This window comes from Pogona vitticeps, chromosome 12 (assembly GCF_051106095.1).
Source record: "Pogona vitticeps strain Pit_001003342236 chromosome 12, PviZW2.1, whole genome shotgun sequence".
NCBI classification, from domain to species: Eukaryota; Metazoa; Chordata; class Lepidosauria; order Squamata; family Agamidae; genus Pogona; species Pogona vitticeps.
In genome coordinates, this window is record NC_135794.1 from 17,537,867 (window position 1) to 17,682,045 (window position 144,179).

At 42.8% G+C, this 144,179-nt stretch overlaps 1 protein-coding gene across 2 annotated transcripts; it reads left to right on the forward strand.

Annotated features, from left to right (window-relative positions):
* Positions 1–2,485: 2,485 nt before the first annotated feature.
* Positions 2,486–115,572, forward strand: MCTP2 (multiple C2 and transmembrane domain containing 2). 2 transcript variants are annotated; one of them, XM_078380911.1, is made up of 22 exons: positions 2,486–4,206; positions 5,999–6,058; positions 8,361–8,472; positions 17,596–17,738; positions 20,045–20,121; positions 21,765–21,876; positions 23,524–23,559; positions 41,037–41,201; positions 43,141–43,271; positions 48,942–49,128; positions 50,788–50,881; positions 53,907–54,009; positions 54,437–54,539; positions 64,421–64,522; positions 66,273–66,347; positions 67,490–67,609; positions 86,818–86,940; positions 96,071–96,112; positions 102,743–102,852; positions 108,232–108,341; positions 109,413–109,510; positions 114,129–115,572. In XM_078380911.1, the coding sequence occupies exons 1-22, from the start codon at positions 3,742–3,744 to the stop codon at positions 114,195–114,197; spliced, it is 2,637 nt and encodes an 878-aa protein (XP_078237037.1). In that variant the 5' UTR covers positions 2,486–3,741; the 3' UTR covers positions 114,198–115,572. The 2 variants fall into 2 exon arrangements, with proteins under 2 accessions (XP_078237037.1, XP_078237036.1); XM_078380910.1 differs by lacking the exons at positions 2,486–4,206; positions 5,999–6,058 and having other exon boundaries at positions 8,367–8,472; positions 43,210–43,271.
* The last annotated feature ends 28,607 nt before the right edge of the window (positions 115,573–144,179 follow it).

Below are 144,179 nucleotides of genomic sequence, written 5' to 3' on the forward strand. Positions count from 1 at the left end.
AGGAAGTGGGTTATCAGTCTCAGGCTTAACTCGGGCTCTGTTGTCGGCAGTGGAGCAACCTGATAGTGGCAGCACCACCTACCCCCCCCCCCCCCGCATCGTGGCAGTTCCAAGAGGTGGCCGGAGAAGGTTTGGGGACATGCTGAGAGGTTGACACAGATTGGGGGAGCACTGCTTATGCATTGTAATTACATTTTTGGGGGCGTAAGAGTTATTCACAGATTCTGAATTACAGTTGATTTTGCTCCTTTCAGGACTGCCTCTTTGCCTCGGCCTGCTGGACAAGGGTCTCTTCAAATTGGGAGAAGCCAATGATGCCTCCAGGCTGAACGCTCAGATGTTAGGGTTTCCCATCTGTTGAGGTCCATTTCCAAGGCCTTCAGATCCCGCTTGCAGATCTCCTTGTATCACATTTTGGGGGGCATAAGAGTTATACACAGATTCTGAATTACAGTTGATCCAGTGCCCTTCACCTCAGCGTTGTGGAAGGGAGACGTGTATTTCTGTTTCTTAGTGTCCTGTTGTCTGCATTGGGATGAGGCGACTGGCTAAACATTTATAGAAACCCATAACGACTCCAGATGGGCTTTCTTTCTCATTTTCTCACTCAAATATGATTAAAATGCAGTTTTTCCTGTAAGGATTCTTCTTCTTTCCACTTCCTGAGACAGCCCAGAGTCCCTTTCGCAGGAAAGAGAAGAAGGTGTTAAAAGTATTTTTAAATTGAGTTTACAGAGACATCTCCACAGCTTTTCCCCAGGAAGTGTTAACTGCCACCGCCTTCCCAGATCGGGGCTGAAAGAGGTGGGAGACCAAGGCACAAGGACAGTGTTTTTCCACAGTGACGGGCACTTAAAAGGAAATGGCTTTCCCGTTACTTACCAAAAGCTAAGCTTCAGAAATAATTTGTAACCAGGGCACGAAGATTGACAGGAAGAGGGAAGGTAGACTTGTTGTGGTGAACTTGGCTTGATGGTAATCGATCTCCTGATAGCTGCTGGGATTTCCATTCGAGGTGTACCTTCAAAACTGGTCCCACTGGTCTGGCACTTGCAGTTATGTTTGGGAACAAGCCTTGCTTGGAACTCCCAAAAGCTGCTTCCAGGAACACATAGATTAGATTAGGCATCCTTCAGTCTCGAGAGACTATGGTAATGTGCTCTGAATGGAGGACTTGGAACAGCGTCTAGTGGGGCTGAGAAGGCTGAGAGTGACCATCCCTTCCACACTGAAGGCAAATACAGTCTGTCCCCTGTCCAGCTCCCTGGTTTTGCTGGTTTTGGGACTGTGTATTTGCTTCAGCCTGCTGAACAAGTGTCTCTTCAAATTGGGAGAGGCCTCCTGCCTCCAGGTTGAACGCTCAGATGTCAAAGTTTCCCATCTGTTGTGGTCCATTCCTAAGGCCTTCAGATCCCGCTTGCAGATCTCTTTGTATCGCAGCTGTGGTCTCCCTCTGGGGCAATTTCCCTGCACTCATTATCCATATAGGAGATCTTTTGGAATCCAACCATCAGTCATTCTCACGACATGTCCGAGCCAATGTAGACGTCGCTGTTTCAGTAATGTATACCTGCTAAAAATTCCAGCTCGTTCTAGGACTACTCTGTTTGGAACTTTGTCCTGCCAGGTGATACCAAAAAATGTGTTGGAGACAACGCACATGGAACGTGTTCAACTTCCTCTCCTGCCATGCACAAAGGGTCCAGGACTCACTGAAGTGCAGGAGTGTGCTCAGGACACAGGCTATATAGACCTGGATCTTGGTATCTAAGCAGTACGGAATAATACAGCCAAATTCAGTGTGTGTTAGGGATGTGAAACTCTCTCAACCTCAGTTCCATTGTGGTCCTTCAAATCGTGCTTATATTTCCTTCCTCTTCTTGGCCAGAATCTGTGGCTGTAAAAGCAGTCATGCAAGCAATGAGAGATGTTTTCTGGGCTGTCTGTCATATCCCCCACCGTGGTTTGGTAGCGCAGTCAGTACCTACTGGTTATATGAAGGGCAGCCCAGCGAATGTAACAACTGCTGGCCATTGGACGTCTTAACTTCTTTTTCATCACATAGTCCTCCCGTTATTTTCTCCTCAAGTGTCTCTTGCTGCGAGTAGCGGTTGACAGGGCAATGAAGTCACGCCAGTCGTCACACGCTCAGCTTATGTGGTGTTGGTGGCGGTGCTGAGAGGGGAAGAGAGACAGAATGATTCATGACTGTGTTGGATGCGGTTCGTTTCCCCTACTGTCTTGCCGTTTGTGCAGCCGATGTAGGAGTTCCAAATTCAACCTTTTCCTCACGGCTTAGACCTATGTGTATTTATTCTGGGCCCAATTTGAAGCGCTGGTCAGTACCTATTAAAGCTCTGACCAAAGGAGACTGTGTTGGAAAAGCAAGTGTGAGCAGTGGTTTAAGTACCCGCCTGCGGAGCCAGACATTGAGAGTTTGATTCCCCACTGTGCCTCCTTGGCAGGGGCTGGACTCCATAGCCCATAGGGTCCCTTCCAGCTCTGTGGTTCTAAAATGATGATGATGAATATGCCTAGAACAAGGTTCCATGGTTGTTTAGGCTCCATAATGTTGGCTTGGAGCTGAGAATTGTGCAGGTCAGTTTCTAGTCCCACCTCAACCCTGGGGAGATGGGGTCTGTGGCTTCTGGTCTACAAGTAGTGCGATCTACAACATACAACACTGTTTGCAGTTACGGCCAAAAATATATGTGGTATTTTTCATCCATAGCTGTAAATTAACATAGAATCATAGAATTGTCATAGGGTTGGAAGGGACCTTGGAGGTCTTCTTGTCCAACCCCCTGCCCAAGGTAGAAGACTTCATACCATCCCGGGCCTTGTACTGTCCCAAACAGATGGTGAACTATTCCACTGCTTAATGATTCTCACTGACAGGAAATTCCTCTTTATTTCCAGGTTTGACGAGCTTACACCCATTGGTTGTTGTCCTACCCTCAGGCGGAATGGAGAATAAATTGATGCCCATATAGAACTTCAAGTTATAAAGAACTTCAAGTGGCTTGAAAGTAATAAAGCTGTTGTATATAGCTCTTATTATAGGGATAAAGCAAGCAAATCCATGATGGCAAATCTGTTCAAGCATAACCCTATGCACGCCTGATTAAGGTCATTTTATCAGACGCCTTCAACCCTGATCCTAGCACAGAAATATATCCAGAAGGCAAGCAGACTATGGACAATTCTTATAGAACTTGTCTTTCGCCTAGGGTTTAAAGACCGGCAGTAGATACAGGGCTTCCCCATCATATATAAATAGACTCCAGGATTGACTGGGTCTTCTGTGTACAACACAATGCTTAGAAGCTGTTGAGCTGAGTCATTTATAGCATTCAGGAATTCCCATCAAGTTGTCTCTTGAAGATCAAAATAGTTCATCTATGGTTATTTCTATCCACATAAGTTTTTTGAGATTAGTGATTCAATTTCCTTCCTTTTCAGAAAAACACTCATTTATTTGTTTTATTTATAGGCCGCCTTTCTCCAAATAATGGGGCTTATTTTTTACTTGTGTGTGAAATGATGTGTATTTGCTTACCTGTTTTCACGTGGGAAGGGAAAAAAAACCACAGTGATATAACTTGATCCCTGTCTATGCCACTATGAAATGCTGCAACTAACTTGGGTTTTCTGCTCTTTTCCTCTATCACCATTTTTAGGACTTGGTGAAAGAACGTACGTCTAGGGATACCACAAGGCTCTTGAAAGCCCAGTTCAGCCATGGATCTGGAGAAGCCCACTGTCTGGGGATCATTCAAACTGAGAACAAAGCCTTTGTTCCACAACCTGAGCATCAGAAGGACTAAGAAAAGCTCAACCAAATTGGTACAGTCAAGAAAACGGTTTCCTTTAGAACGTCGCCTTAGTTCCTCGGTGCCTGACATGTTGAATGTGGAGGCTGTTGTTGAGGAAGAAACAAGATACTCATGTTCCAAAGCATTGTCCACTTACTTTCCAAATGACTTTGATGCAACCGAGATGTTTCTTCCTTGCGATGCTTCATTGAAACGGGATGCGGAGGAATGCCGATGGAGTCAGCAAGAGACTGTGCGCTTGGAATTTGGGGTTAGCAGGATGGATTTGTCTGTCCCAAGATCAGAAGTGAGGCGGAAGTCCAGTGGAGATTACTTTGAATCGCTACAGAGGAACAGTTTCAGCAGTGATCTTACAGAGGATACACTTGAGGTAACGTTCATTGGGTCAGCCAGACCTAAGTCTGGACTCGTCTACATGGGTTCATTTGGAGTATGCTGGTTTGGACTAACCAGTGTTGCTTACGGTTGGGTTGAGAGCCACTTAGCTTCTTGATGGAGACCTGGCTATGCTGGCGGTCATTTGACAGCAGTCTCAAAGTGGGGCTTCTCTATCATGTGCGATATCCTTATTTTCCCCAGATCTCATCTATGGTGTGTGCAATCTGAGAAGGCAATCTGCCAGGTTATCCAGTCCTGTCTGTTCACAACTGTATACACAAACAAGCAATGGATTTGGCATGGTAGCTAGTTCTGCACACACCCCATTTCCTGAGAATCTGGAATGGAATTTAATATTTGTTTGTGTTCCTTGATTTTGTAGTGTAAACCACTTCAAGATACTATTTTCGGATATGTGAAGCTGCTTGAAAATGTGCTGAACTGATGAAATCATACTACTTGTGTTCTAAAATCCAGATTTCCAACCAGGATTAAACCAAGACCAAGCCATCCATGGTTTGGGTTCTTGGAATGGTCCAGGAATAGAGACTGTTTAATGGTAAAGTCTAACCTATTTTTTCAGGGGGGTCTTCTCCCCTCATTCTATTCAGTTCTTAATTTCCTTGGTTTGATAAGCTCATTGGGCAAGGAAACACAATTTTTAATGTTTTAGTTAGTCAACAAACTTTTATCAGGCTGCCATAGCCCTTGTGATGCTACATAGACCAAAATTACATTTTTCATGTCTCTTCATATTTGAAACTGCCCAACCAAGTTACATTGAGTGCCAACAGTGCTATTGTAAGTATTGTTTCTGCCTTGTAAGACTCCCAACGGAGAGAAAGTAGGAAGGGTTAGCTAGTTATGCCCACTCAATAACATCTTTCTCTTGCTGCTCTCCACACGTGGTTGAATGAATGCAGAGTGGGCTAGGCCTGTATGTCATATATAGCCAGGATAGCATCAGAATGGGGCTTTGCTTTCTAAATGAGGGTACATCTCTGAATTGAAAAGGGAGTTAATAACCTTTTAATGCTTTTTGAGTCTCAGGAGAATCAGCTCAAAGTCAAGCTCATCTTACAAAACTTAGCCTTGGGGATTTGAGAAGAAATACTACAAGGTTGTTTGTGTAAAAAGCTTGTGTGTGTGTGTGTGTGTGTGTGTGTGTGTGTGTGTGTGTGTGTGTGAGGTCACTTATAAATTAAGAAGTTTTAATTTGCATAGCCTTTTGTGGTCTTCACTCCACTTCATCACATCTCAGTTTCTTTATCAGCCTTCGATGGGCCAATGGCTTAGTAGAAGGTAACTTTCTGTGTCCCACAGTTGTGCAACTACAGTGGTGCCTCGCTAAACAGTTACCCCGCGTGACAGGTTTTTTTTTTACTAACCATTGACTTTTTGTGATCTCTATAGCAATTCGCAAAACAGTGATTCCTATGGGGGAATTTAGCTGGACAATGTTTGGTCCCTGCTTTGCAAACCGGTTTTTGCTAGATGACAATTTGCTTTTCGCTAGACAATGATTTCGCTAAACAGCAATTTCAGTGGAACGGATTATTATCGTCTAGCAAGGCACCACTGTAGAGTTATTCTGAGTATGGAACACCACATGGGCTCTAAATGAGTGTGTGTCCTTGCCGTGCAACTATAAGCCATTACTTCTCTGTTCAACTTTCTTCTGGTTTTGTACGTGGGTAATAATGGCTCGCTGATCTTGAACAATAGCAGTACCGCGCTATATCAATGCAGCATCTGTGACCTAAAGGCCTCTTTGTTCTTCACAGCGTTCTTCTGGAGGACTCAATCTGGACTCCTCATGTGCTTCTCAGATATTTGACGACCCTGTAAGTGATTTTCTTTCTTAAATCCCAAAATACTGTGACTAAGGGGGAATTTGGGTTGGAAATTTTAGTCAAAGCTCCTGTTGCTTAGCATAGTAAATTGCCCTAGAGTAAGCCTATTGAATCAATACGGATTTAGTGAGTAATCTCTTATGTATGTTCCATTGAATCAAATGAACCTGCTCTGTCTATGATTTATTATGCTAAAGTCACAACTAGAAGCGACCGCTTGCAGCCTCTTAGAAGCGTGAATTGTCATTTTGTGTAGGTTAATCTCTGCAATTTGGGTTTTGTCCTTACGGGCTTAGTTCTGCTTGCCCCCCCCTTCACCTCCACCTAAAATGACTGTCTGGTGACTTAAGGAAATATTTTGGGGACACGGAGTTGCAGTAGGTGGATGTGGCTCTCTGAGGTCTGGAAGGTGGGTAGAAATCCTTGGCCCCTCTATGTTGCCAACCCCTGCTATAAAGTAATACATCAGAAGTAATGTTTTTGTTTGTAACCTGTGGCTTCTAAGATGTTGGGAGAAAGAAGCTGATGCACAGGGGGTAAATTCTCATTCATCTTATCCTTGGGTGCAAAGATGAAGAGTCACACATTTATTCTCTTGGCCCATGGGAAGACAAGGTGGCAGGAGAGAAGAATAAGAGCAAGAATGATCTTTCCACGCCAATTGATCAGAGTTGTAAAAAGAACACTTCAGCGCATATCTGTACAAATTGCACAAAGTGAATTTGTTGCTCAGTGGCATCCAAAGGGTCATCTGTTTTCTGAGAGGCTGTCCTGCTTTGGGCACATCATCAGAAGGCAGAATAATGTTGTGAATGGTGGAAGGCAGCAGGAAAAGAGGAAGGGCAAATATGAGATGGACCGACTCCCTCAAAGAAGCCACAGGCTTTAGTTTGCAAGAACTGAGCAGGGGCTGTTGGAGGACAGGACATGCTGAAGATCGCTCCGTTCATAGAGACACCCTAAGTGAGAGGTGACTTGACAACATATAACAACAACGTTTTCTTTTTCATATTCAGCCAGACATTCTATGCTTTCTCTCTCTGCTTCAGAAAGGACACTGAATTTTGTTCCAAGAAAATTTCCCTGAATTATGGAGACATAATTGGGAAAATATAGCCCTCTTGGACTGAGATCCTGCTGCACATTTTTGCAAATGGCATAACTTACAAACAAATTGCTAAAAGAAGAAATCTTCATAGATCTTCTCTGTTGCCCGCCAAATTGCACAGCACAGTATGCAGCAAATAATATCTATGGAGATTTCTTAACTTATTGTACTTCCACAAGATTTGTGTGGAACTGCACAACAGTGTTGTCAGCCTTGGTCCGCTAGAAGGAGGTGATTAGTGTGCAGTTCTGTCTTTCCTGCAGTATTTTCATAGTACTAGGACTGTACACCAGGTTTGGATGAATTCCAAATTTCAAACAGAATCAGCCTGATTTGAACTGATTTTTACGCCTAAATTAAACTGGATTCAATTCCGAGTTGAAGTACAGTGGTGCCCCGCATAGCGACGTTAATCCATTCCAGGATTAACATTGCCATCCGGATTCGTCGCTATGCGGGGGGGAAAAACCCATAGGAACGCATTAAACTCCATTTAATGCGTTCCTATTGGGGAAAAACTCACCGCTACGCAGGGAATCCTACATCCGGCTGCCATTTTTGCTGCCTGGTAAGCGAGGGCAGGGCGCGAAAACGCTGCAGGTGGTCATTTAGCGGATGTGGCAGCCATTTTGGAACTACCGATCAGCTGTTTAAAAAACATTGCAATGCGATAATCGGTAAGCGATGTTTAGGCACCTAAAACATTGCAATGTGATCGCAAAAAATGTGTTGCTATGTGGATTCGTCATTAAACGGTGCGCTCGTTAAGCGAGGCACCACTGTATACTTAAAAGATTTATTCAGATCCCATGAGAGCACAAATTGCTTCAGGTGACCAATATTTCCCCAAAAGCAAACTTTGGTTTCCTCTTTAGCAGGTGCTGTGTCTCCAGATTTCACATACTGCATTGCAAAACCCAAACTGATCCAGTCGCTTTTGGTTTTCTAATGCAAGTTAGGGCACCAACTCTGCAGATTTCTAAACCGAATCAGGTGCTGGGCACAAAGCAAATTGCACTGGGGGCACAAGTCATTCTGGACCAGACTCAGAGATGTTTCAATCCCCCTCCCAAAAATCAGCTTCCAAATTGAATCCAGAGATCTTGAAGCAGGGAGTTGATAGGCCCCTTCTGACTCAATTATTCTATGATTTTATGAGTTTCCCTTTTTGAATTTTTCCCACAGACGCCACCTGAGGAAGAAAGTGATTCCTTGAGTAAATCGCGCAGCTCATTTGCGTATCTGCTCACCATACATCTGAAAGAAGGCAGGAACCTGGTCATCAGAGATCGGTGTGGTGAGTTGACTTGCGATGTATCATGTTGGTAAACAAGGCGTGGGAAATCGGAGAGGTGTATTCTGTTGAGCAGCGGTGGTCAGACAGTAAAGCTGGGCTCCTGGTAAATATACGGATAATAATGGCACGGAATATCCTCTGCCCAGGAGGTCTTAAAAATGTCTGACCCCCAAATGTCTTATAGAATCAGTTATACCAGAGGGGTTTCTGCCACCTTGTGGCCTGAACTGTACCATTAAAATAGTATGTGGTGAATGGCTGTAGCGAAGGATTCGTGTGCGAAAAGATTCTCTGCTCCGTGAATTCTTGGCCTTCGTAGAATAATTCGGCATTCGGAATGCCTTCATTGAAAGTGTATGCTTTGGAAGGAAGGAAGGAAGGAAGGAAGGAAGGAAGGAAGGAAGGAAGGAAGGAAGGAAGGAAATCAAAGTAGGTCCTGCAAATTTCAAGGGTACTCAAAAACCTGCACTAGACTAGAAGTGGCCAATTTCTAATAATCCAGGAACCACACACATCTTTATAGTTTGGAGGCTTGAACCCTACCCCCCTCCCAAAAACGGTGTTGTACCTTTTCTCGCCTTTTCTATTGAAAAACTAATTTGTGCATTCTTTTAGCCAATTTTAAAAAAAATGATTGTGGGGGTGTGGCAGAGATGTCGAGGGCTCCTCAAATCATGGTGAAATTAGATGCCCCCTTGAAGAGCACATGGGAGGTCTGTGGAGTCCACGTTTTCTGAATGAAATGAAATGTCTGAGGAAGCTCAGTGGTTTAGGTCTCTGGCTTCAGAGCCAGACATTGGGGAGTTTGATTCCCCACTGGGGCCTTCTTGACAAGAACTGGGGTCAACATAGGGTCCCTTTCAGCTCTGCAGTTCCAAGATTTGATACTGGGAGGCCATATGAATTGTTTATCCTAGAGCCTTGATGGTAGGGACAGACCTTAATCTCATCTTCAAGTAGATCTGTTGACTGCTAAATGGAATTGAAGTTTTGTTGTTGTTTAGTCGTTAAGTCATGTCCAACTCTTCATGACTCCATGGACCAGAGCACACCAAGCCCTCCTGTCTTCCACTGCCTCCCAGAGTTGGGTCAAATTCATGTTGGTCGCTTCGATGACACTGCCCAACTATCTCATCCTCTGTCGTCCCCTTTTCCTCTTGCCTTCACACTTTCCCAACATCAGAGATGGGGACTTGAGCCACGGGTATAAGTCAGACATAGAGTCGTGCCCCGCTGGACAATTACCCTGCTCTACGACGAATCTGCATTACGTCAACGTTTTTGCGATCGCTTTTGCAATCGCAAAACAATGTTTTAAATGAGGGAAGTTCGCTTCACGTTGATCGGTTCCCTATCTTGGGAACCGATTTTTTGCTTTACGATGATCAGCAAACAGCTGATTGTTGGGTTTCAAAATGGCCCCCCGCTGTTTTTTAGGACAGATTCCTTGCTATACAGGCACCAAAAATGGCCGCCGTATGGAGGATCTTCGCTGGATGAGCAGGTATTCAGCCCATTGGAATGCATTAACCGGGTTTTAATGCATTTCAATGGGTTTTTTCGTTCCATTTGAAGATGTTTTCGCTCTACAGCGATTTCGCTGGAATGAATTAACATCATCAAGCGAGGCACCACTGTACGTCACACCAGAGATTCAATTCAAGTTTGTTTGTTTTTTTCCCCAATGACTTGAACTTGACTTGTGACTCTGAACCCACCTGCCCTGCCCCCTTTTTTGGGGGGGGGGGCTTGATTTTAACAGGGACTGGGGCTTGGGCTTGGGACTTCAAGTGAAAATTGGGGAACCGCCTGGTAGATATTCTTTGATTTGCATTGAGCAGAGGGCGATATAGGCCCTTTCCAGTTTCATGATTCTAACAGCAAAATAACAGCAACAACAATAATAACAACAGCCATTCTATTGGTACCTGACTCCTGTTGGAATAAAGTACTAGGACATGTAGGAAATTATTTGTCCATGTGGAAAAGGAAATTGTCGTATAGATATCCCAAACGCTATGCTTGTGGTGCCCTCTTGTGGATGTTTTTAATCATTGCTGTGTATTAGGAATTAGAGATGAGCATTAAACAAACCATGAAAAAAAAAAGGGGGGGAATCTCATGAATTGCGCCATTTCATGGGTCACCTGCTGCTGAAGTGCACTTTCCTGGGGGTCCAGCTTTGGGGAGAGGCTATAACTTGAACGTCCCAAAATCCAATCTTCGCCAAACTTGGAGGGAGTGGGGAGGAGCGTCCGCTGAAGACTCGCCGTGAGATTGGTGTCCCTAACTTGTGCGGAGTCCATTCTGCCACTCTCGGAAGTCCCTAACTGCATGAACCATGAGACTGTTTTGTGAAGAAAGCTCGTGAAAGTTTGTGAACAGCGACAAACCACGAGCCATCACAAACTGCCATTTTCCTGCGGGGGGAAATGGCGCAGGGGGGGCCTGTGGAACAGCTGTGCAGCCAAAACACATACCCATCTCTAGGGGAGAGAAAATGCTGTTCATTTTATGACAGAGCAGATGTTTTGGGTGTGAAAGATCCCAAGTTCAGTTCAACCGTCTCTATATAGTGCTGGGAACTTGCAAAGACACATGGCTAATGTAAATAAGAAAAATCCCACTATTTCTTGGACTGGGAAGAAATCCGACTAGGAACTCTTCCCAGAGAGCCACAGGTGTAGAACAAGGCTAGTGAAATGCAGTGGTTCCCAACCTTGGGTCTTGAGATGTTCTTGGACTACAACTCCCAGACACCCTCACCACTAGCAGTGTTGGCCAGGATTTCTGGGAGTTGTAGTCCAGGAACATCTGGGGACCCAAGGTTGAGGACCACTGTTTTAGATGTTTGGGACTTCAGCACCCAGACACCCAAGGTAGCACGGCGTATGACAACGCTGGCTCTACGGCTTGGAGACGGGGATGAGCATTGCGCCCTAGAGTTGGACACGACTGGACTAAATGTCAAAGGGGAACCTTTAGCTTTACCTTATTTAACAAATGACTGAACCATGTGTCTTGTAAGGGTGTTTTTAATTTGCATAACAAATTAAAAACAGCTGGCAAATGAAGTGAATCTCTGAACTTGGGGAAAGTTTTAGGTTGAGAAATTGTTCTCCTTTTCACTGCTAGAGGGCAGCAGTAGCCATTTAAAGTCACTTTGAGCTACTAAATGCCAATGCAATGCTTGAATGTGCAATTTTATTCTGTCTTTAATTCAATTCTGCACTTAAACCGTCTACAGTTTGAAATGGCTCTGCAGTGGTGCTAGCATGCCTTTCCTGCTCAGAGAACAATCTGCTGAGAGCTGCTTTTTCTTTATAAAAAGGGGAGGTGTCATTGCCACAAGAATTAGTGCTGTGAATGGTTGTTATAGGATTTTTGGACTGTTTGGCTGTGTTAATGAAGGTTTTTCTTCCTAACGTTTTGCCAGTCTCTGTGGCCAGCCTCTTCAAGTTCCAACTCCTGTCCTCTGAAGAGGCCGGACACAGAGACTGGTGAAACGTTAGGAAGAAAAACCTCCGGAACATGGCCAAACAGCTTGAAAAACCTACAACAACCATCAGATCCTGACCAAGCCTTCAAGAATATAGTGCTGTGAATGTTTGTCTTTTAAAAAGTAGCTTAAGTTCTCTTTCAATGGGACTGGGTGATTCAGATTTGTTTTGTGCTACGTGTGTGAAACAGTGCCCAAAATGCACTCTCTCGTATCACCATGTATGGATGTGAAAGCTGGACATTAAAAAATAAAAAAGAGGAAGCAAATTGATTCCTTTGAAATGTGGTGCTGGACGAGAGCTTTGCAGAAACCCAGGACTGCCAGAGAGACAAACGAGGGCATGGTATGCTCTGGTCCATGGGTCACAAAGAGTCGGACACGGCTTAACGACTAAACGAAAACGCAAATCAAGCCTGAGCTATCTCTGAACGTTGGAACTGAGGCTGTCCTGCTTTGGGCACATCGTGAGAAGGCAGGATTCTCTGGAAAAGACAATAATGATGGGAAAAGTAGAAGGCAGCAGGAGAAGAGGAAGACCGAACATGAGATGACCAACTCCCTAAAGGAAGCCACAGGCTCGGGTTTGCAAGACGGGCGGTCCTTCCTTGTTCATATCAAGTGATACATATTCACAAATGTTTTTGTCTGCAGAGAAGGAGTGTCTCAGATAACCATTGTGAGCTTTTTTGCACCCGTGCAAGAGTGAAAAACAACCACCCCTTCCCTTTGTAAGTTGCAATATTAGCAACCCCTCTTTTTTGTATTTTTTTAAACCTGCGTTGTGCATAAAAAACTTGTCTTTTGCACAAAATCAGATTTTTGTTGTTGGAAATGCAAGGCTTTCCTTTTAATTTTTTTAAAAACAAAAGCTACTTCTGTGACTTTGACGTCAGTCACATGAGGAAAATGTTTTCTAGTTCTTCCAATACGTTCCATATCTCGGTTGTACTGAATCGTGGTCACGTGGTTTATATCTCACAGCAAATGTCCCAAGAACTTTTAATGGTACCGATTTATTTCCTCCTATTTAAATCATTATCCCCAGCTGGTTGATGGGTCACAAAGAGTCAGGCATGACCAGTCTATTTTCTCTCTTGTTTCAAGGCCAAATCAGCCCCTTGGTTTGTATTCCGGATTAACTCTCGCTATGTGAAAACATCGCTGTACGGAACGGGGAAGCCCATTGGAACGCATTAAACATCGATGTTTAATGCGTTCCAAATGGGCAAAAAACTCACCGTTCAGCGATGTTTCCAGGGTCCGGCAGCCATTTTTGCGCCCTCGGTAAGCGAGGGCAGGGTGTGAAAAGGCTGCGCGCGGCCATTTTGGGGCTTCCCAGCAGGGCTGAAAATGAGAAAGAACGTTGATTGGGAAGGGCTTTCTCCTTTAGGAAAGTGTCCTCTGTTGTACTGGCTGCGCCTGAAGAAATGCGTCACACATAATGGACGTGGGATATCCATGCAACATTACTAGCAAGTCACCCCCTTGGCATAGCAAAGGTTCAATGTATTTTCCCATATAATAATAATAAAACTTTCTAGTAATGTTACAACGGCAGCCTCCTAGTGTCATATTCTTATCAACATATTGATGTATCAGGCACAAAATCTTTCAGAAGATTAATACGCATGGTGTCGTAATGCTGGCCACCTTCCTGGCTTCGATTCTGTAAAGAAGTGGGGTGGGTCATGCACACTGGCAATCCTGGTAAAGGATTTTGTACAAAGGTTCAAAATCACACAACACTCCGGGCGATGGGGAGATGTTCTGCAGTTACATCGTCGGTCGGGAAAATGTTTCAACCTTGACTGTGCGTCCTGTAACCAGAAAAAAAAAAAAACTCACAACAAACTAATTGGGGGATAACGAGAGAACATTTCCCTCCAGCAACCAGGGAAGAAAACCACATCTATGCATTCTTTACCTAGAAAACCCTGGAAAGGCTTGCCGGAAGTCAGAATCGATTTGACATCTTGAAATTATTATTCTGTTGCCTTCCATGACAGAGACAGAAGTATCTGAATACCAGTTGCTGAGGAACATGAGTTGGTAAAAGTAGTATTGCTTATGTCTTGTTGAAAGGTTTCCTAGGTGCAACGGTTTGAGCATAACAAACAGAATACTAGACTAGATGGTATGATGGGCTCAACCCGTCAAGGCTGGATTGTTCTTTTGAGTTGCATGGTGATTTTAGTTTTTTAAAAAATGAAATGACTTAGCAAATCAAAGTTTAGATTTCATGCTCCGTTTTCCCCACACAAGGAGATGACATTTCTTTGTGTGAGGCTAATTTGATTAGCCGCTGCTTTGAATGCTATTGAACTATTATTTTCATGGAATTTGCAATAGGACACAATGAATGAATGAATTCACTTACTTTCAGTTCAGGAAGGAAGGATGCTGAAGAAAGACTGAATATGCTTCAGGTTACTATTATTTCTATAGAAGCGTACTTTTCCCTATGCAAGCTTTTAGGTGGTTAATATGGACGGGAAAGGTCTAATTAATTTCTGCTTGCTTATGTTTGTTGTATCAACAGAGAACATTGCTTTCTGTAAAACATGTAGGTTAGTGTGTATGTGTATATATACATATACGTATACACACACACACAAAGTTGGCAGTTTTGTTTTTCGGAAAGGCTCAAGCCTTTTCATTCATGGGTGTGATCTCAGCCACCGGCTGTGTTGAAGTAAACAGCTCCGAGCACCATTGTTTCCAAAGCTGATGATATTAAGGTTAAAGCCGATCTGTTGGTTGACACTGAAGGCCCGTCATTTGTGCAGTATCTCTCCTCGCCTTTAGTGGCACCCGCTCTCCCTTGCCCTTTTCCAAACGCCTGCCTAGTTGAGACGTTACTTTCTTGACAGTCAGACAGCTTTTCTTTTTTTCTTTTGCACTGCTCGGTTGGGTTGGGAACGGACATTCTCATCCCCCCTTCCATTCCTTGTTGCGCGCACCGTTTTTCTCTGGCTTCTTCTCCCCCTACGCCTCTCAATTATTTTTTTCCCCTCACAATTAACGTTCTACTAACTTGACACCTTCTTTCCCTCGTTTTTGGTTTCGTCAAGCGCCCCATCCCTCTTTCCCCCCCTCCCCTATTAATTCCAGACATTAATATTTTCTTTCATGCAAGTGGTTCTGTTCACCCGTGAAACAGTTCGAACATTATGTAGCTGTCAAGATACCTAGGGATTACCCGGCGTGCTTTGCGTCCGTAAGTGACACCTCAGAGGCCCCGTTCTGAGATGTTTATTTTGAGACTAAGCTGACAAGCATGAAGTCCTGATCCCAGGGTGGCAATCTCATTTAATTAAAAGACTCTTTCATTATCATTCCCATCCGTCCTCCTAGCCAAACCCCACACACATCCACACTTAAAAAGACAGAAAGAAAGAAAAGGGGAAAAAACAAAGCTTGTTTCACATCAACAGCATTGTTTTACAGTAAGAGTTTGGAGTAGGTTGGGGAGATGTTATTCCAGCATGCATGAAACGTCAGCGTTGACGCAAGGAAGCCAGAATATCCCCGTGGAGATTATTTTTTTTTCAGTGTAGAAGGAGGAGGAAGTTATTTTTTGAGTGAATATTGCAGCGGATTAAAAAAAAGAAGAAAAAAGCATTGCCTATATGTTCACTTTCAAAGATGTGCTTCGTCCAATGACTCTTGTTCCATTTAATAGACAGATAATTTATGTGTTTGGACCACCTGCTTCCAGGGCCCTCTTCATGTTTTCGTTCTGCGAGTGGCTTTCCTTGTTTGGTCTTCATACTGCCTCTTTTCTTGTAATTAACAGTTGAGGGACCTTTTTAAAAAGTGCCAGCGGTCACTGCTTATCAAGAAGATAAAGGTTGTTTTTCTTCTCTGGCATCTTCTGTTTTCCTTTCTCATCCTCCCTTTCTTTTCTTTTCTTTTTCTTCTTTGAAGAATAGAGAAGACTTGAATATTCAAGACAAATTAACAAAAGGCACTACAGCAAATCGGCTCATTTCTGAGGTGGAGGGGGAAAGCATCCTCCGAAGGTTTTTAGAAATACTTCATAGCCGGTGTTTATCTGGGTAGCTATGAAACATACATGGCTGGTGTTTTCTCCTTTCCTTTCTCTGTGCTTAATAAAAGGGGATCCCATTTGCAATAGATGGATCTACCGAATGACATGCTTTTGTTTCCACTGACAGAGGTAAGGGATGGTAGGGAAAAGAGGGGAAAGATGTGAGGAAAGACTGTTGAGGGATGTTTTGACTCTTATTCTCCCCACCCTCACTATTTTATATATTCGTTTTTACAGTTTAGCCCCATCTGTGTAGGCCTCCTTCAGTCTCAAGAGACTATGGTAACGTACTCTTAATGGAGGACTTGGAACAGCATCTAGTGTGGGTGAGAAGGCCAATTCGAAAGTGACCATCCCATCTGTATGTACTCAGGAATCAGCTTCCTTGAGTTATAAAAATATTACTAATCATCATCTTAGAACGGTAAAGCTGGAAGGGACCCTATGGATAATCAAGTCTGGCCCCTTTCAAGGAGGCCCAGCAGGGAATTGAACTCCCAATATCTGGCTGAGACCTAAACCAGCAGTTCAGTAGGACTTAACTCCCTAGAACATGTCTTATCAAAATGCTGCTTTCGGCTGGGATGCGAAGACTGTCGAGGAGAACTCGCCCTGTTTCGAATGATTCCTTCCTCATCTTCCTCTTCTGGAAATCACTGGGTTTTTTTTTTTTTAAATTAAGGATGTAAAACCTTGGCGTCTCTCATTGCTGCGACCAAGAAGGAGAAACAAGTTGAAAACACTGGAATTAGCATTTTTTAACTGCCTGGGAAAATGGCTTTGGACTGGCGCAAACGTGAAGGTGCCAAGCAGGCCTTCCTGTGGAGCGCATGCCAAAGTCAAGGAGCCACGACTCGTCATGGTGCCCACCCAGTCCAGGGGGATCACTGTCAATTTTGAAGTTCATGCCTTTTTCACAATAGCAGACATGTCTGTGCTGTCTAAGGAGAAGACAACAGTGTAGGCAACTATGTTAATGAACAAATTACTGTATTTTTCCATGTATAAGACTATACTTTTGTCTAAAATCTTTAGACTAAAAATTGAGGGTCATCTTATACACAGAAGCAAGCTGAGGAGAGAATAAAAACAAGTGGAGGGGAAAGCAGGGATCAAAGCGATCCTGCAGCGCTTTGATCCCTTCCCCCTACACTTGCTAAGCCCCACTTAGATTTCTTAATTTTGGATTAGAAAAATGGGGGTGTCTTATACATGGAGGCATCTTATACACAGAAAAATATGGTAGTTCTAGCAGTTTACATCTCTGGAAGGAACAGGTCAAAACTAAGCCTCCCTAAAATATTTGGCTTTGTTTACAACCCTATATTGTTGCTGAGAAAGTTCATTTCTCAATCCTCATAGGGAAATGATGTCCTTATATCCTGTTAATGGAAAAAAAATGACAGTGCATTGAAACTGAAGCTGCTTTTTCCAATACATCTTTGCCCAGAAGGGGAAAAATACCCAGATAAAGGTTTTCACCGTCTTTCAGTTTTGGAAACTCTCATGGAGCGCATAGGTAATTTTAATATTTTCTTGGTCAATCCTTTCTGTTCTCCATTCCTACAAGGTACGAGTGACCCCTATGTGAAGTTTAAGCTGTGCGGGAAAACCCTCTATAAAAGCAGAGTGATCTATAAGAATCTGAACCCTGTTTGGGATGAAACGGTGGTGCTGCCAATACAGTCCCTGGAGCAGAAGCTCTGTGTGAAGGTAAGCTGTTGATCGGAGCTGCAACCCATTGTTCCCAATGGTGTGTGAGGAGGGGCAGAAAGAGATTCTAAAGACCGCTCCTAATTAGAGCTAAAAGCACATTCGTGTTGCAGCCGGATGTGGGAGGCAGTCTTTCCAGGTTTGTGAAATACGTTTCCCAGGAATCTCACACCGAAATTCTGAAGAAGAATCACCAAACAAAGAAAGCTAATCTGTGTAACGCTGGAGTTGAGAGAAGCTCCTGTTGTGACACGCAGATGCCCACATTGGTTAAGGATTTCCCTCTTGCAGCGATGGGTTGTCTTTAATGCCTGTTTCTGGCCTGGGCACGTTTAGAAGTTAGCTTTGCAGATTCCTGATTTGATGGAAATAGGGCCAGGTTTTTGAGGGAAGTGACAGGAATCTCTGCCAAGAGCAGCCTTACGAACCTTTGAAATTCGCATTGAAATCTGATGTCTAGAACCAGGTGGCATATTCAGAATTCCAGACATGCAATCTTTGCTATTGATGTGTTTTCTGTTGTGAAAACAGCTTTGAAAGCATCAAAATGATCTTCCCCTGATCCATGGGGTTTACTTCCGAGTAGGAACACCCAACACAATATCAACCAGCTATGCTGCTTTAACTGTCATGGCATCATCTAATGCAGCTCACCGGCATATTCTCTGCTAGAGATCTCTTGTGCACACCTCTGGATGATACTAGTGAAACTCCCCGAACGAGCAGAACATCTTAAGGACCTTGCCTGATCCCAGAGTTTTGTAGGACAGAACCATTGCTGCTAAAACGGCATCGGCTGCCATATCTGTGTAGTGTAGTAAAAACAATAAAGGGTCTTGCCGGGTCTTAAAGACAAAGAAGTTCAATTTGGCAGAAGCTTTTGGGGATTCTTTGGTTTGGTTGAGAGCAGCCGCGAGCCAGCGACCGCAATCCTCTGCACAAAGGTCTCACCTTTCATGTGTCAGATGGTATGGATTCGTACAGCTAAATGTATCCGTTCTGTATCTGTATGTATCCTGGTGTTCTGTAGGCAACAGGAGGGATGGAAGGCTCATGCAGGGTTGCAACAGAGATTCAATAGTCTTTAGAAAGGAGCTAGATTTTTATAATGCTTCAAGAGATTATAATAATAATCCTGTGCCATCAAGTCAATTCTGATTTATGACAACCCTTTTCCAGGGTTTTTCAGGTAGAGAATGCTCGGAAAGGGTTGAGCACTCTTTTCTTCTTGGGGCACCCTGAGATTGTGTGCTTTGCTTTGCCCTAGGCCACACAGGCTGGCTTCCTTTATTATTATTATTATTATTATTATTATTATTATTATTATTATTATTATTATTATTATTATTATTATTATTATTATTATTATTATTATTATTATTATTATTATTATTATTATTATTATTATTATTATTATTATCATCATCATCATTATCATCATTATCATCATTATCATCATTATTATTATTGTTGTTGTCGTTGTCGTCATCGTTGTCGTTGTCGTTGTTATTATTATTGTCATTTGTCGTTGTCATTGTCGTTGATGTTGTCATTGTTGTTGTTGTTGTTATTATTATTATTATTATTATTATTATTATTATTATTATTATTATTATTATTATTATTATTATTATTGTCATTCGTCGTTTGTCGTTGTCATTGTCATTGACGTTGTCATTGTTGTTATAATAATAATAATAATAATAATAATAATAATAATAATAATAATAATAATAATAATAATAATAATAATAATATCATCATCATTATTATCATTATTATCATTAGCATTAATTTATATCCTATCATCATTATCATTATTATTATCACTATTATTAAAGGAATAATTAAACTTTAGCAGCTTGTCAGGTTCTCTTATTTCTTTTGAGCATCCTCCCCCACCCTTAATATCTCCAAAGGTTATTTTGAAACTAAAAAAAAAAAAAAATTGGCAGCAGTTTTGTGGGGAAAAAATCCATTTTTAAAAAAAAAATAGTATGGTTTTGGTTCTGGAAACTACATGGGTTGGGTAGTGGTGGGATAGTGAGAAGTGGTACTATGTTTGAAAGCTTTTCAATGAGCAGTAAATAACCGCCAATGACAGTCAGCCGATTGCGTTTCACATTATTTGTGGAGGCTGGCAGTCCATTCTTTTTTTGCTTTCTGCTTCTAAAGACTTTTGACGGGCCCGGTTTCATTCACAAATGTAGAACTAAATGAGAACTCGTCTCCGAGAGGCGGAAATTGTTTTCAGATGCTCACCTCTTTCTTTTCTCCCTCCTCTCCTCCTGCTCCATATACGCCAGGTGTACGATCGAGATTTAACCACTTCCGACTTTATGGGTTCAGCGGGTCTAATGCTGGATGAACTGGAATTGAACAGGTAACGTTCAAGCTGATTAAAACGGCCGGCCGCTTTCTTGCTTCAAAGCACCGTTCCTTATTTGAGAGACGACTCGTGGCCCCGTTCATTTTGCTGCCTGAGGCAGAAGAGTGCAAGGCACCCCATCACCAATCAAGGGCTGAGCACTCCTAGGCAGCTGAGCTGATTTGATGCATGGGTTATAAAGATTTACGAGCATCTTTCCACCCCAAATCCCAAGCAGGAAAAATTCAGTAGAATCATAGAGCCATAGAGTAATGCACTCGGACGGGGCCTATAAGGATATTGAATCCAAGCCCTGCTCAATGCGGGAATCCAAATCGTTATCAACAGATTTATTAGTTGTCAGTGTGACCACCTCACTGCTATGTTCTTAGTTAGGCTGATGAAGTTTTAACTTATGTTTTCCTTTCCTTTGGGGGAAAAAACCCACACTGAACAAACATGAGAATGTGCGTCTTCGAGATCAATGTTAAGGGGATGTTTTTGCGTATTCTTGCCAAATTTAATAGTATGGGCTAAATCCAGTTGTCTGTTCTAACTGGAGTAGACAAACTACCCAGAATTTTACTGGGAATTGACACTGGTGTAGATGTAATTCTGTAAACTAAAGTAGCAAGTTGCTTTTGATTAACCAGTTGCCATTTACATTTCTGGTTGCAGGATGAAAATCATGGCTGGCACATGATCAGCAGTGTGAGTGGATACTAGTTAGTAGGCATCAGTTTATCTCTGTGATTGATACTATTGCATTTATACCAGTGTACATCCCCTCTAGAATTCTGACCATTGGACCAATAAGACTGCAGAGGCATTGGACCATCCATGCAGAAAAATCTAGTCTAGATAGCACAAAAAGTTGGATTTAAACTATAGCTTCTCTAGAGATCCATGGGAATTAAATCCATAATTGGGAGGAATGCATTAGGATTTATTTATTTATTTACTATAATTTATTCCCCACACATCTAATGGTAAGCTATTACTCTGGGCAACTACCAAAAAATAACATAAATGTACAAACAAAATTAAAATAATAATTATATAAAAGCAAGAATCCACCCTAAAAAAGTCCCTCTCTAATAGGCATTGCTAAATGTCAAGATGGCAAAATTAACAAAACTGAGTTAAGCAGTAAACCAGCACCATAGGGCCAATACAATGTAGAATGACAGCCAGCAAATTTATATTAAAAATTTCTTCATGCTTGTTTCCAGATTCACTTCAGCTTTCTTCGTCATTATGATATTTGTAGGACGCACCGTACCACTCTGCAAGTGGAAAAGCTATAGAAGTGGCTGAAAAATAAATAGAAAGGATAAAAGGGAGCCTCTGGTCGTAGGCTTACACCTTTAAAGAGACATGACACAAAAGGAAAAAAAATGAGGAGGGCAAAGGAAAAAGAAAATATAGTATCACTCATAAAGTGTCTCTGGACATTACATTATTTAATAATGGGTAATAGCGAAGGTATAAAATAATTTAATAGCACCAAAGAATTGTTGGCTGTATATTGCAACTGCAATGTACATTTTTGCCTAAATTTAGTGTGACTAAAGTATATTTATTGGATCCTGTGTTCACAGGATTCCAGGGTGAGTCAGCCAGGTGACACTCTCCCCAACTTATTTTCTCACTTTTAGGACTTGTGAGAAGATACTGAAACTTGAAGATCCCAACAGCTTAGAGGACGACATGGGTGTGATCGTGTTGGACTTAAAGCTCACAGTGAAACAGGGAGATGTGAAAAGAAATGTAAGCTGTCCAAAAAACCATTTTTAAAATATTTTTTTCAGCCTTTTTTTTTTTTTTTTTGCCCATAATACATGAAAGAAGGGAAGAGTTCTGCTATCTGTAGCCGGGCAACGTGGTTAAACAGTGTATGCACAATATGTCCAGCAGGCATCCTGTGTGGGTGCCCGCGGTTGGGTGGGATTTAGTCCCCACTCCAGAAGCCCCCTCAGGTGTTTGACACAACTTATATCATCTATTAAATGTATGAGGAAACTTTGTCGTTTTTTGAGCTGTAAGATTTTATGACTACTCAAGAAGTGGCGAGGTGGTGCTAAGCTCTTCCAGCGTTAGGGATACCCTGGTCTCCCTGTCCATTACGTTTCATACAGGCTGTCTGTCAGAAAACTACAGTACCCCTAATGCTTTGCAACACCCACAAAGCTTAGCTCCACCCAGCTGGTTTCTCCATCATCATACAGCTCAGAAACAGAGCATCATTTTTTTCTTATTTATTCAGCAGATGTTGTAAGATATTGCAGAAACTTTGAAAGGGCCAAATCCCACAAAATTCTGCCTGGGGCATTTCCAGCCGACTTGGATGATGTCGTCCAAACAATACAAAAATCCCACCTCTGATCCTGGGATTTGTATATTCATGGAGCATTTCAAAGTTTCTGCTTTAGCACCCTAGTCCCTAATTTGATGATGTACCTAGCCCAAAAGTCCAGGTACATCAACAAACTACAGCTCCCAAGAATGGAGCCACAACACCTGAAATGGCATCATGCATCATACTGATAGCTGTGCATAAACAGTTCTTAATTAGACTCAAAATGGCTTGATGTATCTGAGGTGAGTTTATGAGGATTAGTTATAAAAGAACAGAAGAGCACTCCAGACATCTGTGTGAGCTCTTGTGATGTAATGTGCAAGAGCTGTCTAGAAAATGCATTGCACCTAAATTCTCAACCGTTGCTGCTTGGAGTAGGCTCTTGATTAGGCCAGCTGCTTGCCACAGCTGGGAGACATTTCCTCTTCAGACTACATGTCCCAGAATTCCCCAGCCCACATGGATCCTGGGGTGACAGCTGAAAGGAGTGCATTCCTCCAAACTCTTCTGCTGCTTAGTTCTTTGCCTGCTGGCACTTGGCAGTATATGAAATAAAAATGGACCGGGGATTCCTGCTTCCTTTCCATAGTCTGAGAGCCATTGCTTGGTTGAAACAAGCCACTTCTGCAGGGGTGGATTATGATGAAACTAAGAAAGCTTATGTTTCCTAATCCTGGAGGGGGCCCAGAATAGACATTAGTTCTCATTTTTAGAGAATCTGTGTTGTTGATCTGCTTCCATTGAAGAAGAGAGCAGTGGTTACCCAGACCTTGTTGCTGGTTCTCAAGGAGCCCCCATAACAGTTCAGTTTTGGGGGGCCCCCAAACTGTAGGCCTGCCAATGCACTTCTATCCTCATGTTCTACTTTGGCTGTTATTTGAAATTCATGGCTTAGAAGACCTCTCCAAAAGCATCGTCTAAGAAGCTTAGAAACCTGCACATGAGCATGTCCTTCTCAGAATCTACACCTGGTTGCTAATAATCCCAACCCTCCTTGTCTTCTCTTTCTTCCCTCGCTTGGATGGTCCACATCATGCTGACGCTGGCCTCGTGCGCAGAAATGGGTGAACCGGAGAAAGCGCTCAACACCAAAGGTAGCTGCGTTCTACTCCTCTGTGTATGATTCCCCCCCCCCAAATTTCTTTCAGCTCACGAAAGAGTTCAGGATTTATATTGGGATAGAGATGTCCTGGAAATATGAGAACTAGAGATGGCCATGAATTGGGGAAATGGTGATTCGTGGTGGTTTGTCACTATTCACGAATCACAGACTTCCACGAACTTTTGATAAAACAAACTGTTTTCATAGTTTGTGCAATTTGGGACATCTGGAAGTGGCAGTGAAGACTGGATTTGGTTCCCTCCACCCCCACCCCCCCAAGAAAGTGCTCTTTAGGGAGCTAAGCCACTTCATGTTGAGCAACATCCTGTCTCAAGTCCCCTCTCATGAACTGCTCATTTAATTATCCCCAAGGCAGCTGCTAACGAGCACTTTCCTGGAGGGACTTGCTGGGGGGGGGTTATAACTCGGATGTCCCAAATCCAGCCTTTGCCACACCTGGAGGGGGCGGAGAAGAGAATCAGCTGCAAATTTGGTATCTATAACTTGTGCAGGGACTGTTTTACCCTTCTTGGAAAGCCCAAACTGCATGAACCACAAAGTGTACGAATTGCCAGTATTGATCATCATTTAGTGTTTCTTTTTATTCTCGAACTATGAAATGGGCTGATTCGTGGTTTATTTATTTTATTTTAATTTTTGCTTTGTGATTTGTTTTGTGCTCATCTCACCTTTGGGCTCCCGATCCCCCGGGACCTGAACTAGGCATTCTAGGTGGCAAAGAGATCATTTCCATTAAAAAAAAACCCACCAACTTTCATCTTTATTATTTTGTCTCCTGAAACTAGTTGTGCAGGGCGGGGGGGGGGAGCATTCTTCTCAGGGTATGATCAGATAGCGAAATGGCTTGCATTTTGGTCTACACTGTGCAGCACAAGCTATTTCTCAGCAATCACATAATGTAGTCTATCACCCTCACATGCAGAAACAAGGAACAGAATTATTCTCAGTGAGAGGGTTAGTATTCTTGCATTCCTCTGGATATGAATTTTCAAATCCCGTTGGCTGTACGGCAACACAGCAGCGGCACCTACTGGTAGATTATAAGCCTTGCAAGGCATCTCATGACAAGCCAAGAGAGTCCAGAGATGGGAAATTGGCCTGTTTGGAGGATAGCTCTCAGAATGTCAGAGTCAGCGTCGTAGAAGAAAGTAACGTTGTCCATCTATGCTGAAGTCACACAGCAAAAAGAAGAGAAAAATGAAAGCAGCAACCCACGTCAAATGCTCCACGTCAAAGAGAAGCCTGAAGTACCGCCCCAGGCACTAAGATAATTCTGTCTAAGATAATTCTCACTTAAGTCAGCAGGGGCTTATTTCTGAGTTTCTAACTGTATATGGTTGCACTGCTAGTTTTTAAATGTTTGCTTCCGTTCATAATATAAAAAAGTGAAGTCTTGTTTAATTGATTGATTGATTGATTGATTTGATTGATTGATTGGTTGATTGATTGATTTGATTGATTGATTGATTGGTTGATTGATTAAAAGGACGAAAGGTAGCTTAAATCATTCAAAGACAATATGTGGGAGGGAATTCGAGAATCTGGGAGCAGCCACCGAGAAGGCCCTCCCCTGTATCCCCACCAAGCACACCTGTGAAGATGTTGGGACTGAGAGAAAGGCCTCCCTTGATGATCTTAACACCAGACCAGATTCATAAAGGGGGATGTGGTCCTTGAGATAGCTTCAACCCATGCCATTCTGGGCTTTGTAGATTCCAACTAGCTCTTTGAATAACTTCTGTTAGCTCTCTAATGCGTTATAACAATTGTCTACTGATATTATCACAATGTATGTACATGTTTTTACTGTGAGCTTACCCGTTCAATCCTGATGTACCCAGAGCTCAAATTGCAGAAGCTGCTCAATCAAACAAGATTTCATTCTGTGGCCTGATTATGCATGCCTGTCACCTTTATTGGATTACTGCAGGAGCTTCCTTAGTTGGCACTCAGAACACATGTAATTACTAATCAAGATACCGGCTGATATATATACAACAATGTTTCATGAATTCAACATAGACATCTTTGCATTCTTTGTTCACAGATATGTTGAGAAGGAGATGTAAAAAAAGTACTATTTCATAAACTTTAAATGATCATCAATATATCCTATATGCTGTTAGCTGGCTGGATAGCTCAGTGGTTTAGGTCTCTGGTTGTGGAGCCAGTGGTTGGGAGTTCAATTCCCCGCTGTGGATCCTAGAAGAGCCAGCCTGTGTGACCTTGGGCAAGCTGCACAGTCCCAGGGCACCCCCAGAAGAAGGGAACGGTAAACCACTTCTGAGTATTCTCTACCTGGAAAACCCTGGAAAGGGTCTCCATAAGTTGGAATTGACTTGACGAGACATGATTGTTGTTATTATTATACATACTATTCTTCTAGAACATAGGCTTTGTAAGCTGGACAGAGGCCGAACAAAAGACATCGGCAGTAAAAAACTTGAGTTGGCTAAATTTATTTGTTGAATTTAGATTATGCCTTTCTGTCAAAAGTGGCCCCTAAGACAGCGAACTATTTATTTATTTATTTATTTATTTATTTATTTATTTATTTATTTATTTATTTATTTATTTATTTATTTATTTATTTATTTCTATCCTGCCTATCTGATCATATTAGACCACTCTAGGCGGCTTACAGTAAAAACAACAATGTAATTTTAAGACTTTACAGCAGAAACGTAAGTAAAAAATAAAGAACAGAATAAGAAAAAAAAAAGATCGTCAAGGGTTTTCTGTTGGGAAGGCCCGCCTATGCATCAATGTTTTTAGTTGTTTCTTAACTACAGTGGTGCCTCGCTTGACGAGGATAATCCGTTCCAGCAAAATCGCTGTAGAAAGAAATCCTCAAGCGAAATGAAAAAGCCCATTGAAATGCATTGAAAACCGGTTCAATGCATTCTAATGAGCGAAACACCTCAGCGCCCAGTGAAGATCCTCCACAGGGTGGCCATTTTCCGGTGCCTGTACAGCGAAAAAGCCTTCCTAAACACAGCGGGGAGCCATTTTAAACAGCGGGCGGCCATTTTGAAACCCAATGATCAGATGTTTTCTGATCATTGTAAAGCGAAAAATTGGTTCCCGAAGCAGGGAACCAATAATCGTAAAGTGAATTTTCCCTATCTAAACATTGTTTTGCAATCGCAAAAGCGATTGCAAAAACACATCGTTAAGCGATTTCCTTGTCTAACAAGGTAATCGTCAAGCGGGGCACCACTGTATAGTAAAGGAGAGGTGAAAGACAAAATCTTGATTTTAAAATTGAAGGAAAAGAAATAAATTCAAAATAGAACAATAAACACGATGAGCACCCAGCCCTTTAGATCCTCACCAGCAACAAACTGGTGTATATGCCGAACGCCAACTGGAATAAAAAATGGCTTTGCCTGCAGGTGGAAAGGGACTGAAGAAGAAAACAGATTAAGCTGTCCATAGAAGGGAGTCCCGGAGGCTTGTAGTGGCCACCAAGAGATGATTGGGATGGTGGTCGGTCCAAACAGCCGTTGAAGATCTTAAAAGGATGGCATGTTCAGATGAAAGAATGATTCTGGAAGTGACCTGTAGAGAGAGCCAAGATGATACAGTATTTAGGGATTGGCCTATTGAGGGGGGGAAATGCCATTGTCATAGCTCTTATCTAAACAGACAAACAGAGTGGTCGACCAGACCAGATGGGCGGGATACAAATCAAATAAATAAATAAATTGATATATTGCAGGTGAGGATTCCTCCCTCCCTCTGCTTTATATGTTCTTATAAAGGCATGAGGGCAAACCAGGATTTGCATCTCTAATATAAATGTGCTGGTGACGTAATTGCAAGTAAAAATCCAGCTAGGAATTGCTAAATTGGGTCCCTTACCAGCTCTGCAGTTCTAAGATTATTATAACTACAATAAGAACTCTCTTTTTTATGTAGGCTTGTTCAGGAGCCCCTTGCATGAGCAATAAGAGTTTCCACGAGCTTTCACAGTGAGCTAATTCACTTTTATTCACTGATGATGATTGATCCACATAGGTTTAAGCCTCCTCTTTACTCTTCTGCTTTCTTCTAGCAACATCATGGTTTCAGTGCTGCTTTCTCTTGCCCGCAAAGTCTGGCTTTGGGGGATCCCTCGAAAGAAATCCAAACTCTGCCTGTCCCAGTATAAACCTTAAGCCCCTTTCCTTGGTAAACCCACCCACGGCACCTTCCTTCTGTCATCTCTGTGCGTTTTTAGTTCTGAAATATCAGAGATAAACCTCAAAGTCAACTCAGCCGGGTCTTCTAAGGTTCAGGTTAAAAAAAATAAATAAATCTGTAGATGGTCTTTTCACTGCTGCTGCGGTTGCTTCTGTTTCCCCCAAGAAAATGTTCAGAGCCAACAGAGGGAGATGAGGAACTGTGTCCTAGCCACGAGGGTGTTCCACCAAAGGCGAAGCAGGGAGAATAGGAACCGACCTGTAAATTGTTTTTGCCTTTTCTGTTGCTGTCACTAGAGGGTAGGAGAGCTGCAGCATTCCCGATACAAGCCAGAGTTCAGGCTTCAGGAGTCATCTTAAGGAAAGAAAGAAAGGGAAAAAAAAAAACTTCTGTGGCCATCCGAGAGGCAGTAAAGAATTTCCCAGAAAGACTATTTGGGCAGCCCTTGACAAAGCAGTATTTCCTAGTTTATTGATTCTGCTGCCACACTAAAAACGCTGGCATTGTACATCAATAACTATCTTTAGTTAGGAAGCGCCAGGCTGTGGAAACAAGCGCTGGCTGTCTTTTTCTCCCCACGCCTTCCCCCCTTGGCTCCTTTCCTTCCTTCTACTTCTTCTTTTAAATGTAGTAGAACATAAAGCTGGCAAAGAAAAATACGATGTGCTGGGGGAATAAGGGTGTCTCGGAGAGGCACAAGAGGTTATGGAAGAACGGTCAGAAGGAGTGTGATGGGGCAGAAGATATGTGGATGGACTGGATTAAGAGACCAGGAGGAGATGAGAAACAAGCTTTTTAATGGATCTGTATGCTTGGTGCTGCCATATTCTCTCCCTCTCTGTTGCTCTGCTCAGCTCTACCCACAGATTATCTACTGGAGCTAAAACTCCCAATATTAGGCTCTGCAGCTTGTGAATGAGGACTCCTTGATTCCCCTCAGAATTGTTAAGAGTTGTGTCCCTTTTCGGAAACAAACAGAAATGTAATTCCCTAATTATGGATACCGGCTGGCTGGATAACTCTGTGGTTTAGCAGGTAAAATCCAAAGAAACAAACAAAGACAGAGAGAGAGAGAGAGAGAGAGAGAGAAGCCTGTGGCACCCTAAAGACTATTTTAATGTGAGCTTTTGTGGACACGTCCACTTCTTCAGACATAGAGAAACAGAATGAAATGTGGAATGAAATATCAGTTTCATACTCAATATTTGTTGGCTCTTGGATGTTCGAAGAACCAATGACTATTTAGTATGAAACTAGTATTTCATACAAAATTTCATTCTGTTTCTCTGTGTCTGATGACAAACCTAGACAGCATCTTAAAAAGCAGAGACATCACCTTGCCGACATCCAGTAGCGATGTATGGAAGTGAGAGCTGGACCATAAAGAAAGCAGACCGTGGAAGAATTGATGCTTTTGAACTGTGGTGCTGGAGGAGACTCTTGGGAGTCCCCTGGACTGCAAGGAGAACAAACCTATCAGTTCTGAAGGAAATCAGCCCTGAGTGCTCCCTGGAAGGACAGATCCTGAAGCTGAGGCTCCAATACTTTGGCCATCTCATGAGAAGAGAAGACTCCTTGGAAAAGACCCTCATGTTGGGAAAGTGCGACAGCAAGAGGAGAAGGGGACGACAGAGGACGAGATGGTTGGACAGGGTCACCAAAGCGACCAACATGAATGTGACCCAATTCTGGGAGGCAGTGGAAGACAGGAGGGCCTGGCGTGCTCTGGTCCATGGACTTGATGACTAAACAACAACAATGTCTGAAGAAGCGGATGTGTCCACGAAAGTTCACATGAAAATACCATAGTTAGTCTTTAAGGTGCTACAGGTTTTTGTCTTGTCTTGTTTCTTTGGGATTTTCCTGATATGCTTGCATAACACAACTACCTCTTCCAAAACTACATCAGCGTTTTAGGTTTCTGGCTGTGGAGGCAGAGGTTGGGAGTTGAATTCCCCACTGTCCGTCCCAGAAGAACCAACCTGTGTGACCTTGGGCAAGCTGCAAAGTTCTAGAAAAAAGGGAAATATAACACATTTCTAACTATTCTCTATTTGGAAAACCCTGAACAGGATCACCATAAGTCAGAATTGTATTGACAGCATGTGATGATGATAATGATTGATTAGGAATGCAAGTCGTCCTTCTTGCATCGGTGCAAAATGTAGTGAAAATAAAGCACGTCATCATTCGCCACAGATAAAGCGTTTTTTGTTTGGGGCGAAATTCTGCGAAATGATGGTGGTGGTTGCTGTGTTGTATGGATGTTTGTAGATTAGAAGGATCAAAAGGACTCTTCATGTGTTTTTCAGTAATCGGTCTTCTTTGCTTGGTGTATGTGCTTTGCTTCTCAGAGGGGAAAAACACTTGGCTTGTACAAATTATGGAGATCTTGAGGAGAATAAAAATGGTGCTCGTTTGTCTCTGCATCATCTGGGAATTTGGTGTCTTGTAGGGCTTAAAATTACCTCATTGGGGCAACTTGTTGAGTTTAGGCATCCTGTATTGATAAGAATAATGAATTTAATATACCTTATATCCCTACTCCTAATCCAGCTGGTAGTGATGGATTTGACCGTTTCCTTCTCTTCCACGTTGTCTTCATCAATGATACTGACTTTGTTTTTCAAGTCTTCTTGGAGAACCTCGTTGGGAAGTCAATCGCAAGAGCAAGTGGTGGACGACGGTGGGATCTTGGGTTCAAGATCTCTCCCTCAGCCATGAAGTTCACAAGTTGAGCTAATCATTAGCAGTACTGCTCAGCCTCTCCCATCTCTCAGCAGGGTTGTGAGAATGAGCAGAGGAGACTCCGTGCCCCGTATCCACCTCTGTAAGGGAAATGTGGAGGCAAAATATGAAAAATGGCAGGAGAAAGAGTCAAGCCCCCTCCCGCCTCTCCCGACAGCTTTCTGTCCTAAAAAAAAGCAGAGAAGAATGTGCTTTATGGCACAGGTGCTCAGCTATTTAAAGACATTTGTTCAGTTCAGAACTCATAGAGGAACAGCACGTGGAGTAAGGGATATGATCCACAGCGTCCCTGTCGGTCCTTCCTCCCCAACTGAATTTTCCTGAAATTATTCACTAGAGGATTGTTGGTAATGACTTGCGGATCAGCTGAAAGTACCTGCATCACCAAAATGGAGGACAAAGGTGTGTGTTGGGGGAGAAGACCCTCATTTGCATGAGATGGCGCGTCTCACTGTCTGTGTACAGATGCCCACAACGAAGACATGGAAATAGATAAGAGATTTTGTGTACTGGTTCAGTCATTGATCCAAATGGGGGTGGCAGCCAAGAAATCAGAAGAAGACAGACTCAGAAGGGCAGCAATGAAGGAACTACAAAAAGATCATCAAGTGTAAAAATGTTTCACTGGAGACCAAGACCAAGATAATTCACCCTCTTATGTTTCCGATTGCTATGTGTTGGTGGAAAATAGGACAGTGACGGAACCAGAAAAAAAGTGATTTGTTTGAAATGCGGTGCTGATGGAAAGCTTTACGGATACCTCGGGCGGTCAGAAAGATGAGCAAGTGGGTCTTAAATCGAATCAAGGCTGAACTGTCTCTGGAGAAGGCAAAAATTTTGAAGCTGAGGCTGTCCTACTTCGGGCACATCTTGAGAAGACAGGATTCCCTGAAAAACAACAATAAGGCTGAGAAAGGTGGAAGACAGTGGGGAAAGAGGAAGACCAAATACGAGATGGATTGACTCAATCAAGGAAGCCACTGACTTGAGCCTACAAGACCTGAGCTGGCTGCTAAGGACTGGGTATTTTGGAGATCACTCATTCATAGGATTGCCATATGTCGGGGTAACTTGATGGCCCATAAGAACAGCAGCAACAATTTAGCATTGCGGTGCTGGAGGAGGCTCTTGAGAGTCCCCCTGGACTGCAACGAGGACAGACATATCCATCCTATAGGAAATGGATGTACATCTTATCCAAATGGAGAAATGGGTGACCAGGTGAGAGGTCTGCCTACTGACATGGTTGCCCAGGTCTTCCTTCCTGTGTTTGGGAAAAGTTTCGGGCCCTCGATCTCCTTCCCTAGAGTTCTCTGACTAACCGTGGGCTGGAAAGGTGACTTTCAAATAGAGAGGACTGTGGAAGTGAGACCTGCATTCCTTAAAAAAAGGACGCACGGCCACCTTGGTGGAGATGCACAGTGCTGAGATCGAGCTGCGCCAGCAGTTTGCAGGGCGAGGCTGCTTCCTCTTCCCCAAAGCAGGCTCTCAAAGGTACGGGAAGATGCCATGCAGTTGCTGTTTTTGAAATCGGTCCAGTTGGGTTGGCTTTTGTACTTGAAACGAGAGTGGGTTCAAAGGAAAAGGGGCCATTTTGTTCCTTACCTCAGGTCAGCTCTGGGGAGCAGTGAATGTGGGGGCCAAAGGGACCCTGTTCCGGATTGGACTTGAACTTTGGCAAAGTTATGGGCTCGGCATGTAAGGGGCTAGTTACGAGTTTCCTTCCGCTAGGCAGAGTGAAACAACTGTCTTGGGCAACGGATGCCAGAAGTTGTATCTCCGTGATTCCTATGGACTCGAAGGATTCCCAAGGAATTGAGTGTCCTGGGTCCTCCCCTGTCCCCAAATTAGCCTCCCGCCCTCAGGCATGATGTTGTCATATTCCCAATGCTGATGGAAGAGTTGCTTTTCTTTTGGGCTGACTTCTCTAAGGTTGTGTTTACTCTTCTGTCTTTTCCATCAATGTTGGGGGGGCCAAGCAGTGCTCGCTGGAATAGGTTCTCTTCTATTAAAAGGAGAGAAAGAAGTGGGGGGGGCAGAGGGAAGCGAGCTGAAATACTTTTATTCCTTTCTGGGCCAGTGGTTCTCTCAGGGGACTCGTCCTGCAAAGGGGGCTGGATGCCGGTGACCTCATTAGAACATTTCGTTTCGGGTTTGCTTCTCGCAGGTGGCAGGAACCTTGGCACGGTGGGGTGTCCTCCTTGTGCAGCTGAGCAAACGTGGCGCGCTGAACCGGCGCCGCTCGGATGAATAGATTTGCTTCGGGGAGGTGGTGACGACGGACCCCGCGGTGTCTCTTCCCCCCTCCCTTTGATGTGGAAAAAAGTAAACAAAACGCAGTGCCACCTCGGTGTCCGAATGATTGGACAAATTGGCTGAAACGTGGACTTTGGTGGAGGCGAGGCCAAAATTGGTCCGCCTGGGGTTTGTGGGTGTGTGGGTGTCTTGCTACTCCCTGCCCCCCCCCATCCCCAGACTTTTTCTTCATTTTATTTGGTACTCTCTAGGACTTTCCTTTGGGCGACGGTGCCGCTTTCAGCGTCGGAGAGAGCTGTGGAACTCAGTTGCCACAGGGTCACGAGCCGTGGCAGAAGAGTTCAAGGGCCTCGTCTCATGCGCCTTGGCTCTTTCCCACAGGGAAAGTGCTGATGCAGAATGGGTTGCTTGCCTAATGAGATGAGCTGGGGGGGGGGAGAAGAGAAACTCCCTCCCTCCCTCCATTGGCATTCTTGCTTTGACCCATCCACAGCTCTTTCTGGTTTTCCTTGTCGCATCCTTTTAAGCGAAGGGATCTTAAAGATGCTTCTGCTTTATAGGGTGACCTTCCTGCTTATCGGGCGGCTTACTTTCTCACATTGTAGGCTTTGCATTTATGTTTTTAGGAAGAAGTCTTGGAAGGGTAGGGGGAGTGATACCCCAGATTGGAACCAAATATTTCAAATTCTGTTTTTTTTTTTTTAAGGATACGGCTCTAAAATGTGAGCTCTACTTTTGAAACAAAAATAAAAACAGTCCAAAGATTATATTTGAGCCTAACACCACTACAACTCAACTAATGTTTGGGAAAAAAAATCCAAAATCATTGTTTTCATCTTTTTCTCAGCTTGTTCACAGGCTCACCTGTTTTCTATTAGCTGTTGGGAGAGGGGTAGAAAAAGCAAGGAAGCTTTTTTGGGTGTGTGTGTGAAAATCCTCGTGTTATTCTTGTCGGATTTCTCAATTTCACAGTGATATTCCTGGCCCCGCCTTTCTCAGGTTATAAGACATTTTGCCTTCTGTCCAGAAATGTCTCTCTATTTTGGTATGCACTTTTCCCAAAATGAGTACAGTATATGCCCATGAGCCTTTTTGCCCATTTTTTTGCATAGATGGTAAAGATCATACTTCTGCACTTTTTAAACGTGCACATGATAACATGCAATTTATATGCACACTGTGTAATGCGTACATGGTCTTTGTATTGACCCAAGGGTCCTTATGTGTAAATGTGAATATATTTATAGAAACATACATTTTGAAATACAGTGGTACCTCGCTAGACAATTACCCCGCAAAATGATGAATCCGCATAACGGATATATATATACTTTTCCAAGGCAAGTCACATTCCATTCCATCACAAATATAATCCCTGATGAAAATATCTTTTTACTGATTGGGATACACTATTTAAGAGAGAGAGAGAGAGAGAGAGGTGAGAGAGAGAGAGTTCAGTCTATTGTGAGACAACTTTCTGTTATTGTTGTTTTGCTTGTACATGAGAGCATAAAGACCTTCACTTTTTATCTCCAGCAACCTCATTAGCAAAAGAAAACCCATGGAGATTTCTATTCAAAAAAAACTGTGCTTTGTGTTTAAACAAAGCAAAAGAAAGAAAAAACAACCCCTTTGTGTTTTGAGCAAAAGACTTTTTTTTTGGTGCAAAGGATAAGGGGTTCTGTGCAAAATAGAAATGCAAAAATAAGGTACAGGGCAAGCACATCTGCAATGTTTTGTTCTAACCTGCAAAAATAAAGTGAGATATATCCCATTTCCATTCCATTGGCAATACTGGGAGGTATGAAATGGGTATTTTATAATGAGAATGTGAATCCAAAATATTTATTTTCCATTCTATGGCACATACTTTATAACCCTTCGGAAATAAGTGCTTGTTTAAAAGACAGACTTAAAAGGGTGTGTCTTTAGAAATCAAGGTTTAATAGGAAAGCACCAGTATCTCAGTTTTGTAGGCTATGAGAAATGAATTACCCAAATTCATTCAGAGAACAAACACAAATAATTCACTTCGGAAACTAGGCTTTCCTCCTTGACTGAAGATCCACAATATCAATAGAGGGTGTAGAAACACATAAATAGTCCAGTGCTAACAATTTTGTTTACCTTGGTTATTATTATTATTATTATTATTTATTTAATTTATATCCCGCCTATCTAGTCGTGGTGGACTACTCTAGGCGGCCTGTTATCAGTGGTTCTGTTATCAGTGCAAATAGACACTGGCCAAGATATGAAAATGAAAACTTGAGACCTTGGAAGGGCAGTAATGAAGGAACTAGAAAAGATTATCAGGTGTAAGGATGTTTTACTGAAGATCAAGGGCAAAATTGTTCATTCTGCCATGTTTCCAGTCACCGTGTATGAGTGTGAAAGCTGGACAGTAAAGAAAGCTGACAGGAAGAAAAATGTTTTGTTTGAAACGTGGTGCTGGAGGAGAGCTTTCTGGATACCCTGGACTGCCGGAAAGGTGAAAAAAAATAGGACTTAGGTAAAATCAAGCTTGATGTCTCTCTAGAAGCAAAAATGAGCAGGCCGAGGCTGTTGTACTTTTGACAGGTCATGAAAAGGAAAGAGGTGCTGGAAAAGACAGGGACGCTGGGAAAAGTGGAAGGCAACAGAGGATGATGACCCAGATGAATTGACTCCTTAAAGGAAACCACAGTCTTGTGTTTGACATAGTTCAAGAGCTGTTGGGGATCAGGCATTTTGGAGGTCACCTTATTTGTAGACTGGAGGCCACTTGATGGCACCTAACAGCAACAAAGAAAAGACAGTCCTTTTTTAAAAAAAATTCTTTTTCTCCTCGTCAGTTTCAAAAGAGAAGTTCATGAAACTTAGGGATTTCATACCTGTGAAATCTGTAGGGCTTCGTTGGCCAGAAACCAGAATGGAAAAAAAACAGAGCAGAAAAACCCAGTAAAGGTACCAAAATGCATTCTGGAAAATGAAAGAAAACCCCCCCCTGAAAAGACTCTGAAATTAAAGCAATACAAATATTTTCTCCCAACTCTCATTAGAAATCATATTTTTTTTGTGTGTGTGAAGATGGATGGAGTGAACAGAGCATGAAATCAGAGCCACAGAATTCCTGGGATACCCCTTAGCTATCCAATAGGACTTGCAATAGAGGGTTCCCCCAAATTTTTATTTTTGGAAATGGCAAGGAGGGGGAGAGATCAGCAGAATTTCTACCCCTGCCCCCCCCCCAATTCCTTTCCCTCTGAGTCTGGCTTCCTGTAACAACTTGAGTCTTTCAAGATCTTTCAAGTGTCCGTGTACATTTTATTTTGTCTTTTCTGGGAACCAGCACAAAATAGTCTCTCTCCCCCCCCAAAACACTCCAGTCCCCTGGAAAAAAAGGGGGAAAGAAAGCAAGCAAGACCAGGCAGGGTGTGCGTGTGTGTGTGTGTGTGGAAGCAAATGCTCTCGATTTAAACACAGCGAGTGCCACACATCAAACACGGCGGTGCTGTGCACTAAAATGTTCAAAGTACAGTGGAGATAGATAAAAGGCTTTGATGGGAAGTGGATATTTCCCAGGGACATTGCAAGCAATAATCCAGATGTTCCACAGTAACGCAACGAGTGTCCGTGGATAGACCGGGAGCTCCCAGCCAAGACGGACCTGCTGTAAGGCTTGGCCCCTCCGCTCCCATGCTGTTCAACCATATGGAAGCAATCTCTCGGCTCCTTTTAATGGCCAGCCTTAGATTCCATTTTCACAAGGCCTCACAGAGCTTAAAGTGGGCCTGTTTTTATGGACAAGTTAGAAAGAACCCTTTCCAAGACAAACATCCCATTTGAAAAATTAGGACATACCAAGCCACAAAATTATTTTAGAGCACATTTCACGGAAGCATGGCCATTCCCCCCCCTCTTTGGCAAGGCGCAGATTGCAGGCCTGACCCTTGATCCTTTCTGGACATTTTTTCCCCTGCCTTCGAGAAAGGGAGTAGATGTTTTATTAAAAAAAGGGGGAGAGAATAAAATAAAAAGGAAAGCAGAGTTTGACAGAGTTTGCTGTTTTTAGGGAGGGAGAAAAAACAACAACAACTCTGCAGCGACTCTGAAATATATCCATGGGAATGTTTCTGCTTTTGCTGGTTTGGCTTGGGAGAGAGAAAGTTTTATTTATTTTGTTTGTTTGTTTAAAAAAGATGCGCAGCTGGATTTATGGATCAAACCCCCATTTTCCTTTTGAAAGTGAGTTTTTAAAGTCTCTGTACCAGGAAAAGGGAGCGATGAATGGTTGGATGGAATTCTGTGACACTATAGAAATATACTGTATGCATTTCTGCGTGGGATCAATCACAAAGGGGATTCTGTTTATTCTATATCTAACATTGCAGTGCACTTTGGGTGAGAGAGAACGGTCTCCATGAAAGAAGGCCAGCCTCAATTTGACGCTGTCCCCATCTAGGTCTAAGTGACCTCCCAATTCGATCCTGATAAATCAGAACCCTCCAAAAAACAAGCATCATAGAGTCATAGAATCATTGAGTCAGAAGGGGCCTCTGAGGGCATCGAGTCCAGCCTCTTGCTCAGTGTGTCAGGATCTGGCCCACACCGCCCTGGCAGTGGCAGGATCGGGGGCAGCCTGACCTAGGAATGGCCTGGTGTTTGCAGGATCAGGCCCTGGCCTGTGGATCAGCTGCTGGGCCACTCATGAGGCTCACCTGGAAACCTGAAGGCCTATTTAAGGAGTGGTTCTCCCTTGCAGATCTTCCCTCAGTAACAAAGATCTTTGGTTGTGTTGACTGCCTTGCTGCTCCTGAGATCCAGAGTGCCTGCATTGCAGTGTTTCTGCATCTGCTCCTGCCTTGACCCCCTGTTCTTACTTCTGCTGGCCTCCTACATCTTGGTGACTTGTTCCTCCTCTGTGTGCCCACCTCTGCTTGGTTGCAACCAACTGTGCTGTGAGCATCTTTGGACTTGATGCCCTGCATGGTGGATTGGGTCCCAGTGCCCTTGCCCCTGGTGAGAAGGGGCAAGTCCTGAGATATCTTGGACTGTGACACAATGCAGGAATCCAAGTCCAAGCAGATCTGACAGAGGGTCATCCAGTTTTTTCTTGAATGCCTCCAACGTTGGACCAGTTGCCACCTTCCGAGGCCGATGGTTCCATTGTTGTACTGCTCTAACAGTTGGTCACAAGAAGGTGTTGGGTTTTATGTTCCTTGTTTTGTTTGTGGCCAGACTTGGAGAATGAAGACAAGGGGCCTTGTGGGTGTTTTCAACTGCTTTTGTTGCTGTGTATTTAACAGAAAAGCACTAGATGGGTTGGTCGTTTCTTTGTGACCCATCCGGGTGTTCCGTTGTGCTTGCTTTGAGAGAGGGATGAAGTGTTTGTGTTGTGCTGCAGGAAATAAAGAAAAGACCTGCATTTTTCAGTTGGAACAGCTTTACGCAGGTCTGTGGTTTGCATAGATGCTTAAAAATGTGGAAAACATAGTTTAACAGATTGTGAAAACTGGGAGGAAGGAGGCAAAAAAAATCTGTCTTGATCTAGATCTAAACTGAAGAAGGCCGAGAATCCTTCTGGATTAGTTCTGCAAGCTGAGAAAATTGGTCTTAAAGAGTCTTTTACAATGGCAATTTTTTGTTTTCACATATGAAAACATGTTTGGTTTGAACTGTACTTGATGGTTAGCAGATAATGGTGCGAACACACTCTCTCTGTGTGTGTGTGTTTGTGTGTGTGTGTAAAAGGGGGAAAAACTGCTTTTGACTTTTGTCTCTGGCTAGATATGTCACCACGAGAGGTCAAGTCCTTCTCAGTCATTGAGCACGTATTTGCCTATCTTGGCAATACTTCTAATGAGGTGATTAGATTTCACCAAAAGATGAGTTCCCGTCAGTCCAAACCTGCATGGCCAGGGATGGTGGGATTTGCAGTTCAGCAAAAATCTAGAAGGCCAGAGGTTTTCCTTTCATGATTTAGTTTTGTGCAAGTTAACATGACCTGGGACAATGGCTCCTGGGCCTGTACAGTGGTGCCTCGCATAGCGACGATAATCCGTGCAGCAAAAATAGCTGCAAAGCGATTTCGTCGCTGTGTGATATTAAAAAGCCCATAGGAATGCATTGAAACCCCTTCAGTGTGATCCTATGGGCTTAAAACTCACCTTAAAGCGAAAATCCCCCATACGGCGGCCATTTTCGCTGCCTGGTAAGTGAGGAATCTGTCCCAGAAAACAGCAGGCGGCCATTTTTTTTACCCGGCAGCCATTTTGGGCCCACTGATCAGCTGTTAAAAATCATCAATTTGCGATCGGTAAGCGAAACAGGGTACCGATTATCGCAAAGCGATTTTTCCCTATAGGGAACATCGCAAAGCAATCGCAAAAACTTAATTGCTATGCGATTTTGTTGTTAAACGGGGCGCCTTCTTTTGTCGTTAAACGGGGCGCCTTGTTGTGAATTTCGTTGTATGTGTATATACTTACAATGACAATAAATTATTATTATTATTAAACCAGAGGTGCCGTCTATATCAGTGCATGGTTCAAATTCAGCAAGATTAAGTCCCATCTCTCTTTCTGTGATCTTCCAATTACAGAACCTTAAATCTATCCAAGATACTGCAGAGACAGTCCTGGGCTTCTGCAGCAGGAAGATCACACATCTTAATGAATCATTGTGTGTTGGAAAGGATTAACAGTGCAAAGCGGGGGGAAAAGAAAGATATATAACTGCATTTACCTTGTTTTAGTTTTCTAGATCTACATGCAGTTTCATACTCCTAAACTTCCTTATTCTCCTCAAGTCACTGTTTCTTCTCCTTTTTATTTAACATATGGCTGTCAGCAGACTTGCATACTCAGAAGCCAGCTCTAAGGCCTTCTCTGTCAAGCTTACGGTTATTGGCTTGTGCAATCCTTAGAGTTTTAAAATAATAATAAGCAAGTGTCTTTTCTTCATCTTTTCCCCATTTCTTTTTGAATATCAGTTCCAAGAGAGAGTACGCTTCTCCAGTATTCACATGTTAAGCCCTAGGCCACTGTCCTCTACCAGTAAAATAGCAAATAATCCTAACAGTAAACTACAAATGTTGTATTTAACTTAGCTTTTAAAACTGCTCTTTTAATGGATCCGTCTTCTGCTTTTTTGTCTTTTGAAGATTCTTTTTAGTTTTATTGATGTGAGAACTTGTTTTGCTGCTTGACACAATTTCTTTCATCATTATTGTTTCTAAAAATTGTTTGTAATTATTTGTTTGTAACTGTAATATTTGGATTGTGCTGGGGTTTTTTTAAAGAAAAGTGTAGCATGCCTCTTTAACAATTAACATAGCGTTCAGTCGTGGTTTGCCAATCAGTGAAAAAAAAATTCACATCTCCAGTCTTTTGTATAATGCAAGTGGAATGTATACATATGTTGTTGACATGCTTCTACCAGTTGGATAAATCAGACTTTAAGGTGCTGAGATACTCTTGAAATACTGCATTTCTTCCTCCATCAAACCTCCTGCATGATTATTGCAGTTCAGGCTGCATTAATTACAGAGGTTGATACTCTGTTAAACAGGGTCTCTTGTTTCTGCTTATTTCATTGGAGGTTCCCTCAACTCAGAGGAGGTGAACTTCTGGCCTATAGGTTTAAACTGGCTCGTAAGAATCTGAGGGATCTCCATCCTCAAAGCCCCCCATTTCTCTGCCTGCTTAACACTGGGATGGCAGAATTTATAGGGGATCCTTCCTGGTCTCCCATCCTTCTGTTAGCGCAGAAAGTGGTTAGTTTCCCTTAAAAAGCAAACTTCCTCCTTTCTTTAATTTATTCGTACCAGACCATTGCACAATTTAAAATTATGGATTTATATGAAATATAGGCAAACACTAAAAACAAATTTAACACTTATCTTAACACTTTAGGATAATTTGACCTTTTTTTGACCAGAAGCAGGCTGGTTCGGTAACATTATCTCCATCATTTATTTATTCTATTTATATCCCACCTATCTGGTGAATTACGACCATTCTAGGCGGCTTACATCATCTAACTAACTATATATCTATATATATAGTGAGTTAGTTAGTTAGTTAGTTAGCTAGTTACCTAGTTACTGGAACTTGCAAAGCTGATTTCCCTTGTAAATCGCTTCTAGTGGTTATTACTCACACTCTTGTGTTTGATCTTCCCATCATCTGCAGAGTCACAGGTGAACTCTGTACACTCCGAAATGTTCAACTCTGAATGCTGTGGAACTCACGTGTGTTTTTTTCCCCCCATTTTTAGGCAAACTTCCCAAGGACCAGCCGGCTGGCAGATTCTCTGCAGAAAAGCCAGTTGTGGAACGGAACGGTTACCATTGCTTTACTGGGAGGGAAGAATATATCTGCCGGGGGAATGACACAGTTATTTGTCTTGCTAAAAATGGGAGATCAAAAATATAAGAGCAAGGTAAGTGTGCGACCAAGGAGTCAGTGAACAACGGCTGCATGTTCTTCACATTTGTGGCAGTGTCACAGGGACCCACTGCAAGGCCTGTTTCTAGTAGAAATTCAGTGAGTTGCAATGCTAAAACACGGCAAAGAGTGTTTATGCACTCTTTATTTATTTATTTATTTAACTCATATGCCGCCTACTCTACCCAAAGGTCTCTGGGCGGCTTACAACAATTAAAATTCAGTTAAAATACAATAAGAGATAAAATGATTAAAATACAATTAAAATTGCCACCAGGACCCACAGTTGATGTTATTTCAATTAAAAAGCCTTCTGGAACAGGAAGGTTTTGACCTGGCGCCGAAATGTCATCGATGTCGGCGCCAGACGAATTTCAGTCGGGAAGGCATTCCATAGTCTGGGGGCAGCTGCCGAAAAGGCCCTTTGTCTACAAGCCATCCCTCATACCTCCTTGTACCCGACAGAGGTTTTTGGGTCCTGATTCTTTTGTGGGCTAGGCTGGGGTGGAAGCTGGTGGCCCTCCAGGTGCTGATATTATTATTATTATTATTATTATTATTATTATTATTAATTTTATTTATATCCTGCCTATCTAGTCGATAGACCACTCTAGGCGGGATATAAATAAATATATGATAATTATATAATAATCTTAGAATGCAGAGCTGGAAGGGACCCTATGGGTCATCCAGTCCAGCCCCTGTCGGGGAAGCATAGTGGGGAATTGAACTCCCGACCTCTACCTAAGACACTGAGCTATCCAACAATTCTCCCATTTCCATCCGCCCTAGCTGGTTAGGAAGGAAGGGAGGTTGCATTATGGCAGCTTCTAGCAGGCCATGAGTTCTCCAGGACTTGCTCTGGTCCAGGGAAGGAGAATCTTTGCCCCTCTAAATATTTCAGACTTCTTTTCCCCAAAAGACTCGCCTTGCATGGCCAATGGTGATGCCTTAAGGCAGTGGTCCCCAACCTTGGGCCTCCAGATGTTCTTGGACTACAACTCCCAGAAGCCTTCACCACCACCTCTGCTGGCCAGGATCTCTGGGAGTTGAAGTCCAAGAACATCTGGAGGCCCAAGGTTGGGGACCACTGCTTAAGGGACTGGAAGGGTTAGGTATCTGTCTGTAGAACCAGAGGTTGGGGGGTTCGATTCTCCATTGTCCCTCCCAGGAGAAAAGCCTGCCTGAGCCTTGGGCAAGCTACACAGCCCCAGGGCATCTTGCCCTCTAAGAAGGCAGAGAAGAGTAGACACTTCTGAGTACAATACTATGTACCTAGGAAACCCCAAAAAAGGTCTCCGGAAGTTGGAATTGAGCCCATAATTACTATTATGGTGGTTAGTGGAAAACATCTGGAAGGCTAAAGCTTCTTCACTGTTTCTGTGGCCTATTAATGTTTGTTGCTGCAATTAGTTGATTAGCCTTTAAGAACCACCCGACTCTGCAGCAGACCGAGCAATACAGCAAGATTTCTGAAAGTCAACTGCAAGGATAGGTGATACCTTTACAGACTACTGGAAAAGCACCACGCAATGCTCAAGCTTTCGTAGATGAGCACCATTTCGTCAGGCTTGTGTTCATCCATGAAAGCTCACATATTCTGTGATGAGTTTTTAAATGGTCTATAAACGTTTCACCTATTTTTGCAACTGCCTTTTATTTTGTGTTGACCCCATGGTTCCCCTTTATTCCTTCCGAAAGTAAAATTTGTGTGGCCTTTTGTGTTGAGAATTCTGACATGATTCTCTTTTGAGATGAGAATTCTTTGCTGCAGAGTACAATGATCCTTGTTTATTGCCACAGTTGTTCCTACCTGCTCAATATTGTTTGTCCCCCCTCCCCTGATTTCTCTCCTCCTCCCCCCAGATATCCTCCCTCCTTCTGACTGTTTATAGGAAAGCAACAAGTAAACCTTATAACTGCATGTTTTCTAGACTCTGTGTAAGAGTGCAAATCCACAGTGGCGGGAACAGTTTGATTTTCACTACTTCTCTGACAGGAAGGATGTGCTGGAGATTGAGATCTGGGGAAAAGATAACAAAAAGCACGAAGAAATTTTGGGAATGTAAGTGTTTTTGTTCCTTTTGAAAGCATTTTGGAAAGACTTGAATGCTAATACATTTGGCAATGGAAATCACATCTACATCTTCCATTTTCGCTTGCCCTCTTTCACTCTCCTTGTGTTTTTATAAAATTGTGTCTGCTTGATGATGTTTGTACCATTCCAAGTTCTCCAGAAAATCCTTGAGCAGAATTGAATACTGGGGTTTTTGGTGGCAGAACGGTGGGATCAAACAGGGGTGGGTATACGGAGGGGTGTTTTTCTCCTTCCACTCTAGCTTCCAACGCCGCTCGAAAATCTGATCCAGAGCCTTTGGAAAACCACTCAGAGCTGGATTTCAGAGGGCTACAGATCATTGCAGGAAGGAGCAAAAGAATCCTACCACACTCATGCTGTAACATTTTATTTATTTAAATTATTTATAGGCCACCTTTCTACCCAACAGATAAAGGAAGAAATTTAAAGACATTATATAAATATCACATTAAAAACCGTCAACAATTTAACATGCATTAAGGTCTGAAGCTCAACATCAATAAAACTAAGATCATGGCCATTGGTCCCATCACCTCCTGGCAAATAGAAGGGGAAGATGTGGAGGCAGTGACAGATTTCTTGGGCTCCATGATCACTGCAGATGGAGACAACGGCCCCAAAATTAAAAGACGGCTGCTTCTTGGGAGGAAAGCGATGACAAACCTCGACAGCGTCTTAAAAAGCAGAGACATCACCTTGCAGACAAAGGTCCGCATAGTCAAAGTTATGGTTTTTCCAGTAGCGATGTATGGAAGTGAGAACTGGACCATAAAGAAGGCTGCCCAGCGAATAATTGATGCTTTTGAATTGTGGTGCTGGAGGAGACTCTTGAGAGTCCCCTGGACTGCAAGGAAAACAAACCTATCCCTTCTGAAGGAAATCAACTCTGAGTGCTCACTGGAAGGACAGATCCTGAAGCTGAAGCTCCAATTCTTTGGCCATCTCATGAGAAGAGAAGACTCCCTGGAAAAGCCCCTGATGTTGGGAAAGTGTGAAGGCAAGAGGAGAAGGGGGCAACAGCGGATGAGAGGGTTGGGCAGTATTGTGTTTTTAATCATGCGAAAACCTCACAAGTTGGTCTAGTTGGACACATGAAGCATGACTGCATCCCTTTCTGCCTACCTCCTTACTAGAGTAGAAGGACTGGCCTCCTGGCAAACTTTCATTGTATATAATATGGGAACAGGTGACACCTTATATTGTGTAAGAGTAGGATGATAGTGGGAGATGTCAGTGAATGGTGTGCAGATGAGTTCTTGCCTGCCTCTGATCGGATGTGTCAATGTTCACTCCCTCTTGATATGTGTGCGAATCCAAGCCCTGTAGGTACTGTTCTCCTGTTGCCCTTGGCCTTGCTTCGAAACCTAGAGTTAAGCATTGGGCGGCAGCCCCAGCCGCTGTCTTTTGAGACCTCTGCCGTCATTCAGTGAGGCCACATCCTTTTAGTGATAAAAGCAACAAATGTGTCACTGACACACTGCAAAAGAAGTATAATGTATTTATGTAATGCATTTAGATCTTTGCTCCTGGAAGGACAGGTTGATCGCAAGCACCAGGTTATTTGTAATGACTTCATTTCCTAGCTTTGAGTGTCCCTGAACCTTTGAGCACCGATCATTCAGTTAAGTATCTGTGGCACCTTTAAACACTCAGCCACATTTACCAGGGAAAAGAAATCACTCTTTCAAAAAAAAAAAAAAAATTCCAGCTTGTTTCATTCTAGATGTTTTAAGTCACATCTCCCATCTGCCACGTTGGGTTGAACATGCTTGAAGAGTTCGCATGACCAAGACTGATTTTGTCCATGTTCCCCATCCTTAGAGCTCTAAAACAGCATCCAGTTGCATGTAGTTCCAAAACGCAGTATAGACATTCGTGCTCAACACACAGAAGTCCAGAATGCTCTGGTTTGGAGGACAGGGTTTATGTATGGGGGCCGGCCCCCAGGCTTGCTTTCATCCTGGGCTTATTGTCAGATGAATATTTGGTGTTCACGCACGGTGAGCTGAAAGGGGAAACGATGGCAGTATTGCAGAAAGAGAAGCTGCTATGTAAACAATTAGATGGCTCAAATTGCATATTGCACTCAATATGTGTTCTGTTTTACCAGCATGTTCTCCCCACCCCTCCTCCAGATTCTGCTAGATCAGTTAAATTCAATTGCTAATGTTTCAAGTATAACAGTGTCTTTAAAGGTCTGTTGCCTTGATACAGGTGTGGATTCTGTAACTCCGTGGTGGTGATCAAGTCTAGACCTGCGATTTGAGTTAGCCCACATCGGTTTGATTGCTAGAGAGTCTGTACTGGCATCTTTAAAGATACGAACGAGTGGCACTTAACCCTCTCTTCCCAGATTACTTCAATCAACATGAGTATTTCAAGCAAACCTGACACTTCATCTCAGCCTTTTAACCTTTTGTTTAAATTCCTTCCTTGCTTGCTTTTTCTAAATTGAGTTTAAAAGATTAATATCTTTTTAAAATTCAAAAGATCAATCTCTTAAGGATCATCTCGATAATTGCTAGGTTTTACGTTTATCTCAACCTGACTGTTGTTGTATTTATGCAACCGTTCATTGCTCAGGGGTTGCTAGCGGAATTAGGCGTCTGTGGACAGGAACAGCAGAGCTGAGGATGTTACTTTCAACAAGCAATTAGTTGTGTTATGGTTCAGAGGTGCTTCCCAAAGTAATTTCAGTCATAGTTGCAATTCTTTAAAAGTAACTATTTTCCTTCTTGTTTTCCTGAAAGTAACCAATAAAGATTTTAAATTCCTTTAAAATTCCTTCCGTAACTTGGAATGCTAGACATTACTGGGTTGAATGGCAGAGCATTCTGTCCTTTAGTCCAGTGGTCGCCAGCCTTGGGCCTCCAGATGTTCTTGGACTTCAACTCCCAGAAATCCTGGCCAGCAGAGGTGGTGGTGAAGGCTTCTGGGAGTTAGAGTCCGAAAACATCTGGAGGCCCAAGGTTGGGGACCACTGCTTTAGTCCACAATGCAGTTGCCTCAACACCTACGGGAGTGAAGAAGGAAGGAGCAACAAACACAACATAAACTAGCCCTTGATTGATATTCTTCTTTCACCTTACTCCCCTCCCATTGCTATAAACAACTCAGAAGTCACTGTTGACATAGAAAAGGGGTGAAGCTATCTCTTGATAATGTCTCGCTGATAGCCAGAATCCTACTGGGAACCCTACGCTGGCATGAGTGTGATTGTATACATCACAATGGAAAAGTGTTGTTAATGAGTTCTGGTTTGTGTAGTTTGAAAACTGCATCTTTCTCTCCCCCTATCCCCTGCCCCGGACCAGGGTGATAGTATGCTCCCTTCCCCAAACCTAATTCACTAGGATTATTTTCCCATTTTTTCCCACCTGCCATCCTGAGCGTGCTCTTTGAGGAACAAACAAACCATTCGTTCGGAAGCTGGCAGGGGGAGCGATAAAGATATAATGAAAGTTTGAGGCACTTCATTCTCTCGGCTGAAGCACTTACGAAAAACAAGCACTTCAGATGACTTATGGTGGATTGCTAGCCGCTCCCCCCCCCAATTTCACACCCCTGGCTTTCTGCCCTGAAATGAATGCTGGAATGTTTGGAGTTCGGGAGATTTCTTTCCCTCTCTTTCCAAAACTGGCTCTTTAGAAGTGGAAAGTCTTGGGATTTATAGCAGATGATTGCCAGTTCCTCTCCTTCCACCGCTGGCATGGGGTCAATAGAGGGTAATGCGTGCACCATTTACCTAGAAGGAACCCCCGTGGGTGGACGCTTGAGAGATGATGGTTTTGTGGTTTTTTACCCCCCACCCTTCCTTTTTGCCTATTAAGAAAACACCTTAGCAAGTTTTTCTTTAAAGAAAAACCTGTCAGCAGGCCTTTAAGCAATGAAAACCTGTTCCAAAATCTCTCTCTACAGTACTGCCTCTATTTGGAAATCTGATACCTACCCCATACCAGGACTGTGAAACTCTCCCCTTAAAAGTTTCTCTGTTTTGCGGCTCTTGTTTGCTCACTGGTTTCCGAAAAGGCTCGGATCCACAGAGGTCCATGAAAGCTGTTCTCAAAGGACTTCCAAATGCTCAGATTCTTAAAAACTCCACCGTTTGATCCCCAGGTCCTTTCAGAGTTGCAAAGACGAAGGTTTGTAATAATCTTAGAACTGCAAAGCTGGAAGGGACCCTGTGGGTCATCCAGTCCAGCCCTATTAAAGAGGCCAGTGGAGAATCGAACTCGCAACCTTTGGCTCCCCAGTCAGATAACTAAATCACTGAGCTATCCAGGAGTTCTTTCCCATATCCTGTCTTGTTATTGGGAAAAATTGCCGAGACTTCATATTGATGAAAGCTTGGAAGTAACATGTTAACATGGTGTGTGTGTGTGATTCCCCCCCCAAAAAAAAACCACATCTGTGTTATTGTCTTCTTAGAGGAATTTAATTAAATTACTTTATTTAAAATATTGTTACTTTGCCTTTCTCCTTAAAAAGAACCCAAGGAAGCTTCTACCCATTAAAGGCAATGTTTAAAAGCTAAAAGGAGTAAGTATACACACATTTTAAAAGAAACAAATAAATTCAACACAAAATCATCACGGAAAACCTATTCAAAGCAACATGGCACAATAATTCAATTATTAGTCATAGCCAGTAACTAAGGAAAAAGCCTGCTTGAAAGAAAGGTTTTCATCTGCTTGTGGAAGGACAGCAAAGATGGGGTCAGGCTGGCCTCTAGTGGGAGGGAGTTCCAGAGTCTGGGAGCAGCAACCGAGAAGGCCCTCTCCTATCTCCCCAAAAACCTGTACCTGTTCCCCTTTTAAGTGTATCTCTATTACTTTAAAGAACGGATGGGAAACATCCAAAGTCTTATTAGATTGAGCCATCCTAGCGGATGGTGAATGAGAGGGCTGTACACAGGCCACTAGATCTGATTTGAAGACCATATCAGGGGGCACTATAATGGAACCTGATTTAGTCCAGAGCTATTAATTTGGTTTATGTCCCAGATCCTAGCCAGGCTGTAAACCTACACTGAAAAAAAGCAAAGTGGCTATTCCACACACACACACACACACACACACCCGAAGTACATAAATTTTAGATGTGATAGACCATAAAGAGGGAAGGAAATCTGCCAGTTAGTTTTAGGAGGTTTATGTACTTAGCATTTTCAAAGTTTGAGGAGGAGGTTGAAGTACTTTGTGTCTCATCCAGTTCAATGTGCGCTGCCAGTGTAAATCAATTTATAAATTCAGTTCAGTTTGCCCTGAAATTGGATCTGACCATTTTGCTTGGCTCTGGACCCGAGACCCAAATGGGTCCAACTCAAGTTGATTAAATTCAAAATGTAGGATGATTTATCCGGATCTTGTGCACAGGCCTGGTGAGAGGCGATGGGAACCGAGTTCCAATAACAGCTGGAAGACCACGCATAAAATTCCAAGGTGGAATTTTGTCTCAAATAGTCCAAATAGCTTTGGAGGGAATTACGACTCCCATCACTCCACCGCGACCCTGCTGTCTCGGAGATTCTGGAACTTGTAGTCCAAAAAGATTACCATTCCTAAGCATTGCATAATTTGATCTGTGTGTAAGTCTGCCTCACAGTCACCAAGTCCCTTGTCATTTTAATCTCTTCAGGTGTAAAGTTGACGTAGCTGCGCTCCCTAGCAAGCAAAGGAGCCATTTGGAAGTTCCTCTGGAGAAATCTCCTGGGTCCCTCATGATGGTCATCACCGTTGCTCCCTGCTCTGGGGTTTCTATCTCCGACTTGTGCGTTTGTCCCTTGGGAGACCCCAATGAGAGGAAACAGATTGCCAAGCGTTACGTAAGTGGCAATGAATGTGCTTTTACTTTATTTTAAGGAAAACCAGGCGGTGGGGGGGGCATAGAGGGAAGGAAGAGATTTGAAAAGTCAAAAGAGTGTTGAAAAGCCCAAGTCCAAATCCTAATTGCCTTACTGTTGCTGGAAGGAATGAAAACCTACAGCGTGCCAAGTAAATTGTTTGTATAGCTAGTCTTAGATTTTATGGGCTGTTTGCATTTGGTAGTTCACCAAGCAGGGGAGACAGAGACCCACTATCCTTCATTTTTGGCCCAAATTACTTTACTGGGCTTTGCTCTTCTGGAGTGTTGTTTTGCTATCAAGTGAAGTTTAATGAACCTGGAGACGGTTCTGTACCCTCCTGATGTGGTCGGACGACAGCTCCGTTGCCCTTAGCCAGCCTGAGGAAGACTTTTCTTAAACAAGAAACTGTGCTGCTCAGAGGTTTTCAGACATGTCCAAAATGAATGGTGTCTTCGGGTGAAGACGTCAGCTTATTCGGATGCTCCTCCAATTCTGTGTGTGTGTGTCTCTCTGTCTCTGAGCTGCAGAAAGTTCCTCTCCCCCCCCCCCCCGGCTTCTAATCAGAAGAAATAGCTTTTCCAATCTTGGATCTGCCTATTACGACTGAGTAAGGATACAAAAATGTAGGTACCTTGCTCAGTTGCCCCTTGTTGTGAGGTAGTCCAGGAATAGCTGGTTCTTCTTTGTGGTCTCTGTGAATCACACCCTGTGAATCACGCCCTGGGTGATCCGCGCCTGCGCGGAGCCTCATTGGAACGTTCTAGAGCTTCTGCGGTAGCAAAAAACGCGTTAGAATAAGACCCCTCCCCCCTTGTATTAGTACCTTGGCGCCAAGGCTCCCCTTTCAGTTGTGTCAACCGCCGCTAAATTAAGCAGAATGGCGTGACAGTGGGGAGGACGGGCGGGATGTGCGAATGGGAGGGTGGCGTTCACTTTTTTAACAGAGAGGGGATAGTAGCTGGAAGGGAAGAGCAGCCAACGCTTCAGACCATCAGAGTCCTTGGTAGGCATAAGCATCATCTCCTTCCTGTGTTGGTCAGCAGGGCTAGGAATAAGGAGAAGGACATCTCCCCCCTTTGGTGGTGATTGTGTACCCCACAATGCCCCACATGTTGGGGGCGGTACATGGTGACTTTCTGTCACAAAACCCTTGAGGGAGAAGCATCTTTGATGAGACTCATAATCACACTGAAGAAAATACTTTCAAATGGTACTAGACATTTCAGTGTCCTATGATCATCCATAATATGCATGGCTTTAGTGGTCTTACATAAAAGGAGGTAAAATGAGTGCCCGGCTCGCGGTGGGGGGGGGGGGACACACGACAAATTGATGTCTGAATAATTATGTTAGAAACTACCCACAGAGTGCTCCAAACACTATGTAAGTTGAAACAGCAACATGGTTTAAGTATTCAGATTCTCTTTAAATTGGCATAATTTAAAATATTTTTTAATTTAAACTATTTTTTATAACCCACTCTGAGATGGTGGGATATAGATCTTCTAAATAAAGAAATAAGCCACAAGTTAAATGTGAATTTTGTCTCTTCACTGAAAGATAGCTTATAAACATGTAAAATCAAATGAATATTTCTATATATTTCACCTTTTTCTAACCATGCCTTTTCCCCCCCAGTGTATAGCGAACTCGTTCCAGAACCTAAGTGACATAGGTTTCCTGCAAGTCAAAGTTTTAAAAGCTGTCAATCTGTTAGCTGCAGATTTTTCAGGTATAAAATACTGCTTTTCTAAAGTTTATTTGTCTTTCATTATGTTCAAGTCACCAGAATTAAAATGGGAACTGAGTTGAGCCTTTTGTTTTTATTATGAAAAACAATATAATAGAATGCGTGCATAAAAGTGATGGATGTAAAAAGAGTGCAGAAGGTAGACTATATCTAAGAAGATTCATGCATTTTATCCGTTAACCAAGCCGTTCTGTCTTATGCAAAATACAGGACCCTGAAATTGGTCTTTCTACAATGTAATAAAAGTAGATTATTTCTGAATGATTTTTTTTCTTTTATGCCTCCATCTTTACTTGGTTAAAATATTTGATATTGTGGCTGTATTCCTGGTACTTAGGAAAAAAATATTCAAAAGCAGGTGGGGGGAACAGAAAAAAATTACAGGTAAATTTACAGGTGTGAAATATGTATGGCACTACCTTCCTGTGTTCATGATTCTATACAATATGTGAAGTAAACAAGGGTATAATATCAAGGGCAATCTTTCTACTTACTGAGAAACTGGGGCTGAGTGAACTACGTACTGTGGTTTGTAACCTCAGACCATCCACTGCTCACCCATGGTCCTGGAATAATATTGACCTATCCTATAGCCAGTGAAGTAAGTAGATATTTGGAGATCTGGATTCATGGATTCAAGTCCCTACCCAGCCGTAGAAGTTCACCAGTTGTAACCTGTAGAACCGTTCCTTAAGTATCTCTCTTACCTTGAAAAGTCTATTAGGATTGCCCTAAGTTGGTTCCAACTTGGTTCTGGTTTAGGGCAACTTGTTGACAGTGGATCGCAACAACACAAGTTGGTCTTAAGCAGCTAATCAGAAGCTACCGTTCAAAGAGGGGCACTTTGAGATGGGAAGATGGTGGTCTAGAGCAGCTATTCTCAATGGGGGCCATGGAGCATTTGAAGGGGGGCACAGACTGGAAACTAGCCTTCATGCACCACTTTATAGGTATCGTCGTGCGATTTATACGATCCTGATTTGACCTATATTTCTTTCATACAGTGGTACCTTGCTTAACGATGATAATCCGTTCCAGGAAAATCGCCGTTAAGCGAAAACATCATAAAACAAAAATAAAAACCCCATTGAAACACATTGAAACCCTTTCAATACATTCCAATGGGGTAAAAACTCACCGTCCAGCGAAGATCCTCCATACGGCAGCCATTTTCGCTGCCTCTATAGCGAGGAATCCATCCCTAAACACAGAGGGGAGCCATTTTAATCACCCAGTGGCCATTTTGAAACCGCCGATCAGCTGTTAAAACATCGTTTTACGAAGAATCGGTTCCCGAAGCAGGGAACCGATCATCGCAAAGCGAATTTCCCCCATTGAAACCATCGTTTTGTGATTGCAATTGCAATCGCAAAAAGATCGTCATAAAGCTGATTCGTCGTAATGCGGGGCAGTAGTTAAGCGAGGCACCACTGTATTTGTTTATGGCCATGGCCGGTTGAGAAGGGCTAGTCTAAAGAGTTGTTTCGTCTCCCCAAGGTGAGGTGATGTCCTCAAGATGGGCACAAACCCCCGGTTGGGTGGTTCGGTATGGTTCGTTTCCTGGCCAGGCAGCTGATCTGCAGTTCAACACACCACAGCTCAGGGCAGCCACTGGGGGGGCCAGGGTGTCAAACCATGAATCGGCTGTTCAACCAGGAAACAAACCGGGCTAAACCACCAAACCAATAGTTTGTACCTATCTCTAATAACCACAACATCCTCCATATTTGTATGGGACAAGTGTGTCTGCTTGAATGGAGGAAGCAGGAAAGAGATTTCTGGCCCTTGGCTGTTGATTCTTATCGTCTATGAATCCAGACTAGAGAACTGGTGACGTTCCAGATATTGTTGAACTCTTAATTCCCATTAGCTCTGCTTAGCCAACCTGGCTTGCATTTTCCTCCTGCCAAAATCTGAGATCAGATTCCAAAAATCTGTGGTTTTGGGAATTTGTATACATTTTATTTATGCATTTCCCACTCAAATGATATATTTTATTCAAGCTTTTTTCTCCTAATGGGTAAACATATGCATTTTCCTCTCATTGACACAATTGTTTATTCCTGCTTCTTCTTCTATTGTGTACCTTTCTAGTCATTTGTTTTTAAAATTCCGACATTGTTTTCTGCATACTTTATTTCTTGGAAGCACTGTGTTAATCTTGCGTAGGTACATATTTTCAAAATGGGATCCCTGAACCAAACCACTAACTGAACAATGAACCAGCCCAGTATTTTTTCCCTGGTTCATGGTTTGGTTCATGCCCATCTCTAATCAAATCTGCTGAATATTTCCCCATCTCAAAACACAGAATCTTCCTGAAAAAACATTTCCCTGCAGCAGAGCCATTTTCTGTTGGCCCTCACAGTAGCTGAGCAGAACTTTGCAACTGCTGAAATGTTTTCTAGTACAGTGGTGCCTGGCAAGACGGGCACTCCGTTTAACGATGAATGTGCATTACGATGAGGTTTTTGCGATCGCAAAAGCGATTGCAAAACGACGTTTTGAATGGGGGAATTTTGCTGTGCAATGATCGGTTCCTTGTTTCAGGAACCGATTTTCGCTTCCCGACGATCAAAACCACTGATCGTCGGTTTTTCAAAATGGTCGCTGGGTGCTCAATATGGCTCCCCGCTGTGTTTAGGAGCCATTTTTCACTGCACAGGCACCCAAAAATGGCCACCCCTATGGAGGATCTTTGCTGGACGGCGAGTTCTTAGCCGATTGGAATGCATTGACCAGGTTTTAATCCGTTTCAATGGCTTTTTTATTTTCGCTTTATGATGTTTTTGTTTTACAGTGATTTCACTGGAACGAATTAAGGTCGTAATGTGAGGCACCACTGTATGTAACTCCTGTAAATAAAGGAAAAAAGTGATTTTGAGAAAACAATGGGAAAACTGGAAGAAATAGTGCCATATGGTGGTCTACAGAAAAACAGATCATTTTTTGCCCCCTCACGTGTCAAATACCTGAAAAGAAAATATTATATTTTTTTTTCTTCTAGGCAAAAGTGATCCTTTCTGTGTACTGGAGCTTGGGAATGCCAGACTTCAGAGTTATACCATTTATAAAAACCTCAATCCAGAGTGGAACCAGGTCTTCACTTTGTAAGTACATCCTTCTGATGTAGGGCTTGAAAAAAGTTGACGCACCCACACGAGACGAGAAGCTGGAATGCACACACACATACGAGAAGCTAGAATACTTGTTAGTGTTGATTACATGATGATCTTACCAATATGGGGTATTTTTTAGTAACTAACTTGTACTAAAATCAATCTGTCAGTCCTCAAAAGTGCCACAGAATCATTTGGTTTTGTATACATTTATGAGGCCTTTTGTAACTTGTGTTTGTGGCTGTACAAAGCAACACAAGGGGGGGGGGAGAAATAGAATTGATGTGATTAGATCTGAGGCAATGTCATTATATGCCAGTTTAATACTCCAGTGTGACCAGGGCTTAATTAGTGACTATGTATGTCCAGCTCTATTTTGAAACAGATGGAGCCCTAATTTTTCTCTCCATCCTTCCAGCCCCGTTAAAGACATCCATGACATTTTAGAAGTGACGGTGTTTGACGAAGATGGAGATAAGCCTCCTGATTTCCTTGGAAAAGTTGCCATCCCTTTACTGTCTGTAAGTTTTTTTACCTTTTGCTCCATGTATCATTCTAGCCTTGATGGTTTCAAGGGGAAATGACTGCACGGCCGGCCCTCCTGTAGTCGTAACATGGACAGAAAGACAAATCACCCTTTGTGATGTGTGTGTTTCAGTCGGCATTTATGACAGCCCTTTGTGTTGCCGGTAGGTAGCCTTTCAGTCAAACGGGGAGATGGATTGCAGGAAGAAGAGAAAAATCAGCAATATAGTGTTGGTTCATCAGTGTCACTGTGTGATTTCCCTTTGGAATATGATTTTGATAGCTCCTCTTCTTTCTTGACTTGCATATGCCTCTTTCCAAACTTTAGGGAATGATAGCACATTTTAAAGATTATAGTTTGCCTTCTACGTAGTCTCAGGACTTTCTTAGGTGGTCATTGCTGCTGGTTTACAGGTGGAGACAGCTGTGATATTTAAATTTACAAGTGTACTTGCTTAGATCAGGTGTAGAGGTGGGCACAAACTGAAGCACGAACCTCCTCGAAGCCAGCCCAACACCGCTGCACACGTGCAGCCCCCTGAGCTGATAGGTGGATGCATGTGCAGAGGCACTAGGCCGGCCCCAGAGAGGGAGGCTGGGCCTGGTGCTTCTGAGGATAGCGGTGGTGGCGACAGTGGAGGAGGCAACAGTGGCTGCCGCAGAATCAGATAAGAGGCAACGGGGTAAGGGGAAAGGGGGTGGGCAGGGGGCGGAGGTCAGGGGCAGGTGGGTTCTCCCCCCTCCCAGCACAAACCAGGAAAACGAACTGTGAACCAGCCCGATTTGTCATTTTTCCAGTTCGTGCCCATCTTTAATTATGAGGACATCTTTTTTCTCAGAGAGCAGATTTCATGACAGTTGTACTTTCAGTTGGACAACATGCTGGGTTGGTAGTCTTGTCTATCCTTGATGCTTCTGATGGGCTTCCTGTTTGTCTTTAAATCTATCCCATTCCCATGTGAACGCCAATCTATTTATTTGTTACTTCTGGGCATTATTGGGTGTGTGTGGGGGGGAACATGCTCATTATTATGAGAATTGTGAAATTGCTCCCAAATCTGTGTGCCATGAAGGTCTCGGTGACGTCACAGCTGTTGGCCAATAGGCGCTACCTTCTACATAAGACCTTGGTTGGAAAGTTTGCAAAACCATTTTGAACCAACAGAGTTCAGTCTGGAGAGCAAAAGTTACATTTTGCACTGAGTGAAGTGCATTTAGCTAATCTGCATTGTTAGACTGAATTCCATCTGCCTCGTTACCCTGCTCCTCATTCTTCTAAGCTCAGACAGAGGGAGCTATCTCCAAAATATGATATGCAGTATGATAAAATCACAGCTCCTTAAGATGTGTTCGCCCTTTGTAAAGAGGTTTGCAGGTTTTGAAGTGTCACAAAACCCTGCAAACCTGTTTCACGCAGAGGATGGAGAGATGAACGTATAAACCCAACAATAGCCATCTTGTACCAAGGCAGGTTCTTCTTTGTGGCCTCTGTGGATCACACCCTGGGTGATCCGTACCTGTTCGGAGCCTCCTTGGAAAGTTCTAGAGCCTCTGCGGTTGCAAAACATACACAAAACACGTTCTGCACCATTTGAAGCTTCCGCATCAGTCTCAAAGGTAGCCCCACGTAGTGTGCATTACGATGGTCTAATCTCGAGATTACGAGTGCATGGACAACTGTAGTGAGGGTATAGAGATATGGTCGCAGCTGAGCAATCCGCCATAGATGAAAATAGGCGGAGCGGACCACGAGATGCCACCTGGGTTTCCATGGTAAGCGCCAGATCCAGGTAGACCCGCAAGCTGCAAACCCTACTCTTCGTGGTGAGAGTCACTCCCCCCCAGGAGAGAGAGTTTCCCAAACTACTCCATTTGTAAGTTTTTGTGACCCAATTAATGGTAATCCTCAACTTAGAACTCTTTTTCTATGAATGGATGGACCACATGGCTACTTCTATTCTGGCTGCTTAAAACAATATTCTTTTTGAAAGAGAGTTTAGAAACTTGGTTCCATTATCTTGCAACATTTTAAAGTAGTTTCTAAATGGGTATCACCATTGGGGTGACGACTGGTCTGCCATGGTTAATAGTAGAAGAAAATACATGGTGACTGCTATCCGTGAGAGAGGTTTCAGAAGAAATAACAGGAACAAACGGGATTCTTTTCTTTTGCTTGAACGGTTGGCCTAATTGGCTGTGGTCAGTGGTTTTTGTTCACCTCGACCCCCGTGAAATGATGGGCTCCCCAAGAGATCTTTGCTGCAGCACAATCCAATGACGCTAAAAGGGAGTCTGGAGCGCCTTGGCTTTTGCAATTTATACAAAAAAAATCTCCTTGCAAATCAATTTTCTTGTTATCGGGCCATGCCCACATGCACAGCAAACACAGAAGGATGCACTGATTAAGCACAAAGACACAAACAACCCATTCAGTGCTACAGCTTTTGATGGCTCGTGCAACAGCAGTGAATATTGGCTTGTCCAGCTCTGTTGCTCTGACAGAAAAGCACAAAAGTGTGTCTCAGAAATGTGCAAAATCTCTCTGAGACTGTCCACTGACAATCCCACTTTGAAGATTGTTTTTCAATTTTATTTGCTATGCCAGGATTTAGAGGCAGGGTCTGCCTCTTAACCCTGATTACTTTATACTTCCATATTCCTTTTTCAGTTATGAATACGGGTTGCTTTCAGTCGCATCATCTTCTGGACAGCCAACCTTCGGTGTGACTTCTAGACTCCATTTGGATCCATATTCTAATGTCTTTTTTCCCCCATTTGAGCCAATCCATTCTCAAAGCCCGTGTTGCGCGATGAACCGTTGGATGTTTACAGGGAAGGAACAACTCCTTAACATCTTTTATTCCATTTTTGATGGCTCTGTTAATTTCTCCCTGAGTCCTCGTATCCCCGATGTTGCTGGACGGGAGCGGTGTGAGCAGCTGGTCTCCTGGAGAGCCAGCGCCTGCCAAATGGTCTATGTGAGAGGCAGACGGCTGTGTGGGATGACAGTGAGAAGATGTTAGACTCCAATTTCCCCCCCCCTCTCTTCATTTTATAGACATTTGTCAAGAGGGTCCCTCAGGAATCATGTAACGAGGCAGGCAGTGTAGAAGGTGGGAGGGAAGAGAAGCGTATGCGCAGTGAAAGGGAAGTCCACCTTTTTCAAGGATTTATCAAAAAATTATCGTATTTATTTTTATTATTTATCAAAAAAATAAAAACAGCAACAGCCCACTTGTTGGGATTACCAATGGTGGCCTGTGGATGAGAACTATAAAATACTCTCTCTCTCTCTCTCACACACACACAGACACACACAGACACACACACACACACCCCTAACAGAAGTATTTAAGCAAAGCATTTCGTTTTCTACCTCTTGGAGTTTTTATAACCTTGCATACCGCTTGGAGAAGGCGTGCCTGAGGTGACTGTCAATCTATCTAGCACCAACCAGTTCTTCCCTCCTGCTTCTAAATTCAAAGACAGTCCCACCCCCTCTGCTGTGTCTTTTCCCCTCTCTCGAGTCTGGTGAAGTCTCTTGTTGAAGGCAATAATGTTTGTCAATTTGCTGTTGAACTGGAAGTCAATGAAACGTCTTTTATTCTTCTGCTACTAATGTCTCAGAGTGAAAATAAATAGGAAGCCAATAGAACAAATGAAACATTTTTGATATTTAGGCTTATTGTTTAATTACAAATTAAACTGGTCTTACCATTGTAAGGTGGCGGTTTCTTTGGCTATGAATCAACTTTCTGCAATAGTCCACTTCCATTTCCATAGTAGACATCAATATGTCCCTGTTACTCTCCAAGTTTTCCAGGCAAAAATCACTAACCAGCTCATCTTTGGGGTCCCTTTTTGGATTACGGCAGCCAACTATGAGATAGACTGTGTAGCTGCCTTCTTTCTGTGCAAGATTTTAGGCATCCCAAATATGATTAAACTCGCAACATTATTAAGTGAATTTGAGCTTCATTTTCCAACTACCCTTGCCTGGTTATCCACTATAAAATTTTGCCTTCATTAACACTTTCAGAAATATTCCCAATCAAGCATTACTTAACTGTGGATTGTATTTTTGTTTCCTTGTGTGCCAGTACATCTCTCTGTGCTTTTAAAGGCCTATTTCCCACAGGGAAAACTTTGGGGGTTTCTGTGTCCTCCTGTCTCTCAGCCAAGCAGAAAAAAGATGGTTTCAGAGGAAGGCCAAATGGGAAGACATGTGCCTAGGTCTGCACATCTTTGTTTGAAGAACTGGAGGGTGAGATACAATCTCCAGCTTCCTCAGCTATAACTTTAAAGCAGGGGTCTCCAAATGTTTCAGTATAACGGCCACATCCTATATTTTACACATTTTGAGGGCCAAAGGGGAGACTCAAGCGATCCCCCACCCCACTGTCTTTGCAAAGACAACAGAGGTAGGGGATCGCTTGGGTCCCCCTTCCCTCCTCTTCCTATGCCTGGGCCGGATAAAAAGGCAAGACAGGCCGGAGATGGCCCACGGGCTGTAGTTTGGAGACCCTTGCTTTAAAGCAACAACTCCAGTGCCGCCTGCGTCTGTCTTAATTTACATTGAAGAAAAACATCTGGCCAAATCCATCTTGCCATGAACTTTTGGGACTCTTTAAGTTTTTTACGCCAAGACAAGCCTGATGACGTGGATGGTCCTGGTCCATGAAAGCTAGTAAATTATACAATTATTTTAGGGGGTCTACAAAAGTATCACTCACTCCTGCATTTGTACTGTGTAGTGACCCCACTGCTCTCTTGCATTTCAATGTCAGGGAAAGAGAGGGGTGAATACTTTCAGAACTAAAACATTTCCCAGGAGCTGCTCCCCTCTGCTGGATAGTGAATTTCTGCCCGATGATCAAAATGACAAAAATCATGGCCTCAAGCCATTTGCTGCGATCCTTCTTAGTATTTTAGCACACCCACTGAAGGGTTTGAATTTCCCTCAACCATTTGGAGCTCTGTTATCTGTGATAGATCCTGAATCTATGTTGGCAACGGGCTTGCATCTGAAGCATCCTTAAACAAATGCAAAAGTTGGAGGAGGCACAAGGCATAAACCCATTTTTCTTTCAGACAAGAGCAATGAAAAGCCAGTCTCTTCCCTGTCTCTGTGAGGTCCTGTACTTTATCAATCTCTGACTTTTCCTATTTCATTAAAATCCTCAAGAGCACAGCCGGGCACTCCTTTAATAGAGTTAGTATTGGCTATCCATAGCAATGTTTTATTCCCTCACATCTCTTTTGCCTGTTATATATATCTGTGGTTCAGCAAATATATCCATTAGTCCTTAAGAACCCTGGCATGCAGTTGGATGAGATCTGACATCCCGCAGGAACAGTTAGGCTGCAGGACTGAGTACTGTACAGTTTCCAATCCTCCATGTCGGTGGTACCTGATTTTTCAGATATTCAAACAAGGGCCCTGCGTTTCATCTCACTCAGCTTTATTTCACTCCAGGGAGCGGGGCCGGTGGACGTTCCAGGATTCTCCAGGGAGTTCTAGTCCAAAATCACAAATGGGTTGCATCCACCTAGCAATCTCATAGGGTTTCTATTCCCCATATTGTTGCGGACTCTGGTGTTACTTAGCTGAAGCTGGGAGAGAAAAGAGAGAGAGATTGAGAAACAGACTGGCTAAATAATCATCTGAGTTTCTGGTGCTCCACCCAGTTGTAATACATAGTATATTTTCAGTCCAAGGTAGGTAGGTTGTTGTTTAGTCATTTAGTTGTGTCCAGCTCTTTGTGACCCCATGAACCAGAGCACACCAGGCCCTTCTGTCTTCCACTGCCTCCTGGAGTTGGGTCAAACTCATGTTGTTCGCTTCAGTGACACTGTCCAACCATCTCGTCCTCTGTCGTCCCCTTCTCCTCCTGCCTTCACACTTTCCCAACTTCAGGGTCTTTTCTAGGGAGTCTTCTCTTCTCATGAGATGGCCAAAGTATTGGAGACTCAGCTTCAGGATCTGTCCTTCCAGGGTTGATTTCCTTCAGAATTGATAGGTTTGTTCTCCTTGCAGTCCAGGGGACTCTCAAGAGCCTCCTCCAACACCATATTTCAAAAGCATCAGTTCTTCGGCGGTCAGCCTTCTTTATGGTCCAGCTCTCACTTCCATACATCATTACTGGAAAAACCATAGCTTTGACTATGCGGACTTTTGTTGGCAAGGTGATGTCTCTGCTTTTCAGGTTGGCTCCAGAGTAGAGAAGATCCCAACCATCTCTTAGCCAGGCATCTGGTCCTTTTCTCTCTCTTAGCATGAGATCAAGGCAGAATAGCAGAGTGGGAGTCTTAGAGGCAGAGGCCTAGAAAGCCTCCAGCTTGTGCAGCACCTTGGCCACACTGAGCTGTCCATGGTGCTGCAGCCAACTTGTCTTGCTACAGTGCCCTGCGACTTCTTCACTAAGAACTGGGCCTGAGTCAAAGAGAAGATCCACCCGTTCCACCACCATTGTTCATCCAGAGTCCAACTAGGGTTTTCTCAGAAGCAATGCAAGAGATTGTTTGCTTCTTCCATTTCTTTGGACCATCGGATCTACCGTCTGGAATATGTAGAGAGAGAGAGGGATGTTTCATTTCCTTCGCATGGACAATAACTAGTGACAGAAGATTAGATTTAATTTTCAAGTACCTTATGAATAGTTCCGTTTAGATCTCCTCTCTCCTCCAATGAGCCCAAGGCTTTCCTTCTCTCTACTTGATCCTCACAAGCCTATGTGACAGATCAGGTGGAGACAGAGAAGGAGACACTTGGTTTCTTGTTTACTCTCTGAATATCACAGGTCAGTGAGGATTTGGAACAAGATCTTCCAAGTTGACCCCTCTAACCACTGGACTGCCTTTCCCTGGCTCTCAAGATAACCTTGGCAGTATGAATATTTTACTATGTTCTAAAGACTCCCACTAAGTAAGAAAGATAATACAAAAATATGCCTTACAATGTAACACTAAAAGTTGGGTTGGGATTTAGTCAAATATTTCTTACAAAAACTCTGTGAATATAATGCTACCATTATATAGAGACTATGTTATATATGGGAACCCACCTGTCGCTGTCCTTCAGCCAGAGCCAAGAGTACCTCTGCTGATCCCTTTAAACAGTGTATTTGCTCCAATCATGCTGGAAGCAGCAGGAAAAGAGAAAGGCCAGATGGGAGATGGAATGAATCCATAAAGAAAGCCACAGCTTTGAGTTTGCAGGAGCTGAATCGAGCTCTTAAGGATAGGAGATTTTGGCAGTGGCCCATTTAGAGCGCTGCAACAAATTGCAAGCAACGTCACAACACATAAAAAAGAACAGTAGTTGTTCAGTCCTTTGGAGACAGTCATGAAGGAGTTGTGCCCACTGATTTTTTTTTTAACTCTCTTGCTGCTATACATTGAGATATTCCCGAATCTCTCTGTCCTGTGGTTTCAGTTAAGAGGCATAAGCCAAAATCCTATTGTCATATTTCACAGGCTTAATGCAAGTGGTGTAACTTTTCTTTTGGTGCTGAAGTGGCACAAGTTAAGAAATCAACGTAGGTATTATCTGTTTCATGCTGAGTTTTGTGACTTGCTGCAGAACAGATAATGTCTACATCAGTGGTTCCCTACCTTGGGTCTCCACATATTCTTGGACTGCAACTCCCAGAAATCCTGGCCAGCACAGCTAGTGGTGAAGGCTTCTGGGAGTTGTAGCCCAAGAACATCTGAGGATTCAAGGTTGGGGGCAGGGAAAGCTTGGCCCTCCATATGTTCTGAACTACAAGTCCCATTGTTCTTTGTCATATGCCATGCTAGCTTGGGCTTCTGGGTGCTGAAGTTCCAAACATCTAAAACAGTGGTCCTCAACCTTGGGTCCCCAGATGTTCCTGGACTACAACTCCCAGAACTCCTGGCCAACAGAGCTAATGGCAAAGACTTCTGGGAGTTGTAGTCCAAGAACATTCAAGGCTCCAAGGTTGAAAACCACTGGTCTACACTGCCTTTTAAACTTGTGTTATGCTCCCATATCTAATAGGATTTGGGCCTTAGATTTATTTAAAAACAATGTGGCTGAAGTGGGAGTGATGTTTACTCAATTGGGAGATCATCATTTGTGTTACAAAGATGTTTCACCCAACATACCTCATGATCAAGACAGGAGGATCACTCCGCAAGGAGAGATCCAGAGGTTAAGGTTGCAGAATTCTTTCGTGGGTTGTGCCCTAGGTTGTTTCAGTTTATTGGAAATCAGTGAAAGGCTCACAATATGTGGTCAAGTTTTGGGGTGAGATGCTCCCCCTACTAAGACCACAAGCCACTGGTGCTGAAAATGGGTCTGATCCAGAGGCAAAGATTCAGAGCATCCTTGTTGCCGGTATATTGCCAGTAATTTGGAAGCCGATGGGAGAGAATGAAGGGTTTATCAACTATTACTGGAGCTTGCAAAATGCTGCAAGTCCAGTATGGGGCTGCAAGGAAATGGATCAAGATTCTTTTTGATCTTCCCATTTATTCTGATCTTACAAAATTGTAAGATGCCACCTCCAATTAAGAGAAGCCTCCCAGGACTGAGGAGCGGAACAAGGGATGTAGCAGATAGATTCTCTGCTTCTCAGGGGGAAAGGACTAGAACTAGCAGGTAGATATTTCAGGAAGGTATATTTTAGATAAACATTCAATTTTCCCTTGGAAGTCATTCACTCTTTCCCCCCCTTTACATCTACTGACTTATCCTTAGGCACGTTTTCCTCATTGGTGATAGTATGTTTATGCCTCTTCCCCAACTGCATGCATTTTTGGCCATTCACATTTTGAAAAAAATATGTTCCATCAACATTTAACAGAACAAAATGTATCATAAGCTTCAGTACTGTGTGCACTTCCAAAGCCTCACAAGCGGCGTTGGAAAGTGCAAAATGAATAATTTTGATGAGACTGTTGAAAAACCATATTTTTACCCCATCCTCACTCAAGAGTTGGATGACTGTGAATTACTTTAGAATGTAAGGAACTGCCAGCCGTGAAAGTCCATGTTTGACTGGTGATGTTTATGTTGTATTTGCATAGGGAATGAAAGTTATCACTGGAGGGTTGTCATCCAGAGAAAATGGATCCTGTTACGTTGAGAAGTTGAATGAAATTCTGTTTTTCCCAAATGCAAAAGTAGGGTGATACCTTTATTGAAACACTAAAAAAAATGACACAAATCCTCAGCTTTCATGGGTAAATATCCCACTTCCTCAGGCTGCACACCGTAGTGCAGAAAGAATTAAAGGTATTGTAGGTCAGAGTCCCAAAAATTCATGGCGGATGTTTATCCCAAGTGTCTTTGCATGTTGTTGTTGTTTTGTCGTTAAGTCGTGTCCGACTCTTCGTCACCCCATGGACCAGAGCACGCCAGGCCCTCCTGCCTTCCGCTGCCTCCTGGAGTTGGGTTAAATTTATGTTGGTCGCTTTGGTGACCCTGTCCAACCATCTCGTTCTCTGTCGTCCCCTTCTCCTCTTGCCGTCACACTTTCCTAACATCAAGGTCTTTTCCAAGGAGTCTTCTCTTCTCATGAGATGGCCAAAGTATTGGAGCCTCAGCTTCAGGATCTGTCCTTCCAGTGAGCACTCAGGGTTGATTTCCTTCAGAATGGATAGGTTTGATCTCCTTGCAGTCCAGGAGAGAGTCTCTCAAGAGTCTCTTCCAGCACCACAATTCAAAAGCATCAATTCTGCATGAGGTCATTTTAAATGAGCCGGGAGTTATTATGGGATATTTACTCATGAAAGCTTGGAATTTTTAGAGGTTCAATAAAGGTATCACCCTACTCTTTTTGTAATTCTGAATCACACAGCCTTTTCCTAATTCTCTATTTACCCCTTCATTCTTCTTTTCTTGAAATTGCAGATAAAAAACGGGCAGCAATGTTGCTATGTCCTAAAAAATAAAGATCTGGAACTTCCTACGAAAGGCATGATCTGCTTGGAGTTGGATGTGCTGTTTAACCCTGTAAGTTGAAGATCTTCTGAGAAATCAAGCCAAGACAATCTTATAATGCCTTGCCAGACCTTGGCTAAAGAAGCCGCCTTGTTTTGCAAACCATAGCAAAGGTTAAGTAGAAGTTACAGTTTGGATATAACAATCAGCTAGGCTTAATCAAAATGAGGAAGATAGTAAATTTTTGTTGCAGTTGCTTTAGTGTTCTTTCCAAACCCGAGTTATACAAATTTCACAAATTTCCATGTCTGGAGAGCTGAATACAGTAAACAAATGAAAAATGTGGCAGAAAGTAAAGCTTACGGATTCATTCCTCCAGTTCTGGGCTTTGGTGCTTTGATCTTAAAAGTCTGTGTTTGAATTACCATTTATTAACATTTTTAATTTGGAATTAATATTGACTAGAGATGAGTACGACCCACAATTAAGCAGTTTGGCCAAGTTTGGTGCGGCACTCATGCAAGCGTTCTGTGGGTCCTGCGCACTCCCCTCTGTCTTCACCTCTGTGTGCTCAGCCATTCACCGGCTGAAGCTCCCCACTCTCCCCACCTCCTCAGCCTGACTGCCCACTCACCAACTGCAGTGCACACTTCCTTCCTCCACCTCCTCTGGCAGCCGCCCACTCAGACAAGGAGGCAGAGAAGCCTGTAGCTACCAAAGGAGGCAGAGGAGGGAAGCACATGCTGTGATTGGGGAGTGGGCAGGCTCACTAAAGAGGTGGGAGGGAAGCATACATTGCCTGGGGAATGGGTGAGCATGCAGAAGAGGCAGGAGAGAGTAGTGTGGGGTGCCCCCAGAGCACCAGTGCAGGCACAGCGCTGAACTGGGCCAAACCACTAAACTGGTTCATGTTCTTCTCTAATATCGACACCTCTTTATTTTTGGAGAGCATCCTCATCCTTAACACACATATGACAGTCAAGTACCATCTCATTTCCTTTTCTTGGGAACAAGAAGTTCAAATATGATTGAATTTGTTCAGAACAGAAGAATAGAAATTTTGTGATGGTTTGTTGCTGAATAATTTACCAGGATCCAGATTTTTTTTCCCCATTTTAGGGGAGGGAACATATATGAGGTCTTGTTGAATTTCACCTCTAATCAATCAAAAATAAGTCGGCAGTTTCTTCTTCACTACAGCTGACCGTATCCTATCTAAATATTTCCCAAGAAGGAGACCCTGAACATTTTTTCCCCATACTCTAGCAGTATTTTATTTATTTAAAATATTTTACCCCACCTTTCTCCTTAAAATAGAACCCAATCAGCTTATATCAGTTAAAAGACGATATTTAAAACTAAAAAACAGTAAGTAAACAAATATTGAAAAGGATCAAAGAAATCGAACACTAAAAGATAGTAAATAAAAGCAGCACCAAAAACACATGCAATACAGAAAGTTAAAACAATCCATTGATAAACCTTGTTCAGGGAGCCCGGTCACTACAGGAAAGCTTGCCCAAAGAGAAAGGTTTTTGCCTGATTGTGAAAGGACAGTGAAGATGGGGCCAGTCTGGTTTCCTGTGGGAGGGAGTTCCAAAGGCCATCTCTGTATCCCCACCAAATGTACCTGTAAAGGTGGCGGGACCAAGAGAAAGGCTTCTGATGATGATCTTAATGCCCAAGCAGGTTCAGAAAGGGAGATGCGGTCCTTGAGTGAGCTTGGACCCAACTGCTTTTTTATTTTGGCCAACATCAAGTGAAGACAGAGCTTTTGATCCTAAACACATACACAAGGTGATTCTTTTGTACTTACTCTCAGGTGAAAGCAAGTATCAGAACTTTTTCTCCACGCCAGAGGCGGTTCCTGGAAGACAACCGCAAGTTTTCGAAGAAGGTACGTGAGCCTCTTGGCTGCAGTTCCTTGCAAGTTTCTGCTGGCTGAGAATGGTAGTTTGTGAAGGCAGCACATGAAAGCTGAGTTCTCAAACAACTGGCTTGCTTCGGGTTGCGTTGGATGGGCAAGCCATGCTTGTAAGAGAGTAATTGGCCTAAGGTGACTCAGGGAGTTTTATGGAGATGTGGGATTTGAACCCAGACCTCCCAAGTCCAAAGTTTCTGCTATAACCATTGTACCTACTGGCTGTGTCATTCTTGCAGGAGGGAATGGGTATAGTGTGAATGATCATGGTCTTCATCTCCAAGACTTAATGGTCTTCTGTAGTTCCTTCATTGCTGCCCTTCTGAGTCTCAGTCTATACAAGTGGTTCTTAACCTTTGTTACTCGGATGTTTTTGAACTGCAACTCCCAGAAACCCCAGCCAGCACAGTTGGTGGTGAAGGCTTCTGGGAGTTGCAGTCCAAAACTCCTGAGTAACCCAAGGTTAAGAACCAGTGGTCTATACCATGCCATGCATCACTATACCATGCAGCAAATGAAAACATGCACATGTCCCCACCGTACAATGGGAGCCTTCTGAATCCATCTGGATGTACATTCAGCTGCTGTACAGATGGTCAGCTTTCTTTCCACAACACGGAGGTACCCCAAACTGGACAACATGAGGGTTTTTTAAATAGACTTGCTTCCCTACAATGGAATTGGAGAGGAAGGAAGTTCAAACTCATTGTGAGCAGAGTCTTAACTGCAGTATTGCAGTTTAACCGCTGTTCCATAAGACCCTTAAAACAGAGGACTGTGTTCCCATGCATTGTAAAATGCCAGTGCATGTTCTGAAAACAGGCGCTGCAGCTCAAAGAGTAGAGGTGGGGCATATGTAGTTCTCCAGATGTTGTTAGAGTGTAGCACCAAACATCTCCCACCGTTGGCTTTGCTGGCTAGAGTGATAGGAATTCCCATCCGTCAACATCTGGAAAACCAAGTCCCCTCCTCCCCATAAAGACAGTAAGCCCCAACTGCACTTGCCTTGTTCCTATAACATACTGAAAATACAAACCTCTTTTGGGAAGAAAAAAAACCCGATGACCCAACTCCTTTATTTTTTCATCTGTTCTTCCTTCCTGCTCGATGGCCATCAGATCTTATCGAGGAACGTAGATCGTGTGAAAAGAATCACCATGACCCTATGGAATACAATACAATTTCTCCGAAGCTGCTTTCTCTGGGAGTCTCCTGTGAGAAGTGTGGTTGCATTTGTGGTGAGTAGGGCTACTGACATGTGGAGTGAATTCCCCCCTGTAAATATCCTTTATGGTACCTGGTAGTTGAGTCATGGCCACTTGGACGTCTTTCTTATTAGGTTGAAACGTTTCCTTACTCATCCAAGGAGCTGCTGCTTCGGTCTGAGGAGAGTTGGTAGGAGACCCCCCTGATACACCCTGCCAACTCTTCTCCAACTGAGGAAGAAGCTACTCAGATGAGTAGCGAAATACTTCAGCCTAATAAGAAAGAAGTCCAGTTGCTATGACTCAACTTCCAGATAACCTCCCTCACCTGGGTGACTGAGAATCTTCACAGAAACCTTTATAGCACTGGTTCTTAACCTTGGGTTACTCAGGAGTTTTGGACTGCAACTCCCAGAAGCCTTCACCACCAGCTGTCCTGACTGGGGTTTCTGGGAGTTGCAGTTCAAAAGCATCCAAGTAACAAAGGTTAAGAACCACTGCTTTATAGTAAGGTAACAGGTGAAACAGCCCCTTATCACTAGTGGTTGCTTGTTGGAAACGTTTGAATATTATGCAGACCTACACAAGGCTATAAACCAGCAGCACTCTATCTTACAATTTTTCCCCCTGAGGGGAAAGCTATATTTTGCCCCCTTTCAGCCCCAATCCATGTGGCATCTGACTTAATCCTAAGCTATCATTCGTTGTGGCTGATACAATTAGAAGCCTTCTTAAGCATCCTTCAGTCTCGAGAGACTATGGTAACGTGCTTTGTATGGAGGACTTGGAACAGCGTCTAGTGTGGCTGAGAAGGCCAATTCGAGAGTGACAATCCCTTCCGCACTGAAGACAAACACAATCTGTCCCCTGTCCAGCTCCCTGATTTTGCTGGTTTGGGGACTGCCTCTTTGCCTCGGCCTGCTGGACAAGGGTCTCTTCAAATTGGGAGAGGCCGTGATGCACCGCCTTCCTCCAGGCTGAACGCTCAGATGTCAGGGTTTCCCATCTGTTGAGGTCCATTCCAAAGGCCTTCAGATCCTGCTTGCAGATGACTTTGTATCGCAGCTGTGGTTTCTCTCTGGGGTGATTTCCCTGCACTAATTCTCCATACAGGAGATCTTTTTGGAATCCAACCATCAGCCATTCTCACAATTAGAAACCAATGAAGCATTAAATCATCATCAAAAAGAAGAACACAACACTGAGCAGCTATAAACAATAAAATGCCAAAAACCAATAGGTCTTTAAGTATGGGACGCATTTCCTGTCCTACAGTCTTACGGTTTTTTTTTTTACCCAATCCTACCTGAGGGGTGTGGACACTCACACTGAAACAACCTGGGGTACTCTGTGTGCTCAGCCAAACCGGATGCAGATGCAAATGAAATCATGAATCAAGCTGATGCCATTGGAATCCCACCCTCAGTGTGGTTCTTCCTGTAGGGGGTGGCTGTTGGACTTTGGCCAGAGAGCGGTGAGCAATTCAGTGGAGTCATATTCTGCAACATGTAGCTTGTCATTTGAGAGGCACATGGGAAGCACCAGTTCTTGTACATCTTTTATCCCCTGAATTTCACTATGGAATAAGAGTGCAGAAAGATGAAAAACCGTACAGGAAGCAAAGCCATACAGGAGTTTAGGAGTGGTGCTCTATTAAGCTCCTGCTGAATACCCACTCTGCATATCCAGGTCCTGAAAGTTAAGCCTGCCTCCATGGAGCTAATTGCTACCAGTGGGTAACAGCGTATTTAAAAAAACATCTTTAGGGTTAATTTTAAATGTGGATGACTGTTGGGAAGAATTATGCATGGTTGCACATTTCTGCTTATGATTTTTTCCCCTGGAATAATTACCCCTTCTATTGACAGTTTGCTGAGTATTAATGGTAATTATGTCATTTAATGGAATTACAGTTTTCTTAATGCAATTACTGTAATCGGAGGGAAATTAAAAGGAATGCGTCTAACTGTCTTTTTTGCTATCTTCTCTCTTTGGGAAAGGGATCATGTGTGTGAAGTGAAAGGTGAGCGAAAGCCTCTTGATGAGTTATATCTTTCTCAAGGGAAAGAATAATGAAGGCGTGAAGAATGTACAGTGGTGCCTTGCTTGACGATGTTAATTCGTTCCAGCGAAATCACTGTAGAGCAAAAACATTGTCAAATGAAACTAAAAAGCCCATTGAAATGCATTGAAAACCCCTCAATGCATTCCAATGGGCTGAAAACTCACCGTCCAGTGAAGATCCTCCATAGGGGTGCCTGTAAAGCGAAAAATGGCTCCTAAACACAGTGGGGAGCCATTTTGTACACCCGGCAGCCATTCTGAAAACCTGACGATCAGCTGTTTAGATCATTGTAAAGCGGAAATCGGTTCCCGAAGCAGGGAACCGATCATCACAAAGCGGGAAAAACCCATTCAAACCACTGTTTTGCAATTGCAAAAGCGATTGCAAAAACGTTACCGTCAAGCAGATTCGTCGTTAAACGGGGTAATTATAAAGCGGGGCACGACTGTAATGTGTCAGCAGACATAGGCAGTTGCAAGACAGGTCAAAGCTGAGTGGTCACAAGGCCAACCCTTCCTTCCTTCCCTGACACACCTTTCTCTCTTTCTTTCTTTCTGGTCTGCCTCTGAATCCCTCACACTCCTTCTCTCTCTTTCTTTCCAAAATCCCCTTCTCTCTCTTTCTCTCCCCCACCACACAACCCGTAGAAGGACAGATCATTCTTACCTTTAGTAGGTCTCAGTTGACGCACGCCGTTTGCAAGTGGGATGAAGGCTATAAATGGCCTCTCCTTGGCTTAAGTGGTGCTTACCCGGCTCAGTGATATTAAAGAGTCAATAAAACTAACATGGATTGGCCACTTTCTCAAAATACCCAAAATAAAATCCACGAGCCACACCGTTCCAGAGCATGCCCAAAGAAAACTAGTTTTCATTACTTTACATCTAGGAAATCCTGGCGAGGTTCCCCATGTACTGGAACCAACTTGATGGCAGATAACTATTGGTTATAACCCTGCCTCCGAATGTCTCTTGCTTGGGAGCCAAAACAGACAAGGAGCGTTGCTCTGTGGCCTCTCAGAGACATCCGGATGCTCTTGCTATAAACAGGATATGGGACTAGGTGAGCCCGGATAACCCCGTAGGGTGCTTCATGTCCATCCAAAGGGCCTCTCTTTTCCAAACCCCACCGTTCATTGTATTCCATGCATGCAGAATAGAGAAGTGGAAATCTTGGATCATCTCCCAAGTCTCCACCACCACAAACACACGGACCAGCAAGATGCCCTGGCTTTCTGTCAAATGAAATTCCTTTGGTCTCATCTTCTTCCCATTGTTGTTTCTCCTTTTTTTTTCCTGCCAACATTTTGTGTCGTTCAGCTCTCTTTCCAAAGAGTTTGATACTCGTTCTGAAAAAAAAATATGGACATGAAATCTCCGGGAAACCCCATGAGATGTAATGGGAGACATCTTGAGTGGGCTAGGGGACAAAACAATCTTCTACAGAGGAATGTAACTGCAAGGAAGGACAAAAGAGCATTTTTAAGCCATGGCCAGGGTTTCTCACGAAGAGCACGTGCTGATGTGACGTGACCTTGCCAATGGAAGGGTGAGCTATAAATGTAACAAATAAGTGATGAATGGGTAAAAGAAATATCCCAACCTGCTGTTCCCAATACTGGCTTTAATAGCAATGCTCTTTTGATGTGGTTTGCCTTCTGCCACTTCATGATTTGTGGGAGTATGATGCTGATGATTAAGGAAGTCTCCCTTAATCATCGTTAGGCATGGGGACAAATATAAAAACGAATCAGGATATTCAACAAATATCCCCGATTTGTCCAATATTCGTTGCTTCATATTCTTGGAGCCCAGAGACCCCGATGAATACGAAGCAACAAATGCAGCCCTTTTATTTTCGTCCCTTCGTTCCCTATCTGTTTATGCCCCCGCGGAGCAGCTGTTCCTTGGGGGCATAAGAAGGCAGGGATTTTCCCATCCAGTGGCTTGCTAAAGCCTGCCAGAAGGGAAACCCACCCCTGGGTTGGAGAGGATGGCTTGGATTGGGCTTTCCTCCTCTTTCTATGCTCGACAGCGGCATAGGGAGAGGGGGGGAAAGGGATCAAAGTGATCCCCTGACTCCGCTGGCTTTCCATTTCTCTTCCCAATCTGAAACTAGTTCAAGTGTCTAGCATTCCACCCATGTATAGCTCGGTTTCTTTTATGATGTAATTAGGGAAGGGAAAGAGGGACGTGGTGGCGCTGTGGGTTAAACTGCAGAAGCCTCTGTGCTGCAAGGTCAGAAGACCAGCCGTCCTAAGATCAAATCCATGCCATGGAGTGAGCTCCCATTGCTTGTCCCAGCTCCTGCCAACCTAGCAGTTTGAAAGCATGTAAAAATGCGAGTAGATAAATAGGTACCATCTTGGTGGGAAGGTCACGGCGCTCTGCGTCTCGTCATGCTGGCCACGTGACCACAGAAATGTATCTACGGACAAACACTGGCTCTATGGCTTGGAGACGGGGATGAGCACCGCCCCCTAGAGTTGGACACGACTGGACTAAAAATGTCCAGGGGAACCTTTACCTTTAGGGGAGGGAAACTTTGCAATGCCTCAGTGCCCGCTGGGGCCAATCTCTACCTCAATGACAAATACCTCATTGCCTACTGGGGGGCAAAATCTCTTCACTGCCAAATGAGATGCTGCTGAAGACAAACTCAGTGCCTCAGGCCTCTGTGTGCCTGCCAGAGACAAACCAAGCTACTTCAGTGCTAAAGATCTCTCATTCTTCCGGGGCCAAATCAAACTCCCTCAATGCCATCTGCTTTCTGTGTAAGCTATCCTGAGGGGGGGGGACCAAATTTGTGGGTGAATGACTCAGATGTCCAATATCCGATCTTCACCAAACTTGGCAAGCGTGTTGGGGAAAGACATAGGAAGTGACTCTGTGATTTAGGGTTCTCTAAGTACCTGGGGGAAACTTTCCTAGGGGTGTCCTCCTTGTGACTATCCAACTCGGGGGTCCAAAACCGAATATTCACCAAACCTTCTGGGCTTGTAGGAAACCATCTGAGTCAGCTTCGCTGCAAATTTGGTGTCTCTAGGTACTTGGGGGCCAGTTTTATAGCATTTTATAGCAAAAACAAATTGACAAATCAGTTTGCCGCAGAAGATTCGTAAATTCATATTCCTTGATTCATTAACCTTGATGAATCACGAATCACAATGATTCACCATTTTTAATTCGTTCCCATCCCTAATCATCATAAAAAGCTGAATCCAGAAGACAGGAACATAATTCCAATGGTCTTGTATCACTGTGCCATTTTTGAGAGCTGTGTCCTTCAATTGCTTTCCCGGATGACTTGTGTGTGTGTGTACATGCGCACACATGCGTGCTTGTGTTCCCATTTCCTTCCAAACCTGTCATTTTTTTTGAATGAGTCTTTCTGCCTGCTCTCCTGTTTTGGATGTCCGTCAACTAGGTGTCTCTTCTCCGCGGTATGCCTGGGCTTGGCAAACGATGGGATCTTTTTAGTGCCTTGTGAGGTGGGCGTGACAGCAGTTGTCGCCTGTAATTATATCCACCGCAGGTGACACTTACTAAGGAATTGCAGTGATAATTGTGGCTGCCTGATCTGATGTCTTCTGGAGACAAAAACCCCTTTTGTGGTCCAGCAACCCACCTCCATGGCTCATGGCTGTGCCTTCACTCTTCCGCACCTCTTGAATCACATATTGCTTTGATGAATGATCCTTGATGGCCTTTTATTTCCTGTACCTCTTGGCTTGAGACTGGCAAAATGCCTGTCAGTTTAGGATGATCAGGGAGCTTGTATATTACAATGACTTATTGTGAACACAAAGGTTATATTTGTGATTATGCACATGTAGATAGCTGCTTGTTGGACTTCTGATGTCTAGGTTTTCCCTTCCACACAAAAAATGTGGCTAATGATGATGCTTTGTTTTCCATTCCCTTATTTCAGTGCCAGTGACTGGTATATATAATCATGAATTGATTTAAGAAAAAAGATAAGCAAAGGGGGAAAAGTTTCAGGTTCTGGAGACTTCTGTGAGAAGCCCCTTTGGCAAAATCAAAGGTAGAAGTTGGGCTTTTGGCTGCCAGTCTCAATAGAGTTATCTAGCCCTCGTTAGGTAAAGGTAAAGGTTCTTCACATTTAGTCCAGTTGCGTCCGACTCTAGGGCACAGTGCTCATTCCTGTCTCCAAACCAGAGAGCCAGCATTTGTCCGAAGACCATTTCCATGGTCACGTGGCCAGCGCAACTAGACACGGAACACTGTTACCTTCCCACCGAGGTGGTACCTATTTATCTACTTGCATTTGCATGCTTTCAAACTGCTAGGTTGGCAGGAGCTGGGACAAGTCGTGTGGATTCGATCCTATGATGCTGGTCTTCTGACCTTGCAGCACAGAAGCTTCTGTGGTTTAACCCTCAGTGCCACCACGTCCCCCTCCTTAGGTGGGAGAACCTAAATGGGTGCATTGGGGTAGACGCCTGTCCCTCTACTGTTAACTCCCTGCAGATGTCTTATTTCTCTGTGTTTTTGTGAGTTTTATAAAAATTCCACAGGTTGGCTGTCACCATAATACAGGTTAAAAACAATAATCTCAATCGCAAGCCAATTCTAATCTACGGCAACCCTTTCTAGAGTTTTCCAGGTAGAAAGTACTCAGGAGTGATACTTTGCTTCTTCCTGGGGGGCCCTGGAGCTTTCTCCAGTCCGCATAGGCTGGGTCTACTCCAGAGAGGCCCAGTGGGGGAATCGAACTCTAAACCTTTGGCTCCATAGGCAGATACCTAAACCACTGAGCTACCCAGCCAGCTCAAGGCAACAAATGCAGTAACAATGGGAAGGTCTGAAGTTGCTGAGGGACAATAATATAAAACCCTAAGTGGCCAGGAGGAGGAATATTTTTATAAGGATAGATAAGGCTGTGTTTCTCAGTCAGGGTTGGAGCGCCAGGGTTTTTCTTGAGAACGAACCTTTCCAAAAGCTATAAGCAAAGTCAGCTGGTGAGTGCGAACAAAACTGGAGCCAAAACACAGCCACTTGGAAATGGGGTGGGGTTGGTGAAATGCCAAAGTTTATAATAAAAAATAAACACATTCTTTTAAAACTGCATGCACAAGAAGCAACCTCTGTACTCTGTGACCAATTTTGGCCAGTGCCTTGACTTATAGACTAAAATTCCACATTCTGATTTGTAGAAGAAGGGGAATTTCACAAGACCAGAGCTGGACAGGTAGACTGTGGCCCGTTTATGTTCACATCACAGAGATAGTGGAATAGTTCTGTGTAACTGATCAGGTTCTCTCTCAGAGTAGAAGGTCTTGAGTAGGTCTCTGTTGTCCCAGCCTAAAGTCAACTTCATTTGATATTGCCACTGTTGTAAACCACCTGAAGTGACCATCAGACTGATGGGTGATATAGAAATGGAAGGAAAGAAGGAAGTTAACACTCGAGGACCTTACAAAACCTTTTATTTTTGGTATCATGGGCTATGTGAAAGGTGGCTACCAACATGTGAATTTAAGCATATCAAATGCAAAGTATGGGTTGTTCTCATTTCGTCGTCATCTTAGAACTACAGAGCTGGAAGGGACCCTATGAATCATCAAGTCCAACCCTGATCAAGAAGGCACTCTGGGGAATTACGCTCCCAACCTCTGACTTTGCAGCCAGAGATTGAAACCACTTATCTATTCAGCAGTTTAGAATTTGAGCCTGGAAAAAAAAATTACAGTATTTCATCTCATGCGCAAGATCTTGAAATTCCTCCCTACTTTGTGCCATTTCAGTGTGGAAGAACTTGCAACGGAAGACTATTAGATTTATAGTATTAGCCAGAATTTCTGTGTATTTTTCCAGAAAAGAGAAATTCCTGTAGGTGGCGATAACCAATCAAAAATGGGCAGAAGTACCATGTTTTAAATTGTTCTTTCCCTCTTTCTTCCTTTCTTTTTCTTCCTGCTTGAAGGTTTGCAGGCTCTTCCTCCTTCCACATGCTGCAGTTGTGCATGAGTGTGCATGTGTTACATGCTCATGTGTGTCTTGTTAAGTCTCTCTTTTTTGCTAATCTGTTTCTTCAGCTCCAATTTCCAGAACAACTTGTAGCAGGGAAAAATCAGTGACTGAAGTGGACAGATGTTTAGGCGTCAGACTATTTTGGATGCACTTATGAGCTCTTTTAGATGGGAGAACTGCTTAGGATTGCTAAGTAAAAACTATTAGTGGAAGTGCTCCCTAACTTTTTGCTTTGGGGATCGTTGTCATCGTTTAGTCATGTCCGACTCTTCGTGACCCCATGGACCAGAGCACGCCAGGCCCTCCTATCTTCCACTGCCTCCCGGAGTTGGGTCAAAGTCATGTTGGTCACTTCGGTGACACTGTCCAACCATCTCATCCTCTGTCGTCCCCTTCTCCTCTTGCCGTCACACTTTCCTAACATCAAGGTATTTTCCAGGGAGTCTTCTCTTCTTGTGAGATGGCCAAAGTATTGGAGCCTCAGATTCAGGATCTGTCCTTCCAGTGAGCACTCAGGGTTGATTTCCTTTAGAATTGATAGGTTTGTTCTCCTTGCAATCCAGGGGACTCTCAAGAGTCTCCTTCAGCACCACAATTCAAAGGCATCAATTCTTCGGCGGTCTGCTTTCTTTATGGCCCAGCTCTTGCTTCCATACGTCACTACAGGAAAAACCATAGCTTTGACTATTCGGACTTTTGTTGGTAAAATGATGTCTCTGCTTTTTAAGATGCTGTCAAGGTTTGTCATTGCTTTCCTCCCCAGAAGCAGGCGTCTTTTAATTTCGGGGCTGCTGTCTCCATCTGCAGTGATCATGGAACCTAAGAAAGTAAAGTCTGTCACTGCCTCCATATCTTCCCCTTCTATTTGCCAGGAGGTGATGGGACCAGTGGCCATGATCTTAGTTTTTTTGATGTTGAGTTTCAGGCCGTTTTTTGCACTCTCCTCTTTCACCCTCATTACAAGGTTCTTTAATTCCTCCTCACTTTCTGCCTTCGGTGGGAAGGTAACAGCGTTCTGTGTCTAAGTCGCACTGGCCATGTGACCACGGAAGATTGTCTTCGGACAAAACGCTGGCTCTATGGCTTGGAAATGGGGATGAGCACCGCCCCCTAGAGTCGAACACGACTGGACAAAAAAATTGTCAAGGGGAACCTTTACCTTTACCTTTTCTGCCATCAGAGTGGTATCATCTGCATATCGGAGGTTGTTGATATTTCTTCCGGCAATCTTAATTCCAGCTTGGGATTCCTCCAGTCCAGCCTTCCGCATGATGTATTCTGCATATAAGTTAAATAAGCTGGGGGACAATATACAGCCTTGTCGTACTCCTTTCCCAATTTTGAACCAATCAGTTGTTCCATGTCCAGTTCTAACTGTTGCTTCCTGTCCCACGTATAGGTTTCTCAGGAGGTAGATAAGGCGGTCAGGCACTCCCATTTCTTTAAGGACTTGCCATAGTTTGCTGTGGTCCACACAGTTGAAGGCTTTTGAGTAATCAGTGAAGCAGAAGTAGATGTTTTTCTGGAACTCTCTGGCTTTTTCCATAATCCAGCGCATGTTAGCAATTTGGTCTCTAGTTCCTCTGCCCCTTCGGAATCCAGCTTGTACTTCTGGGAGTTCTCGGTCCACATACTGCTGAAGCCTACCTTGGAGGATTTTGAACATAACCTTGCTAGCGTGTGAAATGAGTGCAATTGTACGGTAGTTGGAGCATTATTTGGCACTGCCTTTCTTTGAGATTGGGATGTAGACTGATATTTTCCAATCCTCTGGCCACTGTTGAGTTTTCCAAACTTGCTGGCATATTGAATGTAGCACCGCAACAGCATCATCTTTTAAGATTTTAAATAGTTCAACTGGAATGTCATCATCTCCACTGGCCTTGTTGTTAGCCAGGCTTTCTAAGGCCCACTTGACTTCACTCTCCAGGATGTCTGGCTCAAGGTCAGCAACTACATTGTCTTGGTTGTCCGGGATATCCAAATCTTTCTGATATAATTCCTCTGTGTATTTTTGCCACCTCTTCTTGATGTCTTCTGCTTCTGTTAGGTCCCTCCCATTTTTGTCCTTTATCATGTTCATAGCATGCTTTGGGGATAGTGGTCAGGAAAGCCAACAACCTGATTATTCACTTCATTTTTGCCTTCTTCTAGGCTATTTTCTTAGGACTATACATTTTGGGGTGTCTAAACAGGTTCCTGTCTGTACCTTTAGCAGCTGGGCTTTGACTCATATACTTGACAATTTGATTCTAGGTATTCCCCCAGCTCAGCTTGATGGATGGTGAGTTATTGAGAATTGTTCTTAAGATTTGAGCTTACGGGTGTAAGTGTGGGTGTTGATCTCTTGAGGACTCTTGTGTGCATTTCTGATAAGACAGGAAGGGAGCCCTTGCTCAATCCAAACTGCATGGAGATTTGATTCTCTCTTCTGTAGAAAGAGAGAGTGTAACGGTCTTTGCGCCGAGGCAGAATCAAGTTGAAGCCATCCCTGGTGAAAGGCCATGTGAGCATGACACAGTTTTACTTTTAATCAGCTGATGCTTGCAGAAACTAGTCTGTTTGGAAAAGAGGTTTTAAAGGAAGTTCCTTGTCCAAAGAGCCACATTGATTCTAGCCCATATTGTCTGGGATTACACAGAGTTGGACCCGTGGCCACAGATTAAAGTGGGTATCCATCGTTGTCTCCCAACAAGTTGTCCCAGATGCTTTCACAAATGAACAACTGCCTTCTCTCATCCCCTGCCCCTCTCCCTCCCCCCCTCTTTTTCTGTCTTAGATGCATTTTTTGTCTGAAGTATAGTATTTTGCACATAATACTATATTTTTTTTCACAAAGTGCATTTTTGTTCAAAAACTCCCATAAGCTCATCTACTGCGGAGATAACTTTTCCAAAGAGGGATGTGTTTTTTTTGGTGGTGGTTGGGATTTGAAACATCAGGGATGGGTGTGGTGGGACTGGGCTCTTGAGGGCTGGATGGGACGTCCATATGGGCTAAATTTGGCCCACCACCAAGGAATCTCCTGTTCTCAGTTTTTGAAAGTTTGGGTTGGAAACCATACAACAGCCAGTCCTTGGGGTGGGCAAAAATGGTAGGAGGAAATTTCAGGCATGAAAGGTGGCAACGGAGAAGAGGCAAAGTTGTTGAGTTGAGGTGGATCCTTTAGAGATCACTGAGAAATAATGCAGAACTGAAGGGCATGGACAGGAAGGCACTGGGTGAATGGGTGGATCAAGTCTCAAAGGGGCTTTGGAACTGAGGATAAAGAAGTTGGGTGAGGAAGGAGATCAGAAGCCAAGGTTGATAGTTGCAGATATAAATCTCATGGTCGGAGCAACGAGAGAAGTAAATTATTTGATAACTGCTACATGGGTGGGTGTTATATGCCATCGGATCACATCTGGTTTACTGTGTGGTGACCCTAATAGAGTTTTAAAGGTATACCAGTTGCTTAAGGAGGGTTTTTGCCATTTCCGCCCCCAGTGAGCGGGGATTTGAACCCAGGTCTCCTCAGCCCTACCTCATCGCTCTATTCACTACTGCTACATGGAGATAAGCAACACTGAAGTGTAACCATGAGGAGTGGACAGGAGTTCATCAGAGTAGGAACATGTATTTTGGTTGTGAGGGAAGAGAGGAAGGACTGTTCTCTGCCCTAAGCCATGGGATGTTTGGGGGAGAAAGAAACAGAGGCTCCTTGAATTTCCCCTAACAAGGCTATCACTCCCCACCCACCCCAAAGAATGCAAAGGGTTCGTTTGGTTTACTTTAGCCTTCTGATTCCATGGATCTCCTTGTTCTTTCACGGATGTGTTGCTGGACATAATCTATCACATCCCAGATGTGTCACTTGAGAAAATTGCTTTAGGAAATTTGAACTCTGAAACACACGGCTTGTTGTCCAACAGGGCTGTGGTGCTAATTGTGGGGTAGGAGAGAGGAAAGACCAGCGAGGCATTTTACCCACAAGAGTGTGGTGTCCCACGAAGTTTACTAAGAAGTGTTAGCAGTATCTCCCCACATTTGATCCACAGTTTCTTAGAAATAACCCAGGTGCTGGCTGGTTCAGTAGAACTGTGCCTTCTTCAACAGAGATTAGCACACACATTTTGTTTGGGCAACAAGTGGCAAAGTTGGTTATGCTATGCTGGGAGTTGTCCAAAAATAACGGTCCCTGTTTCTGTGACTGATGGTCATTCATTGACACCTATGGTAGTTGAATGTGCAGGAAACCGGAATAAGAAATCCTAAGAGTCAGGCTGGTTAAAAATCCTTTGCAGCGTATTTACAATGTGTCTGAGATCTGCTCTTTCGGCTGGAGACACGTGAGATTTAATGCACTCAGTCAAGATTACAATCCCTCATCTAATTGCGCAAACACTTCCTTAAAGGGTTTAACAAATCAAGAGAAGTGATGTCCATTTCCTTTCATTGCATTCTTCTACCTCTCTGGAAGGCAAATAAACCTTCCTTCCTTCCCTTCCCTTCCTAATTTTCAGAGCCAGCAAAGGAGCTTACGATTTGGGAATGGTGAAATGCATGCCCGTTAGCTCACTAAAATTAAACAGCAATCTCAAATAGCAATTTATTATTTATTTCCATCTTCATCTGATTTTTATTTTCTCCCCCAGTAGGGACACACGGAGGCATAGAAAAATAAATAAATAAAAATCAACTCTTAATTTAAGCAGATTAAGACTTAAAACTAGAATTTATACATACTGAAAACATTACATATTTTGAAAGATATTAATTAAAGAATTCTATATTTTTTTTTTACTTATCTCAATTGCCTTCTGGTAAAAGTCTCTTTCAAGAGAAACGTTTTAATATCATCCTCATTGCCAACTTAGATTTGCAGAGGTGGAAGGGACTCTATGGATCACTGAGAATAGCGTCTGTTGGGGAAGCACAGCAGAGAACCGGAACTCCCAACCCCTGGCTCTGTAGCCATTGACTACCTAAATTATTGAGCTATCCAGCAGTCCATTGATGGTGGAAAAGAAGGAGGGAAAGGGCCAACCCTATCACCCAACGGAGAGAGTTCCATAATCTGGAAGCAGCCATAGACGAAGCCCACTCTCAGGTCCCCATCAAACGTGCTCTTTAAAAAAATCATAACTCATAAACCTTAGCTGAAATTTGGCATAGACTGTCTGGTACACCTGTGCCAGATTTGGTGCTGATCCAAACATCATATTCCAATTCATAATTGGTTGTTTGAGCCGCCTCCTGTGTTTTTGCATTGCCTTGCAGATTGTTGCTTTGCTTTGCTTGGATAGCTGCATATTCCATCTTTTCCATGAGGTCTAGACAGAGTGTGTTGTTATCCTTCCGACACAATAGTCCTGAAAGGTAGGTGAGGCTGAAAGGATGCATCTGATGGGTCCTTGGTCACCCAGTGAGCTTCATAGCTCAATGGGGATTAGAACCTCAACTTTCCATGCCCGGGCCCAACGGTCTAACCACTTTGCCACACCTTATTTCTTTCATGGGCCCTTAACTGGACACGCAGGCTTACTTTGTCCACTTTGCAGCTGTTACCTAGTCCTCTCCATCTTCAAGACAGGGGAGGTGCCTACACATTTCCCCACCCAACCAAAAAAAAGTGAGACTTCTACTGCCGCGAGCGTTTCATTAATGCTGAACAAGCATTAACATAGGTGCTCCTTGGTGCTAATTGTCTTCGAATCTAAAGGATCAAAATAGTGCCCAAGTGTTTCATTATCACATTGGCCGCCTGGGTAATTTAAAAATGGGGGGGGGGAGAAAAGAGATGCATTTGTAAGATATGTTACAAGCAATCAAAGCAGATGGAGAGATATATTTGAATAGGACATGAAGCAGGGTTTCAGCCGTTGTTGATGATGGTCAGACTAGACCAACTTGCCCCACATGTTCTTTACATGTCTTAAGCTAGCACTCCAAACCCTGGACATTGGGACTCAACACAGTGTACAGGGCTCTGTGTTAAGGCGATGTGGACTAGGGACTTGGCAGGACAAGTCTGCACTGCCTCTCAGGGCTCCTTTTCATCGGCTGTCCCGGCTAAGGCTATTGGGGCTTGGAACCCAACAACGTTTGGAGGGTTGCCCTTCCCCTGTTGATCTTCTAGCATTTACCAAAAAAAAAAAAAAAAAAAAAAATCCAGAGGATTATTATTTAGACCACTTAACTCGCTTGTGCATGGAAGAAAATGTGGGGGTGAAGGCGATCACGTGGCACTGCTTGCACATTTGGTCACAACCCCTGCAAGACTGTGTTTGGTCACACAAAGGGAACCTTCCTCTGTGCAGTCTTCATTGCTCGAACTCGGCCTGCTAATGTCGTCACGCTGGTTTTCCACTGCGGCATTTGCACAACGTATGTTATAAGGTCATGCAAAACAAAGTGGAGACGAGTACTCTCACAGAAGTTGAAAAATCACAATCTCATGGTGCTATCTAGAGATTCGAATACGAATATCTCCGTGCAGGCGAAGTTAACGAGGGTCCGGCCCCTGGGGCCAGACTGTCCACTCACATATCCGCTGCCGCTGCTGGCCCCAGTCATCCTTCCCATCGCTCCCGAGCAGCGTTCTCTTCCCGGTTGGCTAGCCACTCCTGGCAGAGGGAGGATGAGTCTCCCTGCAAGGCTACCGAGCGGCCAGCCCAGTGGATCCCCAGAGCAATTGGAAGGAAGAGAGGGGCCACCACCAGCAGCGGACGTGTGAGTGGTATACAAATACCCCCATCTCTAATCATGACTTGTCTTGACGAGAGGCCAGACGCTGATGAAATCTCTTCGGATAACTCTGTCCAGAATCCACCCCTGTGTAACGGAGCTGTATGTGTGTCTAGGCTTATTACTGCAAATAAAGCAATTACTGCTTTCATGAGGCTGATGAACATTTGGGCAGTAGAAGAGACAGGGCTCTGCATATGAAGAGGTTCATGTGAACCTGCCCTCCTCCTGTTTTGGAGCAAGCATTTTAAAAAATATTGGATCATTCATTCATTCATTCAACTTGTATACTGCACTGATTAGTGGCAAACCCTAGAGATGGGCACGAACCGACAATTTGTGCCAGGTCGGCGGCCTGCCCAACAGGTGTTCCACAGTTTTGAGGGGCCCCCCCCGGGGTCTGGCTGCCACCCAGAGAAGGTGGGGCAGGGAAGCAAGGGCCCTGCCTCCAAGTGGTTCCCTGCTGGAACGGATAGGGCTGGGAAGTGCAGAACACCTGTGGGGCCGACCGCCGAAGTGGCACGAACTGACAAATCGGCAATTTCTGCCCATCTCCAGTAAACACTATTCTGAGCATCCAAAATGAGACAGACATAACATGAAATAAAATAAATCTTAAATAATGTACTAAACCGCAACTACGCACACCAGATATAACTTAATGGTTTGAATGTGCCTCTGATTCAGTTGGTTGTATTTTAGTGTTGTTGTTTTTAATGTTGACACCTTGTGATTTCAGCAACAGGGCAACCAGGCAATGAAACTTTTAAATAATCGGAGCTCTGTGAGAGAACCCAGCACTTAAGCACGACACTTATTGTTCTGCTACGTTTTTGTCTTGAACTTCAAAAGCAGGTATCCCACCGAACCTGAGCTTGTGGAGACGACGCGGTGGGTCCCGCAAGAAGCAGAAGATTCCTTGTTGTTGGTCCTGTGGGGGTTAGCAATGGGGGTGGTGGTTTGGCAGACGGTGTTCTGTTTTTTTTTGTTGGATGGTTCAGCCTTTAAAAAAAGCTGTCAGTATTTCTTTCATGAAGACTTTGAACAGATGCCTAAAACAGTTGCTCAGAGGAGGCAAGGAGGCAGCATGGCTTTATTTTAAAAAAACAACAACACAAAGCTACTCCTTGTCTCTAAACAGTGAAAGCTAGACATGTCACCATCCACAAAATACTCATCCTCACATTGACAGCCCCTTCTTCCTCCTGCACTGCATGTTACCTCACATGGTGGCTTCATCGCACCCCACCTTTCATCTGTATATAAAAATTAAAAATTCAAACAAAAATCTGGCCCACATGAAAAGAGAGAGAGAGAGAGAGACCCCTTTTGGGCATATGGTTCATTATGCACATTTGTTTAATTACAAAAAACACTTGGGATCGTTCTCGGTGTCCCTCTCCTCCCTCCCTCTCCTGTCCTTGCTTTCAACTTGTAAGCTGGAATCTGTTTTCTGGAACAGATATGAAAGGATTCGGCCGTTCTTTCTCCTAAAACGGTAGGAGCAACTTTTGTGTTTTGAAATTCAAATGGAAAACCGGGACCTGCTCCTCTGTTGGGAAGAGCAAGTGTGTATAGCGGGCATTATCCGATTTGTGATGCGCATGTGCAAAAACACTGCCCATGCGAATGAATGGCCAACTATCAGAGGATGCTACTATGTCTTGGAGGTCATCCCACGCTACTTATACCTCCCATTCATTCTCTCAGGCCCTGACATTGAGCAGAACGAGAGGGTTACCTTAGGCTGCAAACTTGAATCATCAGTTTGTATTTTTCCTGCTAGAGATGGAGGGAAGGGAATTTCTGAGATTTCCTGTGTCAGGTGCCAAAACGTGTTTGTTACCACATGGTCGACAACTGAGATGCTCAGAAAAACTGACTCCTACCATGCATTTTGGGATTCCCAGTGTATTGTAGGGTACAGATTGACAGACTAGAACTCTGGAGAACAGGATTTCAATCCACACTTAGCCATGGAAACTCCCTGGGAGGGTGGAAATGGTAAAAACCACTCCTTAAATATCTCACTTACCTTGAAAGCCCTATTAGGGTTAGTAAAAGTCAATTTTGACTTGACAGCACAGAACATCCCCTAAGGATTGGTATTTATTCATTCATCCACATTCATGGAAGCAATAAGGCAGCACATATGGGGTTAACTTGTGTTGTAATGTTTTGAGGTAGGTTAGCCGGAGAGCTGGGGGTCAGCGCTTGGTGCAAAACATCCCAGCAAGCTATGTGATGGAGCGAGAATTTGATTCTAGGATCCAAAAATCAGAATGCTTGCACAAAAGTCTTCGGTGTATTGCTCAGAAAAAAAAAATCATTCCGTGACTTAATAATTTCACTGACAAACGAACACAACATATCCCATGTTCCCTGTCACAATACTCAGGTGCATTGACTTCTGTGGTTTTTAACTCACATTTTTATATGGCACCCAGGAGTCAGAGAAAGCAAGAGGCATTGGATTTCATAAAGCTGTTCCTAGAACTTTCTCCATAGTTCTACCAAGTGTTTAGCCAACTGGATGGATAGCTCTGGATGTCTCCAGAAGAAGGGAATGGTAGACCACATCTGAGTATCTTCTACCTAGAAAACCCTAGATAGGGTCACCATAAATCAGAATTAACTTGATGCCACATCATCATCAGTGTTTAGCCAAAATCAACTTCCGTGTAATTCGAAACCACTGTTTCAGGTCATACTTATTAGAATAGCAGAAGGCAAGCTTGCTCCTTCTTCCACGTGACAGGTCTTTGTCTGTTTGAAGGTGACTATCATAAAACTTCTCCGTCTCCTTCAGGCTAAATGTACTCAGCTCCCTCCACTGTTCTGGCTTTTGTGATAATGCGGATAGTTGATATTTAGGAATATCTCTTCCCTTTTTTCTATCCTGCTTTTTACCTCCTTGGTCTCTGTCTGATACCACTTTTTCTTTTTGTATGTGACACAGTACATGGGCCCAGAGGCAAAGTGGCCAGTTAGATGGCAGCTTGTTCAGCACTATTGGGGTGTGTGTGTGTGATTTGCCCCCAAAATAGCTTTGAAAATGATGATTTCTAATGTCATTCTTCCCCTTTAAAAGTTTTTACAGCCACCGTGGTCATTCATGCATTGAGCAGCTTTTAAAATCATCATCATCACCTTAGAACTACAGAGCTTGAAGATTTTGCTAAATCTAGGTTTGTAAGAAGCTAGTGCATGGCCACTGTAAGCTTCTCTCATTTCAGGACATACCTGTCGTGTTTCTCCCTCAACTAGTTCAAGTCTTGAAATGGTTGGAAATAAGCCTCCACCCTAATGCCAACAAAGTATTTTTTTACTTTGGATATGGCACTTTCCATTTCATATTTTGCTTCCTTTTCACTGTTTCCTCATTTACCTTCAAAATGTAGGGTGTGTCTGGTCTTAGTAACACAAACACACAGTTTTCCCCAATCAGGAAGTCTTGGATGACATTATATTATTAAGGAAACAATGGAAGAGGTTTAAATTTTATTGACCTGGCGGCCCCCATTTTGTGTTGTTGCATCCCCATTCACTGAATCATAAAATAATGGAGTTGCAAGGGTCCTATAAGGCCATCAAGTCCAACCCCCTGCTCAATGCAGGAGTGCAAAGCAAAGCAGATCTGAACGAAGGTGGTCCAGTTTTCTCTTAAATGCTTCTAGTGTCAGAGCAGTCACCACCTCCCGAATTCATTGGTTCCATTGTCATACTGCTCTAAGAGTTAAGAAGTTCCCCCCCTCCCCGATACTCAACTGAAATCTGGCTTCCTGTAACTGCTATCATCTCATTGTAGCTGATGTGTACAGATGGGCAGACAGCAAGACAGAAAGGCAACAAGAGAACTAGCAACAACAGAAGCAACAATAGAAACAACGCCAAGCATATTTGGGCAACCCAATGTGGAATGCCAGGGTCCTGCCTCATTTGGCATGAGTGGCTGGAACCACTTTCCTTGCTTTGGGGAGCTCCGTTCCCTGGATGGAAGATCTCCCTTTTGCACGTTGATTCCGCTGGAGGGCAGCGTCTTGTTATTTTCATTTTCCATGAGCATTAATACTATATGTGTGTCTCTTGAGTGCACATGTACATTTGACATCATAAACTGTTTTTCCATTCCTCTTCTTTCATATTTGTGGAAGATCATATATAGAATAAGTATAAAAGGAAAAAAAACAAGATGCTAACATTCTGTATGAACAATGTATGGCACAACGGACCCGAACGCTTCCAGTCTGATTACCTTTCATGAAAGCAAAATAAAAAAAGGGGGTGAGACTCAGAGGTTAATGAAGATTCAAGGATGTAGATGTGTAAGAATAAAAGCTTGACAGCTTTATTTTACCAACGTTCTCTTCTTTTTCGTCTTTTGTTTCATGCAAATGAGCCAAGTACTCTCCCCCCACCCACCCAATCATCCTCCTCTCTCCCTTTGCTTCTTTCAGGTGTTTGTGGTCACAGTTTGGCATTTTGAACTTTACATGGTTCCCTTGGCCCTGCTGTTGCTTTTCGCTTACAACTTCTCCCGGATCACGCCAGAGAAAGTCACCAGCCCCCAAGACCCTCAGGTACGTAGCACGGGACCATATGTTTTAAGCCTGATCGTGATTTGTCCTTGAACTATAACGGAGATGGTTGGTTTCCTACATTTTTGCTCAGTGGATTAGATGTCTGGCTGTGGAGCCAGAAGTTGGGAGTTAAATTCCCTGCTGTGCATCGCAGGAGAAAATCGAGCCTGGGTGGCTTTGGGCAAGCTGCCACAGCCCCAGGCTGCCCCCTAGAGGAAGGGAAGGGTCAACAACTTCTGAGTACGCTCTACAGTGGTGCCTTGCTAGACGATTGCCTTGTGGAACGAAAAACCTGCAAGACGATTGTTTTTTGCAATCACTACGGTGCCTCACAAGACTTTTTTTTCTATGGCTGTGCTTCGGAAGACTTTTTTTTTTTGAGACCGATGCATAGGGAACTTCGCAAGACGATTTTTTCACAAGACAACGATTTTCACGGAATGAATTAAAATCGTCTTGCAAGGCACCACTGTACCTGGAAAACCCTGAAAAGGGTTGCCATAAGTCTGAATTGACTTGATGGCACATTGGTGGAGGTATTATTATTATTATTATTATTATTATTATTATTATTATTATTATTATTATTATTATTATTATTATTATTATTATTATTATTATTATTATTATTATACACCAGGCACAGTCAATCAAAATTATAAAAACATTGACTTGTATTCTATAACAGCTACAAGTTTTAATGAAGAAAACTAAGTACAGTGGTGTCCCGCATAATCGTCACTATCCGGATTAATTGTTGCTATCCGGAAACATCGCTAAACGGAACTAAAAACCCCATTTGTTTAATGCGTTCCTATGGGGCCCAAACTCACCGTTCAGTGATCCTCCATAGCACCGCCATTTTTGCCGCCTCAGTAAGCGAGGGGAGTGCGCGAAAATGCATGCGGCAGCCATTTTGGGCACCCAGTGGCCATTTTGGAACCGCCGATCAGCTGTTCTAAAAACATCGCAATGCAAAGATCGGTAAGCGATTGAAACGCTTACCGATCATCGCAATGCGATGTTTGCCCTTTCAGAACATCGCCATGCGATCGCATTAGTGACCCCAAAAAATAGGTCGCTATGCAGATTCGTTGTTAAACGGTGCGCTCATTATGCGAGGCACCACTGTATCTGTTAAAGTTCAGCACCAGAATGTATGCTGTTCCTAATAATGCCGGTTTTTTATATCTCTGATGGTGGTATTCTGAAGATCTAAGATGATGATGATGATCATACCTTTTATGGCAGGATAGCTCAGTGAGTTATTTATGGAGCCAGAGACTAGGACTAGGAGTGGGATTTTTTACTTTTATTTTACTACAAATATCACAGTTCTCCATTCATTCATTCATTCATTCATTCATTCATTCATTCATTCATTCATTCATTCATTCATTCATTCATTCATTCATTCATTCAGTTTATATACCACTCATTAGTACAAGCACTACTCTGAGTGGTTTACAAGATTAGAACTTAAAACCCTCAAGGAGGGAAAGGCATCGGCATATCTCTGTTGACATTTTGTTCCAGACACTAGGGGCTACCATCAAAAAGGCATGATTCCTTGTATTCACCAGTTTGGCCTCCCTCGATGTGGTTATATAAGTATAACCATTCCACATGTGTGACTGAAACTGATGGCAGTACATCAAAACATCTCACCCTTGGCTTTATCTTATTTTGTTGTTGTTGTTCAGTCGTTTAGTCGTGTCCAACTCTTCGTGAACCCATGGACCAGAGCACACCAGGCCCTCCTGTCTTCCACTGCCTCCCGGAGCTGGGTCAAATTTCTTATTTTATTCAGTTTTAAATGCTGTTGTGGTGTCAATCTGCATTTTTCCGGAAAACTGGAAGTATACACTTTACATTGGCAACCAATCAGCCCATTAGATGTAGGTTTTTCCAGCACTGAGAGAGTCATGCCACATATTTGTGAAAGAGGAGGAGAGAAAAAAGTAGTGACAACCTTAATTCAAATTCAATAGAGTTAGTGTACAAATTTTTTAAGCATTAAACACTCAAAAGTCTGGGCCTCGAGGGATAAATGTCAATTTTAGTTATTCTCATGTTGGAATTATTATTATTATTGCAAATGTGAAGACATTTGCAAGTTTTGGAAGATTGTCATTAAAGGCAAACTGAAACTAACTTCTCATCTGCATTTTGTTTCCAAAACTTTTGATGCTTATAAATTTTTAAAACTCATTTTTACTGCATTTTGTTTGTTTAATTTTCTGTATAATATAATAGTGATTCTAAGGCAATCAATGATAATGGTAATGGAGGAAATAATTATAATGATAATAATGCTACAGCTCACTGTTCAACATTTTGATTCGGATTGTAGGGTTTGCTGTTATGAATATTGTTGGGTTAATACGTTGTAAGTTCCCTTAGGAAGGCTTACGAATGCTGAAACAGATAAAACAAAGGTAAACTGAGAACAATAGAAGAATAACTAACAGGAAATGACCAAAAGATCAGTAAAAGGGATGGTTTATTTTAAAAAAGCAAAGTTTTCAGAAGATAGAAGACAAACACAGAAGGTGAAAAATCTAAGTAACAAGCAGATGAAAATATGGTGAAGAGGGGAAGAAATTTGAGAGTATATGCAGGGAGTCAGTGACATTAGGGTCTCTGGCCATTCTCTTGTCATGTCATCTCCTTGTCATCTAGCCCTCCCCCACTGGGAAAATGGTTCTTAATCCCAACATATTAGGTGTCAATTTGACCCAACTCCGGGAGGCAGTGGAAGACAGGAGGGCCTGGCGTGCTCTGGTCTATGGGGAGATGGAGAGTCAGATGCGACTAAGCGAATAAACAACAAAATTAGATGTCACTGCAGAAGAGAGGCCCTTTTCTGAATTGCCACAAATATTAGTGTTCTAAAATAGGTAAATAACCATTTGCTTGGCTTGCTCTCATGCAAGAACCAGCCCTCCTTTGCCAACAACTTAGAAGGCAGGAATTCAAATCAAAGCTGGTCTGACAGAAGTTTGTCCAGTTTTCTCTTGAACGCCTCCTGTGTTGGAGCTCTTGCCACCTCCCAAGGTCATTTGTTCCATAGTCATATTGCTCAAACAGCTAGGAAGTCTCCCCCCCCCCCCCCGGGATATTCAGCCTAAATCTGGCTTCTTGTAGCTTGAGCAGGGCAGGATATTTTCTGGCACTCACAATTAGAGTTCTTCCATTTCTGAGAATGTTTTTAAACAAATTGTTTACATTGCAAAGAACTACAGTAGCTGCTCCTTGTCTTTAAATGTGGACTTTAAAATAGCAAAACCATCGGTTGCATCTTTTTGATCAATCGACTAGTCTTTTGGTGGTTGTGCTGTACCTTTGCTTTGCTTCACAAATGAGAAAGACAGCAGTTTTATGCGCAGACCTTTTGTGCAAATTCAAGCAACTTGGGTGGGGTTTAAACCTACATATTTTCTTGTTCTCTTGATAGAAAAAAAGAACTGCTACAGAAACGGATGATGTCTTGACAGGGAGTTCCAATGTGTTGCCATGGGCTTTTGGTTGTTGTTGTTTAGTCGGATAGATGTATGTGACTCTTCGTGATCCCATGGACCAAAGCATGCCAGGCCCTCCTGTCTTCCACTGCCTCCTGGAGTTTGGTCAAATTCATGTTGGTTGCTTCGGTGACCCTGTCCAACCATCTCATCCTCTGTCGTCCCCTTCTCCTCTTGCCGTCACACTTCTCCAACATCAGGGTCTTTTCCAGGGAGTCTTCTCTTCTCATGTGATGGCCAAAGTATTGGAGCCTCAGCTTCAGGATCTGTCCTTCCAGTGAGCACTCAGGGTTGATTTCCTTCCAAATGGATAGGTTTGTTCTCCTTGCAGTCCAGGGGACTCTCAAGAGCCTCCTCCAGCACCACAATTCAAAAGTACCAATTCTTTGGCGGTCAGCCTTCTTTATGGTCCAGGTCTCACTTCCATACATCACTAGTGGAAAAACCATAGCTTTGACTATATGGACCTTTGTTGACAAAGTGAGGTCTCTGCTTTTTAAGATGCTGTCTAGGTTTGTCATCACTTTCCTCCCAAGAGCGACAGGCTGCCTCACTGAAAACAAGTACGTAGTTGTTTGGGTGTTCTTCACATTCTAATTGTATGCATGAAATGTAATGAATTTGTATAAAAGCAGGGAAGCAGAAGAACGAAGCTGTTTGGTTCCCCCAGGTTGGACAGTCATTTTCAGCCTGAAGTCTGGTTTCCAACTTGAGAAATATCCTTTTTGCAGTAGGTGGTGGGACTAAAGCACATGGTGGTGTCATTTCATCTAAGTCTTATCAGCTTCCCCACCACCACCAACAAGCAACACAACTCAAATCTGTGCCATGTGTGCTTAGGAGTAAGAAACAACACAACTTTCCAACATACACAACACAGCTTAATTCTATGTAAACGTCCTTTAGAGTAAATCCCAATTCAGTAGCTTCAGAGGCTATAAACCGAAGTTCAGTTCTTTGCAACCTCTTTGTGTTGTAGATTCTTATCTCCTGTCATTAATCAGAGATAACTAGTGAAGCTTTCAGGCCAGAGGTCCTCCTCTATACTCTAGTCTACCATGAAAGACAGCCGTACTTATCCTGGGATGAGGGTGTACAGGATCATAGCTGAATAATTGTGTGCAGGATTGCAGATGTGGCATGGGTGGCAATCCTGTACCCCAGCCTCCAAGGAAATCTGTGGATGTTCACATGTTGTTGGATTGCAGCTCTCATCATCTGCAGTGTCAGCAGGGAGGATGGAAGATGTCCAAACATTCCCTATCCCTGCTCTATACACTTACCTGGTGATAAATCAATCAAACTTGAATGGGGCTTAGGTAAAGGTCAAAGTTCCCTTTGACATTTAGTCCAGTCGTGTCCGACTCTAGGGTGCGGTGCTCATCCCCATGTCCAAGCCGTACAGCCAGTGTTTGTCCGTAGACCATTTCTGTGGTCACATGACCAATGCAACTAGACAAGGAATACCGTTTACCTTCCCACCGAGGTTGTACCTATTTATCTACTAGCATTTTTACATTCTTTTGAACTGCTAGGTTGGCAGGAGCTGGGACAAGCAACGGGAGCTCCCTCCATCGCATGGATTCAATCTTACGACTGCTGGTCTTCTGACCTTGCAGCACAGAGGCTTCTGCGGTTTAACCTTTTTGAGTGGGACTTACTTGTAGCTATATATATATACACACAGTAATACAGCACATTGCTGATTTGGATTTATCTGTAGTACAGACTTAGCATGTCTCTTCTGAGTTTCAGAAAGTTGCTGAGGGTGCTGCAGCCCAGGCGTTGTTACCTGTGGTGAACACATTCATAGTCTTAATGTGACTGTGAGTTTTGCAGATTCCCATGGTGCTTAAAAAAACCAATCACACTGTAAAAACTGTTTGACCCTTCAAGAGAGTGGAAGAGGAGAGTTGTATACATATATATATTCCACAGAAAATCTGTCATCCTAATTTCAAAGGCCTTAAGCATAATTTCTTATCTCCAGCCTGTGGTGTTAACATTACTTTAGATTCTCAAAACAGCATTACAATTTCTCTTAACACTGTTTTTGTCTGCAATTTACCTTGAATTAAAGACTCATGCAAGGCAGCTTTGAACTCTTCCCTATGCTTCAGTCATTTCCAATTGAGATAAGTTTGTTTGGGGTTCCTGCACATTGAAATGGGTGGAATCTTTTAGGGCTGGGGTGAGGTGTTCTGGAAGGGAATTATTTTCAGCAAAAGCATTAAGTGTAAAATAAGTGGATGCAGAAAAAATAAGTGGATGGAGCGATTAGGATACAGGCATTTTCTTTTAAAATCTGTGCCGTTGAACAGATATAACCTAACAGTTTACAAAAGATTTATAGGTTTTGACCAGCACCTTTAATTTAGCTTAAAAACTAACAGAAAGCCAATGAAGGTGTGCCAAGACTGGGGAAATATCTTCATGTGTACTGGTACCTATAATCAGCCACACTACCTGAAGGACTGTATCTCTCCATGTGACCCTTCTCAGGTCTGAAAATCATCAGGGGAGGCTCTCCTCTCAGTCCATCACTAGGGCAGGCATGTTTGATGGGGACACAAGAGTCGGGTTTCTTTGTGGCTGCTCCTAAATTATGAAATGCCCTCCCTTGGGAGACTCTGGCCACAATTGATTTCTTAATTCTTTAGGCAGCCTTTTAACAATCATAACAGAGTCCCTGAATGCCAGTTTTAATTAAGTGTGCTTTTGAAGTTTTAAATGTTTGTAATCATTCAATGTGTTTTAATCAGTATTACAACACTGTGTTGTGAACTGCCAGAGTGGCCTCACAGAAGAGTGGTATATAAAATGAATGAAGGAAGGAAGGAAGGAAGGAAGGAAGGAAGGAAGGAAGGAAGGAAGGAAGGAAGGTCGGTCGGTCGGTCGGTCGGTCGGTCGGTCGGTCGGTTTAATTGTTTTAATGCATAATCTATTGCATTTTATGTCTGATCCAGGATTGCTCTTCCTGTAATTTCAGTGTCACGTCTTCTAGATACTATAATTTAAAAACTAAGTAACTCTTAATTGTACGTTGACAAATTTTACTCATTTAAAGATGTTACTTTAAAGATGTTATTGCATTTTTTTAAAAAAAGTCTGTCTATGCAAAACGTAAACACTCTGGCTGAACCAGAGGGGCTTTATTTCATACACGGTAGAGAATTTATCCCGAAATACAAGTTTCTTCTGGAGTCCCTTCATAGCCCCCTCCTTCCCTTATTGTGTTTAGCAAGCAGAGTGATAATGTCATATAAATTTTTTGTCTCTGATTCCTAAGATTGATTGCACAGGCGCTAATGTCGTTTCTGCCCCCCTAATGTTTTGGTAATGGCCCTAAAGGGAGAAAACAGTCATTGAAAGAAGCGAGAAGAGTGGAACAATCTGAGTGTAGAATTCTCAGCCTTGACATGGCAGCCGGTTCATTTGTCAGTGGAAGAACAAAGCTGCTTACCAGCAGCAAAACTTGGCAATGAATTAAACTAATATGAAATAAAGTCCCAGCCCTCCTTGCCTTCAGAAGGATCAGGCAGCATCTGTTTTGTTTCAATGTAAAATGTTGACTTGGACAAAGGATGTTTTGTCCTGTTGTTTTCTTATCTTGCAGAGAAAGCAAGAGAGGCACAAAGCCTCAAGTCCTTGAAAATTAGAAAAGAGGGCTGAGGAGGGGGGCGAGGAAGTTAGAACCGTAGATCTTCATTGTTTTATTTTCAAAGGGATGAGACTCAAAAACTCACACTGCCAGGAGCGTGTGTCAGGGTAGAACCGCAGATGGAACGGTGGGGCATTCTGTACTGCTGCTAATCCTTGGCCCTTCTTGATGACTCTCATCGCAGGCTTAGGTGGCTGCACACCAACACAATTTGGCACCCAACGAGGTGAAAGAGAGAGACCAACATGCTCAGAAGGACTGTGAGGGGTGCAGAAGTACAGTGTGTAAGGGATACAAGGACATTTCCCCTCGCTCTCCCTGAAAGAAAATCTCAGTTCAGTTAAGCCTCCATATGCTCAGAAGCCTTCAGGAGCCTCTTGAAGATTAAGTGCCATTTAGGAAAAAAAAATACAGAAGTGGGTTGGAATTGTACATAGATTCTCAGCTTTTCTCAGATTCTCACTGAGCTGGCTGGATGGCTTAATGAGGAGACAGAGTCTGAGAGTTCAATCCCCACCCACCCCTTGTGCTTTCCAGAAGAACCAGACAGTGTGGCTTTGGGCAACCTTCATAGTCCCCAGAAGAAGGGAATGGTCAACTACTGCTCAGTACTCTTTACCTAGAAAATCCTGAAAATCTTTGCTATAAATTAGAATTGACTTGACGGTACGCAATGATGACATTGCTTTACCATAGAACCTGAGTCCCGCCATGATAAATGGGAAAAGCCTATTCATGTACACACACACCTAGAGGATGTTTCTATGCATACAAGCCTTCAATTTTTATATTTATTAATTGTGGTTAACTTAATGAGCAGGGATAACAGAGGATTAGGAGTAACAAGGGATATCCAGAAGTGCTGATAGCATGCCAAGAAGGCATGGATGGTTCCCTTGATGTTTGGGAGGGAAGCACGTTGTGCTGTGATCCACCAAGGTTACTTAAGTGTCTGGTGCGTCCGCCAGTCTTGTTGTTGGATAGACTACTCTGGAGGAGGGCTTCAGTGTCTGGAACCTAGAGGAACGTTCCTGTTACGGGATGATCTCCTCTCCCATTTCACTGGTGGTCTGTACCCACTGGTTCCATGTATTAAGCAGGCACCTTGTGTTTTGTGAAACTGGGGTGCTGAACGATCACCCCTATTGTTTGTAGGATTATCTACCTGCTACAGAGGCCACCCACCCAGCTTCCCATTTCTCTCATAGTCCTATTGTTACTTTTCAGTGGCGGTTATTATGAGGCAACATAAAGATGGCTTGAATATACACCTATCCGAAAGGTAGCCATTTGTTGTGGGGCTTCTTCATAATCCTTTGTGTGTTAATAGGATGCATAGTAATTTGATACTGCTCTTCCTCTTGTTTCACTATGATGTCCGGAGCCCTCACAGCTGACATGGAGGCCACTTGTAAATACTGAGATACTTCCCATATTGCAATTCTACCCTCAGGACATTTCCAGCTACCGTGGTTTCACAGAGTCAATGGGACTTGCTTAAGTGTTGACTTAACCAAAGACAAAGCCGTTCCATGAGTTTACCATAACCGGAAATAACCATTGTTTTTGCCCATGTGGCCATATTGGAAGAAACACCCACTCTATTAGGAACTTCTTCATGTTATTTTTCCCCATCTTCAAGTGAGACTCGGTTCAAGGTTTCCTCGCCTTCAGAAGCTAAAGGTGGATGCCTTTCTGTGGTGTTACACAGACCACTTAATGACAATTACAAACATTTAGCAATTCTTTCAGATATAATTATGCTATTTATTGTTGCTGTCTCACCGTTGGGTTTTTTGTTTAACCATTACTCTGCACTGTCTGTTGAGGTATTTGTTCTCTGCTTTGTGGGTGAAAATTGGTGGAATGGTGGCATATCAATGTTCAAATACACAGCTTTCTGGAAGGGGCTAACATTCTGTCTTCTTCTCTTCCCCCCCTTTTAAAGGATTGCTTTGTTTTGGAAGATGACGAAGATGATGACGACAAGGTAAGAATATGTGGTGAGAGAGGGACTGAATGTGCTTCTCTACAGAGGACCCTTAGAAAAGGTGTATACTGCATGGTTATAGCCATTTGATTCCACCTGATCTGCAGTGGCTCCATCCAGTGAATATTGAAATACATGGTTTAGAGAAGTGAAGTAATTAGTGTTGTCTGCTGTATATTTGGATGCCCACTAAAGCTTTCAAAGAGAGGATCATAAGTACTTATCCAACTAGTAGATCTTTGGTCTAGATGGGTGGGGTAGAAGTCAAATAAATAAATAAATAAATAAATAAATACCTACATACATCATCGTCTAGTCATTTAGTCGTGCCCGACTCTTCGTGACCCCATGGACCAGAGCACGCCAGGCCCTCCTATCTTCCACTGCCTCCTGTAGTTGTGTCAATTTCATGTTGGTTGCTTCGCAGACACTGTCCAGCCATCTCACCCACTGTCGTCCCCTTCTCCTCTTGCCTTCACACTTTCCTAACATCAAGGTCTTTTCCAGGGAGTCTTCTCTTCTCATACATACATACATACATACATACATACATACATACATACATACATACATACATACATACATACATACATACATACATACATACATACATACATACATCCATCCTACCTACCTACCTACCTACCTACCTACCTACCTACCTACCTACCTACCTACCTACCTACCTACCTACCTACCTACCTACCTACCTACCTACCTACCTACCTACCTACCTACATACTGTTCCCAGGTTTCCATAGAAAAAAGCCACAGTACACCCCAGCATTTAACTATCAAAAGATATTGCCTGAAGTCCAGTAGCACACTGTGTAAGGCTGATTGGCATCATCAGTTGTGTAAGGTTGATGACATCATCAGCTGCGCCAGGACCTTAGGCTCCAATCCCTTTCATCACAGGGAAACTGTTGGGAGCCACAACCTGGAAGGAAGGTGAATTTATGAAAATTGCTTGAGCTAAAATGGTCCTAATGACTCTTTTCACCTCTTCACCCTGTAGCCTACAATGGTTTGGCCACCACAAAAAGGAGCGTCAGAACCATCCGAAGGGGTGGGGCGGGGAGGGAATTGTTTAATTTCCTAAAAGTGACTGCAGCAAAGCAATAAGTCTCACTCCAGTCAGAAAGCGGTTTAGAAAAAGAGAGGCAACTCTTGAAAAATGCTTGCTGTTGAGCCAAAAAGGTGGGATATTACTGCCTTTTTTTAAGTGCACGGTCACTAAAATGTGTAGAAACAAACGTTGTGAAATAGCATTTGCCTCACTACCATTCACAAATGCCTAGAACTTGGAAAAGCTGTTGGCTGGGGTCTGACGCAGAAGGTCATGGTTTCCATCAAGTGTGTGTGTGTGTGTGTGTGTGTGTGTGTGTGTGTGTGTTGGTTTCTATCAAGTCTCTCTCTGTGTGTGTGTGTGTGTGTGTGTGTGTTCTATCAAAGTGTACAGAGAAAGAGGGAGAGAGCTTTCTTGAATGCCACTGCATGTTAGACATAACAGACCATGCTTCTGGGACTTGTTACCCACCCCCAGAGACTAGCTGTTTATGACTAAGAAACACGTAGACACTTAGTTCAGAAACAGAGCAACCAATTAACCCCCTTCCATATGAATGATCGATCTTTAAAATGGACAAGCGGGAATCACCTGCTCCCCCGTACTTCTAAACACCAACCAAGGAGTTTGGGATGGAAGATAACCATGGTTCATTCCCAGGGCCTATCTCCCTTGGCTCCATGCTCTTCTGTACATTTGCTGATTTCAACATGGCATTTAACTTCTTAAATGTGAAACTGCCAGAGAATGGAAACTAATGATTCTCCCAGCCTCACTCTGAAATACCTACTCCCAAACACGCCCATCAAAGTCTTTTTTTAAAAACCATTCATTCATTCATTCATTCATTCATTCATTCATTCATTCATTCATTCATTCATTCATTCATTCATTCATTCATTCATTCATTCAACCTTTCCCCTAATGAATCCAAGGCAGCTTACAGTATTAAAAAAACAAACAAACCAAAGTTAAAAGCTAAATTATTGCAACATTGAAAAGGCATTAAACAGATACCAAATTTTAAAACTCACAGTTAAGAGCAATATTAAAAACCAAAGAATGAAATAATCCCTTTAAAAAAATCCCCTTGGTCAACCAGTCATTCCAATGAAATCCTGCCTAAAGAGAAAGGTCTTCGCCTGCTTGAAGAAGGACAGCAAAGTTGGGGCCAGCCTGGCCTCCAGTGGGAGGGAGTTCCAAAGCCCGGGAGCAACATCAGAGAAGGCCCTCACCTGTGTCTCCACCAAACACACCTGTGAAGGTGGTGGGACTGAGAGGAAGGTTTCCCCCCGATGAACTTAATTACCCAGATAGGCTCACGGAAGTGCTTCGGCATTAACGAGAGCGCTATACAAATGAAAGTAATACATAAATAATAAAGGGAGATAGGGTCTCTTTTTTTGCATCCCCCCCCTGCATAGTGCGTGCTGGATCGATACCGTACATTTTCCTTCTCCCTGTTCCTCCAAGGGGTTAACTCAGCAAGGGAGCCCAGGACACTTGGCTGTGGTGTCAAAAAATGTCAGAGTCCCTGGAATGAACACCCAACGTGTCTATTGTAAGGCTGGTGCACGCTTGACAAAAGTTGAGGGCCCAAACATTTTGCCTTCCCTTCGGCTACAGCCACGCATCTCATTTTCCAAGTTCAAGTTGAGGTGAATTACTTAGACACAAAAGCCTTTAAATTCGGACTCTGTTCAACTTTTTTAAAAAACAGAAAAACTTAATCTTTCCCAAGGACCTCTTTTGTAGTTTTGTTTGAGCAATTAATACAGAAGCCAGTTCTTTCTGAGCTCGAGAATATGAGAGGGCAGATTTTCAGGAACATACTGGTCGTGTAATTAATTCTCGGCTGTAAATTTGTTTTGATGGCTTTAATTCTTTCCCAGAGGCGGAGAAGGGGCTACTTTTATTCCACCCCAGAGGGCCAGAGTCAGCTGAGAAACGGTCGAAAGACGAAATGGACTGTGAAAGAAGCAAGGTCTCTCTCTCTGCGTAACGCAGAGCGAGGAGGAAAAAAGGTTACAGGGACAGCTTTGCCAGATGCAGGCAGGGGATTTGCTCCTTAATTTTAAAGAAAAGCTCCAGGAAGGGAGAGCTTTGAGCCATGGATGCCCATTCCCTGGGTGGGTGCATTTCTTTCTTCAGGAAGCTAGTTAGATTTGAGCTTAAGAGATGGAGGGAGGGCATCATCAAAGAAGTCGCAAAAAAATTATCAAAAGAGGTCTGGCTGCCGTTGTACTCCAAAGCAACAGGAGAGAACTTCATCCTTCAACCTGCCATGAACATAGCACCGTGAAGCTGAAGCTTATCAGCTGAAGCTAGATAGAGACATATCCGGGGGCTTTGAAATATATTTAAAGCTATTATTAAACCTACACATAGTGAAGTTAGTTCTGCAACATGTAAAGTAAAAAAATGAGTGTTTGCAACCATTTTGAACTGCAACCTGAGGACTCCCCAGGCAGCCTATACATTGCTATATGGACCCTACAACCAAGGACATTGTATAGAGAGTGTATAGCCTCAGTAGTGTACTCCATGTGTGTGAAAAACTGGCTTGTAATCTGCAAAAGCTCACACTGAAATAAATCTGATAGCTTGTGGTCAACGTTCCTCTAATGTTCTGGAGCACTGGGTGGAGGTTCTCCCCCAACTTGTGTCTGGGTAGAGTTCATTGACCTTTTGCAGACTGTATTTTCCAGTGCTGGGAGCCAGGCCTTGTTAAGTTTTAGACTTTCCTTTTTTGTTGTTGTTGAAGCTCTGCTGGTGTTTATGGATTTCAATGGCTTCCCTGCGCGGTCTAACATAATGCTTGCTGGTGTTGTCTGGTACATCAGTATTTTGAAATAGAATTTCATGTCCAGCATGCCCAGCCACAAGGACCAGGGATCATTGCACAAAAAAAAGACCAGTTAAAGACACCCATCAAATCAGATAATCTCTCCCTGTTATCACAACAATAGCTTCACAGCAAAAACACTCTGATCACCCTATCTCCTGAAAAGGACAAAAGTTGTTCCTGCAGCTATAAATACTCAACTGTCCAAAAAACACCAACACAGCATGAACAGAGTTCCTACTCCTGTCCTCTGAAGATGCCGGCCACAGAGACTAGAAAAACGTCAGGAAGAACAACCTTCAGAACATGGCCAAAGAGCCCAGAAAACCCACATCAACCATCAGATCCCAGCCATGAAAGCCTTCGAGAATACAATCTCCTTCAAAGTGACCCTTCTGTCTACGGGAGAATTGCTCCAGGCCATATCTAAAAAGGAGGACCCCCTACAACTGGACCAAAATTTTCAGCTTGGGCAGGGATCAGAGTCAGACTCGAGCAGATTCCCCTGTGTGTCATCACCAGGAAATAAATTGCCCCGAACTGTCCCACAAGTGGTCGAAATTGTGTTTTATTGTATTTCCCCATGTGACCGCACCCGAGCACAAAAATTGCATAAGAAGAGCCGTGCTGTATCAGGCCAAGAGCCCATCTAGTCCAGCTTCCTGTATCTCACAGTGGCCCCATCCGAGGCCTCTGGGAGCACATTAGACAACGAGATCCTTGTCTCCTGATACCCCCTCCCCTGCATCTGGCATTTGGAGATCCCTTCCTTCTAAGTCTGGAGATTATAAATCCCCTTCATGGCTTGTAACCTGTGATGGACTTTTCCTCCAGAAATCTGTCCAATCCTCTTTTATAGGCATCTAGGCCACATGCCATCACCGCATCCTGTGGCAAGGAGTTCCACATCTCTTTGATAAATATTCAGAAATGACATCTTCCTAGCTATGATGAGATGCATGAAAAAATGCAGCCCTCTCCCTGAAATCTGTTTCTGAAACTTTGCTTGTGGCAGCAGTTATTTCTCACTTAGTATATAAATTGATCTAACTCCATACAGCTAGGGCATCCCAAGCCATCACCGTATGTAAATGTCTGTTGGGTGCTGCAACAGATAACTGCCTTTAGAATGCCTGCTTACGTTCCATTTTGATAAACATCTTTAAAAACTCCAAAGTTGATTGTGGAGTCATGTCATGCTCTGCTTCTAATGACATGTTAATTATATGGTCTACTTTGACTTTCTGTCTCATTTGTTCAGTGCCGTTGTCAATCCTTCCCTTTTTCTCGAGAACGTTTTGTTTCAATTGGAAACAACAGCACCACCTTATTTATTTGTGCTGCTTCTTTACAGCATTTATTGTTTGTAATATTTATACACTGTACAGTATTTATATATTCCTTGTTTAAATACAGATTAAACAAGATACAATTAGAGATGGGCACAGGCCAAGGATAAGTGGTTTGGAATGCTTCTGTAGATCAGGGCTGTAGGTGTGATTATCTATCTATCTATCTATCTATCTGTCTGTCTATCTATCTATCTATCTATCTATCTATCTATCTATCTATCTATCTATCTATCTATCTATCTATCTATCTATCTATCTATCTATCTATCTATCTATCTATCTATCTATCTATCTATCTATCTATCTATCTATCTATCTATCTATCAAGTAACTTCATGGTTTTTAGGGCACCCTTTGAAATAAATCAGTTCCTTCCTTTTGGCTTGATCTCTCAGCGCTAGGCATTCTGGTTAGCTTTCAAGAGAAGATGTAATATTGTGTTTGCTAAATTGTGTTATCACCACTTTCTTGTAGCACAATCTGAGATGTGTAAACAAAGCCAGCAGGATGCATATCCAGCTGCCAGATGATATTTTTCACAGCTCCAGATTGCAAGAACAGGCTTGCCCTGGAAGAGCATGGTTTGGTTTGGTTTATAATTCTACTCTTAAAAAAAAAAAAAAAACTCTGTGTGGATATTGTGCTTCTCTATTCATGGTTCAAAATGCCAGGAAATGGTCTGATGCTGCTGCACAAAATCAAGCTCACGTTGCCAGGAGGAAAAAGGATGCCAAGCTTTACATAGTGAAAAGCAGCCCGAACTCTGACGAAACCCAATCAGCAGTCAAGATGGTGTACAGGAGACCCTCTAATGCTCACTACCATGTCTTCTAGACATTTTGATTATTTGGTGGTTCCAAACAATAGAAACGTAGAGAACTTGCTGAAAAACAGCCCTGACAATTGGTTTGTGTGAGGAGTGATGTAAAATGAATCAGGTTCTGGAATTCTCCCCTGTCTGGTGTCTCTTTGTGAATGGCAGTGTGAAAAAGAATCAGAATAAAACTTTGACCGAGTCCTCTGATTAATAATGTTGCCACATGTCTCACTGAGGTTGATCATTTAGTCTTATTTTGACTATTACATGTTGTCATCTTCCTTATCCATTGTCGCCATCTTGATTTTTAGATCTATTGTCCTTTAATATAATATATATATTTTTATTCTTGAATTGGGTGGGATTTGGCTGTATTTCCTTATGTTTATTTTATGGCTAGAAACCGTCCCAAGTACTAATTGTAATTCTGTTCCAACCCTTATTGTCAGAGACGAGTTTAGCAAACACCAATCTTACACCTTTCTCTCTCTCTCTCTCTCTCTCCACCTCCCTCACCTCCATTCCTCTTTTTAATTTTTTTCCCCAGGAATGTGAGAAAAAAGGCTTGATAGAAAGAATCCACATGGTTCAGGATATTGTGTTAACCGTCCAAACTATTTTGGAGGAAATTGCCTCTTTTTCCGAAAGGATTAAAAAGTAAGTATAATTCCCCCCCCCCCTGTGGAAATATTGTGACCCGGTTTGAAGGCTATCTGCGCTTCACTTTGAACAGAAGTTTGCTGCCAGTCCAACTGTTGTGGCTGTGGAATTCTGAGATTTTTTTGTTCGTTTGATGAAGTGTATAGAATTCTCTTTTAGGAAGCACTCTAGCTGTATTTCAGCACAATATTCTAAATATCTCGCTGTACTACAAATCACAGAATTTCACAGGAAGCAGCCACGACAGTTCAAGTACCATCATACTGTGTGAAGTAGATGCTTTGCTAATATTCTAAGCTTGTTTGGGGTTTCTTAAAACATGAAAATGGATAATATATGGAAACGTCTTAAAGGGATTTTTTTTAAAAAAATCAACTGGCGCTGCCACCCACCATTATACTATTCATTCATTTTTGTTACTTACCTTAATGCCCCCAGCCCACTCTCCCATGACTGTGGAGCCCCCTTCTTACTTTAATATTAGTAGACCAGGCCACCATCCGTGAAGTGATCTGTAGCTGTGCCATTTGGAAGTCCCATCATCTTTCATTTTGAGAGTTCTACCTAACACAGACATGTAGGTAAAGGTTCCCCTTGACAATTTGTCCAGTCGTGTCCAACTCTAGGGGGCGGTGCTCATCCCTGTTTCCAAGCCACAGAGCCAGCGTTTTGTCCGCAGATAGTTTCCGTGGTCACGTGGCCAGCGCGACTAGATGCGGAACGCCATTAGGGTTCCCCAACCAGAAGAGCACCAATGTGACAACGCTGCAGGATTGCCTGGTTCAAAGATTCCTCTCTCTGCACTAAACTGAAGGAATGCACTGGGGGAATACCATATTGGGCTATGAAGCACACTTTGTCTTAACAGAGAAATTAGAGAGAGAGAGAGAGAGAAGAGGAAATAATACACATGTCAACATCAATGGAGACCTTACATGTTAAAATAAAGGAGGGCTGAACCCTGGCCCATAAATACATGGAAAGTATTTTCGAACCCATCAACCCTCGTGGGACTAACCTCTGAAACAGTCCCTTTGATAGTCTGCGTTATACAGATGGAAAAGCTTATGTAAACCATTGTGGCACTTATTGACACCACTGTGGTAGACTCGCGGCCAACCCGGGTCCACAGCAACATTGCTACTGAGTTACAATGGGATTCCTGGGGGATTAGGCAGGGCAGCCATATTAATGCCCCACTGGGTTCTTAGAGATCATTGTCATCAAAATGAATACAGGAATTTACGATCGCCCGGCGTTTGCAAGCTTTCCTGTCACCCAGCTGCACACAGAACAGTGCTCTGTTCACAAGCCAGTAGACACGGCTTGGCCATTTCCCGCACAGCTGGGACAGATGTTTCAGACTGACAACACATGGGTTTGTTGTATTTTTAGACCCCCTTGTGGATGTTCTTTTAAAGACTGGAACGGTTGACATGACTCAATTCGTATGTGTGTGTTTTTTAAAAAGAGGAGGATCACACACTCACACCAGGACATTGGTTCGGAAGAGGGAGACTGACAGAGAGAGAGAGAGAGAGAGATCATTATTGTTCACTTCTTGTATTGAAGAAAAAAGTTCAGTCAGAAAAACAAGCTTTCAGAAAACCACGTGAATTTCAATGCTGAAACTTAAAGACGGTTTATTTATTTATTTATTTATTTATTTATTTATTTATTTATTTATTTATTTATTTATTTATTTATTTAATGGCCTTATATACCGCCCCATAGCGCTACAAGCACTCTCTGGGCGGTTTACAATTTTAATTATACAGGCTACACATTGCCCCCCCAGCAAGCTGGGTACTCATTTTACCGACCTCGGAAGGATGGAAGGCTGAGTCAACCTTGAGCCGGCTACCTGGGATTTGAACCCCAGGTCGTGAGCACAGTTTAGATCTGTAAACTGTAGAAGTGAAAGACTGATTGGGAATGAAGCTTGGTAGACTTTGCCTTAATGAATATTGAAATCTATGTCTGTAGAATAAAGGATATTTTTTATAAATTAGTTGGGAATAGCATTTAACTCTGGTGAAATTAAATCAAGTAAACGCCAATTGCTCTAAGATGAATTGGAAAGGACATTAGCAAATAGGCACTTCTTTTCATATGTGAACCACCACGTCCACCATTGGACGTGGTGGCGCTGCGGGTCAAACTGCAGAAGCCTCTGTGCTACAAGGTCGGCAGACCAGCCGTCGTAAGATCGAATCCACGTGATGGAGTGAGCTCCCATCGCTTGTCCCAGCTCCTGCTAACCTAGCAGTTCGAAAGTATGTAAATGCGAGTAGATAAATAGGTACCACCACGGTGGGAAGGTAACAGCATTCCATGTCTAGTCACGCTGGCCACGTGACCACGGAAACAGTCTATGGACAAGCGCTGGCTCTATGGCTCGGAGATGGGGATGAGCACCTCGCCCTAGAGTCGGACATGCCTAGACTAAATGTCGACTTTACTTTAATATCTACTTTAATAAATGTTTACTGTAATATTACCTAACATGTAATATTGTCATAAAAAAGGCTGACTGCCAAAGAATTGATGCTTTTGAATTGTGGTGCTGGAGGGAGACTCTTGAGAGTCCCCTGGACTGCAAAGAGAACAAACCAATCCATTTTGAAAGAAATCAACCCTGAGTGCTCACTGGAAGGACAGATCCTGAAGCTGAGGCTCCAGTACTTGGCCATCTCATGAGAAGAGAAGACTCCCTGCAAAAGACCCTGATGTTGGGAATATGTGAAGGCAAGAGGAGAAGGGGATGACAGAGGATAAGATGGCCGGACAGTGTCATCGAAGCAACCAACATGAATTTGACCCAACTGTGGAAGACAGGAGGGCCTGGCATGCTCTGGTCCATGGGATCACAAAGAGTCAGACACAACTTAATGACTAAACAACAACAACCATTCAGAAAACAAACAATTGGCAGTGCCATATACAGAGAGGAGGAAAAGCACATGCTAGGACAAAGAGATACTTTTCACTGCTTGAGGGAGCACTGTTACTTAATATATGCCAAGCATACCATCTTAGACTTGGTGACAAGTTTTCTATCCAAGATACACATCTTATTTGGATTATAATGCTTCACCATTGACTACATTTGATTTTTCAACATTAGGGTTGGTGACTTTCTAGATGGTCCATGCACTGCAGCTGCTGGAATGCCTCACCATTGGCTTTGCTGGCTAGAACCAACGCAAGATCCTGTCCATCAAATGTCAGGAGATATTTGATGTCCCAACCCTCCTCTACACTTAATCACTTTGTGGACAAGCAGAGTCACCTTCTCTCTTATCCGCATTGTACATTATTTAGACACATGGCTGTGAAATGAAATGTTGTAGAGCAGTGTCAATACTCCACTTCAGGAATAGATAAACTGAGTAAATTAGAGACATACGGAAGATCATCTCTGGATCCTCCATCACCGCATCTGCCACCCTCTTTGCATACCCTCACTGCTCTATATGTTTACATGCCCTGAGCCACATTTTATTTTGATATTTGCTCCTCTTGATGTGTTGATTAAGGATTATTTGTGTTTCATTTTTGTTCCCATGTATTGCTTTAGTTGACTGTAAACCACCCAGAGTAGTGCGTCTGCACTAATGGGGCCGTATACAAATTGGATGGATGGATGGATGGATGGATGGATGGATGGATGGATGGATGGATGGATGGATGGATGGATGGATGGATGGATGGATGGATGGATGGATGGATGGATGGATGGATGGATGGATGTTGGGTTGGGAAACAGTGTTGGGAGAAGGCAGGGAGAGTTGTGTTTCGTGACAGCCGCACCTTTTCTATAATGACTGGATTCTTCCTAAATTTGTGAAGTGGTTTTGTAGAAAGGCCTTGCATTTACATGAAAGTCCTGCTGTGATGCTCTATCCATGGTGACATTCACATGAACAGAGAGTATGCACCTTACACACTTACAGCAGGTTTAATTCCATTTTATTTGCGCTGGCTTCTCTCTGTGGAATCCCAGAATGTATATTTTGGTGAAGTGGCCAGAATTCTGCACTAGCCAGCTCAGATGCCATCCCAAGTCTTTCACTAAGGAACAAATTCCAGGATTCTGTTGGAAGAAGCCATGGCTGTTGAAGGGGTATTCAGCTGCTTTAACTGCATAGTGTAGAGATCCGCCTGGCTCCCTCATGGGGGGCCTTGAAGACCAATCTTAAGACATGGCTGTACAGGCAGGCCTTCCCTACAGCCTTCACCTAGTTTATTTTTCTTTTTCCATCTTGGATTCTGTTGTTAATTTGGGTTGTATCTTTAGTTAATTTATACCTTCTTGGTTTGTTTTTTATATTTTGTGTAAACTGCCCAGAGTAGACACATTCTAAATGGGCAGTATATTGGATGGATGGATGGATGGATGGATGGATGGATGGATGGATGGATGGATGGATGGATGGATGGATGGATGGATGGATGGATGGATGGATGGATGGATGGATGGATGGATGGATGGATGGATGGATGGATGGATGGATGGATGGATGGATGGATGGATGGATAGATAGATAGATAGATAGATAGATAGATAGATAGATAGATAGATAGATAGATAGATAGATAGATAGATAGATAGATAGATAGATAGATGCACATGTGACATGTGAATGGGCCATCACAGCCAGGACTCCCACGTGAACCTAGGCTTTTCAACAAAGCCAGGTCACACCTTCAGGCAGGAACTGGACGTTATAGGGAAAGGTGTGGCAGCCTCTGAGCTGAAAAATTGTCTTAATGAAAACGTTTTAAACAAGACCGTCATGTATCGTTGGTTGCCAATAAAAGGCTTGCCCAGGCATTTAGCCTGAACTGAGTAACCTGATCATATCCGGCACCAGAGATCATGTGTGATGGCCATGCCCTACCCTCCAGCAGGGATGAGGACTCAAGTCGTACGGCTCACTACCAAGTTGGATTTAAGTCATACCAGTGACTCAACTGATTTTGTCTTTTCTTTTTCAATGACTCAGATTCAACTTGTGACTCAGAACTCACCCACTCCTTCATTTTCTTTTCCTGCGGGTGAAATGCTTGTTTTTAATGGGAACTCGGGCTTGGGGGGCTTGCTACCAAAGATTTAGACTTGGCACCAAAGACTCGTATTTGGACATGGATCCAAAGACTGGCCAACATCCTTGACTCCCTGTGCCTGATGATTTTTGCCTCTCTGTTCAGACTTTGTGACCAAGGGCAACAGGATCTCATGAGGAATTTGAGTCATCTTGGCTTTAACACCAGTTCTCCATGCAGTTGGTGACCCCAAGAGATGATACCTGTGATGCCTGTGAACATTTCAAAAATAACTCAATAGCTTTTATCTCTTCTTGTTTCTCCCAGCACGTTCAACTGGACTGTTCCTTTCCTCTCTGCCTTGGCCTGTTTAATACTTGCCGTGGTAGTCATTACTCTGTATTACATACCACTGAGATACATCATTCTCATCTGGGGTAAGTCAGTTCTGAATGTGGTTTTACTTCAGTAACCCAGGGATGCATTGACACAGGGACCTGTTGCTTTATTGTGTCAAATGAACATTGTGCGGAATGTGTCACAATCAAGCCCCAGGATTTCCAACCAAAACAAGAGCGCACAAGCTTCGACCCCTCTCTCTGAGTCCCCCATAGGATGACACCCTGCTCCCTTTTCTCCACAGCTGCCTCTCCACGCTTGTTTCTTCTTCGTTAGATAAGGATCCAGGAATTTTATAATTGTGTGTGTACGTGTGTGTGTCTGTGTCTCTCTGTGTGTATGTGCAAGGGCAAAAGTGTGACAAAACCGGAGCGATTTGTCCCAATGCTCTAATCAGCTTGGAAATAGTGAACAGATTCTTTCACTGTCTGCCTGGAAGAATTCGGGTGATTTCTGTGTTCATCTGAGGAAAGCTTCGGTGACGTCGGCCGCATTGGCCCTTTTGTAAATGTGTTATGTGCCTCGAAGGTGTCTTGTCACACACCCCCTTTGTCTTTGGGCACATCATACTTCAGTATCATGCCCTCTGAGAAGGAGACGGACGTGTAAATCACTTTCCTTTCCCCTCCTAGAATGTCGAAACTGACAGGCAACCCTAGGCCACCAATGTCCTGTTTGAGGAGATTTTGCATTTGCTGAGGTATTTCCAGGGACAACATGTGGCTGACATACCACACAGCATTGTGTGGTATCTGTTCCTACTTTTCCCCTACTCCCCCCCCCCCGCACACGCACACACACCCCTTAACAATGAGATTTTTTCATTCCTGAGGCAGGCTGTGTTGCTTTGTAATAAACCTCCCACTGCTTCCTTGAAGGAAAGATGTTTGTGAATGTTTCCACATGACAGCAACATGTGTCCAACTCATCTGTGTTTTCACACTAATTTTTTCCTGTAAAACCCATCCTCCCACCCTGATGCCATCACTTCTTGCCTCAGCAAGTAAGGCATTTATATGCTGTACGGCCCGTGTATCTCTGTTTTCACCCTCCTCCTTGTCTTCTTCTTCCAACCAATTTTTTTTTGTTCTTCTGTTTTCCTTTCCCAGGCATAAATAAATTTACAAAGAAGCTTAGAAACCCCTACGCCATTGACAATAATGAGTTGCTGGATTTCCTCTCCAGGGTCCCATCGGATGTTCAAAGGGTAAGTCATGAATGGCCAGCCTCCAGCTGAGACAGCAGGCCGAGCCCAAAGAGCCACCAGGTGCAGTGTTGTGGAGAAACACAATGCAGGGGCATTTGGACCAGGGGAGATCAACCAGCATCTGAAGAACTCATAAACCAGGGTGGGAAGGTGGGGGTGGAAGGGAGGAAAGGGGGCAGACACAGGAAAGGGGAAGCCAAAGGCCTTGGTGGGAAGAAATGGTCTCCCCCCCTCCTAGTCTTGAAAGGCTTAGAGGCTTACTCAGTATGAGTACCAAAGGCTTCCCCTCCCCATACCGAACTGTGCTTGTGTGTGTATGTCTGTACGCACATGTACAACTGTCCTATCCAGGATAGCAGTTTAACGCTGCTTTGTGTAGCTATTTATCTGAGAGTAAGCTTTATTTTGAACTCGGTGGGAATTTCTCCTGAGTCAAGAAGCTCAGGACTGCACTGTGTGAGAATATATTTTCCTGTGTATACGCTTCTGTGTACATATACAGTGTGTGTGGCTTTACATATACATGCATTTTTGTACACACATGTATGCACGCACACAATTTAAAAAATAGGCAGAGGAGTTGACTCACCCAATCCCCATTGATGCAACAAGTCTACTTTAGTGTGATTTACTTGGCCAATCAACAGGATTGGGGCCGCTGGTTTTCTTGACAGCTTACCTAGGATAAGCAGCAACAAGTCTTCACGTAGCAAAGCTGGAGATTAAAAACTGACGTTGTCCAAGTGGAGAAAGTGAGCTTTTTAAAATCTTTTATGCAGTCTCTCCATGTTGGTAGGAAAACTTCCTTCACTGCTGGTCGATTCTGCCCCAAACGTGTTCTTTTCCAGAGCAATCAGAGAGATATGATAAACTCTTGTTTACATTTTGCTAAACAGCAAATCGCTCTTGACTTGAAATGCAAGTTCCACAGGATAGTCATTGGGGAGGCAGAGAGGACACCGTCTCAGTGGACTGACTCTTGATTTATTTTTTATTCGTGTTTTTCTTCCCAGTCTATAAAGTCATTAAGCTTCAGTATACTTTCCTCTGCCTTCTTACTTTTTCCTCCGGCTCTTTCCTACAGAGGACACAGAACTGGCACTGGCAGTGTACATGAATATTTATATTTGAAGATAAGCTGTTCATCCGTTTAGGATATAGATATAAAGCATTCATGTGTAGAGTTTGCCTGGAACAGTTTCCTTTTATCCTCAGTGGCCTTAAAGGAAGTTCACGATAAAGGGGACAGTGAGGGGAGAAGATAGTTCTGGGGCCTTGTCTGAGAGAGTGTGTATTGTTGGAATGAAGGCTTGGCACCAGCTGTTAGAACTAAGACAGTACAAGTCACATTCAAGTGTTTAGAAAAGTGCATAAGAAGGCAAAAACATAAGCATCCACTCCAAATTGATAGTGGATCACTGAAAACCTTGTATGACTTTAATTGTAGCATATGCTTAATATTTCCTCAACCAAAATTATTTTGCTTTGCTTAAAAAAACCAATTGTGCAGTTGGGGAAGAGAAACGATCACTACCAAGTTTATTGGAAGTATGTTTTTATGCAGCCGAGCAAATTAAAAAAGGCAATTAAAAAAATGGGGAAAGCTCAAATAACAAATTCTAAATTATGAAGTGGACTTCAGATCAGTACCAAATCTGGCACAGGTGCACCAGACAGTCTGCCCTTGCTCTGTGTGAGAATTGGGGACGTTTGGGCAAAACACTTTCAGGTTATGGGTTTTTGAGTGTAAAACTGCCCCCTGTGCAGAAACAAGTGACTCTCAATGTCCCCAGATTTAAAATTGCCCATTCAGATTGAAAAGACCAATATTGCTTATCTTGAAAGAGAATGGTTGGTCCCACTCATTTTTTAAAAAATTGAAATAAAAGGCTGCAAGGGCTGAAATACTGATCCTCAAATAAAGCCTTTCCAAAAGGGGAAAATGACTTTCTTATAAGACTGAGCATGGGTGGAACAGGCTTACCAGCAAGAGCATTTCATAGTAGATACATTGTTGCAGGTTCATAGGCCATGATGTTTGGAGGGCAATGAAAAAACACACAAATACTCAAAATTAGGCTTGCTTTGAAGAAAGTAATGGAATGACAGTCCTCCAGAAAGGGACAGTATGCCACGTATCTCCAGGGAATTAGGATATAGTTTTATAAGGCACATTCAAAATATTTCTTCATAACAAAAATACAGAGCAGTTGTGTTTGCCCTGAGTACTATCAGTAAACATTGTCTCAAGATTTCTGACATCAGGCTCCTGACACAAGTCTTGAAAGCAAAAATCAGCTCAAGGCAATCTGAACTTCAGGCCTTCACGGCCCAAATACCCTCTTCTGCTCACTCCCATTCACATTTGTTAAAAAACAGCCCTGACAATTGCTTTGTGTTTGGGTGAGAAATGGTTAACTGATGAAATGAGGAGTCGGCTTCTGGGATTTTCCTTTGCTTGGCGTCTCTGTGAATGGTAGGAACCGCAAGAGGGGATCCTGTAGACTATCTTGACTTCTGGCATGGATGTCATCAACATTTGCCCTTTAAAGCTTGACATGCCTTTTCCCCCTGCTGGCAGCATAGTCATAATGGGCAGTATCATAACTTCTGTATCTGGATACTGACGCACAACATGCTGCATTCATGAACTGGAGATTTTTATTTATTTATTTATTTGAAGAACATATTCCACTAAAATAAGTCAGATGCAGTAAAAAAAAACACCTCAGAATTTTGTGACATCTTAAAGAGAAGCACATCGGAACTGTGAAGCTCAGTTTCTCAGCACTGAACTCGACCACCTGAATTGGGCCCTACAGGCAAATGGCTACTCCAAAAATGAAATCACAAGAGCCATCAAACCTAGAAAACAACACCGAACTGAAGAAGAAAAACAGCCACCCACAAATAAAGTATTTCTGCCATACATCAAAGGGGTCACGGACCGCATGGGGAAACTTTTCAAAAAATACAACCTACAAACAGTATTCAAGCCCACCACAAAAATACAACAAATGTTACGGTCAGCAAAGGACAGACAGGGCCCCCTCACCATCGCAGGAGTATACCGGATACCTTGCAGTTGTGGCCAGGTATATATTGGAACCACAAAACGAAGCATCCACACCAGAATCAAAGAACATGAGAGACACTGCAGACTAAAACAACCAGAAAAATCTGCAGTAGCTGAACATGCCCTAAAACAAACTGGACATGAAATTCTATTTCAAAATACTGAAATACTGGACAACACCAGCAATCATTACGTCAGACTGCACAGGGAAGCCATTGAAATCCACAAGCACAAGCACAGTTTCAACAAAAGAGAGGAAAGTTTGAAACTCAACAAAACTTGGCTCCCAGCTCTCAAACATACTACGTGCAAAAGGTCAACGAACTCTACCCATCTACAAGGACAGGGGATCACTACACACAAAAGACCAGCTAATGACACCCATCAACCACAGGAACAGATAATCTCTTCCCCTTAGCACAACAATACACCCACAACAATACACACTAATCACCCATCTACAGGAAAAGACAAAAGCCTATCTCACAGCCATAAATACTGCACTCCCAAGCCAACTACACCAGAGTACAGGTTGCTGTCCTCTGAAGATGCCGGCTACAGAGACTGGCGAAACGTCAGGAAGAACAACCTTCAGAACACGGCCAAAGAGCCCGAAAAACCCAGAACAACCAGAAGCACATTTATTCTCACATGAGTTTTTCCCAGTCTCCTTCATCAAGTGTATACATACAGCAGTACCTCGGTTTACGAAATTAATGCATTCTACAAGACATTTTGAAAAGTGAAAAATTTGTAAACCAAAACGCAGATTGCCGTAGGAAGGGGGGGAGGTGCTATAAACCTCCAGGCACGATGCATCCTGGGGAAACTTTCTTTGTAAACTGAAACAAACAAACAAAATGTAAACCAAGGCATTATTTTCAATGGATTTCCATTTGTAAACCGAAAATTATGTTAACTGAGGCATTTGTAAACCAAGGTACTACTATATATTTATGTCAAGCGAAGTTTGGGAACAACTGTGGTGGGAGTCTATATGTGAGTTAATCAGTTAAATGAAATAAGCGAGATCCAGTCATATGGGATCATGAGGTGTAGACATATTAAGGGTGCATGTAGTTTAGCCTTTCTGCATCTAGCAAGAAACATGGATGTGCCATGCTATGGTCCTGATTTCTAAAACCACTGTATATTTATCACATTGTGTGTGTGTGTGCACGTGCGCAAAAAACAAGCCATCTACTTTCTTTTCCAAACCCGAGGAAGGAGAATTAAAAATGAACAGAGCAAAGCAATTCTTAGCCCATGCCGAAATCAGGTGGAAGCCCCCACCCCCCTGCCCGGTGCATCTCATTAGGAAAAAAAAAATCTGGTTTTAATATTTTGGTTTTCAAGAAATGATGCATGACTTCTCAAATCCTTCCTGCAATTAATCCCCCGTGTTACTGTGTTTAGAAAATGATTCATTACTTTTGAACCTTCCTTAGTTTTCCCTCCGTTTGTCCTTGGGGAGCCATTAACGCATAGTGGAGGGAGCTTGGATTACCTTGTTGCAAATGTGACGTCTGTTTGTTTTTACAGGTGCAACATGCTGAATTGAAACCATACAGCGGTTCCAGTCCCATTAGGAAGAAATGGAGCGCTCTGTAGGATGGAGGGTTTGGAATGTAATACGCCCCTCTCCTGTGTACTGTGTGTACAGGACCTCCCCAAATTTTTCAGATCAAATCTCTGCTACGCGGACTGCATCCCGGATGTTTTGTCTGGAAGCCATACACAGATTTTATTATTATTTTTAATTGAACCTATCCTTGTATCTGGCTATTTTTCAAAGACCAGTGATTTTTTTTCTTTTGTTAAGAACATACTTCATGTCAAAATGGTCTGGATCCTGGAGTCAAACTCACATAGGGCTGACTCTTTTTTTTAGCAGAGAAGAAATCTCTGTCTCTTTCAATCTCTCTCTCTTTTATATGTCAAAGCTGACCTGAAGAGTTTTGAACCTTAAAAGAAAAACGTATCCAAGGGATTTTCATCAAGATATAGAAAGGATTCGTCCTTTGGCTGAGTTGACCATGCGTTGATGGTTTCTGAGCTCGGAACTCGCAAATCTTGGATACCCATCATCTGCTTTCAGTAAAGTACGGGGAGAACAGGGAGGGGGGGAAGAAGAAAAACAAATGTTTCGCAATAATTCCAAGAAAATGCTCAGGATTCATATTTCTTTCATCTAGCTAATGCTGCTGATAGGCTCACAAAGAACTGCCAAAGCTGGCTGATTGCCAAAGCCGAAGTGCCTGAGAGGGGTCTGTTGCTGGCAATGGACATCCTGCAAGGTTTGTTTCAACTGGAGTACAAGAATGGAATCTCCCAACGACCCTACAGATGCTGTATTTTTTATGTGCCTTCAACCTGTACCTTTTATCAGACCTTTTGGGGACTCTTCCAACGCTATCATTTTAATCCAAAGATATATTCATAGTTATGTGCTGTCAAGTCAAAACCTACTTCTAGCAACCCTAATAGGGATTTCAAGACAAGTGAGAGGTTTAAGGAGAATTTTTTCAAGCTCCACTCCCCCAGGCTGAGAAGGGATTTGTATCCTGGTCTCCAGCATCTTCTCTGTCACTCTACCCTCTATTCACACTGGGTATCTGTAGTTACGCTGCTTATGATTAGGTATCCTTCAATCTCAAGAGACTATGGTAATGTGCTCTGTATGAGCGTCCTCTCCAGAGCACGAAGTCTGGGTAAAATAATGTGGAGGATAGGCTGTTACCCAAGCAGCAAATCCCCCCTCTCCACGTCGCTGAAATGGTCCAATGGAAAGGCAAGAGCCAGTACAAATGGTTCCAGCGACATCACAGGAGTTGCCAGAACGACACAAACTGCCTCCGGGACTCCAGCTCCGGATTTTGCCTCGAGGTTGACTCCTGAAGCCTTTTCCATCAGTGGGCATAGCCACAAGGCAGTGGAGGTTTGAAATCGGAGTTTTCCTTCTCCTAGATGGGCTGCCTTCCCATGTTGACGAGCCCCACCCACCCGAAATTTACACTACATATGCAACATATATTTTTATTAGCGGCTAGACAAGAAGAGGTACAGGCTAAATTAATATAAGAGGAAATTCTGTAATGATGATATCTGATCTTTTTAAAGGAAGTTATTTTATTTTAATTGTGCAATCCAGAGTTTGTGCTGCCATTTTGTTTACATGGCTGTAGAGCAGGATGATTGCTCTTGTGCTCCAGCCTATCTCATCAACACTGTTACTGAAATGCTGGCCTACAGCAGTGGACATGAGAAGTCTGTACATCATTCTATAGATGGACAGTCATTTGAAATAGCTATGAATTGCTTCCTTAATACCTCATCTTGGTTTAGAACAGGGGTTCTCAGCCTGAGGTCCTCGGATGACCCATCATCCTTGAGCTAGAGATGAAGGACACTGGATTTGATGGTCTGACCAAGTGTCGCCTTTTCAGCCCTATCGAGAATTGTTGTGAGAAGACTTATACTGTGGTTGAAGAATTTGCACATTTCCCATTTGGGAAAATCAAATACGCACTTGTTATAAAATCAAGCCCAATTTAGAGCAAAGAAGCCAAAAGAAAAGGAAAATAAATCGAGTAAATGTGGAAAATGCGAACAGCCAAAAATGTGCACAGATTGAATTGTTTTTTTTTTTAGTAAACATGCTTTAATCTTTATCGGAACATGCATAAGCACATAAGTAAATACATGCATTCGGTGAAATGTATTAAATGTGTGCAAATATCAATGCGAGAAAAAAGCCACAATAATGAGCAGAGGGGGAAAAGTGGAGGTGGAATTCAGAAAAATACAATAGGGCTACCATATCTGTAGGACCAGTATACATGGTTTGGCCATAGTCTGAAAATGTGCAATGGTGAGGGGGGGGGGGACATTCCCAGGAGATCCAATCTGCTGGCAGAGAGGGCCTAGGAGGGTGTTGGCAACCGGAGGCTTCAGAAGGATCAGTGGAAGCAGCTGATCACTCTGATGTATCCTACATTTAAAAGTAGAATGTTTGCTATTTGTTTATAATACAGTGGTGCCTCGCTTAACGATTGCTTCATACAATGAAAAATTCACTTAACGATGGCTTTTTTGGAGTGATCTTGTGCTTCACTTAACAATTTTCCCTATGGGCGATTTTCACTTAATGATTTCGGGACCATGCTTCACTTAACGATGACAGTTTTAGGTCCCCTTGTTTCACTTAACATTTTTTTTTTACAGCCCCGTTTTTGCTATTTTTAAAATATTCTAAAATGTTTAAAAATGTTTAAAATGCTTGGAATCGTTAGTGCACCTAATAAAACCTTCGTTAACTTAATTTGGCTTTGTTCTGAGTCTTTTTGAATTTTTTGTGAATTTTTTTCCCTATTGAAATAGGGTTCAATGCATTTCAATGGGTTTCGCTTAACGTTTTTTCCTATGGGGATTTTCGCTTAAGGATGGTAATCCGTTCCAATTGGAACGGATTATCCGGTTTTCAATGCATCTCTATGGGAAATGGTGTTTCGCTTAACAATGTTTTCACATAGCGATTTTTTTTTTGAACCAATTAAAATCGTTAAGTGAGGCACCACTGTATGTTTCTTAATATCGGGAGTTTTCAGTATCTGGGGGTGGGGAGTTTGGAACCAAACCCCCGTGGATACAAGGGTCCTGCTGTACCAAGAAACTGAGATGTTTTCCCATCCCTACGGTATAGACTAGAAGGGTGGGATATAAATCGAATAAATAAATAAAATAAATAAAGTAAGCTTTTAAAAGTGCCAGTCGGAGCTGGGGATAGATCTCCGGGTTCATTTTCCAGGCAAGTGGAACATGAGGGGTAGGAGGAAGGAGAAGGCAAAACACTTCCATGACTTCTGTATGAGTCTTGAAAGGGGAGAGATGGCAAGTCACAGTTGAAAACAGAATGGTCTTCTACTCTGAAATTCAGATGAAGGAAGAAAGTAAAACGAGTTTGATGCCAAACGAGAATCGTGGTGGTGATGGAACTCCTTCAACATTTGAGCTTGGGGGAAAGGAAACTCAAGTTTGTAACACCAGACTAAGAGTAGCCTTGGTGTTGCTAATCCTGGAACTCCGTCACCCTGGTCTTGCTCGGTCGTGCCATAAATATGTGGGGCTGAATTTATATAATGGGTCACTCCGTTTTTGATCTGCTTGTCTTGTGTCATCTGTATTGTTTTAGTTCAGTAAGTCGCATTCTGGAATGACCTGCAGGGTTAGTTTACGAGAGATTTTAATTTTATACAGAAAACGTTTTGATGAGGCAATAAAGATCAAGATGGCGTACATTTATTTTGAAAGGATAGTTTACTCTTTAGTGTGTGTTTTTCGTCACTTGAATCACCTCAGTGTCTGTTTTGGTTCATTTACCCACATATTCTATATCGTGTGAACCTATACCCTGTCATCATTGGCAGAGATGGGACAAGATACCAAGGTATTTTTGTTTTGTTCAACTACAACTCCCAGTATTCGTTGACTATGGGATCATAGGACTCGTAGTATAAGAAGTAAATTCTCTCATCTCTGGTCACGAGAGCTTTGGGTAAGGTGCTTGGGTGTCTGTTTCCAATGAGTGCTTCAATCAAGCACTAGAAATGAGACTCCTTCCACCACCCCCTCTGCACCTGGAAGGGGAGAGAAGAGCAAAGTTCACAAAACCCGTAGGTGGGGGGGGTAACTCATCCTACACCTGATGACCCAGGAAAATGTGGGTTTCAGGGGAGGTGTCTAATTGTACGGTCAGATAGGGAATCACATTTTAGAAGAGATGGTCCCACACATGGTGAAAAACATTTGTGTCATGCATGTGATTTTTGTCAACATGTCTCTTGTATTTACCATAATTTATTTTGTGATTGGCCATTGGATGGTTAGCACGGGCTTCATTCGCAAGTCTGATTGATGAAGGACATATCTGAGGAAATCCTGTTGTCAAAGAAAATTGGGTTAATTGATAGGAAAATGTCTCCCACTTCCCATTGAGTTGGACCCAACCTCCTCTTTAGCAGGGAAAGCTACTCTGCCGAGGCCTTTGGCGAATGTTTGGTTGAGAAAAGAGAGGAAGTAGTAGATGCCAGTGTTCCATCTGAGTTTCCTTGAGCTTTTTCAAACATTCATTCTAACTTTTTTAAAAAATATAATATGTGTGTGTGTGTATTTGTATATTCCTTTGCATCTGTCAATGCATTTCCACAGACTACTTGACCCATTAGTTTAAATTAGTGATAGATAGATAGATAGATAGATAGATAGATAGATAGATAGATAGATAGATAGATAGATAGATAGATAGATAGATAGATAGATAGATAGATAGATAGATAGATAGATAGATAGATAGATAGATATTCATCCTACTTTGCATTTAGACAGCTCTGTCTGATGTGTTTTACTTCCAGCTTAATAAGGCTCATTGGAAAGAATCACGAAATCTCCCACAAGTCTCTGTTGCTTGTAAGTGTAATAATGGCTATACACCCCTTCCATGTAACTTGTGAGTCAGTCATCTATCTAAACAATGCCTCATCATCTCCTTCTGACCTATTGTTCCATTTTCTACCCTGTAGGCTTTTCTGATTTTTGAAAACAAAAGCATAGTTGACTATAAAAGGAGGCTTATAACATCTGAGCTAGTTTCAGTAGCAGCTTCCAAACAGCAGCGAACCAAGTTTCTTATTAAAAAAAATGAGAGTTGTCTTTATATATTTGCTGCGACTTTTAGACTTATACTCACAAATGATTTTTTTAGTAATTCCCTCTCCCTCTCTCTTTATGTATATGCACATGTGAATTCTGCATGTTGCTAATACCTCTGGTGGCATCAGATGGAATTACTTCCATGAGAAGTTTTAAAACCCCAAGAAACACAGATCTGAACTATGGCAGGAAAGGGCAAAACACAAGAACACAAAACAATACACCAAGGAGAAGGGGAAATCCACAAAGTATTAAGTGGGAAGGTGTTGAGCCCCCCAAAATAATCCCAAGAATGCAGGAAAAGGAAAGAATCTCATTGTAATTAAAAAAAATTAACAAAACAAGGGACTGTGAACCAAAATTGTGTGGAAAATGAATGGATGGATGAATGAATGAATGAATGAATGAATGAATGAATAAATAGCAAACAAAACTTTTTAAAAAATGGTCTTCAGTGGCTTCCAAGATTTCCTACAGATTCAAGATTCCTCCTTACACCCACAGGATGTTTTGAACAGCTGTTGACAGCCCGTACTAGTCACACCACCATGTCTTTGTAATAGCCCTCCCAACTTGGCGGGATGAAAAAATTATCAGGTGATAATCTACATTCAAAGGGTGAAATAAAGGTAAAAAATATTTTTTTATACAGAACTTGAAAGAAAGTGCACAAAAGAAGGAAACATGAAAGAACATGAAACTTTTGTGTTCACTCTTGCTGATGAGAATCATTCATGTTTTGGAGGCTTAAAAAAACACACAAATGAATGAAAGAATACAAAAATGAAAGCAAGAGTTTTGCTCATGTTTATTTTCCCCTTTGTGTTAACATGAAAGTCCCACCTCTACTTTTTGCTTTTGGTGGGGTTGGTTTATCCCCAAGCAAATTCCAGAGGCTTGAACGAAACCCTTCAGGAACTAGACCTCTGCCCCACCAGGAGTAGTGGCCTAAACAAAGGGAAAATGTCTTTGTTACCTCATGAGTCTCCAGAGGTGCAAAAATTGTATGTTTGTTGAAACTGGCGAATACAACAGAATTATTTCCATTTCCTTTGGCTGCGAACCCCTAACATTGAAGGCTAAGGTTTGAGGAACTTGCTGGTCCCCTTCCGGGTAACCGTTTTTGAGAGGCTGAAGTACTATCCCTTTCCTGCGTTCTTCATGTATTGACCAAACTGGAGAAATCATTTTCCCGTTAATTCCTGACAAGCCCATGTACAAAGGGAAGTCCCAGGACTCTCAGAGGCGTCGCACTGTCGCAAGTTCAACTGCCGCATGCTTTAAACCTTGCTTTGATCACCATCCTCTCTCCTCCTCCCTCCCTCCCGGCTTCGTTCTCTCTCACCCCACCCACCAGTATGTCTCGAGGTCCCCCCTGAGTGCTTCTCGAACGGAGCAAGCTGCTTCCAGAGAAATGGGAAGCTTGAGGAAGGAGGGGGAAATCTCAACCTCCCACCATTCCGGGCAATAGATGACTTTACTGAAAGTCAACGCCATCGGCTCGCATTTATCACTGCCAGTCTTCCTCTGCATTTCTTTTTCCTTTTTTTTTCCTTCCATTTTTGGGATGGTATTCACCATGCATTGTTAACCGTGATTGTCATGTAATTAAATCACTGCTCATCATGAGAGCCTATTTTTATGCTGAGATAAACATCAGAAGTCTGCAGCAGCGTCCCCCAGATCAATAAAAATGTTCCCTGTAGGATTACAAATAGACTGAGGTTGTGCAGGGCACCAGAATTAATTAGGAATTATTTCTCTTTCTCCCCTCCCCCCTCTGCTTTCAATACATTTTAATTGTTTATCCATTTCCAATGGGCTTGAGAGAGAGAGAGAGAGAGAGAGTATGTCTCCTTTGGCTTTGGGTAGCAATTTTTGCCTATGATTTCCTGGGAGTTGCACATATATTTCCTTAGGTGATGACAGTTGGGTTCATAAAGGCATGATGAGTTTAGACAGACAGTTGTATATGTCAACAGAGTGGTGTCCACCTCTTAAAACTGGACCTGCTACAAGCTGCACCGTTTGCCTTAAATCCCACCCATTCCTAGCTCCACCTACTGATTGTGCTCCACCTTCTCAGTGGAAGCTCCTCCCATCAATCCTAATAGTTAAATAGGAGGTCCCTATTCAGATGTGGTTGACTTTGTTGTTGTTTATTTCAACTTGCTGGCTTAAATCCATGTGCTACTCTCAGTAAGAGTAGATGCATGGAATGAATGAGATTTGCGAAACAGATGCTTTTCTATTCCAGTGGGTCTACTGTGCTTGGAACTAGCAAAGGGATCGAGGCCATTAGGGCTAGGAGACCTTCAAAGATGGGATTCCTTTCAAAGTGTCCTACAACTTAAATGTCTGGTGAGACAAAGAGCTAGGGGACATGTTTGCACAGCTGGTTGTCCGCTTCTAGCCTTTTAGCTCACTGCTTTTGGAAACAAGGTAGGATTGTGGAACTGAGGACATCCACATGATAAGGGATTTCACTCAAGTCACTCCTCCTGGTCATTCAGGCTGGGACAACATCAGGACGGCCACAGATTTCCTACCACTCAGCTGAATGCATGTGCAAAGTCCTTTTTGAGACCCTCATGCTCAATGCACAGCAGCTGCCAATTCCATTGGGTGGATAAAAAATACTTTGAGGACAAGTTTTAGGTGCATATGCAGATATTCCCACCAGAATGCTAGTTCAACATATGAGCAATCAAACACCTCCATATTGACTGTAATGAGTCGGTGTGTCTGACAAAGCTAGCTCATTCGCAGTTCCCATATATGGAACATGTTCTGCCTTGGATGTGCAAAAATATCTGTTTAATTCAAAGTGAAATCTATTACAGGTGATGCTGAACCTGCTGCAACTCACAGCCACTGACTACAGTGTCTGTGGGCTCATTCCAGAGTGTTTATAAACAAGGGACATGTGACAGTGGCCTGTGAGAGCAAAATGTGTGTGGCACTGTGCTGCCCTGGAGAGGACATGAGGTGCCCAATACATTACTTTCCCAAGGTGCACTTCACTTAATGCTCATGTGCTCACATAAATACATATCCAGAATAACTGCTGGATAGTTCAGTAGAACAGGTCAAGAGTTCAATTCCCCACGTTATCTTCGTCACAGGGGCAAAATGTTTCGATTGCCAGGTCTCTGTACTTTGTTACTTTTTCCAATTCTTTATCTTTGACTCTGGCATCTCCTGGAATTACAGTGTCAATGATCCAGACATTTCTTCATTCAATTATATCTGGTGTGTTATGTTCAAGGTGTGTATCAGTTTGGATCCAGACGTCTCACAAGATCTTGACTTTGTCATTTTCTGACAACTTCTGTACCTGATGTTCCCATGGGTTTTTGGAGGCTGGCAAGTTTCGTATAATGACCAGTGCACTAACTTTGCCACTCTATCATGTCTAGTTTTTCTTGGCAGAGTTGACATTTGCTCTTACCACTAATTCCTTGAATATTAGCTTTCATCACATTGGTTTGGAGTGCTTGTTCTTGTGCAAAAATCAAACCATTGGTTTCTTTCTTAAGTTTTAGTCATGCCCATGTTGAATTATTATCATGCTTTCCATCAATATTTCTCAGGTGGTGTCCATGTAGTGGTTTATTTTTTTCAACAATTTAATTTATTTTCAAATTGTTGTTTTTTATATTGAGCCTTTGTTTCTGTTTTCAAAATCTTCTCCATTTTCATCACCTTAAGTAATTTTTCTCTACGTATACTTCTATTATCATTTAGGCTTCTTTTTACCTCCTCTACTACCTGCTACATTTCCAGTCATCCATGGCCTCCAATTTTTTTATGTGATACATCACTTTTTGGATGTAGTGCATGATGCCTATTGATAGTTTTCTATGTTTTTTGATCCATTGCTTCTAATTCATTTTTGTTCCAGTCTATTATTCCAACTGGGTATCTAATTACAGCGACTGCCCAGGTGTTTATAGTTTGATTGTATTTCTTCCATTTAGTTTTGATTTTAAGATTTTTTTTTTGCAGTCTGCTTTCCCATTCTTTCAGTTCTTTAACTTTTGTGTGTGCAATGCTACCTGCTTCTAGTATTGTAAGGTATTTACAATTTTCATCACTTGATAGTGATTTTATAAAATCACCATTCTTTTATTCTATTCCATCTAGTTTTTGGATCTTGCCACATTGCATAGACAGAGCTGCACATTTGTTAATTCCAAATTTCACTTGGATATCTTCACTAAATATTTGCACGGTGTTTAGCAGTGATTCTATCTCTGTGCAACTTTTTGCATATAGTTTTAGGTCATCCTTGTATAACAGATGAAGGATTTTTCGTGCTCATTCTGAAATATGGTAGCCCAATCCCATTTTATTTAAAATTATTGACATGGAAATTAGTGAGATGTTATACAACAGTGATAACAAAAAATCCCCTTGAAATATTGCTCTTTTGATGCTAGCTTCCCCAATTTCCTCACCACGAGCCATTAAGCCATTAAGACAATATTAACTGTCTTAATATTGTTTTACATAGGAGAGCATTTGCATGTGTTCATTCATCTGAACTTGCAAATCAGCTGTTCACATTGCCACTAGGGCACTCATCATCAGACTTCAGCTACTTATGGGCTTCTTGGAACCCCCTGCCTGATCTGACTGAATCATTTGTTCCAGTCTAACGTGAAGAACATTTGTTTCCAATGAATGAAACAGACTGCCTCCCAGTTTCCAGATAACCTTCCAAATGATTTCTTGTCTCCGTTATAAAATTAGAAGCACTCATTTTCATTGAGGTGTCCACAATTTGCACAATATGTAGCTGCACAAAACTAGTGCATTTTCCATTTAAAACAAGGACATGTTGAACAGGAAGCATGGAAGGACTGTCTGTTCAACTAAATAGGTGCAGAACAACCCATCCGATGCTTCCCATATTTTAAAGCCCATGCAACAAAGCAGCAGCTATTCTAGTTGATCATGCTATTTATGGGTCTCACATTCTGGTGGGAATATCTACATGGGCATAAACCCTGTCGCCCAGATATCTTTGATCTGATTACAAGAATTTGTTCATTTTATCTTGAAGCAAGCAAGGAAGCAATGTCTTGCAAATGTGAACATTCTCATCAAGACTGGGATAAAGGATCTCAGAGGATAGGAGAAACATTTTCTGGTTCCTCGTTCTTGAACTTGATACTGGGGCAAGCACATGTTTGCAACCTTAGCATGGTCCAGCACCTCTTTATTCAGCAGCTGCATGCCTCTTTCTTGATACATGTTCCATGAAACCATAGGCACCCGTGTGTCTAGGGTAGAAGAGGAGAACAAATGGAACAGGAGAATTCGTGCAGCACCAAGGACAGCTCCATGTGAACACCTTGCTGAAATGATGGCTTCAACTGTATTGATATCTTTTACACTGTTGGTTCAGGGATACTTTCCAAGGTCTGTACTCTCCGAGCAGGACGCCTTAAGAGAATGTTCCTGGCCTGCAGCCTAGTAATTCATCACCTCTCCAAAAGCTCCCCCTAACAACACTGCTGGTGTCATACCAGCTCCTAGGAAAAATGGAGGTCCTGGAAGCAGGCAGTATCCATGGTGGTACAGTTGTATTCATGGACCTCAGGTTCGTGGGTATCAGTTTAGGAGCACTTGGGTTCTTAGAATAAGCTGATTTGAAATCTTGGACCTGTCCATTCTTCTTCCTCCTCAGCCTCCGAAACGTTATCCAGCCAGCTCAGTATGTCAACGTTTAGACCTAAGGTTGCTTACCTAAAACTTAAAATTGAATGTTCTTCATCCAAAAATTCTACATGAAACAAATTGCACATCTTCCCAGATAATATACTTCCATATTGATCTTTTGACATCCATAAATTAGCTTTAAATTTGTCTTTGCTCAGATCTTGTGGAAGAGATTTTGTTTTTCCTTTTTTGTTGTTCTCTTAATTTTTTTGCAATTATTATTTTTATTATTATTCGAACTCTCTTTGTATTTGACAGTTCACTGAAAATTTGCATTTAGGATTCTGAAACTATTTATGGCACTTCCTGCTTTTGCCTTTTCTCTGTTATGAACAATTTTAAGAGGTCCCTCAGTGCTCCATTGAGGCTTTTCTTTCTCTCTGAATACAGGAATGTTCTGCCTGTATTCTTCCCTAATATTCAGTTTATTGTTCTCCTGGATTGCAGTCAACTGAATTTAGTTATGAAAATCTGTTTTTTCCATGGTCTTCAAACTCTTAAGGATGTTATTTAAATTGCATTTTGGTGCTATGATTATTTTAGTGCTCCTCCTCAACTTTATTTGTAATATTGGCAGTTCATGATCTGTACCACAGTCCACTCTTTTTTGCAGATAGACCAGACCTTTCTCCATCTTCTCCTTCCAATTGGGCAATAAAGAAATGTGTCCAAAGAATGCAGTCCAAGAGGTTCCCAGTCACTATGGGATCAGTTACAAATCACTGAAGTTTTGGACATTCTGGGGGTAAAAAGGATGAATTTTAGTGCCAATTGTTCTCAAAAAAAAAAAAAAGAAAGAAAAGAAAAAAAAAGAAACAGAAACATCCCAGTAGAAGGAGGTTGAAAGCTGAAACTCCAATGAAAGTTCAAACCTCCCAATTGAACATCAATTACTAAGCCCTGGGGAAAGCTCACTTAACTTTGTATACAGTGGGAGTCTCGTATCCGTGGGATCAGTATGTGTGGTTTCATTTATCCATGGTCTAAAAATATGAAAAGTATTACAAGAAAATAAAAATTAGAAATGCATATTTTCACAATGTATTTACCAGAACTGGCCACTAGAGGTAGAGGAAGCTATGTATTCTTGTTGTTGAAGAATACATAGGATGGTCTCAGCTTCATCTAGTGGCCAGTTTTGGTAATACATCATAAAATAAGTATTTATAGATTCCCCCCTTCTTTACCATGGTGTGTGTGTGTGTATAGAGAGAACTAATTCCCTGTGGATACGGGAGTCCTGCTGTATTTCCTTCCATGCTACCAAGTAGCTATTTTGCATTCAGCCATGCACTTATGTGGGTTTGTGAATATGGGATGGATAACTGCTTTTTTTTCTGTGGGCATTGACTGGATAGGTCAAAGTCGTGTTAGAGACTTCCTGCCCCTTCCCATCATTGTCTTTAAAATGCCTGCTGTTGGCTAATGGCAGGGTTATCTCGTGGGATGACAGAACCCGGGTAAGAATGGCAGATTTAACAATTTGAACCACACTATCCAGAAATGGATAGGGACCTGGTGGCACTGTGGGTTAAACTGCAGAAGCCCCTGTGCTGCAAGGTCAGAAGACCAGCAATCGTAAGATCGAATCCACGTGACGGAGTGAGCTCCCGTCACTTGTCTCAGCTCCTACCAACCTAGCACTTCAAAAGCATGTAAAAATGTGAGTTGGTAAATAGGGACCACCTTGGTGGGAAGGTCACTGCGTTCTGTGTCTAGTCACGCTGGCCACGTGACCATGGAAACTGTCTTCAGACAAACGCTGGCTCTACGGCTTGGAGACAGGGATGAGCACCGCCCTGTAGAGTCGGACATGACTGGACTAAATGTCAAGGGGAACCTTTACCTTTACTATCCAGAAATGGGGCAGAGAACCCTGATTTGTTCCGGGCCTGGGCATTTGGTGGCATGCTGCACAGATCCCTAGCTTTCAGTACATAATGATGATTTAGAAATGCTCTTGTCCTCAAAGAGGAAGATAGCCCATTAGAAAATGTTCAGCCACTGTGCGGTGTAATGCTCCTGCACAAGAATAAAAAGAGTGTTTTTTCCCTCAGCAGAAGGATTAGGAAAATAAATAGATTCTTTTCTCTCTAAGAAACATGTACAAGAACCCTTGTATACATTTAAGGTATTACTAGACATATGTATGTGTATACCAGTTAGCCACATCAACATAGTTTTCACAGAAAAGTATTTAAATGTGAAAAATGAGGACAATGAGCCCAGTGAAGAGAAACAGTTTGATTTTTTTTTTTTTTTTTTTTTTTTTTTTGCTTCTTACCTACAAGAGAAAAATAAGTGAAGACTGACATCCCTATAATCATGCGTGGGCTTGTTTTTAATGAGACAGAACGATACTGCTGCAGATTGGGTGCTTTTCTTGCTACGGTGGGCAAGATCCAGATATAGTCCTACTCCATGTAGGCTCATGGAAAGCAATTGCAATCACTAACAGATCCATCTCTACAATGATTTGCGAGGGTGTTTGTGAAGCCGTATCATCTTGTTCTAGGAGAGGAGTATTCACTATATTCTTTGTTCTCGAGTAAAGTGTGGGGGGCCAACAAGCTCCCTTCCAAGTACAAAGTCTCCTGAGAAGTCACCAGCCAGATTTAAAACAAAACAGAATAGAAAATGAGTTAGGAAAAAAGTGTTCCGTCTAGAAACTCTTCCAGAAACTGTTGGAGTTTGGGGACGTGTACATAAGCATCAAAAACCTCCAAAGGAGAACAACAACCAAATAATAAAAAAGAAACTCATTTCTTGTTTTGTGTACTCCATCCTTGAGGTTGTTGACCATTTATGACCATTTCCAGGCATACTTACGTCTCTCGAATTAGGCCCAACAGTTTTCGGTTGTCTCATTCTCAGTGAAACACCTTGACGAGAAATTTGTACACAACCTGAGAGATTCTTCCAAGTAACAGTGAGACGAGGAGAGCATTCACCTCACCGTTAATCCATGACATGCACAAATGATCGCTGTGCAAAACAAGTGCCCTTTCTTTTCAAGAACCCACGGGCTGACGGCTGAAAAAGATACACAACCAGCCTCCCCGAAGCCTCCAGTCCGTTCCAGGCCATGAATCAAAGCAGCAGCCATTTTGCACTTGATTTGCCCCAAAAGAACCATTCTTGGTCTCTTACCAAAGATGCCACCATTTCCCCCCCCCCCCCCATTCCTCTTGTGGGAGAAGCAGAAACATTTTTCTTCCTCATCTTCCTGGAAAGTCAGGCATGGCTTCTTATTCCTTATTGGAGATTTACCTCCAGAACTCATCACTCCATGGGGTCTGAAGAAGGTGGTGGAGATGACGTGTTCCAAGCTAGTGAGATGTGAGATGCCACTGTTTCCATCTTTGACAACTATCTTGCTTCTTCCAAGTTGAAAATAGTTGAGGGTGGGGTGGAGGAAGAAGAGAAAAAGAAACGAGTTCATGTTTTCTCCCTCCTCCCTCTACACCCCCTCAAGGCCTTAGCTGTCAGGATCTTTTAGAAATAACACACTCCTCTCAGGAAGTCAGAATAGCAATGGGAAAATGAGTAAAACCTATTATAAAACAGTTGTCCAAGAACTTAGGCACGGCACAGGGTAGCGATCGATACGCTGTGAAGGTTAAATCTATTTTCACACTGTGTTCCATTTCACAGTTTAATGGTGTTTTAATGTGTCTGTCACTGATTCTCCCCTTCATGTTACACAGGTAGAGGCTCTACAAAGGAGGAAGGGGCTTGAGTTTCCCTCACGCTTCGCACAGTTACATCTTATTTACCAACTGCGCCTTGACACCTTCCCTTTTCTTGCCTCTCCGGAGATACGACTGACTCCAGTTATTTTGACTTTTAAAGGCATAACGTATGGGCTGTCCTTACAGTAATTTCAAATTATCTTTGTTAGAGGCCTCTGGGATTGTGGAGACTGTGAGGCAATGAGGTTCAGGGCAGGAGGTGGGTGGAAATATAATGGATTTTTATGGCCACTAAATGCATTAAAGAAAATCGGAATCAAAGTTTACTGCGAAGCTCTCTGCGGCAGCTCTGTGCTGGAGCTGTGGAAAAGTCACATGAGATTCAGTGATGAACACATAGCGTTGCATGGGTTGTCTCTGCTCATTCTTAAGTTCCTCTAACTTGTGTCTTCCATGTGGCCTCTTATCTCTGCTGGATAGCTCAGTGGCTTAGGCATCTTGCTGTGGAACCAGGGGTTGGCAGTTCAATTCCCCACTGCGCCTCCTTGACAGGGGCTGGACTGGATGACCCATAGGGTCCCTTCCAGCTCTTCAGTTCTAAGATGACAACGATGGTGACGATTGCAGTTCTTCACCTTTTATGGCTATAATTATCATGAGCACCTACCTCTTCCTGCATCCTCTCTGAAATTACATAATTGTGAATACCTTCATATATCATATGTGAATACTTTCACATTAACAGTTGTGCACAGCAGTCTTGTTCATTCCCATCTGGGTGAATATGAAGAGGCAAAGTGTTGAAAGTCACAATGTTTTGGAATCACACCCAGGGGAGAGAGAAAAAGAGATACTCTAAGGGGCCATTTATCTTTACACATTTTTAAATAGACAAAAGGCACAATTCCAGTGGGCACATCTAATGTTGAACTAATTGAAGGTCCAGGGTGTATATAGAGAACTTTGAGTGTCCAGTAGGGTCAAAGAGTCATTTTCTGGTTGTTTTCATAGAGCTGTCTGGATCACTTAGTGATTCGAAATTTGTCTGCCGAGCTAGAGGTAAGAGGTTTGATTCCCTAGTGCTTGTTCGAGTTGAAGAGCTAGCCTGTGTAGCCTTGGGCAACCTGCTCAGTCCCAGAGAATCTTAAACAGTTTAGGACCTCGATATCTAGTGGAATGCCTTCTCCCACCTAGATCTATCTATAGCACTTGCTCTAGCCAGGAGGGGTGGCTGAGGGAGGCCCGGAGAGAAAGAACAAGAAAGCGGGCCTTCTCGACGGTGGCCCCTCGGCTCTGGAACAGTCTGCCCCCAGAAATTTGTCTGGCTCCCTCACTGGGTGTTTTCAAGAGGAAGCTTAAGACCTGGCTCATTAGGCAGGCCTTTCCTCCTATCATTACTTAATTTATCTTTGCCATCTTGAATCATATTAATGTTGCTATTTTGTTTTATTATAAAATTTTTGTTAGCCACCCAGAGTAGATGTTGGTCTAGATGGGCGGAATATTGAATGAATGAATGAATGAATGAATGAATGAATGAATGAATGAATGAATGAATGAATGAATGAATGAATGAAATAGATGGGAGGGAATAGCAAAGCAAAATAATTTTGGTTGAGGAAATATCGCTGCGGGCTAAACCGCAGAAGCCTGTGCTGCAGGGTCAGAAGACCAGCAGTCATAAGATCGAATCCACGCAACGGAATGAGCACCCGTCGCTTGTCCCAGCTCCTGCCAACCTAGCAGTTCGAAAGCATGCAAATGCAAGTAGATAAATAGGGACCACCTTGGTGGGAAGGTAACAGCGTTCCGTGTCTAAGTCGCACTGACCATGTGACCACGGAAGATTGTCTTCGGATAAAACGCTGGCTCTATGGCTTGGAGACAGGAATGAGCACTGCCCCCTAGAGTCGAACATGACTGGACAAAAATTGTCAAGGGGAACCTTTACCTTTACCTTTACATTTAAAGCCATATAAAGTTTTCAGTGATCAACTATCAATTTGGAATGGATGCCTATATCTTTGCCTTCTTATCCACTTTCCTAAACACTTGAATGTGACTTGTATTGTCTTAGTTCTAGCACCTCCAAAATTGGAGTCGCATGTGCCACTGCAAGGTAGGATGACACGGTGTACGAAATCCATAGCAAGCTTGAAAGGACCATTGGCCCAACACCACATAGCGCAGACTCCCAAATTTTTTTTGTTCCAAATTCCAAGCAGGTGTTTCTCTTGAGTCCTGCTGTTCCACACCATGCCCCAGCTGGAATGGCTCATGTACCATCGCTTGGCAAGTATGCAGTACTATCAGACAACAGTACTATCAGACAGCACGAAAGATATTGATGACAGAAGGAATGTTTATTTATTATTATTTAGTCATTTCAAATATTTTACCCCACCTTTCTCCTCAAAAGGACCCAAGTTGGCTTACAACAATCAAAGGACAATATTGAAAGCTAGAAACAGTAAGTATTAGAGATGGGGTACAAATATTGCCACCACAGCTGGCCAGACCAATGGAGCCCTCCTTCCAGACCAGAAACAGGCCATCCACTTACTCCTTGTGGGGCAGCGCATGAGGCTGTCATCATCCACACCATGACAATAGTGGAAATAGACCAGCTGGGGTTTCCCCGCCTCCCTGCACTGCTGACCAGTCTAGTGAGGATGTGAGGTGACAAGTCTCCCTGCTCAGTTGTTGAGTGGCATGGTTTGAATGATGATGGGCCACACACACCGCACTGCAAGTGGTAAGTGGGCGGCCTGGTTCTGGGGGCGGGAAGGGAGAGGGCCAATTGGCCCAGTGACCTGTGGTCGTGATATTCATAGCCTTTTCCTCCAGGAGACAAATATGAATATCCCATCTCTGTTGTTGTTGTTTAGTCATTAAGTCATGTCCGACTCTTCGTGACCCCATGGAGCAGAGCATGCCAGGCCCTCCTGTCTTCCACTGCCTCCCAGAATTGGGTCAAATTCATGTTAGTCGCTTCGACGACCCTGTCCAGCCATCTCGTCCTCTCTCGTCCCCTTCACACTTTCCCAACATCAGGGTCTTTTCCAGGGACTTAAACCATCTCTAGTAAGTATCCAAGCATTTAACAAGGAATTAAACAAGTACTCTATTTCCAAAGATAAATAAGATCAATATTAAAAACACGTTTTAAAACGAGAGCACAACCATTCATTTAAAAATCCCACTCAGGCAGGCAGTCGTTAAGGAAAAGACCACCTGAAGAGAAAGGTATTTTCCTGTGTGTGGAAGGACAGCAAAGATGGGACCAGGCTGGCCTCCTGTGGGAGGGAGTTCCACAGTCTGGAAGCAGCCACAGAGAAGGCCCTCTCCTGCCTGTGAGGGAAAACTGAGAGAAAGGCCTCCCCTGAGAGTCTGAATTCCCAGACAGGCTCCTGGAGGGACATACAGTCTCTTTTAAATGATAAGTAGATATTTATGATAAGTAGACTAGGAAAATATTTCACTGTGCTACATCTCGTATACATCTGTATACAAGGCTCCTCTTGGTCCATTTAGGAGGTCAGTTCAGGTCTTTGGAAAATATCTTGGTTTGTTCCAGGATATAAATGTGTGAAGCTGATCTTTTGGAAAACCACAATAGGTATAACTGCTCTGCTGTCGCCCTGATGCACATGAAATTCGGAGTCACAATAATAAGTTTGTCAGCTTGAGAGGTTTATGTATTGGGCAGCTTTACAACAATCTGGATGGCTCACAAGTCACTCTGAACCAGGCTCCTTCCATTAAGAATGCAGGATTTGACCAAATCTGGTGCACAAATCCTATAGGAATGGGCAAAACTGCATGAGATGAGATTGCCTCTTCCGAATGCAAAAAACACGGAAGGTGCAGGAAAGCATGGGCTCCCAGCATTTTTGACATATTTTTGTAATACAGAAGAGAGTCCTTAAAATTGTAGTATTTGTATGTCATCTTTCCCCCTCAGCTTGTCTCCCAGTTCACCCCAACCCTCTTTTAACCTAAAGACAGGAAGCATAACAGGAAATTAATATTTCATGCCCTGCCATGTAATATGACATTCAGATTGAGGAAGTGTTTGTGTGTCTACGGACCCTCCAACATTTAGCGCTGTACAATATGGCTGTTATCTTACACTCTCTCGCCTTCCGAGATGTTGTTGCAGCTGCCCTGTAAGTTTGACAAAAGTTCTTCCTAACCTTCTCTCTAATTCAACCCGTCCAAATTGCTTTTTGACTCCTCTTTGACCTGTAACCATAGAGATCCACAACAATTTCATCAGAGGGCTCTCTTGTTTCCCTGATGTGAATTGACCAAAAAATAAAAATGTCCTGGATGAGGGTGGGTGTGGGAGAAATGGTGTTTATATGGAAACTTTCAAAATTCATTCCTGCCACCCTATAGAAACCCATCAGCAGAAATAACTTCTTGGCCAAAGTGTGGATGGCTTTTTATTTTTAAGAAGTATCCCTGACTGGAAGAGTATATTTAGAGATCTCCTTCTTTTCCCCCTCCCCGGAAACCTTGTGATGATATCAAAGCTGCTGGCTGGCTTCTAAAATGAGGGCTTGTTCTTCTAAGGACCAATATGATTTTTCTTGTTCTGTTTCAGATTAGTGAGAAGTTTTTCCTTGTTGGGGCATGTGCTGTAGGAAAGTTGAATACTATATTGAAGCTATTAGCAGAGTGCAGAAGTTTAGTGGCTTAAAAATCTCTAGCTATGCAATGGGAAAACTGCAGGAACTTACAGAGCACAATTACCTTCGCAGTAGACCATCCCTTTTTGGTTAGTTCTCCTCAACTGGCACTCACATCTCAATAGTTCACCCAGAGACTCTGGTAAGAGAAAAGAAGAAAAAGTTCCATTTTACTCACAGTTCTTTGTAGATCGAAAATAGCATCCTGTAGAAAAATATTAACTAATTTCATGAACAGTCCTTAACTGCTAAACTAACTTCATAGTCTGGTTACTGACTACATGGCTCTAAATGTCCTCCACAGGGTGTTTGACTATGTTGCTAACCGATAGAACACCTCTGACTAAAAATAGAAGGGAAAAAAAGAACTGAGTAGAGAATTGTGGCTCTCTTCAAAGTTAAGACGCAGAGAGGTAACAAATGGTTGTTGCTGGATGGAACAACAGTCGTCTCAGCATAAAAGGTCCCTCTCAGACAAAACCTCTTAAAGGCAACCTAGGAGGGTGCAATAATTTGCAACAGAAACATACTAAATTTCTAGTATTGGGGAGGGGCAAAAATCCTTAAGATGTATGTAGGTTTCATCCCAAAACTCTAATAATAATTTTAAAAAGCCTATCCATTGCCTTAACAGATGTTGCTTAGGGGAAGCTGTGGTGTCCCTTGATGAAGTAAAATATATTTATTAATTTGAGGTACAGTCCATATTAGATCCAGTAGGTTTTGGGATTAGGATAGCAACTGTAAAAAAAACACAAAAAAACCCACCCACATCTGAGCAACTGAGCGCAATAAAAGTTCACATTAAGGGAACATCCAGCTATCAAAATACTGCTTTTTTTCCTGTAGCCACACACCTCTTTCTACATTCCACTATTTAAAATCCCAGTTTTTTTCATCCCAAACATGTGTTTTGCAAATTTCGGTAAAATTCTTTGAATTTGCTGAAGTGAAATTTTCACCAATTGCACTGGCCAGTTTTGATTAGATACAGCCACCATCATGTAAAGTCCTCGGTTGTACCAGACGGCTGTAAAGTTGTTAAATTTTAGACAAGTCTCAAAGTAGTCGATGGGAAACGAAATTCAGCACTAGGAAACTGGAATGTGCGAGGATTCAAACTCAGATTTTTCACATCTGAAAACAAAACACCTTGTTCCTGGATGGTTGGATCTGTCAATGTTATACTCTCCCCCATTGATTTTTTTTAATGTGCCCTATCTGCTCTGAATTTGAACCCATTTGCTTATGTTATAAAACTGAACTGAAATAAAATTCTCTTACATCCCTGGAACAAAGCATCTTTGCTGACATAACATACAATACAATTAAAAATGCAAAAATTTAAAGTTGTGATATTTAATACAGAATTCTCTCACAAACAAATAATGATATGATTCTCTGCCCTGCCCTCTAGTTGAACAGAAATATTTAAATAAGTGATAAGAGTTCATAATTTTTCCCGTTTTTGTATTCTCAAAAAAAAAAATGACTAAGGTTCCCCATTTCTTTTGAACTGATCACTAGCACAGTTACAGAATGGCAACATAAGGGAATATCTACAGAGAATACAAAATTAAAAGTTTAAAATTTAATTTAAACCTTCTAATGCAATGATCTATGTCCCATTGATTCAGTGAGTCTCCGTTTGGGACAAATAACAGTTGTGAACCATAGAAAGAAGAAAATACAGAGGAAATAACTTACCTTTGAAAAGAATGTGAACTACTAAAACTGTATATGACAGAAAAATACTGCACAATGTGTGTGTGTGTGTGTGTGTGTGTAAACATTTTCATTAGAGAGGGAAAATATCTGGATATAAACTGTGTATAGAATAAACACTTTATTTGGCATGTCACAATAGCATCTTCCAATCTGTTATGAACTAGGGTGGGACATGACTTCAGATGGACTTGGGAGAAATGCAGTGACTGAAAGTTCAACTAGTTGATACATCTTAGCACAGGTCTTGCAGAGGTGCTCCCCAAGGGGTGAAAAGCATCTGTTTGTCATCAGAAGTGTTTTTTTATTGCATTCTCATTTTGCATTCAGTGTGCCTTGCTTTGTGTTTGGGCATAGCGAGGTTAATTGGTCTCATATAATAATGTTGTCATACTTGCTATGTCCCATATCCTGGCAAATCACCCGGAAGACACAGGTTTAATTTGAAAGTCTCATTGCTGAAGTATAAACCTCCGAGGAAATGGGATTATGAGAGAGGAAATGGTTTAACTAGAGGAAATGTTCTTTCTTTAGCTTATGGCCCTGGGAATCCTCCCAGAAACAACAGGATTGGTCCGTTTTGAGTCCAAATTTCATGATGGGTAGGGCTAAACTGCTTAGCAAAGCTTCTTTTCAGAAATTGCCCAAATATGCCAACAAAAAAATGGATTCCTGTCCTCTCTTGAATCCATAGGATCCTGAATTTGTTTGGAATATCCCTGAGAGACTGCTTCAGAAGGAAGTTTCCCATGTTATCCTCCTTGTAGAGGAGAACACATGCAAGGGGGGGGGGAGAAAGGCACTGTTATTGTCAGGTACGCTGCAAAATGCACAGCAGAAAATTAATTTTTTGTAATTAAACCTCACATCTGTGAGCGTTTTTGCTGGAAGCCCCCGTTCTGCTGAGAAATGACATTAACGCCACAGGGCCTTGCGTACCATCAAATTTAAAACCACTTTGCTTCCCGGGTGTGCCACTTAGCACAGCTGGGAGAATGGGCTGTTTAAAATTTAAAGGGCTGCTGAATCCTGGCAGAACATGGTTAGGAGGGAGAATCATTCAAAATGTATTGGGAAGCGTGCCGGCGCTCCCTCCTTGTTAGCAAGTAAATAGCAGAGAGGCAAATGTGATTCCAAGCCGTGCTCAGATCCAGCGCTGCTCTGGCAACATACTGGGTGCATTCCTATCCTTTTGCGTTTCTTCAGTGAAACTAGGGACAAGTAGGTAACAATCCGATTTTTAACTTCACACCGAGGGGATGCCTTTAGAGGCCAATGCAAAAGGCACAGGAAAGTGCATCTGGACACCGAAAAACTGTATACAGTATTTTCAGGAATAGTATCTCTTCGTCTGGTGAGATGTTGGAAATAAGCAGAGGGAAAGGGAAGAGAAAGCAAGGGGAGAGGCCAATCTTAAAAACTGGTTGTCTGCTTATTTTTCAGGATTATAACTTCAGAGAAGTGGAGACCCAGTGGCGCCTTCTGGATAGAGTGTCAGCCTAGAACTCATAAGAGTTGGATTCAATTCCCCAATTGGCCACAGAAATTTACTGAAACAACAACAACAACAAGAACTTTATTATTATTATTATTATTATTATTATTATTATTATTATTATTATTATTATTATTATTATTATTATTATTATTATTATTATTATTATTATTATTATTATTGTTATTGTTGTTGTTGTTGTTGTTGTTGTTGTTGTTGTTGTTGTTGTTGTTTTGTTGTTGTTTTGTTGTTGTTGTTGTTGTTGTTCTTCTTCTTCTTCTTCTTCTTCTTGCTGCTGCTGCTGCTGCTGCAGTTGCTGTTGTTGTTGTTGTTGTTGTTGTTGTTGTTCTTCTTCTTCTTCTTCTTCTTCTTCTTCTTCTTCTTCTTCTTCTTCTTCTTATTATTATTATTATTATTATTATTATTATTATTATTATAGCAGTGCAGAGATCAAAGTGACCGTATGGACCACTGAGTTCAGCCCCTGTCAAGGAGGCTCAGTGAGGAATCGAACTCTTAACTATACCAAAACCACTGAACTACCCAGGAGTGGCATGCCTCTCCTTGAACTTCTTCACATACTTCAAAAATCCTATTTGCCATTGCATCCCTACCCACAGGAATAGGGCTAGGTATGAGCTGAACGTGTCTGCTCCTGAAATTGCCAGGAAAAAGCTTATAACATGTTGATAAGTAGCACCTTGTGGGAAGCAGAACGTTCTTTTCAAAGATGGGTTGAAATGGCTGTGCTCTCTCCTCCGTGAATGGCTGAGGTTTCCTTCGAAATCCATACCAGGCAAAATCCAAACAAAACAAAAATGTGGCATCATGAAGTATAACTATTATGTTTTAATGTGAGCTTTGCGGATCAAGTCCACACGGCACTCTGTGAGAGGTGTCGATCTGCTTTGAGCTGCCCCAAAGGTGTGGCATTGCTTTTCACAGTTTCCTTTTTATATTATAGGGTGACCTTAAAAAAAAGAGAAGGCTACTCTTACTCTAATTATTCCTTTTTATTGTTTATTTCTATACTCCCTTTCTCCCAGTGAAGGGAGTCAAGGCAGTGTATTCGCGAAGGCTTTCACAGCCGGGATCTAATGGTTGTTGTGGGTTTTTCGGGCTCTTTGGCCGTGTTCTGAAGGTTGTTCCTCCTGACGTCTTGCCAGTCTCTGTGGCCGGCATTTTCAGAGGACAGCACTCTGAACCTTGTTCTGAAGGAAGATCAGGAAGTATGGAGGATGCCGGCCACAGAGACTGGCAAGACATTAGGAAGAACAACCTTCAGAACATGGCCAAAGAGCCTGAAAAACCCACAATGACTCTTAGTTATTTGGCAAATGCATATTTTCTTCTTCCACATTCATGTCTGTGTTTTCCAACATTTAGGAAAGCAGAGAAACCACATTGGTTTAATATGTAAAAACAAAACCCTGAACTTTATTTTGAAGCTGTACTCACCCGGGTAAGCAAAAATCTCACTCAGCACCACCCCCATATAGTTATCACTAGTAATTAGAAATGGGTATGAACCAGTGGCTGGTCGGTTCATGCTGGGTCATACACCACTGCAACAGATGTTTGGCGGGTTGGCACCCCACTCACTCTGGTGCACACCCACTCAGAAACAGTGCCCAGAGGAGGCGAGGTGTGGAAGCTGAGAAGTTACAGTGATGCCTCGCTTGACAATGTTAATTCGTTCCAGCAAAATCACTGTAGAGCGAAAACATTGTAAAGCGAAATAAAAAAGCCCATTGAAATGCATTGAAACTCATTCAATGCGTTCCAATAGGCTGAAAACTCACTGTCCAGCGAAGATCCTCCATAGGGGTGGCCATTTTCGGGTGCCTGTAAAGCGAGGAGTCCATCCTAGAAAACAGTGGAGGCCATTTTTGTACACCCGGCAGCCATTTTGAAACCCAGTGATCAGCTGTTTTTAGATCATTGTAATGCAAAAATCAGTTCCTGAGGCAGGGAACTGATCATCATGAATCAGATTTTTCCCATTTAAACCATTGTTTTGCGATCGCTTTTGTGATTGCAAAAACATAATCGGCAAGCAAGGCAATCGTTAAGCAAGGCACCATTGTACTTCTGAATGAGTGCCCATTCAAGGGGGTCGGGTGCTAAATCGCTGAATACCTGTTGTGGCAGTAAACAAACCAGCATGGACTGCTGGTTCCTGCCCATTCTGCTAGTAATATGAACTAGCTGAAATGAAACACAGTCAGCTTCTCTGGATAGCAGAACTGCTGCACAGTCCTATCCAGAATTAAATAATCTCTACTAGTCCAGTTCAGTTGATCGGTATTTGGGAAGGAATCCTGCTGGGTTTATTGGACTTAGTTCTAGGTAAAAGCAAAACAGAAGTGTACTGCTTATATACTACCCCATAATACTTAGGGCATTCTTTGGGCAGATTACAATTTAATTATGCAGGCTACACATTGCCCCGCCGCCACCCAACAATCTGGATACTCAGTTTACCAACTACAGAAAGATGGAAGGCTGAGTCAACTTTGAATCTGTCAGGATTGAACTCAGGTTGACAGCAGAATCTCGATTGCAGTACTGCAGTTTAACCACTGTGTTGACTCTTCATGAAGTAAGCAGAGTATTTAACCTCACTTTCTGAGTGATCAAAAAGTGGAATTGTTTTACTTTGGATGGAATTTAAGAGAGAAGGCGCATACATTAACGTGCTTGCATTTTCATACAGTGATGGTGATCTACTGTCTGAATTTTCTTGCTTTCGGGGCCATAGGTTGAACTGCGATATTTTGCTTTCGATTGAACCGAGGGGCTTAGGTCCAAAAAACCTGCTAGATGTCAAAATTCTTGATGGTTTAAGAAACTACGTGCCGTTGAATCCACAGAGGTGGCTTTTGCTGCAGGCAGTCACTTGACTGACCCTTTAAAGAAAAGCTTCTTAAAAATAACAGATGCAATGAATCAGCAATAGTCCATAAATTGTAAAAAAAAAATTACTTCTCCTGCTCTGCTGCTGAGGAGCAGAGTAAGTGATTAATTTGCCAATAATCTTAAATGACTGGCTTATTAAAGCACTTCATGTTATTGGTAGGATCAACTTCCATGAGAATCTTTGAGCCTGATTAGATCACTCTAGTGAAGCCCAACTGTTCCAAAGTGGCCCACATTATCTCGCATCTTGTTGCTAATATAGCCACATCCTGTGTGACATTGATTCATGGAGCCCCTTTTCTAGTATTTTTTTGCTGCTTCCTTATTCCTTCCAGTGATTGAAGGAAGGAGGAAACTGGTGTGAGCATTGCCTGTACACCGTAGGTCAAGCCCTAATTTTCACCCTGCACAGATTCTGGATCAGAGTCTTGTTTTCTCTATTTTAATCGCCTCCCCCCCCCCCTCCACTATTTGGACAAATACAAATATGCACAAATACGTCAACATATTTGGATACAAATTGAATGAGAGGGACCACAAATCAGCTCTGAACAAATAGGATGTCATTTCTAAAACAAATAATTCAGAGAGAATTGAAGTGGCTGGTATTTGCACACATAATGTTACTCTAAAGATTAGTGGCATTACTTAGATGATGTATGTAACACGGTGACGATCGCTTCTGGAAAACTGCTAAATCAACAATAGAATAATAAGAGTAAGGACAATAATAATAACTCAATACTTTTTTTGTTAAACTTATGTATGTGATGAAATTCCTTGAGGGTTGTGCACCTGGGGAGATGCAGATTTTATTGAGGAAAGACCCAGATATGATTTTTTTGAAAAGCAGAGAGATTTTTTTTAAAGGGAAGGGGAAGGAATGAAACACCAGGAATAAAAGTTAATTAAAAAATAAAAATCAAGAGGAATGTGTCTCGGAGGCCATGTCTTGATTATTGGCCACCTGTCAAGAATAGTGCTGTCTATAAACCTAACTCTAAGAGCCAAACTCTAGCTCTGATTTTTTTTAATTTTTAATCTCTCTCTCTCTGTCTGTCTGTCTTTTCACTTGGTCTCCAAGGTAGCTATGATGGACGGAAGCTGTCATTTGGATAGACGCAGAAGTAGGCAGCGTAGTATTCAGAGGATGGCTTCTGATGCTGTTTGAGAGGAACAGGACTCCGATGTGATCCTAGCTTGGCCGGTATCTCAACGTTATGACCACCTTCCTTTTTTCTTTGTATGGTTGAGTTTCTAATCAGATGGTTATAGAGACAGGGGCTGCTCTCCCTTTCCACAAAAAGGGAGTGGGCTGAAGGAACATACAGATGCAGAAGCCAATTGGCCCACCTTGTTAATGGTGGCATGGCATTTCCGGCAGGTCTGATATTAAGTGGGAGTAGGTGAAAAACTGGGGAGCACCATCCCTGAAATAATAGGTTGGCACCCTGTAGGATGTGTACATAATCAGAGGTTCAGAGAACTGGTGAAGGACCACCAATCTGTGAGGCGGGCAGAGTCCTTTCTCCACCCCTGTGGTTTCCACTCAATTACTGTGGAGGAAAAGGGTTCCCATGTTCCCCAAACAGCACAGACAAACGGGAAATGGCAGGCTCTGGACCGCCAGTCCCGATGCTAATCCTGCCCCAGGGGCATCAAAGGCTCATAGTCTGAACATGGAGGCAAAGTAGATTACTCTAGTATTTGGGGTCGTGGAAAGAAGATTTTAATATTACGTCTGCCTGACCTGCTTCCAAGCCAGAATCGTCTCTCCAAACTTCTTGTTTGCATTCAGACCCTTCCCTCTTTGCTCCAGGGAGAGATATTTTCCCATTGAAAGTTGCAGGTTCTGATCTCTGATCCAAATCTGGAAAACAGCTAAAGCTGTATGAGAGGCTGAGAGAGATGGTGTGCGGGAGAGATGTACATCCATATCCAGAGAGAGTACACCTGAACGGGTGGAGGGTGGTGGTGTGTGAATGAGTGTACAAGCAAGAAAGTGTGTGGGTGACCAGCCCTATCCACTTTTGACTTGGGCCATACCCATGACCGAGAGATATCTGTGGAGTGGTTCTTGGGGTGGTGGTGGGAAGATATTTCCACAACTGAGTTAGAGAAATCCTTCTCCACTCTATTGCTGCTACTTGGGTATGTGTGAGACGGGGGGGGGGGCAGAGACAAAGAAAGGAAGGAGAAGAGTGAAGGGAGAATATGAAGATAGGCAGGCACTTTTCCTTAAGACAATCAGTAGGTGTAGTGGTTAAAGTGTGAGACTGGGAAGTAAGAAATCTACTCAGGCGTGCTCTTCTCTTGGCGATGTTGGGCCCATCATTCTGTTCCAGCCTGACCCAAGGCAGAGACAGGCCAAAAGGTTATGTGGATATACTGTTGTGGTTTAGTTGTTAAGTCGTTTCCATCTCTTTGTGACCCCATGGACCAGAGCGTGCCAGGACCTCCTGTCTTCCACTGCCTCCCGGAGTTTGGTCAGATTCATGTTGGTTGCTTTGATGACGCTGTCCAACCATCTCATCCTCTGTCGTCCCCATCTCCTCTTGCCTTCAAACTTTCCCAACATTAGTGTCTTTTCTAGGGAGTCTTCTCTTCTCATGAGATGGCCAAAGTATTGGAGCCTCAGCTTCAGGATCTGTCCTTCCAGGGAGCACTCAGGGTTGATATCCTTCAAAATTGATAGGTTTGTTCTCCTTGCAGTCCAGGGGACTCCCAAGAGTCTCCTCCAGCACCACAATTCAAAAGCATCGATTCTTCGGCGGTCAGCCTTCTTTATGGTCCAGCTCTCACTTCCATACATCACTACTGCAAAAACCATAGCTTTGACTATGCATACCTTTGTCGGCAAAGTGATGTCTCTGCTTTTTAAGATGCTGTCTAGGTTTATCATCGCTTTCCTCCCAAGAAGCAGGCGTCTTTTAATTCCGTGGCTGCTGTCACCATCTGCAGTGATCATGGAGCCCAAGAAAGTAAAATCTGTCACTGCCTGTGGATATACAGTCATGTGAAAAATAAAAGTACATCCTTCTTTGAATTTTATGGTTTTACTTATCAGGACATTAAAAAAAATCATCTGGTCCTTAGCAGGTCTGAAAATTAATCAGATGATTTTTATTGCATCCTGATACATAAAATCATAGAATTCAGAGGGTTGTACATTCTATTTTGCATGTCTGTGTGTGCAAGGGGGCAGTAAAGGGCGGTGGTGGTCACCTGTCAGTGGGTCAGTGAATCCACTCAGGATTTTATTCTGAACCCTGCAAGAGCCATCCAAGGTGCTGAATCCAAACTCCCAGTCGAATTCATTACTCTGCAGAGTTCCTTTAATTGTTGAGCTAAAACTCAGAGTGCATCACTGCAGAGGACGAGAAGCTAAGATAATAATTTTGGATGCAGGACTAGGTCTCCAAAAGTTATGCCACTGTCACCTCTGAATGTCCACCAGGTTTCCTCTTTTCTATGTACGGATGAAGTTGGAAACAGAGTCTCCAAAAGGGAGTAAGTCTTTGTTTAACAGCCGTCGTTTTTATATCAAATCGGAGGTATTCATATTACATCTTCATCACTTCAATCTCCAACTAGTAACACTGTTACAACTACTCCCTCCTGACAACTATATTCATTTCTCATTAAAGATATTTCATGTTTTATTCAGGAATTTAAATGAAGCTATCAGAGCCTGTAATAGCATCAGTTTGGGATAATTGTATCTCGGTGTTGCCAGCCTCCAGAGTTCTAATTAATATATATTTAGATTTCTGACTGTCTTTAGAATGCATGGTTGAATGTAGAAAGACATAAGAAGGGAGATGATTAAAAAAAGAGAGAGAAAGTGGGGGAGAAAGAGGACACAGTGATGTTTGGATGAGAAAAATCTTCTTCAAAAAGGAGTATTTGGGTAATAGCCACCAATTCCAGGCACTTTTTCTTTGAGGCTATGTTCTGACTAGAAATGGCTTTTCAAAGCTGCCCAGAGATTTACAGAACAGGAAATTATTGCCATGTCCCCTGGAAATTGTGGAAGTTGCCAGTTTTCCCTTCCTCCCCCATCCTCACCCCATGGCGTTCCTCACCATTTGAGTTCCTTGACTTCTAATCAAGTCCTCGACGGCCGCAGTCAATTAAGAGTCCAGCTTTCAACATCCCATTCTGCACTGAACATGAAGGCCCACCAGCTTCTCTCTAACACCCAGGCGATTATTTTCAGAGCTGCCCCAAACTGTGGTGCTTGAGACTAAGAAGAAAATCTCACTCCTTCATTACCCACATCAAGGTGGACCCTGAGCTAGGTGGGCATTTTGACCCATGAACCATGCTTCTTCCTATCTATAGTTATAACGATTACTAATTGATTGATACACTATCTATCTATCTATCTATCTATCTATCTATCTATCTATCTATCTATCTATCTATCTATCTATCTATCTATCTATCTATCTATCTATCTATCTATCTATCTATCTTTTTATTTATTTATTTATTTATTTATTTATTTATTTATTTATTTATTTATTTATTTAACTTATATGCCACCCACACTACCCAAAGATCTCTGGGAGGCTTACAACAATTTATTTATTTATTTATTTAAATAATATTTATTTATTTAAATAATTAG

Excerpts from the sequence above, each read along its gene's own strand:
- MCTP2 (XM_078380911.1), top strand. The coding sequence starts at position 3,742 with ATGGATCTGGAGAAGCCCACTGTCTGGGGATCATTCAAACTGAGAACA. Across the intron at positions 21,877-23,523 it reads AGGGAGATGTGAAAAGAAAT|AAATGGGTGAACCGGAGAAA; the intron begins GTAAGCTGTCCA and ends CCTCGTGCGCAG. Across the intron at positions 108,342-109,412 it reads ATACATCATTCTCATCTGGG|GCATAAATAAATTTACAAAG; the intron begins GTAAGTCAGTTC and ends TTCCTTTCCCAG.